The sequence below is a fragment of the Tiliqua scincoides genome, chromosome 1, assembly GCF_035046505.1.
Source record: "Tiliqua scincoides isolate rTilSci1 chromosome 1, rTilSci1.hap2, whole genome shotgun sequence".
Lineage (NCBI taxonomy): Eukaryota > Metazoa > Chordata > Lepidosauria > Squamata > Scincidae > Tiliqua > Tiliqua scincoides.
The window spans coordinates 195,580,943-195,725,121 of record NC_089821.1 but is presented as its reverse complement, the minus strand read 5'-3'; the positions used below and the strand labels follow the sequence as shown (position 1 = coordinate 195,725,121).

General features: G+C 43.7%; 2 protein-coding genes across 2 annotated transcripts; one reads left to right on the top strand and one right to left on the bottom strand.

Moving 5' to 3' along the window:
* Window positions 1-27,976: 27,976 nt before the first annotated feature.
* Window positions 27,977-53,367, top strand: METTL24 (methyltransferase like 24). Its single transcript, XM_066611350.1, has 2 exons — window positions 27,977-28,186; window positions 53,022-53,367. Exons 1-2 carry the CDS (start codon window positions 27,992-27,994, stop codon window positions 53,334-53,336), a joined length of 510 nt encoding a protein of 169 aa, XP_066467447.1. The 5' UTR covers window positions 27,977-27,991; the 3' UTR covers window positions 53,337-53,367.
* Window positions 53,368-64,857: 11,490 nt separating this feature from the next.
* Window positions 64,858-131,204, bottom strand: CDC40 (cell division cycle 40). The gene is made up of 15 exons (XM_066610618.1): window positions 130,780-131,204; window positions 102,227-102,313; window positions 95,240-95,369; window positions 87,874-87,957; window positions 85,915-86,054; window positions 83,228-83,324; window positions 81,584-81,723; window positions 78,007-78,081; window positions 77,019-77,064; window positions 75,286-75,387; window positions 73,029-73,144; window positions 72,625-72,758; window positions 69,200-69,276; window positions 67,768-67,912; window positions 64,858-66,329 (listed from the first exon to the last, which is right to left on the bottom strand). Exons 1-15 carry the CDS (start codon window positions 130,960-130,962, stop codon window positions 66,152-66,154), a joined length of 1,734 nt encoding a protein of 577 aa, XP_066466715.1. The 5' UTR covers window positions 130,963-131,204; the 3' UTR covers window positions 64,858-66,151.
* Window positions 131,205-144,179: the final 12,975 nt, after the last annotated feature.

Here is a 144,179-nt window from a genome sequence, read left to right as displayed (position 1 = left end):
GGGGGGAAAGTTTCAGTATTGTGCAAGTCCCTTCTGTGGACCAAGGAGCTCTTTGGATCTCAGCTGTAAAGCAGTGGCCTTCAACGTTTTTTGTACTACAGAAATGAGACTGGAATCCACTGCCAATCCGCTCCCCCCCCCCGCTCCTGCCCACCCCATTTACCCCTGCCTCTTGTGACTTTACAACAAATCTGAGGTAGCTGCCTGAGCAGAGCTAGCCTTAAGAGCTGCAGGGCAAGACAGCGAGAAGAGGCTGTGCAGGATTCTATCAAGAAGTTGGTTTCGCTGAGGTAGTACTGTTATTGGATTGGATCTAAGCCCTCTCTTGCAGAGGCTTTGAAAGGTTGCTGTGACCTCTCCAATGAGGCTTCATGATTCTATTGGGGTTGGAACCCGCAGGTTGAAGTAGTGATACAATCAGATACTATGAGCAAGCTGGTGGGTGGGGGTGAGAGAGGTTGCAGGAGGAGGAGGAGGAGGGACAGCGGCCTCCTCACAGACAAAAGGAAATGCCAGCATTATGCAGGAGAAAGAAAGATGCCTATACAATATATGGCTGATGAAGGAGGGGGTTATGATAATCACGTCCAGCCAATTATGTGCCTTTTTTTTTTTTTTTTTAAAGAAGGTTGTCTGGATTGGGTCAATTTTCCACCTGCTGGGCATTGGTATTGGCCTGTGGAGAACTGGATACATTTGTGTCCGCTTCCAGATTTGCCCCAATGTCTTGAGCACCATCTTGGGGATTCCAGCTGAAACTTCACAATTCTTGGTGATGATGATGATGAGAGGATGACGATGAGAGGTCTCTGGAAGTCTGAGGATTGCTCTGGGGCTGGGGCAAGCAAGAGACAGGTGGTGGAGGAAGATGGATGAAGCAACCTTCTCCCAACTGTTGAACTCTGAGGCCTCATTGTTGGGCCAACAATCTTTAACAAGTTGAGGGATAGCCAACATGGAGGAGGAAGCATCAGATGTTGGAGATGTTGATGAGCCCTCACTATCACCCAGCCCCATAGACTTCAAGTTAAGATTCAGGTTCATAAAGTTCAAGGAGTGTATGGTAGAAAGGATCCCCTGGAACTGAATCTCATTTTCCTGATAAACTCAGTGATTTGGTATCTGCTAGATTTTCCAGGAACCTACCCTAGTGGATAATGAGGACTGACTGTAGATATATCCACAGCAAAATCTGCCTGCAGATACTTCACCCTTCCAGCTGTTCCAGGGAAAAGGGATAATTCCTCAACCTCTGCATTCAAGCAATCTGACAAAACGGTACCAGCCTTAATATGTAGGGGTAAAATATGTTTGCTCTTTAGTAGACGTTGGAGGATGACAGCAACTTTATGGCCATCAGGTGAGGTGGTTAAAGGCTAGAGTGGTTCACACATCAGTATACATTATTTTATTATTCCAATAATAAAACTGACTACCCAGTTATGGACTTGGCCTCTATGCCACTCCAGGGCACAGGTTCACAACATGCTGCCCCCCCAGCATTACAGCACCCCCCCCCCGGGAATACTTACCTAGGTGCACAGAACGTTGTGCAAAAAGCCTTGAGACATCTGGTGTGATCTTAAACAGTACTTCCGATTTCCTGACAAAACCAGGAGTACTCTTTAAAATCACACCAGAAGGCTTTTCAAGCACTTCAGAACACTTCAGAGCACCATGCGGGGCTTTGCCTGCCCACAGACTGTCTCCAAAGGGCAGGTGGAGGTGAAGCAGCAGGTGTGGCCCTTGGAGCTTTTGTCCCCTTTGCCTTCCCCAGGCCTGCCACTGTAACCACCACGGGAGTAAGTTGCCAGTTTGGCTAATTAGGCCTGTTCTCACTAGCTCCCATTTTGCAGTGATCTAATAGATCTTGCTCTGAAAACTTGTAGGCACCTTGGCAGACAGTGCAGGCTTAGATAAAGCTATTTTGCCTTACTTCAGTGTCCATTAAGAGAGTTTCATGCAATGCTTGAGAACCCCAGCTTTTTAGAAGATAGAACTGAATATTGCTTTGATGGTGGAAGAATGATTTTGCAGTCAGAAAGTAGATGCTCCCCATGTCACTTATATTTCAACAGCAATGCTAATATGTGGAATATAACTTGGGGAAAGCAAAAACCTTACCCCAGATGCTTTTGCACAGACCATTGTAGCTGTCAAATGTTACTCAATGTACAATTTCTGAGAAAACTCTGATATCAAGGAAGTGCATTTAATGACCACAGCCCCTGAGGTCCTCCAAGTTTGCTGTTGTCGTTGCTGAGGTTGTCCAACTGATTGTTAGAATGTTTCTATTTCCCAGTGCATTTTTGAAATCTGAGATTGCATTCAGGGGAAAAACTATTCTGTTTGCAAAAATTCTCTGAACTTGTTACTTCTGCTCAATAAAATTTGGCTGGTTACAATCAAACCAACACAAATGCCAGCTGTAAGAAGTACAGGACTTAGTTAAGTCTGCCTGGAAATAGGTGGTTAATAGGAGGCTAGCCAAACTTTTGCTAATCAAAAGTTGCAAGTGTTTTCTCACACTGAATAGCTTGCCCCCTTAGTGCTCACAGGTGAGAACAAGCCCACAGATTTGCTGTCCTGGATAAAACTGATCACATTTGAAGCAGCCCATTGACTTCAGAAGGGCGTACTTCTGAATAAGTTTGTGTGGGATATCCTTGTGGCTATGCTTCCATAGCCACAAGATCACACGCAGTTATCATGGTGCTGCCTGCGACACTGACCACTCCCTGGTGTGCAGCAGAGTGAAACTGCAAACAAAGCGACTGTATCACACGAAAAAGGAAGGAAGACCTCGCATTGATACCAGCAAGACCCGGGATCAGAGAAAAGTGGAGGAATTTGCACAAGCGCTTGAGGAATCTCTTCCAGGCCCGGCCGACGCAAACGCATCCAACAGATGGGAACATTTCAAGAATACCGTTTACAACACCGCCTTGTCCATATTCGGCAAGAAGACCAACAAGGCGGCAGACTGGTTTGAAGCCCACTCTGAGGAGTTGACACCAGTCATTGAGGAAAAGAGGAGAGCTCAAGCAGCATACAAGGTCTGTCCCAGTGAGTGCAACCTGCAGGTCCTCCGAACTGCTCGCAGCAAAGTCCAACAGACTGCCAGGAGATGTGCTAACGACTACTGGCTCCAGCTCTGTTCCGAGATACAGATAGCAGCTGACACGGGCAACATCAAGGGGATGTATGATGGTATCAAGCAGGCCCTAGGTCCAACACAGAAGAAAATTGCCCCTCTGAAGTCTGCCACAGGCGAGGTCATCCAGGATCGGGCGCAGCAGATGGAACGCTGGGTGCAGCACTACTCTGAGCTATATTCCAGAGAAAATGTAGTCACCGAAGAAGCACTGAACAACATTGAGTGCCTGCCTGTGCTGGAAGAGCTTGACAGTGAACCAACCCTAGAAGAACTTCACGTGGCCCTGGACTCCCTTGCCTTTGGCAAGGCACCTGGAAAAGACAGCATCCCTGCTGAAGTCCTAAAATGCTGCAAAGAGATCATCGTCACTGAGCTGCATGAAATCCTCTGTCTCTGCTGGAGAGAAGGTGGAGTACCTCAAGACATGAGGGATGCAAACATCATCACGCTGTACAAGAACAAAGGTGACAGGGGTGACTGCAACAACTACCGCGGCATCTCTCTCCTTAGCGTTGTAGGAAAGCTGTTTGCCCGAGTTGTACTAAAGAGGCTCCAGGTACTTGCAGAGAGCGTCTATCCAGAATCGCAGTGTGGATTCCGAGCCAACAGGTCCACCACTGATATGGTATTCTCCCTTAGACAACTGCAGGAGAAATGCAGGGAACAACGACAGCCACTCTTTATAGCCTTCATAGATCTCACAAAGGCTTTCGACCTGGTCAGCAGAGACGGCCTCTTCAAGATTCTCCCCAAGATTGGATGTCCACCCTGGCTCCTCAGCATCATCAGATCCTTCCACAAGGACATGAAGGGCACTGTTGTCTTCGATGGCTCCACATCAGACCCTTTTGACATCCGAAGCGGAGTGAAGCAGGGCTGTGTTCTTGCACCAACCTTGTTTGGGATTTTCTTCGCTGTCCTGCTGAAGCAGGCCTTTGGAACTGCAACAGAAGGCATCTATCTCCGGACCAGATCAGACGGAAAGCTCTTCAACCTCTCCAGACTGAGAGCAAAATCCAAAGTCCAGCTGAAATGTCTGCGTGACTTCCTCTTTGCCGACGATGCAGCTGTCACTACCCACTCTGCCAAAGATCTCCAGCAGCTCATGGATCGTTTTAGCAAGGCCTGCCAAGATTTTGGACTGACAATCAGCCTGAAGAAAACACAGGTCATGGTTCAGGATGTGGACTCACCTCCCTGCATTACAATCTCTGAGCATGAACTGGAGGTTGTCCATGACTTTGTGTACCTTGGCTCAACGATCTCCGACACTCATTCTCTCGATGCCGAGCTAAACAGGCGCATCGGTAAAGCAGCTACCACGTTTTCCAGACTCACAAAGAGAGTCTGGTCCAACAAGAAGCTGACGGAACATACCAAGATCCAGGTCTACAGAGCTTGCATCCTGAGTACACTTCTGTACTGCAGCGAGTCATGGACTCTTCGCCCACAACAGGAGAGGAAACTGAGCGCTTTCCACATGCGCTGCCTCCGACGCATCCTCGGCATCACCTGGCAGGACAAAGTTCCAAACAACACAGTCCTGGAACGTGCTGGAATCCCTAGCATGTATTCACTGCTGAAACAGAGACGCCTGCGTTGGCTTGGTCATGTCGTGAGAATGGATGATGGCCGGATCCCAAAGGATCTCCTCTATGGAGAACTCGTGCAAGGAAAGCGCCCTACAGGTAGACCACAGCTGCGATACAAGGACATCTGCAAGAGGGATCTGAAGGCCTTAGGGATGGACCTCAACAAGTGGGAAACCCTGGCCTCTGAGCGGCCCGCTTGGAGGCAGGCTGTGCAGCATGGCCTTTCCCAGTTTGAAGAGACACTTTGCCAACAGTCTGAGGCTAAGAGGCAAAGAAGGAAGGCCCATAGCCAGGGAGACAGACCAGGGACAGACTGCACTTGCTCCCGGTGTGGAAGGGATTGTCACTCCCGGATTGGCCTTTTCAGCCACACTAGACGCTGTGCCAGAACCACCTTTCAGAGCGCGATACCATAGTCTTTCGAGACTGAAGGTTGCCAATACAATATATGCTTCCATGTGTGGAGTTCAATGAGACTGAAGATGGAGTTGTGTGTGTGTGTGTGTGTGGTGGGGGAGTATTGTACTTCCAAAACGGAGATACTGGAGGATATTTGTGTCAAAGTATGTGAGATTGCTGAGAAGCAGGAGGGGAGCAATACTTTTGGTGCCCAAAAATTCCCGTAGCCTCTTATTCTGGTGACATACCCTACTTGTAAGATGCCCTTGAATGCCTTATTAGTATTAGTTTATTCTTTCAGATGAAGGACTCATGAGGCCGCATTAATTGGGCAGATTATTTAAAGGGCACATATACTGAAAGAGAAAGTGTTCTCTAGGGGAACATCAGCATAGATTACTGTCTCATTTGTTCAAAGAAAACACAGCTAGAAAAATCAGACCTTATGGTTCTGGATATTAAATAGACTCGAAATGAGAGTCTTGGAAGAGAATGCCTTTTAGCAAATGGGGTTTGTATAAGTGTTTTTATGTAGCAGTCAATATAGTATTGTTAAAGTGCAGATGGAGACAGTAAAGAAATAAAAAATGCCTTGAGATAGCAACTATGTAGCAGTGGTGTTCCTGGAGGGGCAAGGGGGACAAATACCCCAGGGCACCACGCCTCTGGGGGCAGCACCACCTTCCTCCCCTCCCCTCCCTCCCACCCCAGTCCAGGGGCCTCCAAAAAGCCTTTAAACCCCACTTTTGGTTTTCAGGGTTTAAAGGCCCTCGGAAAGCCCCTAGGGGTGCAGGCAGGGCAGCACTCTGTGGCCCTGGCCCCCAGTGGCACAGGGGCCAGGATTGCCAGTAGCAAACAGAAACTGCTAGGTAGCAAACTGAAACTGCTTTGAGTGCCAGGAGCACCTCCCATTTTGGTGACCTTATTTGAAATTTGCACCTATGAACACATTTACATTGTTTTGATGATATTCCTCTTGATACTGTTTTTATTTTTCTTTGATTTTGGACGGTCAACCTCATTTATCCACATGATACATAAAAAAGTCAAATAGAACCTCTTTCACAGTGTGAAATCTACATGAGTTCTGAGGAATTCTACAGTTACATGCTCTCTTAGACAGAGACAACTATAAAACATGCTCTGTTTTCAGATATATTATCTACTATGGGAGCAATCCAGTAATATAAAGTATGCAAGTCCTAGAAAGCTCAGTAGAATTTAAACAGTGTGCTGTGCAGCACTTTTCATTTAAATTCTATGGGATTTAAGCATACTCAGTTGGCTTCTTACTTACACTTCTTTTTTTTTCTTTTTCTGAAAAATGTATTTAACTTCCACTGCCACTCATGAAAGTGCATGAGATTTGCACTCTTTTTGTCTTCCTTCTGATTGAAAAAGGCCTGCCTTGAATCTCTTGCCATGACTTTTGTATCACTGATCGCTAAAACCCTTGTGTGTGAGTCCTCATCTATAAAAAAGCACTCAGGTGTAATGTTTCCAACGCTGAGTTTTACTATGGGTTTTTCAAGACTGTGGCTATCATTGATGGGATGCTTATGTGAATACTGTATGAAGGAAAAAAATATGAGATGTAAAATGCAGGCATAAGCTTTTATGATTTTTTTTATAGTGGTGTTTCAGCTTCTCAAACAGTGTTGCCTCTTTATGCAGCTGGCTCATATCTGGGGAATGGAATTTGTGGAGAAGATGCTTGTGCTTTAGAAACCAACAATCTAGTTGGATGTGTTTCTTAACTCTCAAAGGAACTATAGTTAAGTTCTAATCATTAGGATATTGGGCAGTAAGTCTGCAGGTCTGTGTTTAAATTCTTACTCTGTTGAAATCTTGCCACTGTCATGTTTAGGGACTCGCACATTTTGTCTTGGCAAACTACCCAGCTGTAATTTGTGGTTCCCAATGATCCCTCTCTTAACCAACAAAGGACTTGGAAAAAAGGGAGAGAATGTCTCTCATATCACACTGGGTTTTGAGGTGAGATTGGGGTCCATAGGCCATATTGAGGTTTTGGCAGGGTTTGATAAGGCCCTTCACCCTTATGCTTGAAAGCCCTCATCGTAGGGACATCGTCCTGGAAGTCTGGTATGCAGCTGCAACAGGGCAGAAGTGGAACTGACTTGCACTGCAGAGCGATGAACAAGGATATGCCTAGTTCAATTGTTGCTGTACGTCCAATAATAAGACTGATCTGGGGTGGTGGTGGCACAATTTCTTCTCCCTTTTCTTTTAAAAACCTTTTATTATTTTCAGGTATCATATGAGGCTTCTGGTGTTTTCTGTAAGGGTCAAATCAGGTCCATACCTATCAGTGCTGCAGCCTCAGGTGCTTGCAAGGGAATTCACTGGAGCCACATCAGTGATGACTTATTTTAAGGAATTACAATAATTTGATTTGTTTTAATTTAGAAAATATATATAAAGTACAAAATAACAATGAACTTTGACACAAAGTTGTGATGGGGGCCATGCTTTTCTGTTACGGTAAATAAAAGTGATGTTAAGCATTATTTTAATAGTGCTTTCTGTGTGCTCAAAGTGCTTCACATGGGTAATCTTGAATTGGTTCTTACAACAACCCTGCAAGGGGAGTATTGTTATCCCCATATTGCAGCTAGAGAGCTGAGACTGAAAATGGGTGATTTGTTGAAGGCTGCCCAGTGAGTTCATAGCAGAGGTGGGATTCTAACCTGGAGTTTTCTGATTTGCAGCCCAGTCTCTTAACAGTGCACTCTTATGTTTACTTAGAAGTAACATCACTGAGTTTAATGGAACTCAGGTCCAGGTAAGCATGTACAGATCACAGCCTTGGCCACTGGGTTATACCAGCTCTCTGATAGCCCTCTCTTTCTAAAACGCTCAGATAGGCTCAAATAGTTGGTGGTGAACAGCAAGTATTTCTTTAATAGACTGTCAAGCTGGTCTTTATCTAAAAATTGAAGTCACTTACAGAGTTTATTGGTTGCTTGAAAGGATCGGTTTGGGCTGTTTGAAATTTGACAGAGAGGAAAAGCGGTTTTGAGGTTTTGGAGCTGGGAGGCCAGAAGCAGTCACAGAGCACCTGGGTCTTGGTACCTACCAAGCTGCTGGGTTTATTTTGAGGGCGCTGATGTTGCTTTGGCACTACTAGCTTTTATGTTTTCTTTCTCACCTCCCTTGCTGAACCTATTTCTTTGTAAATAAGCAGATATCACAAAACACCACTGGTCTCTAGTAAAAGGAACTGTGCCTCTAGGAGTTGCCCTGGAACTAACTTCTGCTTAGAAAATGGAGAATGTAAAAAAAAAAAGTCTTCATAAAGTAACAAAGATAGAGGTGTAGTTCATCGCACATTGTCCTCCTCTCACTGATAGCAATATGTATGAATATAAAATAAACGCAGATGTGCTAGCAGAGATAAATTTCTGAATTAGCTGGGCACATCTGTCTTTGTGTTGTTGGTTTTTGCTTGGGAAAATATTGCCAGTTCTAATTCGGCCTTCTGATCTGTTGGATTTCCAGCTTTCAAGGTCTCACAAATGCTGCTTAATCACAGGAAAGATTCAAATGCTTGTGGAAGACTCCGTGCTTCTCCCTCCCAAAGGGTCCGCCTAGTATTCCTCATGATTGCTTAGCAATGAGAGAGCAGAGATGGATGCCACAAGTTTTAGCTTTGGTTTTGAAGGACATACAAGTTCATTCATTGACTAGGAACAGAAAGTGAAGAGAATCCAAAAGGACAATTTAAGTGATGGAAAACCTTCGTCTACGTTCTGGCTGTGAATGAAAAAGTTTTCTAAAATGTTCTTTTCATAATCTCTCCACAACTTTGGAACAGAACCTTAATGAATAAAAAGCCTCATACTTGGCTCCCAACAACTGGGTTTATTTATGCTGCAAAAATATGACTCATGCTGTCCATTCACCACTATGGATTTGGTCTCATTCCCATTACTTTTTTGTCTCTGAACTTTGACCTTTTCACTCCGTGATTTTTTTTCACTCTCTGTCCAGTTTGGGAAAGCTTTGCTGTAATATTCACTAGGGTGTCTTTCTGTAGCTGCACATCTGTGGCAGACTTAAGACTACCATCACCATGAACTCAGTTGTACAGAATTTAGAGTAAGGGGTCCCGTGAGTCATGTGTTTAGTGTTGCAAGTGAAACAAGGATCTTTGAAATTGACACATTTTTTCTGTTTATGAAAAAAAACAAAGAAATAATCCTGTCAGCGTTCTTCTGGGTGCTGTTGGATGCTGCAAAAAATTCAGAAGGAGGGATTATGACTTCTACTTCAGATGTTCCATTTCTTCTCCTCCCCTGCACCACTCCCTTGCTTCTGTATAATGAGCCCATTCACACTGTCTAGGAGCATCATGGCAACAGCATGAAAGGTCTCTAAGCATGTGAGTCTCTAAGGCCCAAATCCTAACCCACTTTCCACCGCTGGCATAGCAATGCCAATGAGACGTGTGCTTCATCCTGCAGTTGGATGGCACTCAGGGGGGCCTCCTCAAAGTAAGGGAATATCTGTTCCCTTACCTGGGAGCTGCATTCCCCTTAAGCCAGTGCTGGAAAGTGGGTTAGGATTGCTCCCTAAGATGCTAAACTGGCCATGAATAGTCAAAGCAAGGAAAAGCTATTTTCCCCTCTAATAAAAAGAATGAGATTCTTGAACAAATTGAACACTTTTCAAAACACTTTTGCAACAAAGAATTCACCTTATTTTAAGTCAACATATTTTATGTATTTTTGAAGGGGGGAAAGCTGGCTTTTTATCCTTCTAGCATGGGCACAATAGACAGAAGCAACAAGAGAAGGGATTGTAGGGACAGAATCAAATTCCTTTTGTTATGAACGTGCACATCCTCAAATTCTTTCTTATTCAACTTTGTGTGGTGTTTACTAGACTGACAGAATCTCTGAGGGTTTGAGCTGATAGTGACAGGCTTCATGCAGATTACCAGTGACAGGCTTCATGCAGAAGAATGAAGCAAAAAGAAACTAGCTTTTGTTAGAGCAGTGGTTCTCAAGCATTTAGTGTTGAGAATGTGTTTAGAATGTTTAGAGTGTTTAGAATGAGAATCTGTCAGGACCCACTGGAAGTGATGTCATGACTGAAAGTGACATCATCAAGCAGGAACATTTTTCACAATCCTAGTCTGCAATCCTGCCCACATTTACCCAGGAGTAACTATCATTGTTAAAAGCATATACATATAGCCTATTCAAAGTACAGATCTGTAACATTTCTCCAAATGCAGTCATGTACCAGTCTAATATATTAAAAATAAAATATTGAAATGAATGGGGACCCATCTGAAATTGGCTCATGACCCACTTAGTGGGTCCTGACCCACAGTTTGAGAAACACTGTGCTAGAGGGGGAAAAAATGAGAATACCTGTATATTTACTATGGTTAATAGCAGTGCCTCTTTCTGAATACCCAGAATGGACTTGAGAAGCAAGGGGAATAAAAGAACTTACCTGCAGGTGCAGAATAAACGTGTGTGTATAAACAACTGCTTCAGACAGGATGTCACTATTGTCCTTTTCAAGGTATATACATCTCTCCAAGGCACATGGAGATGAGGTGCATGTAGCTTCTAACCTTCAGTCTAGATGTGCAGAATGCTTCAGGGTCCGATCCTACCCAATTTTCCAGTGCCGGTACAGCTGTGCAAATGGGGCATGCACTGCATCCTGTGGTGGGGAGGCCTCTTCAAGGTATGGGAACATTTGTTCCCTTACCTCAGGGCTGCACTGAGGTGGCACCAGTGCTGGAAAGTTGGATAGGATTAGCCCCTCAGTCTCTACTAAAGTTTATGGCTGCCAAGGATAGATGTGGAAGAAGCTTATGCCATTATAGGGGTATTCTTGCAAGAACACTAGGCACAAGGGTATCCAAGGAGAACAAATAGTTGCAATCTGTCACCCAGTGTCTAAAATTTTATTGGGGGCAAGATTTATGAGGAAAGGGTATGGCAAGTCATTTCTGAATTCTTTGCATATCCTTGGGTGAGTTCAGAAATAACCCTTAAACCATGATTAAGCTAGCAAATGACTCTGGCTTGTTCCTGAACTGTGGTTAGAATAAACCCCAATTTGTTGGACAATTGACAAATAACAGTTTGTAGCTTGTCCAGGAATGGAAGCAGCTGATTTGTCCTCTTGATGGAGGAGAGTGTTGGGGTGGAGGGGTGCTCAACCTGAAGCTAATGCATCAGTTCTTCATGATTTAGTATTGCATCTGAATCCAGCCTGTGTCTGTCAAGTTGTGAATAATTATGAAGAGAAACTTTTGCCAGCTTCTAGATCAGTGATTTTCAACCAGTGTGCTGTGGGGGAGGGTAATTTATTAGTAGGGCGGTTGTGAGCCCCACACCAGTAGCATGGTGTGCTTGTCAATTAGAAAAAAAAAATGATGGTGTGCCTTAGGTGTGCCTTAGCTGCACCTAAGGTAGCACTTAATCGAAGGAAGGGAGGAGGATAAAGTGAAAAGCAGGTTTTCTACTTGTTTAAATTAAACCTATACTTAACCCAGGTTAAACCTAATCTAAGTTAGAACATAACCTAAACAGGTCAGTAAATTGGGACACAGGATCTAGTGAGCAATAAATAATTAAACAAACCCAAATAAAAACTAGCTTGAGGTTACAAAAACAGTCCAGCCTAAGAGAACAGAACTAGGAGGGAAAGGACCTAGGAAGGGCCAATTCCCAACCCATTAAGAGCCCCAGTAGGCTAATCCAAGCAGTCCATTCAGGAGCCTGCAGAGTAGGTCACGCCCATCAGCAGCCATTTGCCTTCCTGAGCTTTTGTAAGCTCACCTGGGAAGGCCAGCCCCCTTTCAATCAGGAAGGAAGGAGAGGGGAGGAGCCAGCCAGGAGTATAAAGCTAGGCGGGCCATCGCGTGAGGCTCTCTGCAGACGCGTGTGGCCTCTGGGAACCCAGTGCCTCTGGGAACTAAGTGCCAGGTAAGGCACAAGAGTTTAGCATCTGGGCGAGTTCAGCAGCAGGGCGAGGAGGCCAGGGCCCCATACACTGCCCTTCCTCTTCCCTTGAGAAGAGGGCTGCTATCCAGTGTACGGTTTTTAAAAGGACCCATAAATAAAACAACAACAACAACAACAAAAAAGCTATGCAGTCAGACAGCCAGCAGCAGGGTGGGGGCTATCCAGTGTTCTGCATTGAGTGCCACATGTATGATTATATGCCTCTGGGGCATAAGTCATGGGTGTGTCCTCGGTGCAAGGAGCTCCAGGCTCTCAGGGAACACGTCCGCTCCCTTGAAGCCTTGGTGGCCGACCTGGAGAAGCGCAGGCAGCCAGAGGAGGACCGTGGGGAGACTTCCGGGGACGATCAGGCTTCGTCCCAACCTCAGGCGTGCAGCTCCTCGGCTGCCCGGGTGGGAAGTCTCGGGACTGGAGGACGTCGTCCTGGAGAGGAGGGAAACAATCCCCTAGGGGGGATCCCTTCTCCAGGGATGGGCCCGTATCCGAGCGCACTCGGGATACTCCTCGGCGGGAGGGGGGTCGGGGGCTTCTTGTAGTGGGGGATTCGATTATTAGAAACATAGAGAGGGGGGTTTGCGACGGATGTGAGGACCGCATGGTGACTTGCCTGCCTGGTGCGAAGGTTGCGGACATCACTTCTCGTCTAGACAGGCTAGTAGACAGTGCTGGGGGAGAGGTAGCGGCTGTGGTGCATGTCGGCACCAACGACGTGGGCAAGTGTAGCTGGGAGGTCCTGGAGGCCAAATTTAGGTTTTTAGGCAGGAAGCTGAAAGCCAGGACCTCAAAGGTAGCGTTCTCTGAAGTGCTACCTGTTCCACGCGCAGGGCCAGCTAGGCAGGCGGAGATCAGGGGTCTCAATGCGTGGATGAGACGGTGGTGTAGGGAGGAGGGGTTTAGATTCGTTAGGCACTGGGGAACGTTTTGGGACAAGCGGGGCCTGTACAAGAGGGACGGGCTCCATTTGAACCAGAATGGAACCAGACTGCTGGCGCATAACATTAAAAAGGTGGCAGAGCAGCTTTTAAACTGATCCCTGGGGGAAGGCCGACAGGAGCCGAGGGGCATCCGGTTCGGGACTCCTCATCCCTATGGGATGAGGATGGGGAGGTTAGAGAACAACAAGACAAAGGCAGGGTAGGAGAAGAAATTGGGAAAGGTAGGGTGATGGGATGTGATAGACGGTTTGGCACAATGAGAGGATGCGGGGACAAAGGAGCGAATAAGCAGCCCATCCTGGGGCATTCTGTGTATAAATGCTTTTATGCGAATGCCCGAAGTCTACGAGCAAAGGTGGGAGAACTGGAATGTCTGGTGACAAGGGAAAATATTGACATAGTGGGCATAACGGAAACCTGGTGGAATGCGGAGAATCAGTGGGATACCGCAATCCCGGGCTATAAACTCTACAGGAGGGACAGGCAGGGGCGTGTTGGAGGTGGGGTGGCCCTTTATGTTAAGGAAGGGATAGAATCCAGCAAAGTAGAGATTGAAGGTGGGTCCGACTCCACCGTAGAATCTCTGTGGGTTAAATTACCAGGCTTGTGCAGCGATGTAATACTGGGGGCGTGCTATCGTCCTCCAGACCAGAAATCTGATGGGGACCTTGAAATGAGGAAACAGATCAGGGAGGTGACAAGGAAGGACAGGGTTGTAATCATGGGGGACTTCAATTATCCTCATATTGACTGGGTCAATTTGTGTTCTGGTCACGATAAGGAAACCGGATTTCTTGACGTGCTAAATGACTGTGGCTTAGATCAGCTAGTCAAGGAGCCCACCAGAGGACAGGTGACTCTGGATTTAATTTTGTGCGGTACGCAGGACCTGGTTAGAGATGTAAACGTTACTGAGCCATTGGGGAACAGTGATCATGCTGCGATACGTTTTGACGTGCACGTTGGGGGAAGAATACCAGGCAAATCTCTAACAAAAACCCTTGACTTCCGACGGGCGGACTTCCCTCAAATGAGGAGGCTGGTTAGAAGGAGGTTGAAAGGGAGGGTAAAAAGAGTCCAGTCTCTCCAGAGTGCATGGAGGCTGCTTAAAACAACAGTAATAGAGGCCCAGCAGAGGTGTATACCGCAAAGAAAGAAGGGTTCCACTAAATCCAGGAGAGTGCCCGCATGGCTAACCAGCCAAGTTAGAGAGGCTGTGAAGGGCAAGGAAGCTTCCTTCCGTAAATGGAAGTCTTGCCCTGATGAAGAGAATAAAAAGGAACATAAACTGTGGCAAAAGAAATGTAAGAAGGTGATAGGGGAGGCCAAGCGAGACTATGAGGAACGCATGGCCAGCAACATTAAGGGGAATAATAAAAGCTTCTTCAAATATGTTAGAAGCAGGAAACCCGCCAGAGAAGCGGTTGGCCCTCTGGATGGTGAGGGAGGGAAAGGGGAGATAAAAGGAGACTTAGAGATGGCGGAGAAATTAAATGAGTTCTTTGCATCTGTCTTCACGGCAGAAGACCTCAGGCAGATACCGCTGCCCGAACGGCCCCTCCTAACCGAGGAGTTAAGTCAGATAGAGGTTAAAAGAGAAGATGTTTCAGACCTCATTGATAAATTAAAGATCAATAAGTCACCGGGCCCTGATGGCATACACCCAAGGGTTATTAAGGAATTGAAGAATGAAGTTGCAGATCTCTTGACTAAGGTATGCAACTTGTCCCTCAAAACGGCCACGGTACCAGAAGATTGGAGGATAGCAAATGTCACGCCTATTTTTAAAAAGGGAAAGAGGGGGGACCCGGGAAACTATAGGCCGGTCAGCCTAACATCCATACCGGGTAAGATGGTGGAATGCCTCATCAAAGATAGGATCTCAAAACACATAGATGAACAGGCCTTGCTGAGGGAGAGTCAGCATGGCTTCTGTAAGGGTAAGTCTTGCCTCACAAACCTTATAGAATTCTTTGAAAAGGTCAACAGGCATGTGGATGCGGGAGAACCCGTGGACATTATATATCTGGACTTTCAGAAGGCATTTGACACGGTCCCTCACCAAAGGCTACTGAAAAAACTCCACAGTCAGGGAATTAGAGGACAGGTCCTCTCGTGGATTGAGAACTGGTTGGAGGCCAGGAAGCAGAGAGTGGGTGTCAATGGGCAATTTTCACAATGGAGAGAGGTGAAAAGCGGTGTGCCCCAAGGATCTGTCCTGGGACCGGTGCTTTTCAACCTCTTCATAAATGACCTGGAGACAGGGCTGAGCAGTGAAGTGGCTAAGTTTGCAGACGACACCAAACTTTTCCGAGTGGTGAAGACCAGAAGTGATTGTGAGGAGCTCCAGAAGGATCTCTCCAGACTGGCAGAATGGGCAGCAAAATGGCAGATGCGCTTCAATGTCAGTAAGTGTAAAGTCATGCACATTGGGGCAAAAAATCAAAACTTTAGATATAGGCTGATGGGTTCTGAGCTGTCTGTGACAGATCAGGAGAGAGATCTTGGGGTGGTGGTGGACAGGTCGATGAAAGTGTCGACCCAATGTGCGGCGGCAGTGAAGAAGGCCAATTCTATGCTTGGGATCATTAGGAAGGGTATTGAGAACAAAACGGCTAATATTATAATGCCGTTGTACAAATCGATGGTAAGGCCACACCTGGAGTATTGTGTCCAGTTCTGGTCGCCGCATCTCAAAAAAGACATAGTGGAAATGGAAAAGGTGCAAAAGAGAGCGACTAAGCTGATTACGGGGCTGGGGCACCTTCCTTATGAGGAAAGGCTACGGCGTTTGGGCCTCTTCAGCCTAGAAAAGAGACGCTTGAGGGGGGACATGATTGAGACATACAAAATTATGCAGGGGATGGACAGAGTAGATAGGGAGATGCTCTTTACACTCTCACATAATACCAGAACCAGGGGACATCCACTAAAATTGAGTGTTGGGCGGGTTAGGACAGACAAAAGAAAATATTTCTTTACTCAGCGCGTGGTCAGTCTGTGGAACTCCTTGCCACAGGATGTGGTGCTGGCGTCTAGCCTAGACGCCTTTAAAAGGGGATTGGACGAGTTTCTGGAGGAAAAATCCATTATGGGGTACAAGCCATGATGTGTATGCGCAACCTCCTGATTTTAGGAATGGGTTAAGTCAGAATGCCAGATGTAGGGGAGAGCACCAGGACGAGGTCTCTTGTTATCTGGTGTGCTCCCTGGGGCATTTGGTGGGCCGCTGTGAGATACAGGAAGCTGGACTAGATGGGCCTATGGCCTGATCCAGTGGGGCTGTTCTTATGTTCTTATGTTATGTTCTTGTCAGTGTGTCATGAGATGGGAAGAGGTGGAAAATGGCTGTTTAAATCTTGATGGTGATTTACGAGAGCCTGTCTCTGAATGAAAAAGTTTGGTCTGAGAAGTTGCCCTGAGCTGAGTTTTCAGCTTCACTGACTTTGGAGTGTTTATGGCATAGATTTTTGCCTGCTGCTTTATTATTATTTTTGTAACACTGTTAAACTCAACTCATTGGGTTTTGGGAATGTTTTTTTCCACTTACAAAAAAGAACATACTGAAGTTTTATTCTTACCTGTGCTGATCTTATTTTATTTTTAATTCCAGGCTGTACGCTGGCACATAGACTTGCAGCCTTGGGCGAGTCCTACTCCATCCTTGAGTAATGAAGCCTTGAGGCTGCTGAACTATATTAACACTGCCCAGGTTGGTTTTCACATTGATACGGATTTGACCAATTGGAGCCTACGGTTCAGCACTCAGAAAAATTCTGTTCTATGATCCTGTTACAAGTGACATGATAAGAAAATGAACGCCTTGATGAGGGATTTATTGTGCTGGTTTGTTTTATACTGCTGCTTGATTGATGTTTCATTTGTTTCTCCTGCTGTATTTTTATGCTGGGTTTTGAGCTGTTAATTGGTTTATTATAGCACTGTTGATATTTTATGCTATTTTACTGTATTATATTTTGCTGTTTTATTGCAATATATTTTGTATATTTACTGTAATATCTACTGTTATATTTTGATTTACTGTATTATAGTTGTAAGCTACCTTGGATGTCCCCCTTTTGAGTGAAAGACTGGATAAAAATTGAGCAAATTAATTGTTTTTTGTGAGTTTACAACATAATGGAGACTGATTAAAATAAAACTGAAACAAGAACTTACAATGATGCTCTTTTGAGTTACAAAATAGGCTGGGAGCCTTGAAAGGGGTCTGTCTGTCTGTCTGTCTGTCTGTCTGTCTCTCTCTCTCTCTCTCTCTCTCTCTCTCTGTGTGTGTGTGTGTGTGTGTGTGTGTGTGTGTGTGTGTGTGTCTCAACTCCCACCAAACTATTGAATACTAGACCTGAAGTTGATATGGGTATCCATTACTCAGAATTCTCCATCTTGAACACAAGTCCCTGCAGAAAGAGAAGTTTAACTGTGACTTTTATAAGAGCTCTTTACTGAAAAAAAGAATAGTGAAAGCGAGTAATTTCAGGTCTTCTTTCTGATTACGCTTTCCATTCACTGAAAGTGCTCCTGCATGTCACTTGCATGATCGGAATTGCAAAGAGGATAGTCCGCTGCATATTTTACTCATGAGCCCAAAGAGTGCGTTCCAAGTCTCCCCTGGTTTACTTGTGTATGAATTTTGTCTTAATGTTTTAGTCACCAGTGTGCAGTTGGGAAGCAGGCATTAGCATCTACATTTAATGGTAGTCCTGAGCCCCCTTGCTAACCATTGAATTTTTATTTTTTGGTTATTATTTTATGATTTGGTCCCAAGGGATAACAAGGAGTGCTCAAAGAAGCTGAAATGCATTCCCCTAACAAAGCAGTTCCTTATTAAATGCTCTCAACCGTGTAGGCAAAGATTTTGTCCTGGGCATGTGCCAATCATCCTGTCTATTGAGGAATTTATCAAATGAATATTCAGAAATTGTGGGAAAGTACAACAAAATCCACAGCATTGGATTGCATGATGACCCTCTCACTTTTTTTGGCAGTGCCATTATCTGTGATTTCAGACTACTCTGTAATGTTCCGCCCTTTTCTGCAGCTTTGAGTTACCAGTCATCTGCCAGTCGTTTTCAGATTGGCATGCCTGGCTGCAGTAGTGGTGGAACCAGATTGTTCCATGCTGGCTTGCCCTGGGTTTGTTCCTTTTTTGTCTTGTTTTTAGTACCTAATCTACTATCTTTTGCTTCCTGCTTCTTGGGTTTGTTTTGGAAAAGTGTGTTCCCCATAATGTATCAATGATACTACAAGTGCTTCTTCCACCCTGAGACTTAAACACTGTAAATATCGACTTCTTGAGGCATACATCTGGGTTGAAAAGAAATACTTGTACATCTAGTCATAGGTTTATATCCTAGATACAGTGGTTCTCAAACTGTGGGTCTAGGACCCACCAGGTGGTTGTAACCCCAATTTTGGTGGGGCAAAATTGTCAGGGCAAATTAAGCTATGTGCATCAAGGGTTAAATAAGCTGCTACTTGGAGGGGAGCACTGCTGCCCAAATCATTAAAAAAAAAAAGTTTGAGAATCATTGTCCTAGAAAATTGGTCATGATGGAGCACCATTGAAATGATAAGATGAATTAATTTTGATTATCTTAAGTTGCATTCATTTCAGAGGAACTTAGTCATGACTAAATTTTTTTGGATAACACCCATAAATTATAAGGCACATGCTTCTTCCAACACTGAGGTTTTTCTATATGGAAGGCGAAAGAACAGGGCTCTCCAGACTCCAACCCACAGGCCAAATCTACCGCCCTTCCTAAGCCCTCCCCCATGTGAACGGTGCTTACCGTTCCATGGAGGAACCCCCACAAAGTGCCTCCATGCATTCCTATTCCTTGTCGCGTCCAGCTACTTCTGATGCCCCAGTAAGCTTTGTGCCTGGATTTCCGGGCAGAAGTGTCTGATGGCAAGGACTGGGAGCGTGTGGAGAGGCTGGGAAGCCTTTGCCGACACACGGTGGTGTCAACTTTGGAGACGGCTGTGAAAGAACATAAGTGGCATTCTGTTCAGAAAGCTTACTTAAGCCAACTACGTTTGAAAGGAGAACAATGATGTAGTTTTTGTGGGGTCTAAAGGATGCTTAGCTTTCAAGTAGAGAAGCTCAGGCTGAAGTAGCTCTACTGCACACAAAACCAGCTCTTTTTCAAGGATGTAATAAACTACAGCAGATTCTGCCAGGCATCACTAGCTGGGTAAAAGTCTACAAGGGCATCAATTTGTAGAGGGCTTATAGTTGCTGACATAGCAGTCGAGCTTTAGCTTTGAGACTGACTGCACCCACTCCCCTGGGCATGCATAAATTAAATGGTGATGTAAGAGGAATCCTCCTTTCTCTGCTACCATTTGCTGCTGAATTACTAGCTAACAATAATAGCACAAGGTGGCTATTGCAAGATACGCATTTTTGTTCAGTTGTTTGAGCAGCTGGACTCTTCTGTCTTGCATAATTAGCAGTTTTGAACTAAGTTTTTCCTGATTGAAAACCAACAGCCATGCATTTAGTTTTGTGAACCCAAGCAATCTTTGGACTTTTGTTTTGATATAAAAATTTGGAGACCTTTTGCGTTTTGCATTCCTTGTTGGTCTTTCGCATTCATTCATTCTAGTTTGCCATATATATAGTACCAGATGAGCTTGGAGATCTACAGCCTCTTGAAGAGATAGTTGTTACTCTTATAAGAGCTTATAACCTTTGGCCATGAGTATTGTGACAAACTCTAGGAGTCAACCAGGCCATTAACAGAGTGACTATTAAGTTCATTGCGAACATTCTTGAGACTTCAGATCTCAAAAGGCAGCCTGTTTTGACTGGTCAGAAATCCTTGCAGGAGGTGCACAAGTCATGGACATTCTGTGACCAGGAGGTCTAGATAATCGGAACAATGGTAGTTCTATTCTGCATGCAAGAAAACATGGGAGAAAGAGGGTCATGAACTGATGCACCTTGAAGAGGTTACCGGTAAATCATTGAGAAACCAGATGACTATAGAATGTTCTGGTAAAATGAACTGTAACATTCTGAATATTTTAACTGATTGTTATGATCAGGAAGTGGTTCAGTAGTCATGTAACGGTTGATGAAGAGGTATACAAGTAGGTTAGGATATATATGGATAGTTGATCCTATAGCAATTTCCTCAATAGGACCTGCTGACTGTTCCTGAAGGGCAATGACAGGATGGAGGGGAATCCCCATCTTTACTAGAAACCATCAAGAGGTGACGCTGGAGGCAAGAAATGCCTCAGTTACATGTTTGCTGGCTAGCTAGCTGGGCTCAGTGATGTCAGAAACCTGGCCCTTCTATAGCCGATAAATCAGCCTACTGGCTGATTCCATACCTACTTGTACAGTTCCATGCTCTTACTTCTGTCTCCTAATGATTCCTGTGAGGGATCAAGGTTCCCCTTCCTTCTCAGTTGCCCTGCAGTGGCAGTTGCTAGCTCCTTGGAGTGAACTGCTCCCACCCCAAAACACCCCACCTCGCCTCTGGACCACCCTCTCACCCCCCCTTGCCATGTGGCACACACTTACCTGTGCTGGCTGGTGCAGGGTTAGAATTCGGCCTGGCTAAGCCAGCGGGGGCTTCTCTTTCAACCCTCTTGGCCCCTTTGTAAGTGCAAACTGTGTCTTACGGTTTGCAACACTTTGAGCTGGCACAGGGAGGCCTGTGGTGGGTCAAGGGGGATTAGGATTGGGCTGTAAGAATCTTTTATCTTTCTTAGCAGGATTCTACTGCTTAGCTTTGTTGGTAAGGCTACAGACAGTCAATAACTCTTCAGGCAGTAGACAGTGTTAGAGAGAGGCCTTACCATCCCACTGTCACCTCTGGTCAAACTGGCTTTGCAGGGTTTTGATACAATGCAAAATCTACTTGATGAGGCATGAAGGTGGGTCAAGTGCACACAGTGCAAATAATTTGGAAGACCACTCACTGCTTGCAGGATGTACACTTGCCCCACACTCCCCCACTTTCACAAGCAGCAGTCGCAGATAGCAGTCTGTAGTTTCCAGATGAATAATAAACAAATGAATAGTAAACTAAGAATAAATTATGGGGCAGTGAATATATACAAAGATGCACAAATTATTCAGATTGCTGAATTTTTATTTTCATGACAGAAAATTTGGGATGTTATGGTGCAGACCTTGGTCTGTTTGGACCAAACAGTATGGGCAACCTTGTCCAAAACCAGGGAAAACAGATGAAAGAGGAGTGGTTCCTTCACCTGTTTCAATGAGTTTTATCATGCAGAACACCCAAACTCCTTTGGGAAATTTTCAGGTATGATGGCTTTTGTGCCTAACTGGGTAGTTGTTACCATTATGGTTTGAATTCTTCAGCTGCAAACAATCCTGTTGCAAGTCCAGGACAGGATTATTACATTGACTTCTTACTTGATTTAAAGCGTGTTCAGCAAATAGCTTAAACATATGCTTAATTCTCATTTTCCCTAGTGGGATTTATTTAAGCACATCCTTTCCTGAAAAAGAATGAATGAATTTAAGTTTTTATATATAAAGGTATTTAAATGAGCTGGAATCTAAATCCCACTGTAGAGAAAGTCCTAGACCACTCTAGAGAAAGCCTATTACTACTATATTGATCTAACTGTTGCTGTAAAACTGTGCCAGTAATGCACACAAACCTTCGACCATAGCCCAGGTAACTAAGAGTTAATATTAAGATCAAACCAGAATTCAGTCCAAGTCTTGAAAGAAAAATTGATGTTTTTCACTCCAAGGGGCAGCTTTTGTGTGTTTTTTTTTGGGGGGGGGGAATGCATTCAGTGCATAATATTTGCTAGAGTTGAATTATTTCCTTTTTATGTTTGCAGTGCTCTTCTGTATGACTTCCTTCAATCCAGGACATCCCATTCCTTAGCAAAGCAAACTTGCAAGAAATAAATTTATTTATTTATAAATAAATAAATAACAGCTTTTCTCCCCTACCCCTAGTTTGACAGTCATATAACAGCTAAACCATTTCCTCCTTTTTCCCTACTCAAACAAAAGCATGAGATGTATTGAAAGATTATAACGTGGATTAAAATAAACATTTTTTGTTAATATTTTAACAGATTTTGTGTGATCATATGAACATGAAAGATCCGCCAGAAAGTTCTGACAGCCCAAAGAGGCCATGGCCGATCTGCCTGGATGACAAATTCAATTTAATTCATCGCATTGAAAGCAAGCAGTGCCGTATTTATTCACTGGGGTAAGTGTCCGTCTCCTTTGATGGTAGTGGTGGTGGGAGAAATAGTGACAAGGGCAACAATCCGTCAGTTATGTGTACCTGAAGCAATTGCTCAACAGTGTTATTAGAGTAGTAAACTTGCTGAGAAGTTTTATTTTTTTTAAATGTCTTCCATCAAAAGAGTCTGAATTAATCTACAAACTGCTGCGAACTTTTTGATGAAAAACAGAGTACTAAATCAGTTTCTTAACCAGTGATACTCATACCACCAGTGGTACTTGAGGTAGTGTCCAGTGGTACTTGTGGGACCTCCAGACTCCTGCTGCCTGGCAGTGAGACCAGCAAAGCAACGTAAGAAGCCAGTCATGGTCCACCCCAGCCCCATGCCCCGAGACAAAGGTTTGCGATGGCGTCCTGTGCAGGATGCCACTGCCCCCCTCTGCACGCAAATCTAACATCCCCACTTACCTGGAGTGCTTACCTACTCTTGCGTGACTCCAGGACACATTGGAGAAACCTCTTGAAGCTTCCCTGACACTTTAAACTGTGCTTCTGGCAAACTGGAAGCACAGTTCCCGACCACATCAGGAACCTCAGGGAGGCTTCCACGTAGTTCTAGAGGCGCGTGAGGCTCTGCGCCCAGGGCATTTTCCCCATCAAGTGAATGGTAGGTTCATCACTGTGACAAGCAGTAATTGGTGGCTCAACTTGCACTTTTTGTCCCTTCAAAAATGCCCTTCTATACCATGAGCTTTCTGGCAGTGGTTACAAACCATGATTTGTATGTGCCACCTCCTGATTTTAGAAATGGGCTGTGTCAGATGCAAGGGAGGGCAACAAAATGCAGGTCTCTTGTTATCTGGTGTGCTCCTTGAGGCATTTGGTGGGCTGCTGTGAGGTACAGGAAGCTGGACTAGATGGGCCTATGGCTTGATCCAGTGGGGCTGTTCTTATGTTCTTATGACTGGTGTTTGTCTCATTGCATCTGGCCTCCTAATCTGGATGTAACTGGTGATGACAACATCATCAGTTACTTCCAGTGGTACTTTCAGTAGGTGGGCTCTGTGAAGTAGTACAGCAGGGAACAAACGTTGAGAAACACTGTTCTAAGTCAATAGGACAGACAAAAAGCTCACACAATACATAATTAATCTACATCAGTGGTTCTCAAACTGGTGGGTTGCGACCCACCAGTTTGTGTAACGCTTCCCCCGTCCCTTTAAGAGGCGGGGGAAGAAGAGGTATGCAGTGACGTGATCCCCAGGATCACAGTGCTAAGGTCGGTGGGGGGGGGTGCTTTCTACTTACTTTGAACAATGTAGGGCTGCAGCAGGCTGCAAGAGGTGTGGGGAGCCCTGCACAGCGCTCCGCAGTGCTCCCTGACTCTTGAAATCTTCAGTAAAAGTGAGTGCAAAGCACTTCCATTTTTCAGGAGGTGCTTTGCACCCACTTTTCCTGCAGATTCCAAGAGTCAGGGAGCGCTGCAGAGGGCTGTACAGGGCTCCCCACACCTGCTGCAGCCCTACATCATTCAAAGTAAGTGGAAAGCACCCCCCACACCCCTCTTAGTGACATGATCCCCAGGCTAGCTGCCCTAGCCCTTTCCCCGCTAGAACTTACTGAGGGAGTAAAGCTCCCTCAAAGTTTGAGAAACACTGATCTACATAGTTCACTACCACATAAGGCAATGACAGCTACTAGGTTCAGCAGAGTAGTTCTTAAAGTTGTGGTAATGATAAAATTGGTTGTGTTGCATGTTAATTCATTGAAGTTTTAGCTTTTCATGCTGGATGGTAAAACAATTTTCTTTTGAGGGCATCTATAAGCAACCAGAATAGAACACAGGTTAATTTTCCATAAATCAGCATGTTCCTGTGCATATCTACTCAGAAGTAAACCCTGCAAAATTCAATAGTTGGTTGAATTCAATAGTTATACTTGGGAATAAGTCCCATTATACTCAATGGAGCTTACTTTTGAGTAGACATGCATAGGCGAATACTACCAGAAACCAGCAAAAAGCTTATTTTGTGTTTATCTGAGTCGACATCAAAAAAAGCACTACTGGCTTGATATCTACCTCCATTAAGAATCCCTTCCCTGCTGGAAAATATTATATAAGAGAAAATATTTTGGCCCTGAAGATTTTTCAAAAAGGAGAAATAAAATAAGAAACAAATTCTAGTTAAGATTCTTGGGTGCCTGGGTCTGTGTGTGTGTGTGTGTGTGTGTGTGTGTGTGTGTGTGTGTGTGTGTGTGTGTGTGTGTGTGTGTTTATAATTCTTGAGGAATTACATAGCAATCAACTCTAATTCCTTGTGACTCCAATCCAATTACAGTCTTTCAATGACATTGGCACTTAATTCTGTTCTGATATACTCTTTGGCGTATGACTGCACAAAGAAGCAATTTTGTTCAGAACAGGACAAAATCTACTTGAAATACGCTTCTTATCTAATGTATTTTATTTATGGAAGAGGAAATGAGGTCCAGCTGGGTTCTTCCCAGAGGATGACTGTAGAAGGAACAAATGTTTTAGAGTATAAAAAGGACAGCCCTGCAATAAATCTATATTGCATCAAACATTGAAAGAAATGCGGTTATTGTTTGCACATATTGTAAGGACTGAGATGAGAAACAGAATATATTTCATCTTGACTGAGCAGAGCTTAAAAGATGCTAAAAAGCAGAGCTCAGGAGATGGACTTTTTTCTCTTATTTTTAACTGCTCCATCCACGAAGATGAATGAGGCATTTCTTGATTTAGAGGGTATAATATTACGGGCTTTGCAAAATGCTTCAGTGAATTTGAATGATCATTTTAAAGGTGGCTTGGTGCAAAAGCAGTTAGAGCATTTATGAAAAAGGTTAGTACTCCAGCTGAAATGATACTAAGGTGTTACCAAATTTCAGAATTCTGAAATTTGAAATTTAATGGGTTGTATCCTAAGAAGGACAATCAGAAATAAGGTGGCATTTTGCACTACTCTGTGGGTGGTTGTGCAAGCACATTAAGACAGTGGTTTTCAAACTCTTGGGGAGAGTTTGAATAATAATAATAATAATACAAGTATTTCTATACCGCCTTTCTTGGTCCTCAGATTTCTCCTTAGACTTTATTCAAGGCGGTTTACATAGGCAGGCAATTTTTAAATCCCCGTAGGGATTTTTACAATTTGAAAGAAGGTTTCTATCTTTCAAGAAACCACAACATTCAGGTGTTTCTTTCTTGATCTGGCCACACATTCTGGCCTCCATCCTCCCATGCTCAGAGCAGATGGAATAGCTCGGCTCAGCGTGTCAGCTGCTTCAAGATCGCACGGTGCCGGTGGCCTTGAACTGGCGACCTTCGGATGTTATCTTCAGGCAAATGGAGGCTCAACCCTCTAGACCAGACCTCCTGGTCTTTGAACCACTCTGCATTCTTGCAGGGGGGAGGCGGTGGCAGGAAGGCAAGATCCCCAGGATCGCACCGCTCAGGGGGGCTGCAGAGACTTGGGTACACTTACCCCAGCCTCCTGCAGCCTCCTGGGGGTGCAGGGAGCCCTACGCGATCTTCTGCAGGGCTCCCTGCAGCTTCAGAAGTGAAAGTGGAGCAATCGTGCTCCACTTCCGCTTTAGCAAAGGCAGGGCGCGATCGCTCCACTTTAGCTTTCAAAGCAAAGGGCAGGAGGTCTGGCCCAGTTGGTAGAGCTGCCGCCTTGTATGCCTAAAGATCTGAGGCTGCCAGTTCGTAACAACCGGAAGTACCCGAGAACTGATATACTGATATACTGATATACTGATGAAAAGAGAGGAGTTGCTGTCAAGTGGAGCGTGGGAGGCGAAGGGCCAGAGAGAGGCCAGACCGGGAAGGAATCCAGCTGGAACGAGGAGTTCTATGAAACACTAGAACTATTCAATTGTAAAAATCTCTATGGGGGTTTAGAACAGCCTGCCTATGTAAACCACCTTGGATTAAAGTCCTTATAGAAAGAAAGGCGGTATATAAATATCTGTATGTATAAATAAATAAATAAATGGCTCTTCAGCCTCTGCTTAAAGACCTCCAATGATGGAATGTCTGCCACCTTCTGAGGGAAACTGTTACACTGCTAAACAGTTTGTCTCATCAGGAAGTTCTTAATGTTTAATTGAAAGGTCTGTTGTAATTAAAATGTACTGGTCCTACACTGCACAGCAACCGAGAACAAATCCACTTCATCTTTCACATGACAGCCAATGAGACATTTATGGTTATCATGGTTATCTAGTCATCTCCTCTCAACTCATCATGCTCAAGTCTTTGTATGTGGCCCTAAGTAATACTGAGTTTCTTATAATCTGGGTGGGAGGGGCTGGATTTCTAGGCTGAGATAATCGGGTACAGTTCAGTTTGTCTGCTGAAAACATGAAAGAGTACAGCTTTCAGAGGTTAGGCAGGTTCCCGTTCATCACTTGATGATTATAGCAAGTGATGTTTTTATGTCAATGTGCCATCAAACACCACAGGCTCATTTCACTGTGTACATCATAGCTTTCAGTGGAATTAGTTCATGCATTTGGCTTTGAGTCATCACATGATGAGAAATCAAGCATTGCCCATGCATTTAATGATTGTCCTTACAGCCAGGATGAAGTAGTCATGTGATTGCACTGCACTACAGCTTGCAATTCATGCCTTGCTTACCATAGCATTGCTCAAGCCACTTTACTGTTTTTGTGGCGGCATGATAATGTGGGTTGCTTGTGAGATGGGCACAAGATGAAGTAATTGTACATGTGTCATGTGTTTTCAACACACTTACTTGGGAGTAAGTCCCACTGAAATAAATGGAGCTTGCTTCTACGTAGACATGAATAGGCTTCTATTGTTACTCCCTGATGCTGGTTCATTGGCATCTGAGGCAGGGATCAGGTTTTACTCTTGCCTCAAGTGTCCCTGACTGTAGTTCCTCCCCCCCCCCCATAGATTTCATTGGAAGCCATTCATTTTTGTAGAAGAAATGAAAAAAAATGATATAATGCATAATCTAATGACAATATGCAAATAGAGCCCATTTTACCACATACCGTTTTATGTCATCTGTTATAACTTTACTGTTACCTTTCCCAAATGCTTTAGCTGTGGTGGAAGCTAAAATGTTCTTTATCTTTTTTAATCCTTAAGATTGTGTGTTTTATTTGAAAATAACAATTTTGTTCAGGGTTGTTCAGAAGGCAGATATAGGCAAATACCATATAAAGAACGCCTCTGCCCTTGTAATTTGGGAAATGTTGAATCAATCATACACATTCTTTTTTATTGTCCTTGGCACACTAGATCCTGCCACACTTACATGACTCCACTTTTTGGCAAAATGAACGGGCTTTCAGATGAGGCAAAACTGAAGTGTCTCCTAAATGACTGCTCACCAGATGTGCTAGAGGGAGTTGCTAAATTTTTACTTTTAGCGAATTCTAAGCCTTCTTAATGTAATTTGTCAAAAATATTGATATTTTATGTTGAACTGTAAATGTATTATTAGTAATTTAGTATCTTAACTCCGTTTTTGATAAACGGGATTAGGACTGATTATGTTTGCTTTTATGATTTCTTTATCTATGCCTAATAAAGCATTCATTCATTCAACAATTTTGTTGTTCTGTTTTATTGGTAAGACTGGGCGATGATGATAACCAGTTTGAGATCAGCATGGCCAACCATGGATGTGAGGTGCATCGCTTTGACCCTAGCATCAAGTCGGCACATGTACAGCAGGGACAGCACCTCTGGTACCACCGTCTGTCTGTAGACTGGCGGGATCCTAACCCAGTAATTGCTGCTCATAAGCTTCATGCCAACACCAAGAAACTTGGCACCATATTGAATGACTTTGGGCATCACAAGGTAAGAATTCATCTTGTGTACCTTTAAGGAGCACTGAAATATCCATTGTGTTAATAATCTCAGCCACCAGAGCTGTCTGTCCATGGAGTGCAACTAAACTCCATGAATGCAGGTGGCCCTGAGAATGTCCAGGCTAACTGGGTAATTGGAACTTTCAATAATTGGGAATGTTTATCTACACTGTTATAGGATCACTAAAGCATGGTGATGCACAGCAAATTTGAATTCTCATACTGTGACTCATTGAGGTCCTGTTGTAGATATATGAGTATCTTTCAATGGACAAAACAAGAGGAAGGAACAGTGATTTAAAGCTAATTGTCAGATGTGTCATTGATTTTTAAAGCTGCCAACAAATGTATGTATTCATATCCTGCCAGTCATGTGTGTCAAAATATTTCCTACATTTTTTTTTTGTGCTGTTGAACCTCTGCTCAGCAGTGATCAGAATTGTGCAGTGATCCTAACTGCAGGACAACTTATAAAGCTAGGAAAACATTTACAACTATAATTGGAAGGGAACAGTTTATAAGAGGATTGTTTATGCTCAGAAGGTCACTGATTTGTTTCTTCCATGACACCAGTAGCAAAAACATTCTGGCTTGCAATGGACAGTCATGTTTCTTCTGAGCTGGCCTAGCCTCCTTTTAGGGAATTGCAAAGGCAGTAGACATTTTCCGCAGACTTTTGCCAATGTATATTTCAAGACGTTTTGACAATCTAAGCCAGTGTACTTGGGAGTTATTGCTAGCCTTGGGAATGTGCAGGGATGACTTAAATTGCTACTGTGTCTTGATGTTTGCAGGTAGTGCTGCCTTGTACTGTATAAGTCTCTGCTTTCAATTTACCACCAGTAGGTACATACTACCCATACTTCTGTGCCTAGAACTCCTCAAATCTCATTTTTCTTCACAAGCCAGTCATGGAGGGGGAGATCTGGACTGAGGCCTCAGCACAGGGTTGGGGGAAGAGGAGTGTAACCTTTTACTCCCACACTAATTCTCTAACTTGAATTACTTCCCCACAGCTGCTGTTTTGGCTCATTAGACTTAAAAGAATATTTCGCAGCTATATTTCATAAGGACCAAAAAAATCTGCTACAAAACAAATTGGAACACAGTACTGTGGGTGATGTATAATTCCACCTTAAATGGAACTCTAGAGGCAGAATACTGAATATTGGATTCAGAACCCTGAGTACTGGAGGCCGAGAATAAACAGGACATGGCCACCATCCCATTCATGTCTGAGTGGAAACACCCCAGAGTCATTTGGCTTTAGAAACATAAGGATTTGGATGGGTCTTGGTCTGATCTAGTAAGGCCATTCATTTTTGTTGTTGCTTTATGCTCTTGAGCTGCAAATGCCCTCTAAATGACAGTCTTGTAAATGGAAGGCAGCCAAATCACAATTGCATCATGTCCCACAGCATTCATGTAGCATGTTGCTTTGGGGGGGGGGGGGGATGGCTTTAAATTTCATTCTGGGAGAAACCATTTTGCTTCCAATTAGTTTTTAAATTCCTTGTTTATATACTGCATGAATAAGACATTTGGTTTAGTTCAAATCTCTGTTTTTGAGGGACGTCTAGGGTGCTTGCACACCCTAGATACTCCAAGAGAGGCTCTTGGAGATACTTCAAGAAACTGCTAACCATGGAGATAGCAGTGAGGCTGGTTCTGAGCTTTTCATTTTGATACATGGCCAAGACATTCTTCTTGATAGGGATACATGTCAGCGTGTCCCAAAGCATTTTGAATTGGCAGTCTCCTCTTTCTCTCCCCCCTTCTTTCATTTCTCCATCTCACACCATCCTTAGAAGCTGCTACACTCCAAGGCATTCTCTTTGAAGTTAAAAGTCAAATTTAGCCCATGCATTAAAAAGAGTATTTCCCATTTAAAAATTACTGCATTCTCTTAAGAAACCCTTCAGCATTCTTCTGAATCTGAACTCCAATAAACTGCTACCCTGTACAATAAGCCAGTTATTGTCAGTGAAACTTGAAGGCTTTGGATCAAAAAATAGAACAGATACTCCTGAAACACATAGCGACATCTCTGTATTTGAGTGTTTCACTTCCATTTTCACATTTGCTTCAGTTTACCAGTGTAATCTGCAAACCATTTATTCTTTGTCTGCGTGGTTCTCAAACTTTTTAGACCCAGACCCAATTTTTTGCATGACAATCTGTTGGAATCCAGCAGAAGTGATGTCATTAATCTGGAAGTGATGTCATGGCTGGAAGTGACATCAAGCAGGAAAATTTTTTAATAATCCTAAACTGCAGTCCTATCCACACTTACCCAGGAGTAAGCCCCATTGACTATCATTGTTAAAAGCATATACGTTGTAGCCTGTTAAAAGGACTGCTCTCCCCAAATGCAGTCACATACCATGGTGGCATCAAGTCTAATATACTGAAAATAAAATACTGAAATGAATGGGGATCCATCTGAAATTGACTCGTGACCCACCTAGTGGGTCTCTACCCACAGTTTGAGAAACAGTGCTCTAAGGGCCTCCTCACACAGGCTTGTTTATTACTCACTGACTGTATAATTAAGAGCTGATTTGGAAGTGTGAATGCGCCACCACAGACGCACAGCTCATTATTGTCCCATGAAAATTCAAATGCATTTCAGTGATGACTGTTCACAGATTTAGAGCCCAATCCTATCCCCCCAATGCTGGTGCAGCTGACACAGTGAGGGGGAGCAGATATATGAGGTTTCAGATTCCCTAAGCCTCCCACTCCATAATGGGTCTCCTTGGACCTGCACTAGTGATTTCATTAGCACAAGTCTGAGGAGATACAATCTGGTGTGTGCGATCTCTACCAGATCCACCGTTTCCCACAACCTCCCAACCCCCATTACGCTCACTCCCCACCCAGTTTTGCCTCCTCCCTGCCCTGTTACACTTTCCCCCTCACCCCTCCTGTTGACTGGTAGGTGGCAGAAGAGCCAACGATGAGGGCAGGAAAGTGCCAGCCTTCCCACTGGTGTTCCAGCACCACGCTGCTGGAAAGCACTTTATGGTGCTATTGCAGCAGTTAGTCCTGGTGGAACACTTGTTCTGCCAGTGCTAAAGCCTAGTAGCTGAGAGTCATTAAGTGATATGGCATTCATGTGTGAATCAAACTTGGAACAAAGTGTTCCATAAGCCTCACTGAGCAGAGTTCTCGTTGAGTTTTTAGCAAATTGATGGTGTTCATCTTGTAATACAGTATATGAAAAGGGAATACAGAAGGGCCAAGTCAGTAACATTACACAGGTCCTTTGTCTTTGGCTAGTTACTATTTGATTCCTTACATGTGTTTCTGAAACATGAACAGGAAAGCAAAAGAGTAAACAGGGAAAAAGGTTCCCTTTCTCTTTCAGGGATATCCACAGAATTTAGGCAGCTTCCATTGCTGTGTGTAGGATTAGAAACAGCCTAAATAGACACCCCACAGTTCTAGAAACAGGAGGGATATAATGCAGAAGCAAAACCAGAAAAGAAGCGATTGCAAGCAGCACGACAGTTTCACAAATATCTTTAGCTTTTAGGAGCGTTTGGGATGGGTTTGAACATGGAAGGAAGATGAGCCAATTTCACATTGCTTGCCTCTTTGGCCAGTGCCTTCTGGAAATCTTTGTCTTCTCCAAATCCATGTGGCTGAGGAAAAAAGAGTGCTTCAGTAGTCTAGTACTCTGGAGGTTAAAAGTGGTGCTGTGTGTTCACTTGTACATTAAGCTGCTATCTCTAACTATAGCTCACTTGTGCTTCTCCTCCGGTGCTATATCTGTGACTTGCATTTCTAATGATCCAGCAGAATCCAAAAATTGTCAGTTGGGTGCTGAAAATTGTCAGTAACTTTCAGCACAAGAGGATGTTTCATGCTCTGTAAATGCTTCTCTCTGCCCTGGGGGCCAAGGCATTGGAGGAGTTGCATGGGATCATAAAATAATAAAGATACATCTGACTGGAACTCATCTACAATGAGTTATGATACTTTCAGGAAAGTGTTTTGGTTATTCTCTTGGCTGTGATACATTTTGTATTCTGTTGAGTATTCCTTGAGCACTCACCTTGCCGTATGTGTGCATTATCTTTGGGATTAAATTATGTGGAGCCCCCCCCCACCAAAAAAAAACTTTTTGAAAGACAAAATGCAGCCACAGAGGCTGAATGGAAGGCACGGGTGAGTTTTTGTTTTTTTGTTTTTAAATATCCCCCTCCCCATACACACCAAGTTGCTTTTATCTCCATGGGGGAAAAGAAACAAGTAATGTATATTTTTCCCTTGTTGGTGGAGGGGAAGCCTGGGAGGAGAAATGGTTAAGTAGTCCCTCCAGCATTTATATTCTGCTTTGGATTTCTATGCTTTGTTTTTAAAAGTCCAAGAGGAGTATTTTACAATACAGTATTGCACTGTATCCCTTACAATAAAGAGTATCCCAAGGTATTCTTTTGTGAATAGAAGGCACTACTGTTTGTGTAAGAGGGAGCAGACTTTCACTGATACCTCCTTCACTTCACAATCTCCTGTGCTCCCTGAAATTCAACTCCTGAGGCTTTTGAGAGTATTGAGAGCAAAATGAAATGCAGCATGGGTGGAAATCACACACTTTTTTTTTCTTTTACTAAAATGAAAACTAAAACCCTGTTTTCCTGACCACCAGCAGTATGGTAGCTTCCATTTCTGCTGACATCAAGGCACTGCAGCTGTGAACGGAGGTGGTGGTGTGAAGTCCAGGAGCATGCGTGTGCCTTCACCTTTAGCAGGCCTTGGTCTCTTTGATTCTCTGTGTTGTGAAATGCACAGATTCTCCGTGTTCTGCGCCTAATACCAATGTCGGTGCTTGTATGATCATGAAATATACAACAGCCTTGAGTCGGAAATACAAAATAATAGTGATGTTCTGGTAGAAGAGGTTTCACATTGCACAAAACTTTGCACCACTCACAATTCATGAAGCTTTCTGCAATAAGTGAAAGAAGACTGATTAAGGAGCTTGAAAATAGGTGGCTGTAGCCACGGCTGGCCCAAGTTGGGCCTGGCACCCGAGATGGCATGCCAGTGCTGTCCCACTTACCTGGTGATGTGCCAGCCTCAAGCTGCCTCCCCTGCTAGTCCCACCTGCTGCCTCCTGGTGGCCTTCGAAGGGCAAGGAAACAAGTCGGAGGGGCAACTGGGGAGTGCGGGTAGGAGGTAGGCATCCGGCCCCTGTGAGTGCCCTAAGGCAGTGGTTCTTGAACTTTTCTGGCCCGTGGCTCCCGTGATCCTTGTGGCCATTGGCCTTGGCTCCCCATTACATCACCTCACCTCAGTTACCCCCAAAATGGGGATGAAGGTGTTATAATTATACATGAGAAACAAAAAAACAGCTGCCAGCACTCTGAGGCTGCAATCCTAACCACACTTACCTGAGAGTAAGCCCCATTGAACAAAATAGGACTTACTTCTGAGTAGACCTGGTTAGGATGTGCCCTGAGTTTGTTAGCAGCACACCTGGAGGGTTTTGGAAAGGGAGGGGGGAGAAGTGATGAATTTGCTGGGGGAGGGAAAGACTTTGTTTGTGGGTATCTGCTAGTTGCAGACTGATGTGAAACTGAGACCTAGAGACTGTTTGGCTGCAAGCCTAACCTCACTTTCCTGGGAGTAAGCCCCATTGAACAAAATAGGACTTACTTCTGAGAAGGCCTAGCTAGGATTGTGGCTTTTGTCTTATAATAGCAGCCAACATGGGAAGTACCCCCCCCCCCAAAGGAGGCAGGAGGAAAAAGGGGGGTGGCTGAAAAGGAATGGGTATTTTTGGAGGTAAAGCTTGACTGATCAGGAGCGGCTTTTTTCTTTTGTGAAGGGGGAGGAAAAAGAGAAAGGTGAAGATCCTTGGCTAAGCTGCCACAGACCCCAAGCCTCTGTAGGTCTACTCAGAAGTAAGTCGCACTTGAGTATTGGGGCTTACTCCCAGGAAAGTGTGGAGAAGATTGCAAACACACAGAGCAAGATTACAGCTCACCCCAAAGTAGATGGGGGCTGCTCACACGCATACACCCCAACGTGCAGATGCCACTCCTATTCCCCCCCAAGCAAGACGGAGGAATGCAGGCTGGGACATTTGGACCCCCTCCCCCCCCCCACTAAGAGCAGGCTGGGCTCCCTCCTTCCCAAGCGGAGGAAAGTGCTGCGCTGCCTATACTTACTAGTGGAGCTCTCTCTAGGTCAGGCTTCCCTTCCAGATTGAAGCCTACCAGGAGCTTGCCCTGTGCTGATGAGTTGCAGTACCTCTACCCCTGTCCAGCCAGCCTTCTCTGGCTCCACCTCTTCCCCCCACCATGTTTCACATGCCCTCCCCACCTCACACTGTCCCACCCAGCTCGTTCACAGCTGAAGAAAAGCAGCATGTGCAGCTGCGCCACCTCTCTCTCCAAGATGCCTCATGACACCCCTGGGGGCTAGCCACGCCTCCCTAGGGAGCCCCAAAGCACAGACTGCATACCTCAGCCCTGAGGTGTCACAGCGCACACTTTGGGATCCCCTGTTCTGAAGGTTCTGAATTAATAGGCCAAGAATAATGTGTTTTGAATTTACAAAACTTCAGCAATAACATGAAAACCAAAAAATCATAGAAAAGGGGTTAAAAAGAATCCAATATAGGCTTTGAGTCACAGAGGTTATTTTAAGGCTAATTGGTGCTGGCTCGTTCATGAAAGGTGCTTTGTCTGCTAACAGATGTCAGCTCTGCTTGGAAGAGCATGCTTAGGTTTATGGCTTCGTAAGCAAAAGGCTATCTTTCAGCCTTTTTGAAAATATCTGACATGATCGCTTAAGAACATTACCTGCAGAGGAATTGAATAACAGCTCAATGCCACCAAGGACATGTAATTTTACTGCTCACCTTCTTATTCCCAGGCAGTTAATACAGGTTTTAATTCATGCAGTACCTCTTGGTTTGGAGTGGCGCAGGTCCCCCTGCATTGTTATATTATATTTAACCCTTGTTTATTTAATACCATTATTTCCACAAATCAGAGAATAGGTAGAAATCTACTATCCCATGTTGAACTATGTTTGCATCATACAGGTCCAGCCTTGTTATACACAGATTTTTTAAACACGGATTTGACTCAACACGAATGGCCCCTGCAAATGAGAAGGAATGTGCTGATCCCTGGAGAAGGGGAAAAAGCACCCCTTTAAAATCAGTTTTAAAAACTGAACAGTCAACAACAACAACAACATTTATATACCGCTTTTCAACAAAAAGTTCACAAAGCGGTTTACAGAGAAAATCAAATATCTAATGGCTCCCTGTCCCAAAAGGGCTCACAATCTAAAAAGATGCAACACCAGCAGACAGCCACTAGAAAAGACACTGCTGGGGTGAGGTGGGCCAGTTACTCTCCCCCTGCTAAATAAAAGAGGAGCACCCACTTGAAAAAGCACCTCTTAACCAGTTAGCGGGGTTAACAGTCCTTTAACAATAGCCTCCTTAATGGGGGGGGCAGCTGGCTGACAATCCATCAATCCATCGACCCTCCCTTCCCCTTACAGTGAGCTCCAGTAGTAAGTACAAGCAGCTACAATGCTTTCCTTGGCTTGGGAAGGAGGGAGAAAGAAAGGTGATCACTTTGCATTGGTGAAGGGAGGGGCTGAGTAAGCACTTGCCTTTGTAAGCACTTGCAGAATGACTGGTTGATGGATTGTCTTCTTAATGACTCTTATCTTACATCACAAAGGTCAGCAAGGCTGTATTTAAATCACCTGAGGAAAGAAACTTTGTTTTTTAAACTGATTTGCTGTAGTGCAGTTTTTTGCCATCCACATGAGTGCTTTTTGCCATCCAGGTGACAACCCACTAGAATAATGAGACTCAACTTGTATTTCTTTTCCCCAAAAGCAATATTTTACCTCTACAGTTAACTTTCAGTTTCATAGACTTTGGAAACAAAGGATGTTTTCTGCTCCATTGAAAACTAGTCACATAAGTTTTGTTCATGCACATCTCCATTGACTTCTTTGCATTCAGATTTAACAGGTTCTGGCTGCAATCCTAACCAATTTTCCAGCGCTGACATAAGGGCAATGCAATTCTGAGGGAAGGGAACAAACATTGCCTTACCTTGAGGAAGCCGCCGTGACTGCCCCTCAACTGCAGGGTGCAGCACATGCCCCACTGGCACAGCTATGCCAGTGCTGGAAAGTTGGTTAGGATTGCGCCCTTTGGGACACCCAAACGCACACCCTTCCCCCCACTAGTCTATTACATCAAGAGTCACTGTGCAGCCAAGTTGCTATTAATATATGTACTTCCCTGTTGTACTGACTAGTTGAGAAGGCTTTCTGAGTTTCTAGACCAGGATTTTTCCCAATGGTACTATCTGAGAGTCTTTAGCCAGGTGCTGAACCTGGGACCATCTGCATGCAAATCATTTGTCTACAAAGCAAAGCAAAGCACTGAGATGTGTTCCCCAATTTACTCCCCCAAGGAGAAAGGATTAATAACAAGTTCTGTCATTCTCAGCTTGAGTGCAGAGCAAATGGATCAAGTCTCCTTGAAAAGAGTGGGGACAAGGAGTTGCTGCCATTGAAAAGAACTAGATCCAGAAGCTTCTGCATTGTTTATCTTTTAGCCTCTCAGGAGAAAGAGCTCCACCCTATTGCTGGATCATCTTGCAAGAATTTAATGCAAAGGTTCCCAGACTTCTTACCTTGGTGATCCACTGTGTCATCCACGGTTGTTCCAGGGCCAGGAAGCTGCAGAACAAAATGGTATATGACATGGAAGTCGCTTCCTGGGCTCACTTAGTGTGCTCCCTGCATCATTGACTGCGTCACACCTTGTTTCCCAAATTGTCTGTTGTGATGCACTGGCACCCTGGAAGCGACTTCCGGGTTGCACACTATTTTGTTCTGCAGTTTCCTAGCCTTGCAGGGCCTATGACCCACCAAAAATTTGGGCCCCAATCCACAGTTTGGGAAACACTGATTTGGTCATTTTCATTCTAGAATTTAGACCAGCAATTTACAATCTTCTTCATCTTACAGCACACTAACAAGGTGCTAAAATTGTCAAGGCACACTGTCAGTTGTCAAGGCACACTGCACTGCCGACCAGGGGCTCACATCCCCCAGTGACCCTACAAGTATATGACTCTCCCCCAAAGTCCTTCAGCGCACCTGTGGATGATTCACAGCCCACCAATGTGCCAGGGTACAGTGCTGAAAATCACTGATTTAGACACTGCAGAACAGGTTCCAATTTCAAAGTAGCAGGTTGAGTCCCATTTGCCTTGAGATTTCAAAGCATGTACCAATGCTAGTGAAATAATGAGAAATGCTGCAAAAATTGTTGTGGAGATTTTGCTTCCAGCTGTACCGGTAAGCATATTTCTTTTTGGAAGGCCATCTTACTCCTTTACCACATGAATGAACATTAAGAGATTCCAGCCTGAATGCTTCTCTGCTCGCCCCCCCCCCCACCCTGAAGGGATGCATATGAAAAATGTTCCATTGGAAAGCAAAGTCTGTGTGAATTTTAAATTGAAATGTCATGGTTTTAGTTTGCTTTTCTCTGTGACAAAATCCTTGTTGGAACTGAGCCTGTCTATTGTGCCACGTACAATGAGGGAAGCCAGAAAACGTGGTGCCTCCCCACCTCAGACTTCACACCAGGCTTCTTAGGGCAGGGCTGAGGACTCTTTCTCAACCTCCATACATTAGTGCCCTTAGCAAGACCACAAAATTCACTGACTTAGTTTCTCAGAGGTTTCCATTCTTTTTAGTACAAATCTACCCATAATTCTCCATCTCCAAAAATTATGGGACAATGGTGCCTTAGCATTCCTTGGGGTTCTATTCCTGGAACCTTTGTGGATGCCAAAAACCACGGATAATCAAATCCGCAGGTCTCGCCACCTTTAAACCTCCAGAGGCAAGGGTGTTCTAAGGCATTTGGGAGGCCTTAGAAGGTCATTTCCGGTTTTCGTGGGGAAAACCGTGACATTTTAGGCTTTTATAAGGCCTTCTTTTCCAGGTGCCTTGCCAAAGTTCTTCTAGGGTGAAGTTCTTCTAGGGTTGGTTCACTGTCAAGCTCCTCCAGCACAGGCAGGCACTCAATGTTGTTCAGCACTTCTTCGATGACTACATTTTCTCTGGAATATAGCTCAGAGTAGTGCTGCACCCGGCGTTCCATCTGCTGAAATGTCAGCTGAAACATCAGCTGAAATGTTTGCGTGACTTCCTCTTTGCCGACGATGCAGCTGTCACTACCCACTCTGCCAAAGATCTCCAGCAGCTCATGGATCGTTTTAGCAAGGCCTGCCAAGATTTTGGACTGACGATCAGCCTTAAGAAAACACAGGTCATGGTTCAGGATGTGGACTCACCTCCCTGCATTACAATCTCTGCACATGAACTGGAGGTTGTCCATGACTTTGTGTACCTTGGCCCAACGATCTCAGACACTCTTTCTCTTGATACCGAGCTAAACAAATGCATCGGTAAAGCAGCTACCACGTTTTCCAGACTTACAAAGAGAGTCTGGTCCAACAAGAAGCTGACGGAACACTCCAAGATCCAGGTCTACAGAGCTTGTGTCCTGAGTACACTTCTGTACTGCAGCAAGTCATGGATTCTTCACTCACAACAGGAGAGGAAACTGAACGCTTTCCACATGCGCTGCCTCCGATGCATCCTCAGCATCACCTGGCAGGACAAAGTTCCAAACAACACAGTCTTGGAACATGCTGGAATCCCTAGCATGTATGCACTGCTGAAACAGAGACGCCTGCACTGGCTTGGTCATGTTGTGAGTATGGATGATGGCCGGATCCCAAAGGATCTCCTCTATGGAGAACTCGTGCAAGGAAAGCGCCCTACAGGTAGATCACAGCTGCGATACAAGGACATCTGCAAGAGGGATCTGAAGGCCTTAGGAGTGGACCTCAACAAGTGGAAACCCTGGCCTCTGAGCGGCCCGCTTGGAGGCAGGCTGTGCAGCATGGCCTTTCGCAGTTTGAAGAGACACTTGGCCAACAGTCTGAGGCTAAGAGGCAAAGAAGGAAGGCCCATAGCCAGGGAGACAGACCAGGGACAGACTGCACTTGCTCCCAGTGTGGAAGGGATTGTCACTCCCGAATTGGCCTTTTCAGCCACACTAGACGCTGTTCCAGAATCACCATTCAGAGCGTGATACCATAGTCTTTCGAGACGGAAGGTTGCCAACAACAACAATAAGGCCTTCTGAGGCCCCGGGTGCCTCTGTGGGCCTTAGAAGGCCTTCCACTCCCCCAGCCCAGAAGTGAGGTTCTAAGGCTTCCCTAAAGGCTTAGAAGGATTTCTGCAAACTGTGCAGGCCGCATGCTTCCTCCACAGGCCTTATTAAACCCTCTAGAGGTGACCAGAGTGCAGCTTGAGTTGTTTCTGCAGAGTCCAGATCAGGCTGACCCTGCGGGTTTGGGACCCATGGATAGTCAAATCCATGAGTCCTGAATCCACAGATAGAGGGGCCAACTGTATTGGGCAAATTTTCATACTGATAGTATCTGCAGCTTGGAAAACCATGCTTCACTGTAGTGGTTGCTTTTGCCAGTGAGATTTCCAGTGGATATGTGGCTCTTCCCCTCTCATGAGACCTCCTCCGGCAGCTTCAGTGGAGGAACCTGAGGTGCCCACTAAAATAATGCTCATGCATCATTCTCTCTGAATGGGGAAGTACATGTATGCAATGGATTGAGGTGTGCATCTGGTGCATGCGTTTGTTAGGATTGGGACATCTTTCAGTATAAGTCACAATGAACGTGTTTTCTGTTGTCATCTATGGAAAGAAAATCTTCCATAAGCATGTTGTCTGCAGGCCTTAAAACACTTTTTACTGCAGTTCTGGTAGTGTCAATGTGATTGTTTTAGTAGCAATAGTTTGAAGCTGGGAACCATTTTTTAAACTTTCTGTATCAGTGCAAAAATCAGTGGAATTTTTAATCACCCATTCTACACACAGGCATACACACAAAATGAATGTCCCTTCCCCAAAATTCCTTTTAATGTGATGTTTCCAACTGTTAAGCCAGAGTTTAAATACTAAGGAAATGTCATGATCAAGAATAAAGTAAAGATAAATTTTTTGGAACAGCATTTGGTAAAGGAATGTTAGATCTGGTGAGGTTTTAGTTGCTCCCTTTGTTGCCATATGAGTTTCCTAAGTGAAATCACTGGGTCGCTTTATCACCTTGTTCCTTTTAAAAATCTTTCTTATTCGAAAAAAATAGATTTATTCTATTTAATTTTATTTTTCACATTTTTATACCGCCCTTCCTTCAAAGAGCTCAGAGCGGTGTACACAGCTGCTCCCCTCCTTTTGTCCTGATTATAAAGTCTAAAGGCTGGGTTTTGTTATAACAGTAAAAAAAAAAGATTTTTTTTTAAAAGGAATTGGCAAAGAATTGGATCCTTCTAGGAAGCAAGTGCAACTTTGTACTCAGTATGTCTGAGCGATGTGAAACGGCCTATGACAGTGTTTCCCAAACTGTGGGTCAGGACCCACTAGTTGGGTCGCGAGTCAATTTCAGGTGGGTCCCCATTCTTTTCAATATTTTATTTTAATATATTAGACTTGATGCTACCGTGGTATGTGATTGCATTTGGGTAAAATATTGCAGACCTGTACTTTTAACAAGCTACTATGTGTATTCTTTTAACAATGATAGTAAATGGGACTTACTCCTGGTGTGGGTAGGATTGCAGCCTAGAATTGTTAAAAATTTTCCTGCTTGATGATGTTACTTCCAGTCATGATATCACTTTCGGTGGGTCCTAACGGATTCTCATTCTAAAAAGTGGGCCCCAGTGCTAAATGTCTGAGTACCACTGGCCTATGATATAAAAACAGGAATGGAAGATGACAGGAAAAGGCAAGAACAGAAAATAAGATAGCTTTTTAATGTAGATTCTTCATGTTAAAGTCTTGTATAAACAGCTAGTTGTAACATTTTAAATCTCTTTTAAAAATCATCATGTTAAAGTGATGTCCCAAACTATTAGAGCGTGTGATTCCATAAGAAACATCTGCCTTCACCTCTATAATTGAATTATGGGTTCATGTGAGGTTCATTGTCCATGACACGCATTCAATTCCTTTGGGATCAGGCTTGTACAAGCAGGACCAAGTTGAACCTTGGTGTAAACCCAAGAATACCATGATGATTACTGTGGCTTAATTTTGTGCACAAACAGTTCCCATGTGTGACCTTGCTTTCTGATGAGACATTAGCCTACTAACAAATATTTATTTCTATGTCAAATTCTTCTGATTAATCAGCAGCCAAGTTGATGCAGGTGTTTCAACTCAACACTTGAACGTTTAATGTATCATGTGGCTTATTGACCTTCATCATTCAAACAAGATAACTCAACTGCTCATCCTCTGTGACAGAGGAAATGAAGAAGGGGGAAATCTAAGAGCTAAGCTACATGTTGGGTTTAAATGCATAGTTTGGTCCTCTCTCTGTGTGTGTATTTGGCTTTTTTATTTAAATAGTTGCCGTGAGATAGAGAGTCCTGGAGGGAATACAGCCACTGCAGTGCTTTGCATCGCAACTCAGAAGAATTCCATGGTTGAGGGCCTTGAAAACTGATGAAAGGTTCATCAGAACCAACAGGTGCTGTGTTTGTTTTTCAGCTTGAAAATAGTCAGCAGTGGCTAGTGCAATTCAAAAACAAATGACAAACTACACAGAAACTACATAGAAAATGGCATCCAATTCAAAAGTAAAAAACAGCTCTATAGTGCTGGAAGCTGAAAAATTAGTGCCTGGAGGGGGGAGCAGGGGATAAGTGCCCCAAGCTCCATGTCCGTGTGACATTGCAAGCAAAGCCTTTTGAGGCTTCTGACGCAGTCTCAAGCACTACTTTCAGTTTCCTGGAAATACTGTTTAAGACCATGTGGGAAGCTTCACAAGGCTTTCTGACCTGCTTGCAATGTCACATTAGGCTCCGTCGTGCTGGGTGGGGCGCCGCAGACCTTTGCTGTGGGGTGCTTAGAGGGGCATGTCCATTACTGTCTCTCTCTCCCTTTCTATCACATCATTGCTACTTTCATTTTTTTGTTCGGTTTTTAAAACTGGGAAATGAGAAAACTTTACTTGTGTAAACCACCACTGTATTCAAATACAGCTTTTTAGAATTTGCTTTTATATATGAACGATTGTTAGGGACAGACCCCTAATGTCTGTCTGATGACAGACCCCATCAGACCCCTTTGACATCCAAAGTGGAGTGAAGCAGGGCTGTGTTCTCGCGCCGACCTTGTTTGGGATTTTCTTCGCTGTCCTGCTGAAGCAGGCCTTTGGAACTGCAACAGAAGGCATCTATCTCCGGACCAGATCAGACAGAAAGCTCTTCAACCTCTCCAGACTGAGAGCAAAGTCCAAAGTCCAGCTGAAATGTCTGCGTGACTTCCTCTTTGCCGACGATGCAGCTGTCACTACCCACTCTGCCAAAGATCTCCAGCAGCTCATGAACTGTTTTAGCAAGGCCTGCCAAGATTTTGGACTAACGATCAGCCTTAAGAAAACACAGGTCATGGTTCAGGATGTGGACTCACCTCCCTGCATTACAATCTCTGCGCATGAACTGGAGGTTGTCCATGACTCTGTGTACCTTGGCTCAATGATCTCCGACACTCTTTCTCTCGATACTGAGCTAAACAAACACATTGGTAAAGCAGCTACTACATTTTCCAGACTTACAAAGAGAATCTGGTCCAACAAGAAGCTGATGGAACACTCCAAGATCCAGGTCTACAGAGCTTGCTTCTTGAGTACACTTCTGTACTGCAGCAAGTCATGGACTCTTTGCACACAACAGGAGAAGAAGCTGAACGCTTTCCACATGCGCTGCCTCTGACACATCCTCGGTATCACCTGGCAGGACAAAGTTCCAAACAACACAGTCCTGGAATGAGCTGAAATCCCCAGCGTGTATACACTGCTGAAACAGACGCCTGCGTTGGCTTGGTCATGTCATGAGAATGGGCAATGGTCGGATCCCAAAGGATCTCGTCTATGGAGAACTTGTGCAGGGAAAGCACCCTATGGGCAGACCACAGATGCGATACGAGGACATCTGCAAGAGGGATCTGAAGGCCTTAGGAGTGGACCTCAATAGGTGGGAAACCCTGGCCTCTGAGCAGCCCGTTTGGAGGCAAGCTGTGCAGCATGGCCTTTCGCAGTCTGAAGAGACACTTGGCCAACAGACTGAGGCAAAGAGGGAAGGCCCGTAGCCAGGGAGACAGACCAGGGACACACTACACTTGCTCCCAGTGTGGAAGGGACTGTCACTCCCGAATTGGCCTTTTCAGCCACTGTTCCAGAGCTGTTCCAGACGCTGTTCCAGAGCCACCATTCAGAGTGTGATACCATAGTCTTTCGAGATTGAAGGATGCCAATAAGTAAGTAAGTATATGAACGATTTCTAAAGGAAAAATGGCAATGCAGACTGCAAGAAGAGAGGTTTTTGTGTCTCCTGAGAGTCCAGGCACGAATCTCAGTAGAGTAATATTCACTTAAAGGAAGAGATTAAATTGTGTGGAAGGAGACTAATGGGGAGCAGCAATTGAACAGAATATCTGTTACTCCTCAGTACCGTACCTTGAGAATGAATGCTTCAAGTTCCTAAGATATTGTTATAATGTGTGCGCTCTCTCTCTCTTTCTCAGGATATCCCAGGATATGCTTGAATGGGGGGGCATTAGTGTGTGAGTTCCTCTCTTCCCTTGATATCTTGTGGGAACTGTGAAGTAATCAGTAGGGGAAGGAGTTGCTCAGTGTCCATTCTTTGGGTCTGGTCCTGGGGACAGTTGCAGGCAAGAGTGGGGTTCATAGGCTAAAAGTAAGGGAGAAGCTGAGTTTAACTGTCTGCAGGTGCTTGGTGCTGGAGGGATATCCCATAAACTAGTAAGTTTTTTAGTGGCTTCTTTAGCTCAGAATGTTTGAGAAGCACAGCTTTAAAATAGCTCTAAGAAAAACCCTGCTGGACCAGGCCAAAACCCCATCATCCAGTAGCCCTCCAGTTGCCTCTGTGGAACACCGATACAGGAGAGAAAGACATGCAGGTACTTCTCTCCCTCTGCTGCTGCTATTCAGAGGCAGACCACCAGGACCCAGAAGTAACACATAGCCATAATGATTAGCTGCTGTTGAGAAATCTGTCTTCCCCTTTTAAAGCCATTCAAGCTAGTGGCCATCACCACCTCTCATGGCAGCATACTCTACAAACTAGTGGTGTTTCGTTATTTATTTCCTCTTCTTGCAGATGGGGTATCTGGGTATGTGTGTTGAGTGGAGAGATAGTGGCTTGTCTAGCCCCACCATTGTGATTGTGCTGAGAGTTGAGCAGGTCACTTGTGACTCATTTTATTAAGCACCAGGGCACAGCAGCTGTTGCACTAAAGGCTGTGGTTCCTGGAGACCAATAGGAACCAACAGGAATTAACTTGTCCTGTGTGCACAGTACAGACAAGATGTTTTGATGTCAGATGACTTGGTTTCTAAGAGGCTTCGAATGTGGGGGCATGGACTGATGATACTATAATCCTGCCTGCTTGCCTGAGTATTCTTGCTTGCTTCTATAGTGCCTGCTGTTCCTGTCCTATCATAAATATATAGTCAGCTACAAAAAGTTTCTAATGTTTGCTAACAAACCTCCTTGTGTAAGGAAACTGACTATGTCAAGGAGGAGTAGCCATGTTAATCTTGAAGGGACCACAACCGACTTGGTTGACTTTGACCTTAGGAAAAAAATGACCTTGAACTTCCCCTTGCCCAGTGAAGGTCATGGGGCAGAGAATGAAACCCCACAGCATTGGTTCTAATGCTGAATGATGAAACTACATAACATCATTTGTTTGCACACACTGAAATTCTACAGTGCTTTTCGTTTGGTTTGCTTTGTACTTAAAAGAATGTTTCCTTTCTATTTAGATTTGGGCAAGCCATTCCAAATGCATTTTGGTACGTTAACCTTGTTATAGCTTTAGGAAAAAAGAGACCTACTTTGGTTTAGTGTTGCAAACTTACCGCATTACTCAAATTCAGAGCAGCATAAACAAATGGCAAATATTTGTTCTTCCTCGAGAACGGAAAACAAGGGCTCCTTGTAAATCATTGATTCTTCTCTGTAAACATCCGCTGTGCTAAGGAATCCAGCAGTGTCTGGCACACAACATCAAAAGAGAAGATAAGATGGGATTGTTAGTCTCCCTTGCAGAGGTCAGACAGTGAAACATTCATTAGATTCTAGAGCGGGGTGAAGGAGGGTGAAATGAACTGCAGGATGGAGCCACCTGGGCTAGGTCTGGGCAGACGCTCTGGAGAAGCCAGAAAGGGATTGGTAGCATACCGCTGTGTTGAACCCTTGGCTTTGGAAGGAATTTCTGATTTGGTTTGTTGTTCAGAAGCTGGTACATGCCCTTCTTTGGTGCCCTTCTTTGGTGCACCCTCAGCGCCTGGGAGGGTGACTGCCCCCATGTAGATCCCCTTGAGTTTCAAAGACAGATATGTTGGCAACCTTCAGTCTCGAAAGACTATGGTATCACGCTCTGAATGGTGGCTCTGCCACAGCGTATAGTGTGGCTGAAAAGGCCGATTCAGGAGTGACAATCCCTTCCACACTGGGCGCAAGTACAGTCTGTCCCTGGTCTGTCTCCCTGGCTATGGGCCTTCCTTCTTTGCCTCTTTGCCTCAGTCTGTTGGCAAAGTGTCTCTTCAAACTGGAAAAGGCCATGCTGCACAGCCTGCTTCCAAGCAGAATGCTCAGAGGCCAAGGTTTCCCATCTGTTGGGGTTCATTCCTAAGGCCTTCAGATCCCTCTTGCAGATATCCTTGTATCACAGCTGTGGTCTACCCATAGGGCACTTTCCCTGCACAAGTTTTCCATAGAGGAGATCCTTTGGGATCCGACCATCGTCCATTCTCATGACATGACTAAGCCAACACAGGTACACAAAGTCATGGACAACCTCCAGTTCATGCGCGGAGATTGTAATACAGGGAGGTGAGTCCACATCCTAAACCATGACCTGTGTTTTCTTCAGGTTGATTGTCAGTCCAAAGTTTTGGCAGGCCTTGCTAAAACAGTTCATGAGCTGCTGGAGATCTTTGGCAGAGTGGGCGGTGACAGCTACATCGTCTGCAAAGAGGAAGTCAAGCAGACATTTCAGCTGGACTTTGGACTTTGCTCTCAGTCTGGAGAGGTTGAAGAGCTTTCTGTCTGATCTGGTCCGAAGATAAATGCCTTCTGTTGCAGTTCCAAAGGCCTGCTTCAGCAGGACAGCGAAGAAAATCCCAAACAAGGTTGGTGCAAGAACACAGCCCTGCTTCACTCTGCTTCGGATGTCAAAGGGGTCTGATGTGGAGCCATCAAAGACTACAGTGCCCTTCATGTCCTTGTGGAAAGACCTGATGATGCCAAGGAGCCTGGGTGGACATCCGATCTTGGGGAGAATCTTGAAGAGGCTGTCCCTGCTGACCAGGTCAAAAATTTACCTGTAGGCCGGCCTGCTTATGAACAAATTCTCCAGTTTGGTGTTTGGGGTTTTTTAGTGTGCAAAGCACTGTGTTGCTATGAATCCTGCAACATTTTGTGCAGTGCATGGGCCCCTGCACGTTGATGGAGTGCTGATTTCTCTGCAGTCAAGCCCAAGCAGAGCACTCCTGGTGGTTAAGCCAGGCTGTTCTGTCTATAACCTGGCATGTTTCCCAGGAAAAACAACTGAGACAGACACATCCTTGGTCCCCAGTAACATAAATAGCCAAAACCCACTCCCTATTTGCATACAGCTCATTCAAATAGATGCAAATAAACGACCATGGTCGTTTTGCCAAGTATACAAAATCCAAGAGGTATAAAACCTTTATCCACCAGAGAAGATGCAAAACTACAATATTGATCTTTGAATCAGCAGCTAATAGCCTAAATGTTTTTGAACCCATATGCTGGAGATAGGATCGCTTGCAAGTAAGTACAGAGATGCCAGGAACCTGGTGTGTGGTGAATTGCTGTCTACTCCTTTCCTTGGAGCTTTCATCACATGCTGGGTAAGTGCTGAAATAACACTGCTAAATAGTTCCTCTCAGGTACTTCTCTGCTGATTGTTCTCCATAGGGAGCTGTAAATGGCCTTCAGGTCACCACCAGAGATATCAGAAATCCCATTAACCTTGCTGTTGCTGATATTAAGGCACCTTTGGCCTTACTGTAAGTCAAGCTGGTGTGCTTGCTTCTCCACCTCTATCAATGCGCTCATGGATGTGATGGTGTTCTCCCCCCTCCATGCCTAAAAGGAGTTGGATATAGATGCTTATTGCTGGCTGAAGTCTCTGTATTGAGTGCTGGATTGCTTCCTTCCACTTACCTGCCACAGCAATTAAGACTACTGAGAGTAGGATAAAGTAGAATAAGGGGGGTTGTGCCACACTGAAGAACTGCTGCTTTAGGAATTAAATTTGTGTGTTTCTTTTCCTACCATTTGTTATATTAATCACATCTCCACACAAGAGCTGATTTGAATGGCAGTATAGCACCAGGAAAACAAATCTTGCTGGCAAAGTCACAGTGGACCTTTTTTAAAGGCCTTTTTAAAAAGGTTTCTCTCCGGGGGAACTTGCAGCAGTAATGTACACTGTCTTTCACTGGTTATGGTGTCTTGCTGATATGCGCCCTTCCCACACAGTGCTTAAGATATAGCCCCTGCCTGCTTGCATGGCGTGTTCAGGATTGTGCCCAGATTGTATGATCAGTCTTGAAATGAATGACAGGTGTGCATCTTGAGAGTTTTTCTTTTTTGCTGTTCCACATAGTGATGCCACACAAAGTGAGGGAAACCAAATTTTGCCATGGGCATACCATAAGGGCTGCTTCATGTGATATTTTTCAGACAGTGATCTGTCTGGAAAAGTGTGCGAAATGTGCGAATGAGGGCATGACTGCCTGTTTTACTCATGCACACATGGAAGCTTATGCCAGCATTGCCTTAGTGGGACATGCTCTCATGCCTTCATGTACTGAAACATATGCTCTTTTTCCAATGCAAGCGTTGATGATCCTGATCCAAAAGGCAATATATAATACAGTCCCGAAGACCAGTTCCAATGCAGCTTTTCACAAGGCTGTTTCCCAGTGTTGGGGGAAGAGGTGGGGTAATGCGTGTACTACCACAAAGCTCTATATTTGAAAACGCAGCCATCACCTTGAAAGTAGCTTTCCTTCTGTTCTTGAACTGGCCTACCGTGCCCTAAAGCAAGCCCTAGATGGATTTTGTGGGGGTTATGACACAACGTCCTACAAGCTGTTAGAACAGCCCTAGACGAGATGCATTGAAGTACAGTGTGTTGTTTGCTGCTTCTTCTGCTGACTGCCCTGGAGATCATAGTCACGACAGCCACAGAAAAATGCTTTCTAAAATGTGAATATTGAATTTGTGACTGCTGGTCCAAATGTTTGCTTGTAAGCCTGGCTTTTTGAATAGTGAAAAGTTTGCCTGGCTGTTAGGATGGGGACAGAATTCTGCCCTGCATGCCAAGTCATTGGTTTGGGTTTTAGCTGTGCCAACAGCCATCTGTCCCACTGTCGCTCTGTTGCTTGACCTGCCCATCCTTGTCTTAAGCATCCTGAGCTTCTCTCCTACTACCCAACACCCCTTGCGTTTCTTTTGGGAGCTTTCCTGCTATGGAATGGTTAGAAGTGCAGTATTCATGTTTGTTTCTCCTGGCAGCTCACTCTGTCCTGGAGATGTTGGTCATGACAGCCACACTGCAGATTGGTTTTTGTGAATGTCGCACAGAGTGTGCCGAATGCCTGCTGTTCATCCATGCAACTGCTGGGCCATTAACTCTTTTTGGCATTAGCTGGAGAGTACGTGAGACAAAAGGGAGGCATCAAAGCCAGGATACCACTGGAGCAGAAAGGGATAAAAGCCAAGGGGCCGTTTGTTCCTGGAAAAAAAGTTTTCAGGGCTGTATCTGGAGATAGATGAAAGCACTCCTGATTTCTGAGATCTGAAAATCTAGTTTAATGGGCAGTGGCCTAGTTTTTGTTTTTAAAGACAAGGGGCCCAACATGGCAGCTGTCTGTTTAACCTTTCTCATATAAGCCCGTCTTTCTGCTTCTTTCTAGGGGGTGACTAGACCAGATGTAAAGGAGGACAAGAGTCTAGTGCCTCTAGTTATATAGGAGTTTTGTCTAGGGAAGGGACTGTAGCTCAGGGTGAGAGCTCCTGCTCTGCAAGGGGATGGTACCTGGAACCTCCGTGTAGGGCAGGCATGTCAAACATATGACCCATGGGTTGGATACATGCAGATGCCATTTAACCAGCCCATGATTATTGGGGAGGCTTTTTTTGGGTAGGACTGCCTTAGCTGTGCACACTGCTGACCAGGGATCAACCTGTGAGTGGGAGATGGAGGGCCTGGCTGACTTTCTAGAAGCTGAGCAAGTGGTAAGGCCAAGCCCAGAGGACCTGAGCTGGGCCAAGAGGCAGGGTGAGTGGAATTCCTGGAGGACATGAAGGACCCCCCTTGGTCAGAAGGGAGCACACCCACGCTACCTCTTGTGGGCACCGAGGGCTTTCAGGGCAGAAAGGCTTGGCTTCCTCGATCCGGCAGCAGCAGTCCATAAGTGCACTTCCAGATTTTCTCATTTTCAAAATGTTTTTTGTTTTGGCTCCAAGAAGCTTGGGGTGGTGTACATAGTTTATGATGCAGTAAAGCGTGTTCAGCTGCCAGAACAATAGTTCTGCTGGTGGCAATACCACATAGGATTGGGCAGTAAAGGTTCTACTCATCTAGGGATGCAGGGAGGACATAAGGCTTATTCTGGTGCTGTGCTGTGTGTGAAATGTACCTTTCTGGATAATATTATTATCCCACCTTTCCCCCACACCAGAATACCTAAGGCAGCCAGCATGTTAAGACCTGGGATGAACCAGACCAAAAATTACGAGATTTTTGCTCATAAGATTTTTGCTCGTAAGATTGCTGCACATTGCAAAGCTGAGCTGGCAAAAGTGAATCATGATCACCATGCAGAACACTTCTGTGCAGCCCCTGCTTCTATTTGTCATTCAAGATGAGCTTCTTTCCTTTTTGGAAGATATAGACAGCTGTGGATCTTCTCAAAGATAGCAAACTTCTGACATGAATACTAAAGAGCTCTCAAATTCCACTTTACGCCCAGTAAGGAAATTGCTGAGAAGCTGCTGCTAGAAAAGCTTCAGTAGAGATTTTTGTGATGACAGAATCTGCAGGAACTGCATACGCTTTGCAAACATTTGCCCAGCACAGTCTTTCAGACCATGCTGGTTGTATTTCCCACCCACCCCCACCCCAGCCCTGAGGATGTCTGCCTTGTGGCTGTTTGTATTAGAACACTCTTGAGAGACTGGCTGTCAGGTTTTTTTAATGTAATCATATTATTCCTTTTAAGTACTCTTGCATGATCTAAGAACAAAGATCAAGATTAAATGTTTCATATTGGACAAGCTTAAATGTTCTATATTGGTCTGTTTAACAATGGCTCATTAGGGCTACTGCATTCACCTGCCATGATGTCCCCTTTCATTTTGCCCACCTCCTCCAGCATTAGCTCTTTCTTATGAGGTTATGTTCTAATCGGAGTTGAAGGATCTTGATTGCATTTGGTGGTAGTTAAACACAAACTCAGTTTGGCTTTTGAAACCGGTGGTACTAAAAAGAGCTTACGTTTGGTTGAATGGCACCCCTAGTTCTTCCAGTTTATTGTACTCGGCCTTGAGTATGTTGGGGCAAGGGAAATATTGTGGTGGGAGGAAGCACTGGCTAGGGTCGAACATCCAGCAAATGCATTTTAAATTCTTTTCTTTGCAAATATGGATGCCATCGGAAATTTGCCTTTCAAATGCCACTCTGATTAGCTTAGTTTGTTTTGCAATAATGACCTTGTTTTCTACAGAGGGCCTGTGAGAAATTAAAGACTTGTAATGTAGCACAGTATCTGATTTTCCTCAAACCTGCTTATAGGCTCTGTGATGAAATTATCTATTGCCTTTGGAACTGTGAAGCCTTATTTTGTATTATCCATTAATGTAGTGCTATTTTTGAATTAATTTAATGCCCGTGAAAATTGCACTTCTTTCAGTAAGACATACAGAAAGCAATAGCTGGAGAAACTAGTTTGAGGAGACCCTGCCCAGTGCATCTCATTTATCTTTCTGGCACCTTAGTGCAGCACCATACACAACAATTGCTGCAAGAAATTATAGTGGTATTTCCCACTGCACCCCCCAATGTAGGTACATTGATATTTCAAGGTGTATATACCTGTATGGTATCCATTAAGTGTGGACATCATACATGTATGTACAATCATCTTGAAATACCAATGTACCTACATTGGGTCCTAGTCATTGAGGGTTCTCAAACTCCTGTACACACAGGTTAAAGACATGTGTATAGCATCCATATGTTTTAGTTTTGCCATTGGCAATTCTGATAGAATACTGGTGTTTCCCATGAACATTGCAATGGGAGCTCCCCTGAGTGATCTGAAAATCAGGATTGTGTACATATAGCAACAGCTATCCACATAATTTAACATAAATACCAATCACCCTGAGGTCTCAGAGGAAGTATCTGCAGAGTTCTTGGACTGTAACCATCCAACTATTTTTTCTTATTGTATGAATTTGTTGAACAATATGAGGTGTATATCTTCCCTGCATGTGCACATGCGTGTGCGTGAAACGGATCATGCAGTTCTTTGCAGTTGAACATTAAGTGCGATCTTAGCTATCAAATCTGTGGTCAGCATGAATTTTAGCAATTGCATAAATGTCTCAGTGATCACATAATTTGCTGTTGCAATAATCAATATTGCTTACATCATGCATTATATCTGCTGACTCAGGTGGATATGGTCAGGGCTGCTGATACAAACACGGCACATATTATATGAACTGACCCTCAATCAAAGTGGAATGAGAAATGCACATTTGTTTTCAAGGAAAACATTTCCTAATAAGAAAGTGCCCACCAACAGTTCCATTAGTGGGCAGTACCAAGTGTAGCAGTCGTGTTGGGTTAGAACAATGTTGCATTCACAGTCCACTAGTGACCAGAACTGATTGCTTTAGGAATGCTGAAAGCAGCCACTCACTATGGTCTACATTGCCCAACTTTGGAGCTTAGCATTAATGACTTCCATGGGAATGCCTGCCCCAGCAATTTTACCTATCTTCCATGAGTTTTAACTAGATCAGAGTTATGGTGGCAGTGAGTTCTTCAGATCAAGTCTGCACTGTATGGAAAAAGTATTTTTTGCTTGCTGTAAATCTCATGTGTTGATTTATATCATTTTGCTTTATATGAAAAGGAGCCTGCCTGTTAACTTGTTGGATAAACACTTGGAGTACCTGAGTTCAAACGGCAGTACATCAGCAAGTTTACCAATTGGCCTTGGACAAGTTTTTCTGCTGCAGTTTTCAACCTTTAATATAATGTAGTTATGGTCTGCACCACAGGCTTGTTGTGGTGTTGAGTAAAATTTGGATTAGAAAGCCAGTTGCAGTGGTGCCACAGGATTAATAATATGCAGGTTCTTATTTTCCAATATAGTTATTAATAGAATGAGGTCAGTTTAGGTTTTAATTTTTATAAGTTGGTATTCTCGATGCATTCATTTATATACCATCTTTTTAATCTCTATCTTCTAGACTCTCAGATATGTAAAAAAAAAAAACAACTACACATTTCATTTATATGTGAATTCATTGATATCGTGGCAGTCTGTCTTTCATGTGTTTTTATTATATTGTTACAGATTGATATCCTCAAAGCAGATATGGAAAGTGCGGAATGGAAAATTTTGGAAAACCTGATCTTGGAGGACATTGTGGAACATATAGGACAACTGGTTTTTGAAATCCATGTCCATTGGCCTGGGTTTGAGGTCAGTGGCAATGATAGTACTGTGGTTCGGTACTGGTACAGCCTCCTCAAGGAACTAGAACTGAAGGACTTCAGGCTTTTTCACACTTACAAAGACACATCTAAACCACAGATGTTTCTTAAAAAAGAAGCCTTCAATGCAAGTAGCTGTTATACACTAAGCTGGGTTAACACAAGATGGAAATAGAAGGCTGGATCCTTCAGAAGAGAACTGTGAATCATCCCCTACAGCTGTATTGTGGAAGGTGACTTTGGTAATATTTTTCAATGTCTCTGAACATGGAAGTGCAGAAACTGTCGCATATAAAAAGAAAGTTTCAGGTTTGCTTTTTTCCACACTTCCCCAAACTAGAAAGGCAGTTTTTATATCCCAGCAGCAGAATGAGTTTAAAAGATTGTTTACTTCATCTGTAAAAATGGCTGCAGACCAGTCCAAGCCTAGTCACATAATTGTCATAATTATTCTGATTAAAAAGTTCAAATGAATGGAAAATAGTTTCCTCAGAAATGAACATAGGATCAGATTTTTGCCCAAACTAGCTTAAAATATTCCACTTTCCTCTGCAGTTATAGGGCATTCTTGCTTGATAATGCTGGTTCAGAGTACGATCAGTGACCTTACGCCACTGTTCTTTTTGTACAATGGCTGATAGGACATGTGTGCACCTCCTGGAAAGATTCTCTTTAGAAAATGCAATGATCTCTGGTTTCCCATTTGCATCGCTAATGGGGTTTGCTGTGCTTCAACAATCTCCTGTCATTTCAGATGTTAAGACTCTTGCTACAACAGTTAAGCTTTCTACAATTTTTCTCTCTCTATGGGATAAGAAATTTTGATCTTTGTTTTTTATTATTATATAGATAACATTTTATTATTGAAAATACCTTCAGGTATTCTTCAATCACTGAGTAATTCCAAAACTGAAGGAACATGAATCCATTTAAACTGAAAATTTATTAAATCTTTGTCTAGTATTCAATACCCTTACAATGCTTTTCAGTTTAATTTTTTCAGCACCATGCCAAACTTTAGCTTCGTATAGTTGCTACCAGAGATTTTTGTTTTATTATTTTTATATCCTTTTAGCTCCAGCCAGTAAGTTCCTTATCAGTTCCATGGTAAAGTCCTGCATGATGCATGTTAAATATCCAGGAACAAAACCATAAAATTATCTTGCAACTGGACTCTAGTTATTACTTATTGCCTATCACCTAAGATAAATGGAAATCTTATCAGAAGTAGACAATTATAAAAAAAATACACCATATATAGATAGGTTTATATAAATGAAACATGGGATTCACTTGTGGTTACTGGAAATCAAAGAAGAACTGAGACAGGACAAAATTGCTCCAAGAATAGGCTCAGGGTAGAATTAAAGTGGCTGCTGAAAATGATGCACTGTATCAGTTTTCCACCTTCTTCATAACATCTAGTTCAATTTATTCCTTGCCCTGTTTTTGTGATATGCATTTCCTCCACACCCTTGGCTAGGAGAGAAAAATACATTGTAAAGATGTCAGAACTAGGACACAGTAAATTATTTTCCCCTGAAACCTTTTAGTGTAGCTAAGTAAAATACTGAAGGAAATTGTCTCTAGCTGTAAGTTTAATTGCTGCAAATTGTATGTTTTAAAAATTTTTTATTAAAATATTTTGCACTTATAATACAAGTAAAACCTGAAAATAAATACTACAGCAGAGAGCAATGAGAGTGAGATGTCCATATTCCTTTCTTTGCTGCAAAGATATTGCTAGAGCAGGGGTGCCCAAACTCCGGTCCAGGGGCCACTTGCTGCCCTCAGGGACTCCCAATCCAGCCCGCAGGGAGTCCCCAATGAGCCTCTGGCCCTCCAGAGATTTGCTGGAGCCCGTGCTGGCCCGACGCAACTGCTCTCAGTGTGAGGGTGACTGTTCGACCTCTCATGTGAGCTGTTCAACAAGGGCTGCTTGCTGTTTGACATCTGTGATGCAGTAGCAGCAGCAAAGGAAACACCTGCTTTGTTTTGTGCAAGGTCTTTTATAGGCCTTGAGCTATTGCAAGACCTTCATTCATTCATATAAGTTCCATCTCTAATATATTCATTTATGTAAAGTTATTCAAATTTTATTCCCAGCCCCCACTACAGTGTCAGAGAGATGATGTGGCCCTCCTGCCAAAAAGTTTGGACAACCCTGTGCTAGAGTGAGCTCCATCCATATAGCTGTATAATATACTGTATAGCCAAATACTGACTAGCTGTGATTGGAGAAAGCCACAGTTAGAAGTTGGTATGAATCAGGTATAAGAATCAGGGTACATGAACAGCACTTACCTATGCAGTATTTCAGGTGTCATGGGATAAGCCGCTTTGTTTAAAAATCTATACACTTGAATTGCTTGAAAATGAGTTTTTTTTTTAAGCAATGGGATTTCCAAGTTTATTCTGTAAGCTTGGCATTCAAGCATTCTATGGGACCTAAAACAGAACTAGTCCACATCCCTTCTGTACTGTTGTTGAAACTCAATAGTGACATTAAGTTCTAATGAAGGGTGCACTGAGTATTGGCAGGCTTTACTGCTGAGGGAAACTCAGCACCATAAGAACATAACACTGGATGAGGCCACAGGCCCATCTAGGCCAGCTTCCTGTATCTCACAGTGGCCCACCAAATGCCCCAGGGAGCACACCAGATAACAAGAGACCTGCATCCTGGTGCCCTCCCTTGCATTGGCATTCTGACATAGCCCATTTCTAAAATCAGGAGGTTGCACATGTACATCATGGCTTGTAACCCGTAATGGATTTTTCCTCCAGAAACTTGTCCAATCCCTTTTTAAAGGCATCCAGGCCAGATGCCGTCACCACATCCTGTGGCAAGGAGTTCCATAGACTGACCACCCACTGAGTAAAGACATATTTTCTTTTGTCTGTCCTAACCCTCCCAACACTCAATTTTAGTGGATGTCCCCTGGTTCTGGTGTCAAGAACCAGGTTAAGTCTAGGATGTGTTTCATTAAGGGCAGAAGATTCTGCATTTCTGACAAAAAGGTATACACCGGGAGCATCACAGAACAATCTTGCAGATCTCTGCCATTATGACTCAAGTGAATGCAAGCAGTGATTTGAAGCACAAGCTAAACAACTGCCAGAGATGAATTAAAATTCTCAGGAGACTCTCTTTGCATCTCTCTCATGTCATTTCTAGTCTGGCACTTAGAACATTAAACTGATTGGATGCATGAGCATTTTTTCTCTCCTTCAGAGAGCATATACAGTCCAGTTGTCTTTATATACAAATTTGCTATCTGTAAATTTGCTTATGCATGAGGGGCAGAATTCCCACCTACCTCATTATCTGTGACTCTGTTCTCATTATCCACAAATACAACCCTACCAATAATTAGAGGGCTCCAGAAGGCTAGCTGGGGGCTGCTCTGGGGCAAGCCCAGGGAAGAAGCCAAGAGACAGGTAGAAGAGGATGGGGGTGGATCAATCCCCTCTCCATTGCTGAACTTTTAAGTCTTGTATTTAAGCCAGCAACCTTCAATGAGTCAAGGGATAGCCGGCACAGAGAAATTGCTATCACAACAACCTTCATCATATCAAGGAGACACAGCTTCAGATGTTGATGAGCCCTTGCTATCATCCTCACTATCACCCATGAACTTCAAGTTAAGAGTCAGGTTCATAGTTGATAGCATGTCTATGAAGAGTGTCTCCTGGAACCTAACCCCATTTTTCCCGTAGGCTCAATGATTTAGTATACAATAGTGGATAACAAAAACTGACTGTACTAGGTAGGGGCTTCTTGATACATTTTCCCAAAATGAAAAAACAGGAGTTAGCCGTACCTGGGTAAGTCTTGTTCCTGGTGGAGGCAATGGGCATTCCTCACCAATGGGATTGTCCCTCACTGCTGCTGGAGGCAGGGCCAACAAAAAGGCAGGCGGAGCTCCACAAGCACAGGGATCCAGTCCCCAGACACTACTTGCTGAGCTGTGACAGGATCCTCATACACACTACTGTGACCTGTTGTAAACATGCATCACAATTGTACTCTGTTTGGAAAACTGCTTTGCACATAAATAGGTTTAATACCCCAGGAACAGAAGGGTTTGAACAAGGAAAATGGGTCATTGGAAACCCTAAATACCACCTTGCATCTATGTTTATGCAGTAGAGGGAGTGATCCAGTGTGGTGGGTGGACTGTCCCCTGCCTCCACCAGGAACTAGACTTACCCAGCTAAGGCAAACTCTTGTTTTCCCTGGAGGAGGCAGGGGCATTCCTCACCAATGGTATCGACCAGAGCAGTATCCCTCGGGGGGGGGGGCAGTTAGATCACTCACTCACACCTTCAGTATCCTCTGGAGAACTTTCTTCCTGAAGGAAGCGTCTGCCAAGGCTGATAGATTTACCTTGTAGTGCTTAAAAAAAGTGTGAGGTGATGACCATGTGGCAGCCCTGCATATAACCTAGAGCTATGCCACGCTTTCAAATGCTGCCTAAAGCAGCTGCCATCTAATGGATATAAGCCTTTAAACCACCCGGAGGTTGTAAACCAGCTGCCTTGTACAGCATCAGGATGCGAACTCTAAGCCACTTAGTTAGAGTTACCAAGGACACCTTCTCGCCCATGGTACGTTACAGATAGAGCATCCATCTTCCTGAATGGGCGAGTGCAATCTGTATGGAAGCTTAGGACTCTTCTGACATGTAGTGTGTGCCAAGCCTTTTCCCTTGTATGTTTAGGATTAGGACAAAATGATGGTAAAACTCGTTCTTGCTGTCAGTGAAAAATTGAATTAACTTTGGGTAAGAAAAATGAGTCAATCCTAAGTACTACGGTGTGTGGAATACACATAAGTCAGGATGGATAAGGCCCCCCCCCTTCAGATACCCTTCTTTCCGATGTTATAGCTACTAGAAAGGCAGTTTTATATGACAGGACTTCATGGGACTATGGCCACAGGCTCGAAGGAAGGACTCATTAAAGATGTTAGGACCCTGTTCAGATCCCAATTTGGAAGCCTATGAACAAGAGGAATGTTCAGTAACACTACCCCCTCTGAGAAAATGTTTGGGGGGGGGTCTGAAGATAGGCAGATAGTCCTACTCCCTGCCCCTTGGATGGCTTGGAGAGCCGCTACTTGACGATGTAGCGAACTAGTTCTGAGCTCCTTGACTAAGCCATCCTGGGGAAACTCCAAGATAACAAACACATCAGGTCAGGTAGGAGAGAAAACCTTATCCCTGCACCAGTCCCTAAAGGTTTTCTAGGTGGTCCTATGCATGTTTCAAGCACTCAGAGGATAGTCTGGGCTTTATAACCCTATCGGAGAAGCCCAATTGGTGCAATTCCAACTTTTCAACCTCCACACTGTCAATTGGAATCTGTGTGGTTGTGGGTATTATAAAGGGCCTTGTAAGAGTAGATCTGGCCAGACTGGAATCTCCCAAGGTTCCTGTCTTAATAATTGTATTAAGTTTGGGTACCAACCTGGCCACTTTTGTCCCACCAGAACAACTTAGGAGCCCCTGAGGTCAAGGGCTTTGATAGTGCATCCACCACTTCCACTGCCTTGTCTCTTACCCTGGAGTAGCCTTTGTTAAGTTGCAGGTTTTCCGCAGTAGCAAACTACCTACTATGGGTGACTGAATCTGGTCCTCAGTTTCTGGATGCAACCTGCACTCTGTTTCTGAGAGGCTCCATCTGCGTAGGCAGTCTGCCTCTATGTTCTTCTCTCCTGCTAGTTAAGTTGTGAGAGATATTTTGTGTGTGTGGATGCTGTCTGTTCTTACTAGAACATGACAATGGCAGAAATGAGGTTTGAGCTGAAAACAGAGCAAGACAGATAGATCTCAGCTCCAGGAGACGGATGCTTTGAGACATCTGAGAGGAATAATGATCCTGAATCACTTTGCCATTTAGTTGGGCCCTCCCACCAAATATGCTGGCATCTGTGGTCAGGATTACTTGTTGCCAGTCCTGAAGGCTCACCCCTTGGACAGCTGTCCATTGTACACCCACCACTGCAAAATCCCTGTTCAGGGGTGGTGGAATCAGAGTGTGGAAGTGGCATCTCTATCTTCTTGAGTGGGACCAGAGACACTCCTGAAGAGTTCTGGTGTGGAATTAGGTCTAGCTGACCAGCTGGTGACAGAACCAATATTCATAGCAGGTGGACCAGTATCATGATATCTGCCTACTTGACTGAGAATCTGGAGGATTGTGTCTGTAACCCTCTGTTATCTCTCTGTTGGCAAAAAAGGCATGGAAAATGTGGGTATTGAAAAATACTCCCAGGTGTTCCAGTATCTGGATGGGAACCAGTGAACTGTTTGACTGGATTATCACAAACCATGAGTTTGCAGGCAGAGCACCATCTGGTGTGTATTGAGTTCTGCTTGCTCCCTGGATGACACCTTTATTTAAAAGTCATCCAGGTGAGAGAAAAGAAACAGTCATCTCTGCCTAAGATGCGCCAATAGTACCACTCACACTTTTGCGAACCCCCTTGGGGAGGTCATTAACCCAAAGGGAAAGGCATGGTACTGAAAGTGCGAGGATTTGTAGGAGACCTCAGATACCTTCTGTGATTTTACAAAAACAGTTCAACCACCTTAGATCTAGGATTCCATGCCTCTCTCCATTCCGCTTCAGTACTGGAAAGAGCACCAAGTAAATCCTGGTACCTCTCTCAGCAGAGGGAACTGCCTCTATCGCCCCAATATGAGGTAGATGGTATATGGCTGCTAGGATAGCTGCATGTTTATTTGCATCCCTAGATTTTGAGATCTGCCAGAACCTGTCCCTTGGTTTCCTTACAAATTCCAAGGAATAGCCTTTGGAGACATGTCTCCAGGAACCATGCGTCCAATATTGTGTTGTAGCAGGTTCGCACATAATCCTGAAACCTAGCCTGCACCTTGGGTGAGAAACCCCTGTGCATGTCATCATGCCAACCTGTCTCTAGCTTCATTCCCTGCCTTGGAAGAATGGGAATGCTGGAACTTTCTGTAGAAGTTGCCAGATTTGTACCACTTGGGGTTGAATTTGGACAGCTCGCTGTTCCTTCTTTCAAGATGAAAGGGGCGAAAGCTCTGGTTGGCTTTAGTCTTCCCTGTCTTGGAAGCTGTGGTAAGTGCTCTGTTTTTGTCCTTGTTTCAATAAGAACAATCTAATGCTTGCCAGATAACTTAGATCTGGAGAACAGAGTCCCCAGTAATCTACTTTGAGATTGCACAGCCACAAATTTTTTATGGCCACCACACTGGATGTGGTAGCTCTAGAACAAATAGTCAGCTGAGAAAGCAGCTGGCAAGGATACCTTTTCCAAAGTGTCTTGATTGGGTTGGATAAGGTGTTGTTCCTCCTCCCAGAAATTGGTGGCTCTGGAGAAAAACAAATTGGCTGTTTAGGCTCTGAGAACAAACGAAATAGTCTAGAAAGCTCTCTTCAGCTACACCTCAATTCATTTGTTGCATGGGACACAAGGGCCATGTTGCCCATCTGAAGGGATCATGGCCTGAGAAGACAGTGCTGCAACAGGTGCATCCATTCACTGATGGTACCTTGAGTTTATCTAAGATTCCCTTAGGAAGAGAGTAAAACTTACTCATGAGTTTGGTGTCTCATTAGCCGTGTAGTGAGGAGGACCACTCCATCTCCATCATTTTAGGATGAGTTCTGGAAAAAAGGCATCTCTGCTGGCCTCAGTGGACCCTGAGGAAAGAGACTTTCTGGAGAAAGAAGTTAAGCACAGAGTTGCAGCATTGGCTCTCATTCTGAGGCTTTAAGGCTCAATGGCTTAATAAGGTTACCAATATCCTGGAAAAAACTCCCGCTGGAAAGAGGTGATTTTCCATTGATGTGAGCTTCCACACTCTCCACATCCTCACCATTTTTTTTTTTTTTGGTCCTTTACTGGGCAACTCTGAATCTGAGGAGTCAGATTGGCCTGAACATTGTGAGGGAGAGCTGGAAGAGACAGGGTTCCTCAACACCTGAGGCTGCTTTCCCTTTTCCAACCTTGGTCTTTCAGTTGTTTAGGGAGAGGAAGCAGACCCTGCGAGGCCAGCTTGCTATCAATCAAGCCCTTGAGCCACAGCACCCAGGATAGGAGGAACAGGGATTACAGCAATACCACTGCTTGACCCCTTAAGCCAATGGTATTCAAACTGGGGCGTTGCGACGCCCCAGTTTGTGGGTCCTGGCCTCTGCCCCCTTAAGGGGCGGGGTCAGCCAGGAGACAGGGGGAAGGCAGTGGCGCGATCCTGTGGATCATGCCGCTCAGGGGGGCTGCAGGGGCTTGGGTGCATTTGCCCAAGCCTCCTGCAGCCTCCCGGGGGTGCAGGCAGCCCTGCGCAACCTTCGGCAAGGCTCCCCAGGTCAGGAAAAGTGAAAGTGGAGCAATCGCGCCCTGCTCTGCAAAACCGGAAGCAGAGCACGATCACTCCGCTTTCCCTTCTGACGGGGCTGCAGGGACTGGGATGCACTCACCAGTCACTGCAGCAGCCGTGCCTGTTTGCGGGGAGCTCCGCGCGAGCGCCTGGAGGGCTCCCCAGGTCAGGGAAAGGCAGAGTGGGGCGATCGCGCTCCGCTTCCGCTTTTGTGGAGGCGGAGCAGATCACTCCACTCTCCCTTTCCCTGACCTAGGGTGCCCTGCAGGCGCTCGCGCAGGGCTCCCCATACACAGGAATGGCTGCTGCAAGGACTAGTGAGTGCATCCCAATCCCTGCAGCCCCTTGAGTGACATCACCCTGGGGATCGCATGGCAGTCTTCCCCCTGCCCCCGCAAAGACTTACTGCGGGTTTCAAACTCCTGGAGAGTTTGGAAACAGCAGCCTTAAGCTTATTAGCACCCCAAGGGTATATATAATAATAATACAGGTATTTCTATACCGCCTTTCTTGGTCCTCAGATTTCTCCTTAGACTTTATTCAAGGCGGTTTACACAGGCAGGCAATTTAAATCCCCGTAGGGATTTTTACAATTTGAAAGAAGGTTTCTATCTTTCAAGAAACCACAACATTCAAGATGTTTCTTTCATTATATGGCTGTTCACTGATTGTTTATGAAGGAGAAACAGAGGCTGGGCAAAAAGAGTGGGAAAACCAACTCCTTACTGGGTTACTCACTGCATGTGAGGAAAATGTTGCCTGCTGAGATACAAAATGGCACCCGCTGAGGTAAAAAACAGAGCCGATGCTTGTGAGCATTGGGCAGGCTCCGGGCATGCTGATGGAGAGTCCTGCCTGATTGCTCCTGACACTGCAATAGTGCCTTGATGGAGGGGTCTGCCTCTGTTGTTCAACCTGCCGCCACCTCAGAGAGGCGCAGACCAGGCGCTGCCAGCCCAAGCAGCCATTTCCCTCACAGCGGGAGAAAGGGTGAAAAAAGCGGCAGTTAATGTTCCTGCGGTGAAGAGAGCCGGGCCTCAGCCGCGTGTCTGGCAAAAAACGCTCCTTTCTCTCCGAAACTCAAGAGAACTATTTTCCCTTCACTCTGAAACCGCTGAGGAGGAGCTCCAAAAGAGATGACCGAACCCCAGCGAGGCAGGGACGGTCTGGGGACTGGATCCCTGTGCTTGTGGAGCTCCGCCCACCTTTTTGTTGGCCCTGCCTCCAGAGGGACAATCCCATTGGTGAGGAATGGCCCCGCCTCCACCAGGGAAAAGCAGTTGTATAATTGTTAATATCCTGGGTTGTATACTAAGGTTGTCTTGTTTTGGGAGGGCAACAGCACCTTAAGAGCAATCCAGTACATAACACAGGCCAACACACATTTTGCTGTCTTAAAGTTAGACTGGGGCACCCAAACCCCAACCTGGGGGCCACTTGCAGCCCGCTGCAGGTCCACATCCGGGAGAGGGGGTCCCGCCACCTCCAGTGGGTACTCGGCCCTCACCCCACCCGGCAAGCTCTGCGCCTTGCTTTCCCTTGCTGCCGCTCAGCTCAGTGGCAGCAAAGGAAAGACAAGTCCAGCGCGTGCGCAGGGCCTTTTATAGGGGGAAGGTAATGTGAGACTTGCAAGTCTCATGTTACTTCCCACTACAAAAGACCCTGCGTGCTTGCCGGCTCATTTCTTCCTGCCTTGCCCATGGGCTGGGCTGGGCTCCTTTCCCCTCCTGCAACTTGAGCCAGGGGAGTGCAGGGGAGAGAGAGATCCCATAGGAGGAAGGGGAGCCCAGCCCAGCCCGCAGCACGTCTCTGAGGGAGGGAGGGAGGTCTGGTTGGCTGGCCAACCGGCCAGGAATGCAGGCAGGCAGCAGCAGCACATGCTGCCGTAGCTAGAGAGAAAGGGCAGTTAGGTGGGCAGGCATCCCAAGCAAAGGAGGGAGGGTGAGGGGGCAGGTGAGCAGGTGGGTGTATGTGTGTGAAAGTGTGGAAGATCCCCCCCCCCCGTTTGTGTATATGAATGAGATCATAAACTGGCATGAGGATCCCCCCCCCTTATTGGGGTGAATGGAATCATAAACTGGCATGAAGATCCCCCCTTATTAGGGTGAATGGAATCATAAACTGGATTGAATTCATTCATTCCTTTTCCGTCTCTAATATATTCATTTATGTAAATTTATTCAAATTTGAAATGTAAATTATTTTTTTTTCCGGCCCTCGACACAGTGTCAGAGAGATGTTGTGGCCTTCCTGCCAAAAACGTTGAGCACCCCTGAGTTAGACCTATATCTGGGTATAGTTGTGGAGCTGATTCCAAGAATGGCATCTGTTTTGCCTATCACAACTAGTTTTGGCAATATGGCATAGCCTCACTAGTGAATGGTTCAGTAGCTTCCTCATGAGAAAGCCTACACCATGTCTTCCTCACAAGGAACCCCTGAACCTTTCATTAGTGAGGAACCCTTGAACTCTTCACTAGTGAGGCTATGCCATATTGCCAAAACTAGATGTGATAGGCAAAACATATGCCATTTTTGGAATCAGTATCACAAATTCATATAAAACCATCATAAATTTTGAAAAAAAGGTTTTCTGACCCTTAAATTTACAGGCCTGTGTAGTTAGTGGGTATAGGTATGTTAATCCCCACCAGTAGGGGAAAAACTGTAACCTAGTATGTCACTAGTTTAAATGCATGTGGGTTGCTCTCTTCTACTTTGACCAGATCTCTTGTTTCTTTTTCCCATCTTCTTGTTCTGCCTGTGTAACAATGGATACATCTTACTGATGCAGTAGAGTTCTTATCAAAACTCAACTTTGTTGGGTATGGGACTGAATGATTCTCTCAGCAGTGCTAACATTTTGTGAGTGGAAAAAGTTCCATTTGCAATTTTTGTCAATTTTCCCTTTCCTCTGCAGCTCTCTCTCTCTCCCTTCCCCACCATTTCACTCACGAGCATGCCACAACCATCAGGTACACATTTGCAAAGGGCTCAGGGAGTTGCAAAAGAAACATGAGAGCAGCTCAAATTATCCCAGGGCTGCTTCCGCAGGCAGAACATGGAATACAAACCTGTAGTATTTTACATGCTTCTGTGTCTGAAAAAGAGAAAAATAAGGTGTGAAACAGCTGTAGCCTGCTACAGGACACCTGCCCACCTCTCACTCCAGACATAACTACTACATACCTATGGTATTTTAATGCCATAAATTAACAGAAAGGTAAATTCATACTCTGGCAATGCAGAAAATTAGGCAGTCACAATTCCAATACCAAATCAAGATTTTTAAGAACAGATCTCGGACAATGTTAGAGACACGTTAAATTGAAATCTCTCTTTATATAAAATATTTATTAAAAATAAGTTCAGTAAAAAGAAAAGATTGAGATATGTACAGTAGTTTAGCACAAAACACATTTTTCTAAAATAGACAGATATTAAAGTGCCCATTTACAAGAATTAGGTGGTCACGTGATAATGAACCTGCAGTTTCCTTCTAAGTATACCTTTCTTTGAGGTATGTTCATAAAGGCAGTAATTTACTTGTTGGTGGCCCTGCACAAGCACCACTGGGTAGAGAGGAACTGTGTTGAAACAGTATTTGGTAAATTACTTGTTAAGAGCTGTATACACAATGTTCTTTGGATTTCTTTACTATACAAAGCAAATACTTGAAAGAATGGTTATAGGTAGGAACCTGCCATTAGATTTGTCAGGAATAAAAAAACAAGCTGCTTGTGAAAAAAATACAGTTTTGGAATATGTACACCAATCCATGCCTCTGTGAACACATTAGCAATCCCTTTGCAGAATGGATTCTTGGTAGGCAGGAACCTTTTGGGTTGAATTCCTTCTGCACTTCCAAGAGGGGAAGGGGCTCCGTTGGAACAGTAAATGGATGACACCTCCAATATATGGATCGAAGAATCAGAGCCTTGTCCATACCGTCAGTGTTGCTGGAGCTGGGTGGAGATTTTTCCACATGCAGAAAACAGAACTGAGACTATGAGCTGCAGGGTGTGCTCACAAAGCTTTTTTGCACATGTATGTATATATTTCAAGATGACCAAAAATTTCTATTAAATTCAAAAACAATTTTAGGTAACAATTGCTATTACACACACACAGTATTTCAGCAACGTTGCAGGTATTTGGAAATTACAGAATCCTGTCAAACAGTGTTCAACACAGGTGCATTGCTATGTAATGCTGAAAGGAAAAAAAATCTTCTCCAGATTGTGCACTTATAGAACAGAGCAAAGCCGTCAAGTCCTCTACCTTCAGCTTCACAAATAACTAGGACAAAGACCACCAAAGTTTAATCCATTTAATATCTAACAGACTCATGAAAGAATTTCCACCCTAGGTGACTTCATGTGGTCATTTTCAGCTTCTCACAGCCAGAAGTAATTCACACCAAGACAACCGTTCAGACCAAGCCTTTTGGGTTGGGAAAGATTCCAATAAAATATTGTGCACACTTTAATACTCAAGGCTGTGAAACCACAATTTTCAAGTTCGAATTTCAGGTCATCTTTGCTGCAGGTCACGTCTTCCGAAAGTTCAGACATCACCACCTTCTTTGAGTTTTAGACTTTCTGTCTTGCAACGCTTCAGTCCCACAGTTTAATGAGACCATCCCACCCACATGTGATCACTTTTGATGTTTCATGTGGGTGCCACACTGCACCAATGCAGACTTTGTCATGTGCTTTTAATCTACTATAGAGTTTCGTTGTCTTCCAGTCCCAGATGTTCAGTTTTCCATCTGCATCACCTGATATCACATAGCTGTCAAAGAAATCAAGAGATGTTTTAATACACTGAAATGCTTTGGAAGGTAAGGGTTACAAAAGCTAATACTAAAATGTTTTATCACAGAAAGCAGATGAAAAACAATGGCAGAGTTAATTCTACTTTCCATTCTACAGTTTCTTTCCATTTTTGCAGTGCATTGTGCTCATCACAATGGACTCTGATCCAGAGATACTCACCCAGCAGTCTACAGTGAGGTGCATCAGGTTATTAGCTACCATTTTTGGCAGTGCAGTGCATCTGCTTGAAAGAGATGGGATAACTAAATTCAAGCTCTCTGCCTCATTCCATGGTGGAGGGAATAATCCCTGAATCTTCCCAAACAGTTAAGTGGTGTTGTTAATTTTCAACTGAGCCAACACTGAATGCCTGGCTCCCGGTCTAGTATTAGGAATCACAGATGAAAAGGCACCTTTCAAAGTGGTGCTCCTCTCTTAATTCTTCTTCTCAGCACAGCATCTTTTCCAGTGGTTTTTTGCTGTGTCTCCTTTATATCTATTTTTTCCACATTTGAGAGTCCTCTGGGGACAGAGAACCATTCATTTAACTATGTAATCTGCTTCGTAAACTATATTTTGTGTGTGTGTTGTTGAAAATCAGTATATAAATTACTACTACAGACATGCCCCCATATCAGTTCCAGAACTCCCCATGGATATGTGAATGAGTGAATAGGGGACACCTCGCCCTACCCTCTAGGAGTGTGCTCTGCTCGCTTCTGTTAGCATGAAACTATTAATTCAGATGTCAGTTTCCTGTAAATTCCAATTACTACAGCCCTGATTCATTAATTTTGATTCACTGAATACATATTGGAAGAATGGGGTGCAGTCCCTAGAACATCTTAGAAATTGTTCACACACAGGATGACCAGACATCCTTTTTTTCCAGGACATGCCCTTGTTTTTCAGCCTTGTGTCCTGGAAAAGAACTGAAATGTTTTTCTTTTCCTGTGAGCGGGCCCCTGAAGTCAGCACATAGCCTTCTTGTAATTAATAAATTGTAGTAATAAAGTCTCCTGAGACCAGCAGAGGATGTGCGCATCTGCCTGAGGCCTCTGCCAGGCTCAGAATGCTTGCTATAGGTGGAAAAATGTCGCTTCTGGTTTTTTCAGAAAAACTGGAAGCGACTTTTTTTTGCCTCTGACAGTCATTTTCAGCCTCACAGAGGCTGTGGGCAGCCTCTGCTGGTATCAGAAGACCCTCCAGAGGCAAGGGGAGCAGAGTTTCCCTTCTCAACCCAGAGGGGGCCATGTGTGGGGGGGGGGCCCACAGACCAATCCACAGTTAACTGAAACTGCAGACACAGGGGACCCCATGAATTTCCTACCATGCTAGTATGACAATGGGGAAGACTTGAAAATCAAAATGGGAATAACTACACGTATGAAACAGGTGAACAGCAAGAAGCTTACCTCATGTCAGGAGAAAAATCCACTTGACAAGCATAGCCTGCCACCATATGACCCTTGAATATTTTCTTTTTATTTAGCCTGAATCTGTTTTGAGCTCCAAAAATCAGAATCTGATTGTCCATCGATTGACAAGCCAGCCACTTTCCTGTTAGCATAAAAATATTAATTCAGATGTCAGTTTCCTGTACATTCCAATTTCTACAGCCCTGATTCATTAATTTTGATTCACTGAATACATATTGGAAGAATGGGGTGCAGTCCCTAGAACATCTTAGAAATTGTTTACACACAGGGTGACCAGATATCCTTTTTTTCCAGGGCATGCCCTTGTTTTTCATCCTTGTGTCCTGGAAAAGAACTTGAATGTTTCTCTTTTCCTGTGAGCGGGCCCCTGCAGTCAGTGCATAGCCTTCTTGTAATTAATAAATTGTAGTAATAAATTATATATAATAAATTAAATTTAAAACTATATTATATATAATATAGTAATATAATGTTTAAATTAACCACATGAAAGCAATACACGAGTGTTTTCAGCTTTTATTTTGTCGTGTCCTACTTTTTTGTGGATATCCTACATTTTGGGGAGCCTTGTCCTTTTTTGCAGTTATGACATCTGGTCACCCTGTTCATACACAGCAAAAATTAACTCCATGGCCTGATCCCATGTTGCTTATACAAGAACACACTACATTTTCATGTGTTATCAGTCCAAGGTTTATCATCAACACAGATGCTTTAGGTAAAAAGCAATTCTACCTAAAAGCTGTAGATTCACTACTGCAAAGACTGGTAACACTGGAAATAGAGGAAGAAGTTGTCAAGGTTTGCATGGGGGAGAGAGTTGACAATGGGTGTACATGTGAGAGAAAAGATACATATTGCTAGCATCATACAAGAGGAGTGAGGGAACCTCACTGCCAATTTTTTTCCCTCTGGAATATACCAGAAAATGGTCCTTGGTAGTGAGGGAAATACATCATCTGTGAGCACTACATCACTACATGGTAGTGAGCACTACATCATCAGTGTAGTGCGTTTTCCTGGCAGATTCTGGGGGAAAAAAGATGGTGACAAGTAGGAGTCTCTGAGCATGCTACCAATACTTGGAACACTCCTAAAGCTGCTGCTGGCCACAATGCAGCAAACATAGTAAGAGAGTAGCTCCCTAAAGCTGTCACCGCCATTGGTAAGTCTCCTGGAGCAGGCAGGTAAGTTTTCTGACTTCAGCTGAATGACCTAATACACGATAAACTGGAATCCAATACTGACATACAGTTCTTTGGCAATGTGTTGGAACTGAATCTGTCTGGCTGCTCTGCCATATCTAAAACTTTGAATACACAACCTTCAACAATAAACAGAAAGCATTAAGGCCTTCTGTGATACTACAGAAGGAAGATATGTCGAGGAAGAACAAGCGTCTGTTTACCATTCGGTGATAAAGTCACTGCTGGCATGGAGTGCATACTAGGTTCTGCGATGTACTTGAAGTCTACTGGAATGTCCCTGCATAAGAAGAGAAGTACGTAAATGAAGAACATGGCAAACACATACACATGGCAAAGACATATACACATATGAAACAAAGTGACAGCTGGTAGGGTGTCCAAATGGTATACCTACAGCTCTGCAATCCAAGTACAGGGTGGCCACAAAGTCCCTATGCATGCAATTGCACGGATTTGAAACTGATGTCATTTAAACCTGCATAGCTATTTTGTGGGTACCCTTTTGTGGGATTTTGTGGTTACTTGGAGTGGTAGCCTTTTTTCTTTTTTATTTCCCCTGTTATACAAGAATATTCTGAAAATGATTTGGACAATTCTGAAGCATTTTATTCTGAGTTTGAACAATCATTTGAACAAAGTACTGTACTTCATCACTGTTAGGAAAATTCAATATATAGACACAAACTCTGCTATTAAGATGTTTCACTTTGCTATTGTTTTGACTAGATCAAGTCCTTAATTCAGATGCCTGCTACTGGCTTCCATTTTCCACACTGAGCATCCAATCTTGGGTACACACTTCTTTGAAGCCTTGCTCCAATTAATCATTTGGCTCTTGCTGCATTCTTTCCTGGATCCACTGCCTGAAGTTTCACCAAATTGCCAAAGGCTCTCCCACTACATCCATCGATCACACTCATGACTACTTTCTTGTGTTTGGAAATCTTACTGTCACCTCAGCAAGAGAATAGGAATTTCTCTCATTTTATGCTGTATGTTTAAATGGTGTTGTATAAATGAAAATAGTTCATATAGGAATATTCCTAATACTTTCAGAAAGAAAAAAAGACTCAATATGGCCTTTGTTGTCTCTCGTGGATGCCGAAATTCATGGATTTGGGCACCTCAAAACCTTCAAATGCAACTGGAGCTGCGCTGAGAGCTTCCCCAATTTCCAGAATGCCTTTTAAAGGAATATAAACATCACTTCCAGTTTTCCTTAAAAACCAACACACGTAGCCTCTGTAGGCCTCAGAATGGGACTGGTGCAGTTCCAGTCACTTTCGGAGGGTCCAGGTGGGCTCTCCCCCACGGATTATGAAATACAGATCCGTGGATACCGAATCTGTGGATAAAGAGAGCTGCCTGTACAGGCATTAGCTAGAATTAATTTCATACAGTTCCAGTTCAGACCCTGTAACTTTCCAGGGAAACATTTCAACTTGATAAGAGTCTTGGGTGCAAAACTCTTGCCTTCATTGTGGAGAGAAAATAATAAGTGAAATAGCCGGCATATTTTAACATACAAAAGAACCAGTTCCCATAAATAGGATCCCAAAGATTTCCCTTACATTGAGTACCAGATAAAATCAAAAGGCAAGACCTTCAGGGTTCAATGTTATCTGCTATCCATTCAGTTTCATGGAAGTTTCGAGGGTAATAACAGATACCAGTCCAAGCACACTCTTTAGCACATGCCAAATTCCCTTATATCATGGTTTGCATAATATAGAGCTGTGAAAACCGTGGCCTGGGGAACAGATCTGGCATTTGCGTGGATCCATCTGCCTGGTGAGTTGACCTTTTGGTTCTGTTCAGGGACAACATGAAGTCCCCCTCATTTGGGGGACAGGGACGCTCTAGGCAGTTGCCATTTGCCCAGATGTCCTGTCACGCAGCCTTCTGGGATGCCGGGCAGACAACATGACTGCCCAGAGCATCCCTGTCGCCCGATCAAGGGGGACTTCGCACAGTGCCCGAGTGGAACGCCAGGATGCGGTCCAAATGGGGACCACATTCTGTGCGCGCAATAGTTGCAACTTTCAGTGCCGCTGGCATAGTGGGTCTGGAAAGGAGATTATCAATCCAGAAAAAAGGATCTTAAAATATTTCAGCTGATTTGGATGCCTCTGTACAAAGAATGAAAGATCTCCTATTGGAACTGTTTCACAATTCTGCTTATTTTGGTTAGATTGAGATTTAAATCTAAAATCTATTTCAGTTAATGAGATGTTCTTTGCAAACTGCTATTGCTGCCTCAGCTTTGGTTTGGTGATCTCACCAGCTTCTGTGGGAGGCACTTAAGACACAACACAGAAAGCACTCATTACACAGCTACATTAACTTCCATAATATTTACATCCATCAAATTAACATCAAATTAGATGGAGTGTAAATGCTCTCATGAAGGTCAACTGCTACTTAATTTTGTTCATATAATTATGTAATCATATAAATCCCAGGTAGTCAAATTTTATCTCCAGCAGTTTTGGCCTATTTCAAAACCAGAACACTTTTTTTTAAAAGGTTCACTCCAACTTCGTAAAATCCAACAGGACAACCTGAAATGGTGCAAACTCATTTCTGCAATATGGCAAATAAATTCAGTGCTTCATTTTAATGTCTAGCTTTTATACAACAGATTGTTAAAAGACTGGTACCCACTTCAGAAAAAGCAGGCATGGATTAATTGTAAAATACAGACCATGATACTTAAGGGAAAAAAAGTCCCCCAAGAACAAATAAAATCCAAGTTATTATAAACTGTGTGCTCAGATTTCTTATCCGATGCATTAAAGCATCCTGCTGTTCTCAGTTTTAGAGGACAAGTTTACAGAACATCATGAAAATGCAGTTGCAATGCACAAATAAAACTGGATTTACTATTACAACTGCTGCAATTCCCATATTTCATTTATCTGTTTCTTTTGTTATAGCAAGAGCTCATATGTTAAACAAGACCCTCAAGAGTCATTAAGTCATATCAATGAGCCAGTAGGTGGTGCTCTTTCATTAACATCTAGAGCCAATCAAGGCCCCCAAGTACTGCACTGGTTCTGAAATTTAACTAAAGAAAGCAGACCTGCAAAACTTTGCCTTTGATCTGATTATTCCAATCCCTGACTTGGAAGTGAAAGTCTCTTGGCCTTTTGTGTCTTGTCACTCATTGCTGACAGATCCATCATCTGGAAATCACAGCCCTACAAATGATTTAGGGAAACAAACTCCTTTCTTCACCATGCTTGTCCAGGACTTGCTTTGCAGTTTCCATTTTGATTTACGCAGTTCTGCTAGTTTTCATCTTAGGGCTACTACAGTCATACCAGCCACTTCTGATTTAGGGAACAGGTCATGGACACATGCTCATTAATCCAGTCTCCCCCCTTCTACTGTGGCCGGTTATTATGTATCATCATCACTTAAAGAAGAATAAAACTTTTTTTTTTTAAAAAAGAATAAAACTCAAAGGTAACTCATCAAAATCAGCAAAAGACACCATTATGTATTTGGGTGTGTGTGTGGGGGGGGGGGGGGAAGAGTAAAAGAACTCCATAATCCACTATTTCAATTTAAACTGTATCTTCTTTCTGTGCACTCAATCAGATGCGATCAAACTTTCACTTACCATTCCCAGACTCTTAAACTCTTGTCATCTGATGTGCTCACAAATCTCCTGTTCTCATCCACAAACACAATGGTGTTAACAGCACCCAAATGTCTATCATACTCCTGTACGATTTCTCCACTTCGAATATCCCACTGCAGGATAAGCAGAACAATTAAGATCTATTAATGTCAATGTTAAGGAAGAAATGTGAAGAAACAGATATGTGGAAGAAAAGCAATATTCCAGCATCCATTCGTGATTATAAGAACAAAAGGCTGAAAGTAAGTAGTATAGTATTATCACAAATGCAAGGAAGACATTTTAGTTTAATGGAAAACTACTTTTAACTTTCAAACTGCTTCTACATTACCTCTACCAAAAAATCAACACAAAACCACCCAGCTATGTCATTTCCGACTTACCTGTACAATTTTCTTATCGGACATCCCTGCAACAAAAAGGTTTTGTTTATCTTCATCAGGGTTAAACTTCACACAGTAAGGGACCTTCCTGTTGGTGAATCTTGCAATACACTGTCCTAAAGAAAAAACAAAATCACTGAATGGAAAGAAATTGTCATGTGGAATAATGTGACAGGGCAAAATTTTTAAAAATAAAAGCCTTTATTTAAACTTTTTTTAAACTTTATTGTTTGAGGAAAAAAGTGTGGAAGGGAAGCAACTTGGACTTGTAAATGTTCACAGATCTAGAGTGCTAGATTATAAACTATGTGCAATACTTATTTCAGATTTTTTATTTTCCAAATATGAGGGTACAACCATGTGTCTTTATTTCAACAGACTTGAGTGCACCAAGGGGCTATCTTATACTTTCAGGGACTGATCCAAGTCTGCATACCTCCCACCTACTCCATTTAAAATTTGACAAACTGCAGGCCGGGGGGGGGGATATTTCCAACATGTCTTCTCCCTCACCCTCCCTTTTTCTTAACATGTAGCCTGATGAACAGTTCTACAGAACTTACATGCTTTCTGATTCTTGAGCAACTTAAGAATCAGAAAGCATGTAAGTTCTGTAGAACTGTTCATCAGGCTACATGTTAAGAAAAAGGGAGGGTGAGGGAGAAGACATGTTGGAAATATCCCCCCCCCCCCCGCCTGCAGTTTGTCAAATTTTAAATGGAGTAGGTGGGAGGTATGCAGACTTGGATCAGTCCCTGAAAGTATAAGATAGCCCCTTGGTGCACTCAAGTCTGTTGGAATAAAGAACTGTTCATAACTGGAATATAGAACTGTTCATAATTAAAGCATTTCCCTTTTAATTATTCATTTATGAGAGGTAACACTATTAATACCTAGCAGTAAAAAACAGAAAAGGATTTTGAGGGTTCTGTATCACAGACCATATTAACACAAGGAAGTGAACAATCCTTACCATAAAATGTTTAGAAAGAACATGGCTGGTGAACCAATCATGTTCTGATAAAAAGCATTCCTGGCTATCACTGTCCCTTGGCTATTCAAGAAGAATGCTCGATCAAGTGCTCATGAGGAAGTGCTCAGATTACTCCCTGATCTGTCAGTAGGAATACAATTCCATACAGGTCAGGTTGTATATCTTTGCCTAGAACAGGGGTGCCCAAACCCCGGCCCTGGGGCCGCTTGTGGCCCTCGAGGCCTCTCAATGCGGCCCTCAGGCAGCCCCCAGTCTCCAATGAGCCTCTGGCCCTCTGAAGATTTGTTGGAGCCCACTCCGGCCCGAAGCAACTGATCTCACTGTGAGGGCGACTGTTTGACCTCTCACATGAGCTGTGGGATGAAGGCTACCTCTACTGCTTGCTGTTTTTGTGATGCAGCAGCAGCAGCAAAGGAAAGGCTAGGCTTGCTTTGTGCAAGGCCTTTTGTAGGCCTTGATTTATTGCAAGACCTTCATTCATTCATATAAGTTCCATCTCAAAAATATTCATTTATGTAAATTTATTCAAATTTGAAATGTTAATTCTTTTTTTCCCCTGGCCCCCAACACAGTGTCAGAGAGCTGATGTGGCCCTCCTGCCAAAAACTTTGGACACCCCTGGCCTAGAACACTAGAACCATAACAGTGTAACTATCTTTCTTAGATTAAGTTTTGGTTTGATTGTTCATTTCCACTCCTGAATCATTATCGGGCACTGATTTATTACAATGGGATGAGAAGACAGAAAAGGTGAAGGAGAGAAACTGTTGTCATGGTTTTCATACAGTGTTGTCATACCAACACTTCAAATCTCCAGGAAACCTTATTCAAAGATTTCATGTAGAGGTAAGATGGAACTTTGTGGCGGCCAGAGGCCACAGAGTCAAACAGTAGTCTTTCACCACCATCTTCTGGACTTGGCCTTTCAGGAACTATCAGAATCAATAAAACCAGTGCCCTGTAGCCTCACTTCCCAATTTCTGAAATTCTTCCTACTACAACCCATCCTACACCATTTCCAAAGGTTCCTTGAACCTTGGGACGGGGTGGCCAGGAACTGCTGTGGGGAAAAGGGGGCAATTCCTTTGTGCAAACTTCCTTTTATGTATACGTCTTAGAATCCAATACCTCATCATTTACAAAAAGAAAAATACTGTTGTTAGCCGCCTTGGGTGCCCTTCAGGGAGAAAGGCAGATTACAAATCCAATAAATAATAATAAAAATACCAGAATAGGTGCCAACATGTACACACACACTCTTACCTGTTTCAGTGTCCCAGAGTTTAAGGTATCGGTCATACGCAGCACTTAGAAACTGGCTTCCAGCATTGTTAAAGCATATATCTCGAACAGCTTTACTATGTCCTGTGGGATAAAAAGGTATTATAAGGAAAGGGGACCACATTCGTATCTTTTCAGGAGAAGAACAAAAGACAGAGGCATAGTGTTGGTTAGATTGCAATTTGGTCCCCAAGCACTTTGCATACAGGGGGAAATGGAGGTTCAACTCAGTCCTCCATATCTACTCTCATTCAAGAACATGAACCACTTGTTCAGCTCTGTGAACTGAGTTCTCCATCCAGTACTAGGAACTTCACATATGTCACCCCTTCTATATGGCAGCTCTCAATTCAGCCACAAAATGTGCACACAGAAGCATGAGTGAACATGAGGTCTAGTGAGGGTAACACTCAGATAATGTGCCCCATTAGTTGCAGTTCTGAACAGATAGCTGCAAAGATACACTAGAGCAGTGGTTCCCAATCTGTGGGTTCAGGCCCCACCAGTGGGTTATGACCCAATTTCTGGTGGTTTGTGAAACTGACAGGGCAGATTAGGCTATGTGCATCAAGGGTTAAAGAAGCTGTCCAATCACCATTACAGTCACACCCTCTGACATTTATAAAATCAGGCAGCAGCCTCTATGGCCTCTAAAAAGTGTGAGAACCACTGTGCTAGAAAAATTGTAATCTGAACAATTTCCTCTCAGGTTCTTCATGTCCCAGAAACTGAAGATGAAAGGTCACTTCCATGGTTGCCTAATGTGCATTCATTTAGCCTACATTTCAGAAATGGTTTCATTTTAAAGGTAAGCACTACCGCTGGAAGGATATAGGCAAAGAGAGCAACGTAGTTCACTTATCTAAAAATACCTCACCATGTTCTTTAAACATCCTTGGTTACAGGAAGAAAACTAGACTCTTCCCCCCTCCCCACAGCTTTTGTGAAAAGATGTTTCAACAGTAGTAATCCAGCTCTTAAGCAATATGATAAGACCTAACTATTTAAGTGGTTTAAGGGCTGGTAAGATCTTCAGAATACCCGTTCTCTCTAGCTTGGGGAACATTTTAACCTATTTTCAGATAAAGCAAAAAGTTTGAAGTAGGGTAAAGTTACCAAACATTACCTTAATAAACTTAAATGCTGCAGTAGGAGAACATTCCTGTACTGTGGCACAGATGTGGCACAACTACGCCACCCCATGCACCTTATTCAGGCAATAGAGCTATGGTTCCTTTCTCCTAGTCTTAGTTCTGTGACCATTTCATTTCAATTAAGAACTGTGAAATTATGCACTAGGGTAGTGAATTTGCCTTTAAAGCTTTACTCAATACAACTCAAAAAGTTAACATTGTTTAATGGATTGCTACCCAAAGATTTCCCTCAACAGGTGCTGCCAATAGTAGTTTAACTCAAACACTTCCTATTTATCTAATTTGGGTATGAACTTTGGACTTCCATAACACATTAAGAATTTGTTGTACAGCTTCCAAAGAAGTAGATAATTTATGCAAGCCAACTCAGATTTAAGATTGCATCTCATTGTTCTCCTTGGGATACTTGCTTAACTGTTTTATAAATCCAACTGAATTTCACTGACATACAGGATTTTCAGTTACTCCATTTCTAAATTAGGCATTCCCATGACATTTGAAGTAATGAAATTTTTTTCTAAATATTTGAAGTCATTTGAGTGTTTTTTTTTTAAATATTACCAATGAAAGTTCGTAAGCATCTTCGTTCACCATATACTTCCCAGAGCTGGGGAAAAAAATTGCAAGATGGTTAAAGTCAGAACAAGCACAACAGTGTCTAGTTTGTGCAGACAATTTGAAATTATCGTAAAAATAACCCATCTTCAAATGCAAGGTGATTAATTTTTCATATACTTTCCACATTTATCACAAAACTAACCAACTAACAAAGCATAAAGATACTGTAACTACCCTACCCCAAATGTTTGAACCCCATGCACAAAAATCAGCAGCTAAACATACAACATTTTTGGTTAAATCATTTCTGTTCAACATTGCATATACACAACAGGGATCAAATATGTACACCTGTGGGCTATGCAGAAATGGGTTAAGCAGAACTTTAAGAGTACCACATTCAAGTAAAGCCTGGTTCAAAAGCCTTCGCTTAGTGTTGATCTACAGGTGTGGTGGAGGAGCAGATGCACACCATTCTACCCCTCCATGCACATCAAAATATGGGGTGCATACTTAACGCAAAGGTCTGTATGCATTAACCCAATTTGGGCAATCTTCCCCCCTTTTTTAATATGTGAGAAGCACCATATAAATTGAGCAACTATGATAAAGGCCTCCACAAAAAGCACCCACCTTACACATTACTTTAAGCTGCATAATGGTATTTTACCTAAGCAGCCATTATTCTGCTTAATAAAGGGGGAGATTTATATTATTTAAAATTTATTAATTTTATTTACTTATTTAAAATAAAATTTATTTATTTAAAACATTTATACCCTGCCTTTCCAAAAGCTCAAGAAGGTTTACAATACTTGATAAAAAGATAAAAATGAACAAACAAGCTACAATTCTGATTTTATTCCAAGTCTTGGGTATTATCCTTGTCTTTTTAGCCCAACCAAAAAACCAACAGCAAATGCCCTTGTCTCAAAGTGCTATTGGGAGGCGCATATTCACATTTTGCGTTACACTTTTTAAAGCAACTCACCTTAATTTTACAGTCCATGGAGCAAGACAACAGCAAGTGTCCAGAAAGAGGAAACAGCCTGACAGCACTGACTCCCTTTAAACAAAAATATAACAATGAAATTGGACTGAATAATTACAATATTTCTCTTTTCCAACACACTTATATTGGGTTCAAAAGAATTTCATTAATGATTTCGTTAATATGGGTGGCTGCCAGGACAGCTAAAAATTAATCCTTAAGGTGTAGCAACAATGACTGAAACAAGAAGCAGCAATCCTGATTTGATTGTAGATGTAAGCAAGGGAACCAGAAGTTGCACTTGTGCCCGTCAATACTCTTACAAGGAAACACTCGGGAGGATTTGAAATGATGACATCATTATGTTTTTGTCAAAATCTTTTGAGATTGCATGCACTTACAAGCAGGATAGTACCAGGATACTTTGGGTGCAATCCTAACCCCTTATGTCAGTGCTTTGCAGCATTGACTTAAGGGCAATGCAGCTCTGAGATAAGGGAACAAACATTCCCTTACTTTGAGGTGGCCTCCGTGAGTGACACCCCAACAGCAAGGAAGCAGCGCACGTCCCATTGGCACCACTATGCCAGTGCTGGAAAGAACTGACCTAAGGGGTTAGAATTGCGCCCTTGTCTCATAAAGGATACTTTGTCTCTTTATCCCTATATAAAGGATATCACCAGGATATATTGTCCCAGAAATAACTTGGGAAGCATCAAGTCTCTTCTTCTACAATAAGACCTCCTTCCTTCAGAGCTGGCAACTCTGGGTACTACACAGGAATTTACCTACCAAGAAGTATTTCAAATCTAACTGACCAATGATATTGTGGGTTAGTTCCATCTTCAAATGCATTCAAGGCAAGCATTTCATATAAACACATGTTATAACTGATCCAATGGCTATCATAACAGCAGTCTGAGGAATATTATTGCTGGAGGAATCTGTATGGCATGACAGTTCATTACAGTCCAATTCTACAGCACCTCAGCACTGGTGCTCCAGCCCCAGAACTACTGAGTGTTGCAAACGTGCTATAAGGAAGTAAACAGTGCCAGTGGGGAGGCCTGCACCGCCCCATCGACACCACAGTGGGAGCCCCGGCCACTGATGGAGCAGAGGTAAGTGCCAAGTGGTGTGGAGAGGGTGGCAGGAAGGTGTGGGGGAGGTGTTCCTGGGTGAGGATAGGGCCTGAGAGGGGAGGGGGACTGGCGGAGGACTTCTCCATGTTGGGCTCAGAAGCCTAATATGGGGCTTCTCAAGTCTGTGGCAGCAATTTAGCTGCACAGACTTGAGAATCTCCATTGAGTGGGCTGGGGCTTTACTTGGGCACAGAATGCAGTGCTGAGCATTTACGCTGCTGCTCCTGTGTTGGATAGGATTGGGCTGTTAGGTAACTCTCAGAAATTCTGTGCGATACACTAAGAAAGTTCCAGAGAGATCACAAAAACATGTTTGTAATTCTAGACTGTGCAGCAAGTACTTTTGTGGCAAAATAAGAAAAATACCCTATGCGTTACCCATTTTTAACCACTGCACCATGGCACACCGGTGTGTTGCGAATGGTTTGCAGGTGTGCTGCAGGAGTTTTGGGGGGGGGGTGTCATTTATTAATAGGGCCACTGGGGGATGTGATTCCATATGATGCGTCTTGTCAGTTGTCAAAAAACGATGGTGCGCCTTGACAATTTTAGTACCTTGTCAGTGTGCCATGAAACAAAAAAGGTTGAAAAATACTGCGTTAGAGAAACACACTAGTCCCACAACTAGTTCAGTTTGTTAGAGCCCACAACAATGAACTGCTGCCAGCAGATAATATCTGGCAACTCAAGTGCTTGCGTGATGTGTTGGAACTTCTATAATCACACAGCCCAAATGCTCAAGAGGATCATTTCAACGTTTTTATAAAACAAGGGTCAATTTAATGGAAAAAGAATGATGGCTTGCATAGCCTGTGAAATGAAATATTTGCAGTTCCAAATACAGCATAAGGTTTTCACACATCGTTAAGAGACTAACACTGATGTGTGGCTAATAGCACCAGAAGATAACTTTAAATTACAGGTGAGAACTGGGATAATGCATAATCTGCTAATGCCTCCATTGTAGCAAAGTTTTGTAGCTGGCAAAGAAAAACTGCTAGTACAGGCATGCCCCTGTATCCGCAGGTGTTCTGTTCTGGAACTTCCCGTGGATACCTGAATCCTCAGATACAAAGGACACCTACCCCCTGCCTTCCGCTTCCCTTGCCCTCTAGAGAATTCTCTGAACCCAGCAAAGGCCACAGACTGAGCTTTACAATGAAAAAAGTCACTTTCAGTTTTTTCATAAAACTGGAAGTGATGTTTTTAATGCCTTAAAAAGCATTAGGAGGCTCAAGGAAGCCATCACATTATAGCCACATGCCTTGGCATTTATAAATCAGGCAGCAGCCTCTAAGGCCTTTAAAAATTTTGGGAACCACTGTACTAAGGAGTTTATTTTTGTTTTCCCTTTTTAGTCCAAATCTAGTTTACCAACTTCACCAGCTCAACCCAGGACATGGAGAAGGCTTTGAGGGCTTTGTTCTTGAATAGCATCCCAGCTCCATCTGCAGGGCTACTCATTATTGCATCCACTTGATCCAGCTGTTGTTGTGTCCCCATCCAGCTGAGTTCAGGCATCTTCCATCCGCCTGCTTGTACTTTCACTACACCATTTCTCTCCCCAACTTCTCCTTAATCCTTTCCCTTTCAGACTTTTAATAAGTAAATTTGTTACATTTTTACTCTTGCCTACCTAGTCCATGTTCACAGGTAATTCAGTGTGTTGTCATGTCACTGATCACTTACAAATGGTACTGTGCTTTTGATTTCTAATACAAAACTGGTGTTCAGTGCTCCCCTGGTTAAGGTCCCCCCCCCCCGATAACCTCCCTCTGCCTGGTCTCAATAGCCTGGGATGGTTGCAGTGAATACGAACTATAAACGTTCTGCCCCTTTCAGTTGCTGATTCAGTAAAGAGAAAGTGGTAAGCAGGAAGCGGTGCAAACACACTAGCTGCTAAGTGCAACTCGCCTCATTCAGCCTGCTGTCTCCAAGTAGCTTCCCTGACAACATACACTGCCCTTCTCAACTGGGTCCAACAGACCATGGCCTGTGGTTTTAAGAACAACTTACACAGAATGGTGTACAGAAGTAATACAAGGATAGGTTAGAATTTGAAGCAGAACTTATTTCCTTTAGGAATGTAAGGAAACTCAGTCTAGGAAGGCATTAAAGGACAACACTGGAAAAGTAGCTACAGAACAAAATATCTTGCACTATTATTAGTACTAGCACCACACATTTTCTAGCAATCATCTGTTAGAATGAAATGTTATTTCATATGCAGGCCTTTGCATTTCCATCTGTATTATGCCAGTCATTAACTAAATTAATACCATTTGGCAATGCAATGATACAACATGGGCAAAACACATGCATATGCTTTTAAAAGCTCTGGAAAAGCTACAGCTGTTCGTTTTAATAAAATAACGGACCAATATGCATGTATCACATGAATAACAGGAAAAATATAATTTTTATCTATTACTTGCCTTTGTATGTCCAGACCATACATGAATCTGTTTCTTAGGAAGATAACATTTTTCAGGGGCTACTGATGAACGCAAATTAACTCCAACATCTTGAGGACAATGAAGATAGGACCTCCCTTGATAGTCATACATCTCTTTGACTAAGAAGCCATGTGAAAACAGAAAATGCAACAAATAGTTAAAGATATTTAACTATTAACAGTTAGTCTTTCTTAAGTATTTAATAAAACACTTCAGTGTCAAGACAGTTGTGAATAAAATGTATAATATAGCTACAAGTGTTTATTTCTGGTGAGTAAGACAGGATTACAGCCTAATTCTTACTGAACACAGTGGGCAAACTACTGAAGAAAATAACACCATTTTCAATCACCTCTCTATAGCTATATCTTATATAGCATGGGGAACACATTTCCCAAAAGTCAAGTGCTGAATGAGCACTTTTAGAGACATCAAACGAATAAGCAAGAAAAATGCGCTGGTTGGCCCAGAATGAACTGGCCTCATTTGTTAGAATGGCTGTCAACGACTCAGAGAAAAAGAGAACAGTAATAAATCAGAGCTAAAGGAAGCCATGTTATCAAAGGTAGGACTGTATTCACCACACAGATCAAGAACTACCTAATCTACTTTCCAGACACACAAATTCATCTTATGAACCAAGTATTAAATTCCGGCTGGATTCTTTATTGCAATGAAGATGGTTATAATTAAAACATTTCCATAGGCTAAAAGCTGCTCTTCCTTATACACAGGGCTGTGCATTCTTCATGCTTAAAATCAATTCTGTGTCAAGAAATATCAGATCTGACACTTGATTCTGACTGCAATATTTACGTTCTCATTTCATTTAAAGGTTGCAATTCAGAGAGCTTCTTTGCAAATGTTGGGGCATCATTGGGAAGGGAAAACATTGCATAGCGGAAAATACAAAACACATTAACAAGCCGACTACAGTCAATTCCAAGTTGGTTTGCAATGACATTGCATTCTGGGGGGGAAATGAAGAAGAATAAAGCCTCCTCACATGTGAAAGTCTAAGGCCAATGACAAACTGAGGTGGCAGATGGAAGATAGGGAGGAGGCATGAGGTAAAAGAACAAATAATTTAGAAGTGGGGAACAGTGAGGACTCTTCTGCCCCATTTACTATGAATTGTACATATTGAAATCAGCGCTGAACTTGTAAGATTACAATTGCTTTCAGCTGAAAATGAGGTAAGTACACAGAAGACCTAGAAGTGGGCAAAAAAGTAAAAACCCAAGAGATTTACTTTTAGGGTAGAAATGAAGCCAAACAAGGTTGCCAAATTAAAATACAAGCAACTGACATTTAAGATGAATTTACAAGCAAATGACATTTCCACAGTGTTCCCAACAACACAAACTCTCTCTCTACAATCCAAATTTAACCACATCTTGAAATTCTGTCCTGTGTTACCAGAAACAACAAAAACCAGGCTGTTTCTAAGCTTCTTCCCTTTTGGACCCCCTGTGGCTCTGGCATCATGTTTCCATTTAGAGATTCTATTTCTTCTGTGTGGAATGCTGGCACAGTAAATAAGCCACAATACCCAGCATTACCCTGGATGATCAAATGTTTGAACACAAATCAAGAAAATGGATTGCTGAATATAGCACTTACCATGCAAAATGGTCTTTTCTTCTCCAGGTTTATCATCTTCATGCTTGCCCTTCTTTTGCCTCTTTGCTGTTATTTCATCCAGTTCCCTCTGCTCCTCCTAAGACCACCAAATTCAAAGAATCACTATGCTTGTTACTATAGAAAAATCTGGAATAGTGTATTTTCACTTACTACAATAGTGGTTTGACCTCTTTAGAAAAGGTACCTCAAAAAAGAATAGAAATATAAAATAGAAATAGTTAAATAGAAAATCTCAGAAAGCCATTAAGGCAGGAAAAAGATTTTCACAGAATTCTATACAACCCATGTCTAAGGTTGGTTAAATCCGTTTTCATATAAAATTTTGGCAATTAAGTTATTAACAGTTTAAATGGTTCTGTCCCACAGAACAAATTATTGGGCTAACAACAGAGATAATTCTGAACTTTTAGTTGAAAAGCGGTATATAAAAACTGTTGTATTATTATTATTAAGAACAACAAAAACAACAACAACTGGTTGTTGGTTCATTCTCCAAGACTAACAGCTGAAATCAATTCCCTGCCACTCCACAGCATGCAGCTGTGCCCCAATGGAGTGCAGTGGAGCAATCAGTCAGTCAGTAAGAAGTACCAGTAAGTTAAAAAAAAAGTTCACATATCTCCTGGTAAGCTGCCTGATCATCTATGGGTCTCCTCAGATCCACACCTGATCCTTTACTGATACAAATCCATTGAGTGGATAAGGGTGGAATAGGCTGGAAAATTGGGATAGGATCCAGCGTGAGCTTTTGCCACCAAGATCCACCCTCTCCAGCCTGCTCCCTGCTCCAAGCTACCCACATACTCCCCTGGCGCCACCTTCCCAGCTCCAGTGTGGCCTGGGTGGGCCATTGGTGCATGCCAGGAGCCACCAGCTGTTTCTGTTCGTGGCTCTTTTAGACATGGCAGTGGAGCACCATTTATGATAGTAGAACACAAGTTCCACTGTCATAAATGGCAGATAGGATTGAACCGTAATACTCTGTTTCAACTAGCAATAGATGTTAGCAGTGGGCTATGAACAAATATACGCAACCAAAGAAATCTTGTGGCAATTGCCTCTGCACAATTTGGGGGAATTTCCCCTTTGTATTTCAGCCCCTTGCCGCACCTCACATTGTTACCAAAGATCCTCCCACTTCCAGAACTCACTTTTCAGTGGGCTCAGGGAGCATTCCTTGGGAGGATGAGTCAGAGAAAATGAGGACTGCACATGATGCTGCACTACTGAGGAGTGAACCCTTTTGCTTCCAGTAAATGATAATTATTGCTGTCTCAGAAGACTTCCATCATGCAACATCATAATGGTGGAGAAGGCTTAGAAGAAGATACTACACTATTTGTTGCTAATTATGTCCTACATATACGGACATATATGCGACCAAACTAAATCTGGACCAGTCATTGCATGGAAAGAACCAGCAGGTGCCTCAAAAACAGACTGAGGATTGAAAACAGATTTTAAAACTTGGTAAATTTTTGTTTACCAATACAGTGGTACCTCGCATAACGAATGCCTCGCGCTCCAAAAAACTCGCAGAACGAAAGCGTTTTGCGAAGTTTGGTAACTCGCACAACGAATTTTTATGACCCCTGCTTCGCAAGACGATTTTTTTTTTTTTTTGGTTTGTTTTAAGGGGGGGATCTTCATGTCAGTTTATGATCCCGTTCACCCTAGTAAGGGGGGATCTTCATGTCAGTTTATGATCCCGTTCACCCTAGTAAGGGGAGGATCTTCATGCCAGTTTATGTAAGTAAGTCCCATTGTGCTTGCTCCCAGGAAAGTGTGCACAGGATTACAGCCTTCAAAATCCCCACTCAGCATCCCCCCGTTTTTGAAATTCTCTGTACAGTATGTATGCCTTTAAAGAGCACTTAATAAACACTTTGTAAACCAAATGTGACTTTGTTCTGACTTTTCTTGCCCATAGGAACGCATTAATTAAATTTCAATGCATTCCTATGGGAAAATGCGCTTCGCAAAATGAAAAACTCGCATAACGAAAGAACTCGCGGAACGAATTAATTTTGTTATGTGAGGCACCACTGTAATAGATTTAGTTCCGTTGGTAAGACTTCCACTTTTGCTTTTTTTCTTATTATTATTGTGAGCCCTTTTGGGACAGGGAGCCAGTAGTTATTCTATTTTTCTCTGTAAACCGCTTTGTGAACTTTTTGTTAAAAAGCGATATATAAATACTGTTAATAATAATACTGTTAATAAGAGAGTCAAAAGTTTGTATCAGACCATGCTGTCAATTGTTTCTGTAATCACTGATGTCTTGCTGATTTTCACAAGTCTGCCATTGCTGAGGTTTCACTTTTTAAAAAATGTACTATATTTTGTCAGGGTCTTTGTTTTAAACAAGCAAATAGTACTAATGTGAATTCTGACAGTGCAACTTTTCAAGAAGCTGCTACTCCAGTTTCTTGGACACCACAAATGTTCCTACAGAGTAGCTCCCGCCCAGCAACATTCAATACAGCACAAGGGGTTATAGCCGAAAAGGAAAAACATCAAGCTCTTTTTGCGTGTTTAGAAGCATATTGTGCAAACTTAAAAGTCTTTGGCATCCAGCAAACACAGCATATTGTTACTACTATTGCTATATTTCTCTCTCTCTCTCTCTCTCTCTATATATATATATATAAACAAAGACTGCTAACTTCTGAAGGTTTTGCAACATCCTTTTCATCAATATACTTTGCCCACGGTCCCAAGAAGCCATCAATATTAGATGCATCATTCTCTTTAAACTTCTTCCTTTTTTCTGTTTTCTTCTGTCCTGTTTCAAACACAGTTAGACCTGTGGACAGAAGCCTATAGATTAGTAGGTAATATTTAACTTTAAAAATATCAACATTTTCTTATTTTAAAAGCAGCCAAAAGTGAAACAAAACAAAAAACCCCAGAACTTTTGAATGCTGATTTACGTAATTTATTAGGGTAACCCATATCATCATCATCAATGAAATTAATGTCTCAGAGCCTGCATGCATGAAAAGATGTTCACCTTCCTCCTCCTGAGCCTCTTCAACTGTCCCATTCTACTAAAAACCCAAAGACACAGAAAATTTTTTGCCTTGAACAAACACCCCCAAAATGCCCCATTCAGTAAGAAATAACATCTCTGTGAAGAGTGAATGGTAGATGTGAAAATCACAATCCAGCAGACCACTCAACTTCCTCTACTCTCTGTTTAATTGCACAGATTACCTGAGACATCAACCTGTGCTCTTCCTTGGCACTGTCCAATAAAAAACACACTACTACTAGAGCATAGTAAAGCACTACTTGATCCTCTAGAAAGGCGGTTTTCAACCGCTGTTGAAACATTTGTGTGCTGCAGGACCAGAGAAGACAGGCAGCAGCCAAACGCCCACTTTGAGCCTCACATGGCAGAAAGCACAAGCAAGGGAGCAGACAGCAAAGGGGCTGGTCATGGCTGCTGCTGTGCACAACTAAGGCTGCAATCTTATCCTCAATTACCTGGGAGTAAGTCCCATTGACTATTATGGGGCTTACTTCTGAGTAGACATGCATATGGTTGGGCACTAAGGCGGTTGTTGCCTGCCTGCATGCATGCTGATTGGGTAGCGAGAGAAGCCTGGAGGAGTCAGGAGGTGGGAGCTGGGGAGTGAGTGAGGAGGGAGCCAGAAGTGGGCAACCAGGTACGTAGTGAGCGAATCTGCTAAGGACACCAAACTAAGGACTGGCTAGTTGAAAAGGGTCCTTGAAAGTCTCTTTTCCTTACCACAGTTTGCCTGCAACTCCCCAAAGCGACCCTCCCTGTGTTGCCTTCACCAACATGGCACTTTTTTGCCTTTTCGAGTAAGGGAGTTGGGCCACAATTCTATCCACACTCACCTGGGAGTAAGCTCCACTGACTATAATGGGGCTTACTTCTGAGCACACATGCAGAGGATTGGGCTTTTGGTTGCACTTTTTTTTCCTCAAATACAGGAGCAGGCAATTGGCACTTCTCTCTCCTCTACTCCCCACTCCACTCCCTTCCACAAGCATATCCCCCCCCCAAATCTCACAATCACAGTTAATACCTCTCTTACTGTCCCTCCCCTCAATCGTCCGCACCTTCCAAAGGTGGGGAATCACTTGCCTCACATTCTCTCTCTCTCTCTCTTCCCCACCCCCAGTTTAATTCTGCACTTGCTTCAATCATGTTTCCTCACTGCCCCTCACCCCACATTTCTCCTCTATGTGATCAATCTGCCCTCTCTTTGCCAACACCTTCTGGCATAACACTTTGATAATGATTTGATCACCCTGCTTCAAAACATTTTTCCTCCTTTCCAGAATCACAGATACTTTCCTTTCCAAGCTTCTTGTGAGTTTTTGTCATGTAATGATTTAATTGTATTAATTATGTTAATTAAAAATTAATTGTAATGTACTAATTTAATGTAAGTAAAAAGACTGGTAGTGTGCCTTGACAATTTTCGTGCCTTGTCAGTGTGCCGTGAGCTGAAAAGGGTAGAAAATGTCTGCTCTAGAAAGATGCATAAAACATAGTTCAATATGAAATTTAGCATTTTTTCTCAATGCACAGAGTAAGAACTTTCATTTAAGAGCACAGATTATAATTAAAACATTCTGATCTTCTTTACCTTGATTCTTTTCAGCTTCTTCAACAGACCCAATGTATTTCGTAGAAACCTCATAATTATCTATTGAGGGATCCAATGCATATCCTGGAGTATAAATCCAAATGATTTAAGATTATTATTCCATAGGAAAATATTTTCACTGACATACAACTCTTGATTGATAAGTTATAAAAATCTAGTATTTTAACATCACAAGCTTTACTATCCAGTTAAACTATTGCTTGAAATTCACAATAGGAAAGAAGTAATGCCAGTCTGTGAAATACATTATTGTTTATGATGGCTCTTACAACATCTTTCTGGATTAACGCACCTGCAATGTATTGGACATTTAAACAAATTTATATTTAGATGACAGTTGAAAAGATGCTTCTCTACCTCTGTTCTGCATTCCTTGCTTATAAGGTGATCTGGGATCTCAAAGATATTTCCATGGTGGTCTGGAGGAGGAGCCAACAGTGGATGAACAGAGATGTCTCCAGGGGCTCCTCGAGTCCCCAAAACTGCAGGTCTGATCTGAAGATCTTTATCAGGAGAGATACCAGGTACCAGAGACTTTGAAAGCCCGACCTGGGGGGGGGGGCTTTCTTCTCAGAAACCTAATCGTCAGGGACAGTTTTGGGGGAGGTGCAGTGTCTGTAATCAAGCTGCTGGCTCCGTGCTAAGACACCATATGGAAGAAAAAGCATGAAGCGTAAAGTTTAAGTTGAAAATTTAAGTATGTGTTAATATTGTCCCTGGCTTTGATTGACTGATTTGGCTAAAAGCCCTGGATACACTGAAGGCGTTAATGAGAAACTTTTTAAGGATGCTGAAAGTGCTCTTTATCTTAGTAGTGGAATAAATAGGTCGTGGACTATAATTATAAAAATAATTTGGTGTGCGGACTAAAATCCAAAATTACTTGTGGACATAATTTTTTTTTCACATTGTGAACAATTGTGAACTGCTGTCTTTTGAGTTGGTCCTTGCAGATTCAAGCCAGTTTAAAGACTCTCCCTCAACAGATAGATGTGTGCACGGAGCAATTGGAAGATGAGAAAAAAACAGAAGATAAACAGAAGGAGAAAGCAGAAAAGATGATGGTGAGGGATGAAATCATCATCAGAAGAGTGGATACAGAAATGAGAAGAGCGGAAAATCAACAGGATCTAGAGGGGACGCTGATGGAGACTGAAATAGAGAAGATGGACAGAGTAACATGGGTGCACAAAATTTGTTGGAACAAGAAGAAGAAAACATATCCCAGTTAATTGGAAGAATGAACATACCTTATACAAGAAAGTGTGGGCTTATTGGATTCTGCTATGGAGATAAATTATTAAAGATATTACAGGAGAAAAAATGGAAAGAAAGAAAAAGAAACCTGAGGGTTAACCTAAGGGTTAAAGAAAATTGGAGGATTTTATTTAGTTAATAACTGGTAAGTAAATTAAGTAATTTAGTAATTAAGTAAATTAAGTAATAATTTACTTAAAAATAAATATACACAAAATTGATATATATTAATTAGAAAAAATAGCGGGAAATGTTAGCGTGTGGGTGAATTGTTTTATAGGTGGTTACTATGTTAAAGAAAAAAATGTAATCAGATTGGAGAATTAGATTGGAGAATGGTAAAGAACATATTCTAGGAAATTGTTGGTTTTATTATAATTTGGAAATTAGATTATTATTATTTGATATTAATGAGTAATTGAACTAGTTGAGATGATAAAAAGTGAATATTTAGAAAAGATATTATGGGGAATTAGGAAAAATCTATTATATTTGATATAAGAAATATATAAATGAGTAGAAGAGTTAGAAGTAGGTGGAAGAATTGTTTTATATGTTGTTATATTCTGGTAATTAGATTATTTTGTTTTAATATTAATGAGTAATTGAAGTAAGTTTATGTTTGATAGAAAGTGAAAATTTAGAAAATATAGTACAGGGCATTAGGGAAAATTTAGTATATATTATATAAATAAATGGATAAACTAATAAGAGGCAGAAGTAGATGAGTAGTAGATTAGCTGATATAGTATGATTAATGAGTAATGGTATATGGTATTTAGCACTCCTAAATGTATGTTATATATTTGTATGTCTGTGTGTGTTAATTCAAAATAAATAAATAAAAAAGATATCCCCATGGTGACTGAATGGTTGGAAGAAAATTATGAGCATTGTTAAGTATTTAATGGTAGTGTTAAAACCAAAAGGAATAATGCACTGTCTTAAAAACTACAGAAGTCACAACAACCTAAATCACTCCTTCTTACCCAGGGCTGGTGCAGAGACAACAGTGGATATAATTGAATGATCAGGCCACTTGATCTCATGCTCCCTTCTTCCCTTACCCCAGTGGTTCCCAGACTCACTGAGGGATGTCCTTGGTGGCCTCCTCTTCCTGGCTCTCCTGGACGCGGCCATCTTCTGGCTCTCCTGGATGCTGCCATCTTCCGGTTTCTCCAGGCTGCCGTAATCCAAGATGGTGGCACTCAGGAGAGCAGGGAAGAAGAGGTCACCATGAAAGAAGGGCAGCTTGACCATGGTAAGTTTGGGAAACACTGCCTTACCCCAGTCCTATGCAATAAATTAAGAGAAGTTTATTCCTAAGTAAGTATTCATAGGACTGCAACCTGAGTTTAATAATTTCCATAAAACATGTTGGTTACCCACACCTTATTTATGGGAAATTATAGAAAAGACTGCAGTCAGGTGGATACACAAATCAATAGCTATGTAATGAATTATGAACCTCACTATGCTAATTCAGTCAATGATATAAGGCAGGCCAATATCTTCCTCCATCTTCCGAAGCAACAGATATTATGATGGGGCGAGCCAGACACTGAAAGTTATAAAAACTATACATGTCTAGATGCTAGTATGACAACCACTAGTATGACTAGTATGTCTAGATGCTAGTATGACAACCACTAACCACAGACCATCAGTTAGAGGAGACAGTCTCACTTTGTTAAAATTGATGGTTGTTGAAAGCAGTGTTCCCAGTCTGATTCTTAAGCTGAAAGCAGCAGACTGTTCTTGAAATTGCTACCACCAAGGAAAAATAATGATTCCTTGTTCATATACACTGGCATTGCACACTCCAAGCTTACAGTACTCTGATTAGAAGCAACAGAGAAGATAAACAACCTTATTGACTTTTAAGTCAAAAGTCAGGATACAAATATAGCAGCATAGTACGTTGCCATCTTAACACACCTACTGTGAGTAATGGTTTTAGGAGTGCAATCTGCTACTCAGCTGCCTGCCTGAGAAAAATAGGTACTGCCCCCACACAAGTAAATGAGCAGTAGCACTCTCTCAGTCAACTCTTCTCTCTAGAAACCAGCAGTCAGGCAGAAATTTTCAGGGCTGATCATTGCAAATGTCATAGGATTATTTTGACTTTATAGTACTGATGCAAATTTTACACAAGTAAGCTGAGCATTATGGAACCTAGTTTTACACTGACGTCTATGCATGGTGTAATCGAGCCAATAGTCCAGGGGACTCGACTTCGCAGTTTCTCCTTAAATAAGGCAGAAATGCCAATTTGGATGTATGTCAGAATCAATACAGCAGCTTATTTGTCCTCTCACTATATTGATGCTGTCTCTGGGACTCTATTTGTTTAGCTGTTGCTCCCGCAAAATAAGCAATCATGAATGGAGCCACTGGGTGAGATTTAATCTTCAGTGGGAGCCGTGTTTTCTATAGCCAAGCTGTATTTTATTCGGAGTCATTCCCTTGCAAAAAGGGCTTTGAACAATTCCTACTTTATACTAAGATTGTGAAAGAGATTCCTATCTTTGACAGAGGCTTCCAAATGCAGCTGTAAGGAAAAACCTGCTGTTTAAGACAGTCCTCTTTTTATGTGATCTGGTCCAACTTAAAGTGCTCTACCTAATTTCCCTCCATTCCATTACATATAAACAGATCTATATAAATAAGAAAAGCTGTGCTTCACCTACCACAGCCATTAAAATGCCACCTGAATAAAATTTAAAGTTAAGCACTGTTCAAATATAACCTCTTCAAAAGATGTGCACACATTGTGGGGCTGAACTTTGTGGAGGGAACCTCCACAGCAAGAGAACTGCCTTAGCTATAGACACTGCTTAGCAAAAGACACTAAGCTAAGAGGTCCCCTTTCCTCTTTCCTGATCTGACCTAATACACAGGAAAAGTGATGTGGTCAACATATGCATGCGAGCTGCTAATAAACAGAATTCATGTCAGTGACATCCACTTTATACAGTATCATCATTTGAGCTGTGCAAGTCATGTGCAGCAGCACTGGCCAACTTAAAGGGTGAAAAATGAGAGCTGAATACTTCCTTGCTAAAACAGCTCCACAGAGATGGCCTATTCAAGCAAAAGTCGAGTCCAGGATAGAACAAATCCGCTGCCAGCATGACATTGCCATCTAGTTAGCAAGATCTCGGCTTACAGGTGGTGGAGGAATGCGTTGTTGTTGGAGATACGATGAAATCTAAAGCACTGACCTGTTTCCATAGTCTCACTAACAACAACTGTCCCAATAACCTGTGACAAAAGACCCGACCAAATAACAAATATTGTTTACTCTTCTAAACAGAAAGCATTTCAATAGTAGCTCTGGCCCAGCAGGAACAGCAACAGGATACAATCATCCTTCATCCGGTTTAGAATGAGACACTTATCTGAGTGAACGATTTCAAGCATCCTATCATGCAGTCTCTGGGCTGAGAAATAGTACACGTAATCTAGTACAGAATAATCAACAATGGAAGAGTCAGAAAAAGAGGGAGACTATTTGCGTTAGGTAGCTTTTTCTGAATGTAACCTATGATGTTCTCTGTTAGAATTGGAATTATAACCAGATACTAGTACTGTAACAGCGCTCCACAAAAATGGAGATGAAATATAGTCTAGGCCATGGATGAACTAAATTTATTACTTCCTGCTGCCAACCTGCTAGTTGATTTTATTAGTCTGATGTCATTTAGTGACTTTGGGCACAATCCTAACCAACTTTCCAGCACTGGCATAGCTGTGCCAGGAGGGCATGTGCTGCATCCTGCAGTTGGGAGGCAGTCACAGAGGCCTCCTCAAGGTAAGGCAATGTTTGTTCTCTTACCTCGGAGTTGCATTGCCCTTATGTCAGTGCAGGAAAGTTGGATTGCAGCCTTTGTCTTACATTAGCAACAGTTTATGCATAAAGCACATTCCTGTGCAGAGTAGCTTGCATTCTTGGACACAGACAGTCAAGCTGGGTTCAGAAACCTCCAACCTAGTATTTGGAAAATTCTTTTATTGTGGGTCTCAGGGTGAAAGTTTCCCCTCATTTTTTGTTTGAAGTATTGAGATGCAACGTGAAAACAAAGCATTTTTCTCTGTCTTACACTGAAGAACATGAAAGTCTACAAAAACATATGGCTGTTAGGGCAATAATTCTTTCAAGGGATAGATGGTTGTTCAAATTGGAATAAGCAGACAGTGGAAGATACACAAATTCTACAAACTGCTATCCATTTCTTTATTTCCACTTCCTTAGAGAACTTTTTCTATCTTTGTGCCTGAGTGAATGCTAGAAATCAGCAGATTCCAATGATTCCTATTTGCAGAATTTGTTTCCCCCAAACATAGTTTTCCCTGACCGGAAATATGTTGAGATTACTATCTGTCTTCAGCTGTTTTCTGAGATACCTTTCTACAGCTGTTTGGCTCCTCTTGTTATGATAATTTCTACCAATATGATTGCTTAAGCAGCAGCACAGTGCTCACAGAATGAACAGGGTCCATCTTAGGGAGCTTTGGCCAACTGGACTGAATCAGGGCCAACGACTGTGCTGGGCTAACGACTGTAGCTGACACTCTGCCATGGAATCTTCCATGCCGAGGCACTGCAAGGAGAGTGCAATGAGTGTAGCTTTGCTGCTAGGTGGCCCTCCCAATCACCCTTGGATCGATTGGCCCAAAACTGGGCACCCAGAAGCAGGTGGCGAGGATGTCATCACGTCACTGCCATCTATTTCTGTGTGTCACTCATTGTGCGGGATGCAGTCAGCCCCAGGTTCACATCTGCTGCTCATCCCAATGAGTAGGGGGGACCCATGGGGGCTCCATAGCTCCTAAGGCCAGTCCTGGGAATGAATACAAGCAAACGTTCTAGATTTCAACCATTTCCTTGCCCTTCCCAGAACAAGAGTTCTTGCCTTTGCTAGCTCTATTATACTAGCTGTACTCTTATAAATAAACTTTACAGTTTTAGAAAGTACTTATGAATGTGGGGGATGAAATCATAATAAAGAGGTAAGAAAGGTGGTAGAAGTATAGCACTGTTTATGCTACCACTGCTACTTTAATTTAACCACTACCACCACTATTTTAATTTGCACTACTCCATTTTTACCAGGGGATCAGCACCATTAAGTCAGACTGTAGGTCTAGCTAACCAAGCAGTCCTCAAGGAACCAATTTGACAAAAGCAACTGTGTCGATAATTCTGAACCTTTTCTGAAGAGAAATAGGTAGAAAGAATGACTTATAAATGTAATGTGCCATTTATTTATTGCAAGAAAATATGGGACAGCTACAACACAAGACTCAGCATAACATATGTGGTGGAGCAAGAGTAGTTCATTTTCAATGGAACTGAGAACCCAGTTGTTTTCAAGTTATCCTAAATATTCAGTGGAAAGCAATATCACAGAGGACAGCTACAATATTACAAAGATGATTCACATACATCTAGGGTTGATCAATTTCTGTCTTCTCCATGAGATCTCAACAGTTGCTTTAAGCTGTAACATACACCTAGCACATTGAGATACATGCTTCAGATCTCTTGTATAGCTGCTTACAATTGCTAGCAATTTTGCATGCGATATAGTTTGCTGTCACCTCACAGAGTTCATGTAATTAAAATTCACATTTCATAACCTTCGGCAAGTAAAAGAGCGACCACAGGATACAAATGGAGACATGATAATTTAAAATTGTGTTTTAAGAATTGTTTCTTCTTCTCATTTTAGTGGTACATAGTTATGACATGTGCAGCCTTTAAATCTTGTAACTGAAAAACAAGAGCTCCAAGCTGCAATTGGCTGTGCACTGACCCATGCATGAAGACTCATAGCCGTGAACAGGACACAATATGTGAATTTTGTACACCTTTTGTCATCTTCTGAAGACATCTTGTAGCTAACTTGTAGGAGCATCTGTGCTCTCAGCTAACATGGGAACACATTTAAAAGCCTTGTTTTTGTAAAGGTAAGGGCTAGGAAAAAGTGAAAAATTGGCAACTATATCAAGAATATGTTAACCATGGACAAAGACTGCTAGCTCAAGATAGTCAATGAGTTAGATGAAGTAATGCATTACTTACCATAGGTCGCAAATGTTCTTCTCTGTTGCTCAAACATGAAATCGTTGATGTGTGCTGGTTCTGTATATCCAGAAAGCATATTTCTAGGCGCAGCCATCTGCTGAGTCCTAAATGGATTCACTGGTCCAAACTGCATTAAAATACAATAAATGGCAAGGGTATTTACTAGGTAGCACCAAAAAAATGTAACTGGGGAAAAAACTGGCCTAGTTCACATGTAAAGTTTTCTGATCTCTTAAATACGGTTTAGAAATTGGCAACAGTCCATGGATCCTTTGGATCTTCCTGCCTATTCCCTGCTTAGCATTAACCATGGTATAAGATTAAACCATCACTATGGTTAACCTTGGTTAAAGCTAACTAAATGTTAGTGTTAACCCCAACGGAGACACAATGCTACGCCATGGTTAATGTGAAAATTGACAAGAAGGCAGTTTGGGTGAGAGAGGAAAAGTTAAGGCAGCATGCAAGTCTAAATGTTCCCGATCAGAAACTGGGAAATATTACATCTGCATTAGGCTTCAACATATTAAGTAAAGATCTGTTGCTGTTGCATAGTTTTAAGTTACAAGATATTTCCATGGCAGAATCAATCTATAATGTTCTAATAAAACGGCATAAAATTTGAAGTGAGACATAGTACAGGACTCCATGTGCCAAGGTACCAAGCAGGTGAAAGGACTACATTCCTCATGGATTAATTACTATCATTACAGGTGGGGCATCTGTAACTGCAGTGTATCTGTGCATGTGACTCAATGCAGGTCCCCTGGACCTGCACTGAGCCAGTCTTGGTCCCACCTGAGCCCTCCAGAGGCAAATGGAGTTGTGCTCCAGTTGCCTCCATAGGGCTTTCTGAAGCCCAAAGAGGTAGAGTGCATCAGACCAATGCCTCTGCAGGCTTCAGAATGGCCATTTCAGGCTGAAAAACCCCGTTTCCCTAAGGAAACCAAAATTAAGTTTTTTGGCTTGATTCAGCTGTTCCAAAGCCTCCAGAGGCAGCAGGCAGATGTACACTGCTCAGTGGACTTCAGAAAACCACCCAGAGGCAAATGGAGCACAGCTCTGGTCGCCTCCAGAGGGCTTATGGGGCCATAAATCACGGACTTGATTATCTTCAATTTTTGATATCCGTGAGAGATCTGAGAACGGATCCCTTGTGGATACCGAGGCCCCACCTGTAACATTCATATGTAACATTTTATGCCAAAGAATAACTAAAACATGGTTGGATCCACACTTTTAGCAGCTCTACCACTGAAAGTTCACTTCATTACCAGAGGGAGCGTTCCACTCAAGCAAGGAGTCTTGCTCATACAAAAGCCCCTTGGGAGAGTAGAATGCCCCTTCTGGTCATGGAAGGGGCTTCTAACAGCAGAGCTCTGTGGATGCAATACAGTAATGTTATGACAGAACCGACTACCTTAGTGAGATTTTATTCACACATGGTTTGCTCCTCCAAACTCTCCAGAGACATTAGAAACAACCTTGCAGTTCTAGTTAGTTAAGTATTTTTTACTCTCTCATGCTTTCAACACAAAATGAAGCTTCACATAAAGTATTTCTAGACGTAAGTTGTGACTTGTATAACTTTTTTTTAAACACACACACACACACACACACACACACACACACACACACACACACACACACACTTACTTTACAATTAACATAAACTTGCATCAGATTAGTTTTGGCCAGAAGAATGCAGATCATTATTACTGATTGGCTATACTTAGAAAACTGCCTCGAGCTTACAGAAAATAACTCTAGCTTTGGACAGCCACAGTTTCAGGATTTTGACAGCTGCATGTATTAAAGTTAACTATATAACATTTTTATATCAGTTGCTTATTCCCTTACCCTGAGGAATACCAGTTTCAAGATTAAATTGTTTTTAGAGGCCAGTTGACAGTTTTTATATGGAAGAGATTATTTCTTCTTCCCACCTCACACCTTAGTGTAATATACTAGGTGGTTGCCCTTAAAGCTTATTTTTTAGGTTACCTGAATTTCAACAGGGCCCCTAAAATGCTTTGGTATACTCAGCCACTGTTCCTATGCCAATAATTATATGGAGGTGAAGGGGAGGGAGTTGAGCACCCACATTCCTATGGTTTCAGGCAGGGGGAGGTATGACAGTGTGAGGTAAGTAGTCTATTACAGGGCAAGGAGACACAGAGTGCAATCCTAACCCCTTATGTCAGTGCTTTCCAGCTTTCCAGTGCTTTCCACTGACTTTCCAGCACTGATATAAGGGCAATGCAGCTCTGAGGTAAGGGAACAAACACTCCCTTACTTTGAGGAGGTTTCCATGAGTGATACTCAACTGCAGGTTGCAACACATGTCCTATTGGTACCGATATGCCAGTGCTGAAAAGCACGGACATAAGGGGTTAGGATTGCGCCCACAGTCATACATGGGCTGTCCTCATTTCTGGCTCTTACATAAGAACATAAGAACAGCCCCACTGGATCAGGCCATAGGCCCATCTAGTCCAGCTTCCTGTATCTCACAGCAGCCCACAAAATGCCTCAAGGAGCACACCAGATAACAAGACACCTGCATCTTGGTGCCTTCCCTTGCATCTGGCATTCTGACATAACCCATTTCTAAAATCAGGAGGTTGCGCATACACATCATGGCTTGTACCCCGTAATGGATTTTTCCTCCAGAAACTTGTCCAATCCCCTTTTAAAGGTGTCCAGGCCAGTCGCCATCACCACATTCTGTGGCAAAGAGTTCCACAGACCAACCACACGCTGAGTAAAGAAATATTTTCTTTTGTCTGTTCTAACTCTCCCAACACTCAATTTAGTAGATGTCCCCTGGTTCTGGTGTTATGTGAGAGTGTAAAGAGCATCTCCTATCCACTCTGTCCATCCCCTTCATAATTTTGTATGTCTCAATCATGTCCCCCCTCAAGCGTCTCTTTTCTAGGCTGAAGAGGCCCAAACGCCATAGCCTTTCCTCATAAGGAAGGTGCCCCAGCCCCGTAATCATCTTAGTTGCTCTCTTTTGCACCTTTTCCATTTCCACTATGTCTTTTTGGAGAAATGGCAACCAGAACTGGACACAATACTCCAGGTGTGGCCTTAGCATAGATTTATACAACGGCATTATAATATTAGCCATTTTGTTCTCAATACCTTTTCTAATGATCCCAAGCATAGAATTGGCCTTCTTTACTGCCGCCGCACATTGGGTCGACACTTTCATCGACCTGTCCACCACCACCCCAAGATCTCTCTCCTGATCTGTCACAGACAGCTCAGAACCCATCAGCCTATATCTAAAGTTTTGATTTTTTGCCCCAATGTGCATGACTTTACACTTACTGACATTGAAGCGCATCTGCCATTTTGTTGCCCATTCTGCCAGTCTGGAGAGATCCTTCTGAAGCTCCTCACAATCACTTCTGGTCTTCACCACTTGGAAAAGTTTGGTGTCGTCTGCAAACTTTGCCACCTCACTGCTCAACCCTGTCTCCAGGTCATTTATGAAGAGGTTGAAAAGCACCGGTCCCAGGACAGACCCTTGGGGCACACCGCTTTACACTTCTCTCCACTGTGAAAATTGTCCACTGACACCCACTCTCTGTTTCCTGGTCTTCAACCAGTTCTCAATCCATGAGAGGACCTGTCCTCTAATTCCCTGACTGTGGAGTTTTTTTAGTAGCCTTTGGTGAGGGACCGTGTTGAACGCCTTCTGAAAGACCAGATATATAATGTCTACGGGTTCTCCCGCATCCACATGCCTGTTGACCTTTTCAAAGAATTCTATAAGATTTGTGAGGCAAGAAGCCTTACAGAAGCCATGCTGATTCTCCTCAGCAAGGCCTGTTTAGCTCTTCTCCTTGCTGGTAAGGTTTAGGTGACTTTAGTGGCAGTCCCTCTAGCCTGACGCTGCTGTTATGCAATGCCAAATTGTTCAGTAATAAAACCATCCTAATCTGGAATTTAATCCTGAATGAACAAGCAATATGGCTTAAATTACCAAGACCTGGTTGAATGAGATGAGAGCTCTCTTATCCCAGCAGTCTACTCCAGGTTTTGAGGTACTGCAGCAGCCACTGCTACAGGGACAAGAAGGTGGAATCACAATAGTCTCATAATTCTATTCATGGTTCAGGTGTCCTGCCCAGCAGTTGTCAGATTTTGAGCGTCTGAAGCTGGGTAGCCAAGAAAGGGTAAGTATTCTGCCCACCCTGCTGCCCAATAATCATCTTACCTGAGCTGACCAGGGTGGTTTCAGAGGTGGTACTGGAGTCGTCAGGGACCTTGGTACTGGGTGGCTTCAATATGCATGCCATAGTCCCCAGTAATAGTTCATGAATCATGGGCATGTTTCAGGTAATCTTGACTCCCATTCATCAGTCTGGGCATACTCTTGACTTGATTTTTAGCACTGGGAAGGTTTACTAGTGATCTGTAAATGGAGGAGATTATGTTGTCATGGACAGATCACTACCTGGTAGGAATTAGGCTTACTGTAGCTTTGGACCTCTGCTGCAGTGGGAGCCTATCATGAAGGTCCACCTCTGGAGATCTATGAATCTTAAATGGATTCCTGATGGCTCCAGGAGGTTTTCTTGCCACTTCTGTCAGTGACTCTGCAGAGGTCCTAGTTGACCTCTAAGAACAGTGTAATGGCCAGGGCTCCAAACTCCTCAACTATCTGTGCTCTCCCCTGTAGCCAAATCAGCTCTCTAGTTTTCAGGGCTGCTGAAGGTGATACAATAGGGCAGATAGCTACAGCAATGATAATGAAATCTACAAATTCAACTGAACATGGGCTAAATCTCATTTTAGAGACTCATTTGTGGTGGTGATGGCAATGAAGAAAGGGCGCTTCTCTGACACTATTATTATCAGAGTCAATGAGCAAAACCATTTCAAAGGGCTTGGAGCCTATTACATCTGGGCTTCCAGGAGAGAAGGAGAATTCCTTGATTGCCCACTGTGACCAATTTGCAAGGCACTTTGCAGATAAAATCACTTGCAATCAGGATCCTTGGCAGCATGAGGTAATCCACATGTATACAAATTGGAGACTTGCTTCTTCTAGCTTATAAAAGTAGCTCAAATTGGAACTTGTCAAGTGGGCAGGGAAAGTAATTAAGGAACCATTCAAAATCTTAAATTGGCAGTGGTCCAGTCACTTCTGAAAAAAGCCCTCCTGTAATCCACTTGGGTTGGACGACTACTGGCCAATCCAAAGATTCCCATTCTTGGGCAAGGTGCTCAAGCACATAGTAGACACATAATTCTAGAGATTTCTGAAGGGAACTTGGGATGCTGCAATTTGTTAACCAAGTCACAATATCACGCAGGGTCATATGTAATACCGTGGCTCATTCAAACACACCACTATTCCCCAACTTCACCCTTAACATGGAACTAGCTTTTGTTAGGAGAGAAGGCAAAACTTTTCAGTCTGCTCCTCTTACATGTGAGAGAGGAGAAGGAATGGAAGAGCTTGCAAGCCCACTGGTTCCTTAGGCTCATCCACATAGCACTAAATCATGGTTTAGGCCAGTTTATAATTCTAATAGAGGATTACAACATAATCCTTAGTTGCAAAGCAATAGGCAACAAACACCACTATCTCCTCTGTGACTCATCTCAACTACTATTTCTCAATCCCAAAACTATTTTGGGGAACACTTTGACCAAGATCTACATATTTTCTTCTGAATGTGCAAACCCCACATGATTTATGCCTGATGAACAAATCAAGAAGCAGCGTGACCCAGATCACCATGCAATGTTACCTTGGGTCCACTTTAGCTTGACAACTGAAAAAAGAAGCTGCTTACCCTGTTCCTGGCATGGTTTTTCTTCAATTGCAAGAGTGCAGGTCATCTGGTATGATTTAAAGAGATCATGTGAATGAAGGAGCCACTGGTGATCCTGGCCCCGGTGCCACCTGGGGCTAAGACCACTAAATGCCACCCCCCCATCTCATCTGAACGTCTTCTGAGGCTTCCAGGGAGCCTTCAAACCTCACCTTCACTTTTCAGATGAAAACCAGAAATGACATTTTAAAACCCTTCAGAGACCTTCTGAGAGTTTTAAAACATCACTTTCGGTTTTCCTCCAAAAACCAGGTTTGAAGCCCCCCAAAGACCTTAGACAGGGGGCAAGGAAGGTGGCAGGGGGCGAAGAAGGTGCTGCCACCCCTGCAGGCATGCAGCTTGGGGCATTTGATGCCCTTGACACCCCCCCCCCACTACGCCAGTGGAAGAAGTTCCTTAATTTATATGGCCCCTATAAATCCTGCACTTCTGAGTTTGAAGAAACTGTTTCAGGAGCAGGGTAAGGAAGTGGATGATCTGCTTTCCACTTGCATTTCACAGATACACATCAGTGTGGCTTGCATATACAGCAGGCTAGAGGGAGGAAGTGGTGGCGGCGGCAGACTCAAGATGAAGGGCACCCAGAATCCACTACATTCTCAACCTCTTGCTGATACAACCCGATCACCTTGCCTAATGGATGGGCAACCCCTGAACACATCCAACAACTGCTCCATAATTTGAAGTTTTGAGTAGCCTCATTATGCAAGAAAAAAGAAAAACAAATATTCATCAGGAATTCTCACTTTGATTACTGTTTGATACTTAAATTTTGTATTAATTTGACCCACTGTCCTCCTGTGTTAAGTTACATCTTAGTTCAAGCTTCATTTAAGAAAAGAGTAATTATTTCATTACACTGATGTAACATTTAGTGCATTGTATAGATACAAAATGAAGTATAATTGTAAACATTTCACCTCAGCTTGCCTAGTTTAAGATCGAAATATACAGACATCTGAAAAACACTCAGAAACATTTATAATAAATACAACATGTGTCATATTGTTTTCCAAAAAGTTTATTTTGACAGTTTAATAATTTACAAGGTGCGCCTTTCAGATATCTTTTTGAACAATAACAGCTAGCAGCCATGCAACTATTCATGTTATTTTAAAATTTTCCTTACCTCAGGTGCAAACATGGTGTCATAGTTTGGGTTATACTGAACTTCCTTAGTAGCTGGATCAAGGTGAACTCCGGTTTCCACGTCTTCCTGGAAAATTTGACAGAGTTTCAATGGTCACATTTCTCTGATGGCACTATGTTAAGTATTAAACCAATTATACAGATTGCAAGTCCCAGGACATAGTTTGAGGGCAAATGTTACAGGTGCTTTGCTGAAGACATCTAAGTCTGGCCAGTACCTGAGGGCTAACAGCCTAAGAACCCCATGCATATCACTTAAGAGTTTCATGATAGGAAACATTATAAAAGAAATCAACAGAGCAGTTGTGAAATTTGCTAGTACTAATTCCATATTTTTACTTTTAGTTGTACAGTACCAATTCTGCATTTCTTTCTAATGTGGTACTGTGGACCAAAAAAGGTATGACCTGAATTACGTTTTGGACATGTTTACGCTAACATGCTACTAACAGCTCTTGTGAACAAGCTACTGCACTTGATTTATTTCCGCTAAACATCCCAAACAGGAGAATCATAGTTGAGGCTCAGCTAGGGGTCAGCTAGTCCAATTCCCTGCCTTCAGGTTTGTTCTTCATTAAACTACAGAATTCATGAAAGGTGAACGTGCAACATTTATTGCAGACGACTGCCAAAGCAGGACATTCTACGAACACCCAGTGTAGCTTATTCAATTGCTGAACTGTTCTTGTCAGCTAGGAAATTTTTCTAAATGTTAATACTATAATCAAATCTCCTTGTAATTTAAAACCACCGTTTGAGGTGTAAAGCACTCCATGCAGCTTTCTATTCGAGAATGGGAGCTTTAAGCTCCCCATTTCAGAAGCATCCCTCCAAGCCTTCTGGATTAGCCATAGGTGATGCCAGAGGGGGCGAGATGAGCAAGAGTTCCTTGGTCAAGAAGGCTGCCTCTCCAAACTGCTGAACCTATCTGGTAACTTGAAGAAAAAGCACTTTTCACATATTTAGAGTGCTTCTCTTTATCTATTGATAAAGATCTATTCTATTCATTAGAATATTCATTCTATTCTATTCATTGATCTATTCTATACAGTAAATATAAAAGCATTTTTCATATACAGGGGGGCACTGTATCTGCGGATTCAGTTATCTGAGCCTCCGGTGGGTCCTCTGAGCTCAGTAGAGGCCAGAGACGAATGCCCACAGCCTCTTCCAGGTTTAGACTGAGCTTGGAGGTTGGAAAAAAATGCAACTTCCAGTTTCACAGAGAAGCCGGAAGTGATTTTTTTATTAGGAGGTCTAGTGAAGCCCCGGAGGCCTCTGCTGAGCTCAGAGGCCCCTCCAGAGGGGAGCTGGGCTTCCCGCAACTCCAGAGAGTCCAGCCTGCAGAGATGGGTGTTTGCCTGTATCTGCAGTTTTGGCTATCCACAGTGGGTTCTGGAATGGAACCCCTGTGGATAAAGGAGCACGTCTATATTAGAGCAAGTTACACTTCTGTTTGTTTTAGAATAGAAGCATTAATGTGTGATGCACAATTACATACTCTTTCAGAAATCTACAATATGGGGTAAAATTTGCAGGCTCAGGAATGCACCCTTCTGAGTCCGTCCCCCCCATTTTTTTCTGCTGTTGTCATTGGGAATGACACCCCACAAGGTGCATAGGGCTGCTGCTAAAATAAAATATTGCCCTTTATGAGTGCACAGATGTTTAGCCCCAACAAACAAGGTAGTAAATTGCCCCTTTTTTCTGACATTCCTTTGCAAACTGACAACATAAACCACATAATGAATGTCAGTAATGGCTATGAATGAATTTTAGAAAGACATTCAGATGAACTCAAGGGCTTGAATTCACCCAGTATGATTTTACATTTTTTTCTTTCAATGGTTGATACCTATGCATGCCATATTACAAATCAATTCTGAAAATTTCATTAGTACAGATCAAAGGTGGTCTGCCATATAGCATGGGTAGTATGCTTGAAAAGGCAAGTCCAAAGGTCTCCCTTGTGGGTCAAATGATTAATCTTTTTGATCCCGGCCAGTATCTTTTTGCTTCCAGTCCTGAGACCTGCACAAATAGTTTCATGTGTCCAGCAGCACTTGTGAGCTGTTTCATGTGTCACACAGCATGTAGGAACCACAGGGCAAGAAAGGGAACTCCAAACTTCTTTGGAAAATTCAGAGGAATTTTGAAAGCAGCTTGAAATAATATTGCATGGAGATTTGTGGCCCACAATGTATGTTGCTAACCTTTGCTAACTGGGCAAAGCGGCACCTTTCAAGATAGTGCTCATATTTAGTGGGGGGACAGCAACTGTCCCTCTTTGCCCCCCCCCGACACTGTCCTCGCTAGTGGCTCTTTGCTGGTAGTGTTCTGCCTTTTTTAAAGATTGTCAGCCCTTTGGGAACAAGAAACAATTTACAGATTTATTTTACTATGAGGTATTCAATCTGTGCACTGGGCCTCCCTAGGGAGGTGTGGCTAGCTCCCAGGAGTGTCCTGAGTTATCTGGGGGGAGAGAGGTGGCCATAGCTACTTAGCTCAGCCTCAGGTGCTGCCTCCCAACTTGCTGCTTTTCTGCAGCTGTGAACGAGGTGGGTGGGGCAGTGTGAGGTGGGGAGGGTGTGTGAAACATAGTGGGGGGAGGTGGGAGAGAAGGCTGGCTGGGAGAAGCTGGAAGGTATGCAGCGCTTTCCTCTGTTTGGGAAGGAGGGAGCCCAGCCTGCTCTTAGTGGGGGGGGGGTGTCCAAATGCCTGAGCCTTCATTCCTCTGTTTTGCCTGGGGGGGGGAATAGGGGTGGCGTTTGCATGTTGGGGTGTATGTGTGTGAGCATGCCCCCATCTACTTTGGGGGTGAGTTGTAATCTTGCTCTGTGTGGCTGCAATCCACACTTTCCTGGGAGTAAGCCCCATTGACTCAAATGGGATTTACTTCTGAGTAGACCTACCTAGGCTTGGGGTCTGTGTCAGCTTAACCCAGGATCCTCACCTTTCTCTTTTTCTTTCCCCTTCAAAGAACAAAAAAAAGCCACTCTTGATGGGTTTGTCTCCAAAGATTGATTAAAAAATAAAAATATCCATTCTTTTTCAGCCATCCCCCTTTTTCCTCCTGCCTCCTTTTAGTGGGAGGTACTTCCCATGTTGGCTGCTATTTAAGACAAAAGGCACAATCCTAGCTAGGTCTACTCAGAAGTAAGTTCTACTGTGTTCAATGGGACTTACTCCAAGGAAAGTGAGGTTAGGATTGCAGCCAGTCTCTGGGTCTCAGTTTGCATCAGTTTGCAATTAGCACACAAAACAAAGTCTTCCCCTCCCCCAACAAAATCACTTCCCCCCTCCCTTTCCAAAACCCTCCAGGTGTGCTGCTAACAAACTCAGGACACAATCCTAACCAGGTCTACTCAGAAGTAAGTCCTATTTTGTTCAATGGGGCTTACTCTCAGGTAAGTGTGGTTAGGATTGCAGGCTCAGAGTGCTGGCAGCTTTTTTTTTGGTTTCTAGTGTATAATTATAACACCTTCATCCCCATTTTGGGGGTAACGGTGAGGTGTTGTAATGGGGAGCCATGGCCAATGGCCACAAGGATCAGGGAAGCCGTGGGCCGGAAAAGTTAGAGAACCACTGTACCATGTAAACCGCTTTGCGAACTACTGTTGAAAAGCAGTATATAAATATTCAATATAATAATAATGTGCAAACTACTGAAAAAGCTTGAAGCAGCTGTCTGTATTGTAGACCTTTTCTCCAGTCTCAACACGCCTTGAGAACAAAACGGTTAGTATTGAGAACAAAACGGTTAGTATTATAATGCCGTTGTACAAATCTATGGTAAGGCCACACCTGGAGTATTGTGTCCAGTTCTGGTCGCCGCATCTCAAAAAAGACATAGTGGAAATGGAAAAGGTGCAAAAGAGAGCGACTAAGATGATTACGGGGCTGGGGCACCTTCCTTATGAGGAAAGGCTACGGCGTTTGGGCCTCTTCAGCCTAGAAAAGAGACGCTTGAGGGGGGACATGATTGAGACATACAAAATTATGCAGGGGATGGACAGAGTGGATAGGGAGATGCTCTTTACACTCTCACATAATACCAGAACCAGGGGACATCCACTAAAATTGAGTGTTGGGCGGGTTAGGACAGACAAAAGAAAATATTTCTTTACTCAGCGCGTGGTTGGTCTGTGGAATTCCTTGCCACAGGATGTGGTGCTGGCGTCTAGCCTAGACGCCTTTAAAAGGGGATTGGACGAGTTTCTGGAGGAAAAATCCATTTTGGGGTACAAGCCATGATGTGTATGCGCAACCTCCTGATTTTAGGAATGGGTTAAGTCAGAATGCCAGATGTAGGGGAGAGCACCAGGATGAGGTCTCTTGTTATCTGGTGTGCTCCCTGGGGCATTTGGTGGGCCGCTGTGAGATACAGGAAGCTGGACTAGATGGGCCTATGGCCTGATCCAGTGGGGCTGTTCTTATGTTCTTATGCCTTTACTCTTTTCTTCTGGAATCTGCCTTCATTTCTATTAATTCCCTCAGCATCTATTTCCATATATTATAATCCACCTTCAACTGTGACACCTAGCACAGATATGTAATATAGATATAGATCAGGGGTCTCCAAACTTTTTGGCCAGAGGGCCGCATGAAATATCTGGCGCAGTGCTGAGGGCTGGTAAAAAATTTAAATATAAAATTTAAATAAATAAGAGATGGAACTTAGATGAATGAATAAATGAATTAGTGGGCTCATTCACTCAGCCTTTCTGGTGCTCAGAACACCCTCCTGATGCAATCAGAGCACAGCTCTGGTCATGTTCAGTCAAGTGGGCCAGAGGCTTTCAGGGGACAAGAGGCTGGCTGCGGGCCGGATAGAGGCTCGCTGCGGGCCGCATCTGGCACCCGGGCTGGGGTTTGCAGACCCCTAATATAGATGAAAACTCACAAGCACACCACAAATAGATATAAGGAACTCTGGTCTAGAGGGTAGAGCCTCTGTTAGCCCGAACATCTGAAGGTCGCCAGTTCGAGGCCACTGGCAGCTCCATGAATTGTGAGACCAGGGCCTCTGAGAGGAATTTTATCAGGGGGTAAGAAGTTTCTTTCGGGCCCCTTCCCAAAGACAAAGGGGTTGAAACAGAGCGGGGGGGCAGCAATGGGGGCAGGCAGGAAGAAAGTGGTAACAGCTGGAAAAGACTTCACTTTTGAACCCAAGTCTAACAGTCTTCCCAATGCAGAGCTCAGGTCTACCTGCCTGCCTGGTGTTGGCAGCTAGATACAATAATATGGAAAACCAAACACACTCCTAAGTCTCTCTAAAATCTTTCAAAACTTTCAAAATCTTTCAGTACAGAAAATCATTGTAGCAGGTTGTATCACTGTATTTAGGCTCACACTAGAAAGGAATGTGTCCTATGTATACCAAAACTGACTTCTGTAGCCGCTTCGGTCCCACAGCTGTGTCACTGAGCTCCTCTACACTCCTTCACGGTAAGCAGATCCACAAGCCAAAGAACTATTCTAGCAGGTCAGTTTCCTCCTGACACTGTTAAGGAATGTATACATTCCTGGGCCTGGTGTTCATGGCTTGTGGCAGTAGTCGCTGTCATGTGCCTATGGTAATGCTCCCAGCATCCTGCCAGTGAGTCTGGATGAGACTGGAAAATGTAAGATTCCAGGAAATTTCTTGGTCCCTTCCTTTGGCTCCTGGGCCCCCTTTCTGACCCTGGGCCCAGGTACAAATTACCCCATTTACCCCCCCCCCCTCTCCTAGGCCCTGGGTGAGACCTTGAAGCAGCTGACAAGCTAAGCTATTCCACCTGCTCTTTGGTGTGAGCAAAGAAGTGTCTTGGCTGCCCTTCAAGTGAGAGATGAAGGAGCTGCTTGTCAGCCAGCATGGGAGGCAACTGGAGGCCAGTAGTGATACCAGACTGTGAAACATCATTCTGAAATGTTGTGCAGTTCTTGAAAGATAGAACCTTTCTGTTATTGTAAAAATCTCCTCAGGGATTTAGAGATAGCCTGCCTATGTGAACTGCCTTGAATAAAGTCAGAGGAGTAATCCGACGACCAGAAAGGCAGTATATAAATACCAGTATTATTATTACTATTATTATAGTGATAGATGCAGACCAGTAGTGGAGAGAACTACATAGATGAGAATAAGCATGAGCTCAACGAATCCCTCAACTGTAATGTACTAGAAGAATTTAATTTGGTGACAACAGTGAAGAAAGATTCAGTACAAGAAACAATGTTAACTATGTATACTATGAAAACACTACGAATAGTGTTTGAATTCTGTGTAAGACTCCAAACATATAGAGAGATTGTGGTTTAGTTTAGAGCAGTGGTTCTCAAACTTTTAGCAATGGGACCCACTTTTTAGAGTGACAATCTGCTGGGACTCACTGAACATGATGTCAATAACCTGGAAGGGATGTCATGGCCAGAAGTGACATCATCAGTTTAGGCTTCAAAACTAAGCCGCAATCAGCCAAATATCCTATTACACAGCATGCTTGTGCTGTTATTTTGCATAGCCTGGAATTCAAACATTCCAGCTCAGAAAATAAAGCAGGATACAGATTTGAACCATTCTCCAAGCACACAGCACTCCCCCCCCCTTTCCAGCATGCCATCTTCCTACCTAAATCTGGGAAAAGCACTATGCCTCTCTCCCACCAGAAGCCCACCATGACCAGTAGCTCTTTACCCTGTATTCTGAGCTCAGTATTTTCAATGGTGGATGAGCTAGGTGGTACACAACTCACGTGAAATTGGCTTGCAACGCACCTATTGTGCGATCACTGTTACACTGCCATTGTGTTACACTGCCAGTGTAACATCAGGGACGGAATGGTATAGGGAGCCTCCAATGCAGAATTTTGCCTCCAAACCCCAGCAACCTGGTGAGAGCACAGATTAAGCATTATATTTGCATAAAGTCAGTGATACATGTGCTGGACTCTTGAATGTAGGTTAGTTTTACATAGCTCTCTAACCAGATGAGGCAATAATTACTCTTTTAAAACAAAGAATTATATACAGGTGCAACCTATTTATCCACGTTTTTATCTGCGGATTTATCTCAACTGGAATGAGATGGGGGGAATTCAAAGTCAAACATACCTTTGCCTCCTTTGCCCTGCACTGGCGTCTTGCTCAAGGCAGCCCAAAACACTGCAAAAATGCTCTGCCTCGCGCAGGCAGGGAAATAACCCTGGAAGAGGTTCCCCTTGCGAAGGAACATTAAGACTCCTGGAGTCCCTGAAGCAGCAAAGAGGTTGAAGGGGGGACGGAGGGGGCCCCCAAACCTCTGTAGCCAGTGCAGCAAGGTGGAGCGCTCTCTCTCTCTCTCTCTCTCTCTCTCTCTCACTCACACACACACAGGGGCAGGTATGGTAGGAACAGAGGGGATTGCTTTAAAAAACCCAAGAAGTGTTTGCCCAATCCCCCCCTTCAGACTGAGATGGTGCAGGCTCTCCGTGCTCCAGCCTACACAAACAAAACAGCCCAGCAAGCAAGTCTTCCCAGCAAGCAAAGCATGAGATTTAGGCTACAATCTGATCCACACTTTTCTGGGAGTAAGCCCCACTGACTAGAATGGAACTTACTTCTGAGCAGGCAGGCACAGGACTGGGCTTCCAGGCTACAATCCAATCCACAATTTCCTGGAAGTAAGCCCCATTGACTAGAATGGGACTTACTTCTGAGTAGAAATGCATGGGACTGGTCTCTTAAAAGCTCAGCATCCCACCTGCTAAAGAAGCGGGGACAGCTGGCAATGGGGAGAGCTGAGTACAGAAAGGGAGAGGAAGGGGGAGAGGCAATTGAGAACTGCTGCCTTAGTTTCCTTCCATCCTCATGTGTCAGGCTGCAGTGTATTTGCATAACTCTGTGCCATTTAGCACAACAAGAAGCTTTTTCTTAATTGCCTCGGGTCACAGAAGGGAACTCACACACATAAATAGGCTCCACCTGTACTGCTGCTATTGTAAACTGTTGTTGAAACAGAAAGCACTAATAAAAAAGCTTCTTGTTAATTCCATAACAGTCTGATAAAGAATTTGATTACAAATTTATGCCTTTAGAGGTTCAAAACTCAAGACTTTATAGCCAAGAGCAAGTAAGGAAGGGAGGGTTTTAAATTAAATTTAGTTTTAAATTAAAACTAATTCAAATTTTATTTAAATTAAATAAAAAAATCAAATAACTTGCTAAGCCAGTTGAGGAAAACTGTCAATATTCCTCAACTTACTACCAATATTAAAAAAAAAAAGTTCAGATGTGTGCCATTCTTAAGATCCCTTAAAAAAAAGGATTACAAGGGATAGAAGACATCAGCAATTCAGTGAGCTACTTTGCATAATGCACCACCTAATGTGTGCATTAGGGTGTGTCTCACTAGACTTGCCTATTAAAAATGCTGTATGCACAACACTCCACAGTTTGTGCTTCAGTAGTGGTGTAGATTCACTGTTTAACAATCTTTTCATATCAGGACCTTCCCAGCTTTTACTAGCCTTTACTTGGCTAGAACAGCAGTTAAGGATATATTCACAAGCCTTCATTTCATAGCCCATGCTCTTTAACTAGAAACAATACAACTATTCACTAATCTACACACCATAAAATTATACAAATACAATTGTCTGACTAATGCTATTTTTCTCATCACATTGGTATTTTTCCCCCTTGAGTTCTATGCTCTCAGGAGATTCTTAACTTTCTTAAATTACATGAAAATTTACCCTGATGGATAAAAAATTCTAAAGCATATTTCTTGATAATAGGGAGAATAATTTTCACTATTAAGGAAACAAGACAATTAAGCAGTTTTCCAACTGACATTCTGATGTAAAGCATAAATAGTAAACTTCACATCAGTTAACTGAACAAATGAGCTATCCCATAACTTCGAGTCTATCCTTGCTAAACTGTCACAAATCCATTATTTAACTTCCTTCCTCTTCCCTGTTAAAGTTTTTATTCGTTCAGTAGCATGCAACAGGGAGCAAATTGACAAGAAACATTCTCACAAGGGTAATTATAGCAATTCTGGTTCAACTGTACTGTTAGCTTAACATATCTAAATCAAGTCAGATCCATAAGATGGGTTCACCATTCTCTCCCTCTGTAAAACGTTGTGGTCTTGAAACTGAAGCACATATCGTATTGATCCTGCTTTTACGTACAAGGCCTTTTGTATTCACCATTTCCAATAAGTGGATCAAATTTCTGCCCAAACTACTTCCTGCTAATCTTTGTCTGACAAGTATTTCTGAATTATATCTCTAAAAATACGTATGTTCAGAATGCTTTCAGCCCCCATGGTATTGCTTTGAACAAAGAAAAGGTCTTTAAGGCTTTCAATGTAATAATTAGTACAGTACTGCCACAGGGCAAGGAAACAGACTAGAAGCCAGTGAAGCTGGACTAGATGTGCCATTTGGCCTGATCCAGCAGAACTCTTTTTATGTTCTTAAGGCCAAACCAGGAAGTCAGTGAAACTCCATGTTTCATACAAAAAAAGGCAACTTTTTGTAAATTCCCTTAATAGGAAACACTCATGCAGACTTGGGGCCATACAAAGGCCAACAAAGGGAAAAAGATACTGCCTGAACCAGTTATTTGGTACTAGAGTTATGTGGTTCAAAGCTGACTAAACAACAGTTCTCAATTAAATTGCTCCACATCAGCTTGGAGGGATGTATTGAGTGGACTGCCCCAGAGCTGTCTTGGGCTCTGTGCTGACCAACATTTTTATAAATGAACCACATGATGGTAGATAGAATACTTATCAAATTTGCAGATGACTAATTGGGGGAAGGGGGGGAGACAGCTAATACATTGGAAGACTGAATCTGCTCAGTGCAAGCAACTACAGCATCCCTGACAGGGGGCTATTTAGCCTCTGCTTGAAAACCTCCAGTGGGGGAGATCTCACAACTGTACAATCAGATTGGTTAGAACAGGGGTCTCAAAACCTTTTGGCCAGAGGGCCACAACAAATACCTGGCATAGCATTGAGGGTCGGAAAAAAAATTTAAATATAAAATTTATATAAATAAGAGATAGAAATTATTATTATTATTTTATTTTTATTATTTTATTAATTTATACCCCGCCTTTTTGCCCAACGGGCACACAAGGCGGCTTACACCTTAAGCTTACGCTTTAAGGCATTTGAAACCTTAGATGAGTGAATAAATGAATGAATGGGCTCATTCATTCAACCTCTCTGGTCCTTAGAACACCCTCCAGACACAACCTGAGCATAGTTCCTGTCACGTTCGGCCAAGTGGGCCAGAGGCTTTCAAGGCATAAGAGGCTGGCTGCGGGCCACATCTGGCCCCCGAGCCGGGGTTTGGAGACCCCTGGGTTAGACTGTTCCAGTGGTGCAGCTCTTACAGTTCAGAAATTTCTTTTCATGGCTAGCCATTACCTTTCATGGCTAGCTAACCTTTTATTCTCCTCTGTTCCATTTTGCAAATGCTGTTGCAGCCTGGTTCTGTTTTGCATTTAGCAGAGATCTGTTTTTTTCAACACCAGGATGGGATCCTCCTTTCCATTTGAAGCAAAGTCCCAGGTTACAATTCAATGCACACTTACTTAAGAATAACACCCATGGAAAGCAGTGGGTCTACTTCTGAGTAAAAAGGGTTGCAAATATATGCAGCTGCATCTCTCTGCTGTGAACTGAATTGCACATTCCCAGTTATGTGTTATGGGTTGTATGTTGTACGTAGAGCTTCTGGCTTAACACACCAGACACCTTAAAGGTGAATTTGATTCATGGATCTCCTGCAGTGGTTCCCAACCTTTTACACTTACATATCCCTTGGCAGCCCATTTCCATAAATTGTACCCTTCATATTAGCAAAATGTTTGTAATACAAGCCCTCATCTCCTCTATATGAAAGCCCAGACTTCATGTAGTTACCACAGTGTTTTCTCTTTTTATCTGTTTGAAGAACAGAAGACTCTGCCTTTGCAGTGTTTTGCACTAGAAGTGTGCTGAGAAATTCAGGGCGATTGATCACTTTCCATATTATGTTTCAGTTTCTTACTGTGTTGGTTTTCAATCACTGGTTCATAGATGAATTGTTGACCAAAAACTAGCCATTGGTGGGGCTTTCACAGCCAACTAGCAACCTTCCTTCCCACCTTGCTGGCCCTGCAAAGCATTCTGGAGCAAGACCTGCCTTTTTCTGCCATTCTTTTTCAAGTACCCCTAAAGATCCTGTTGAGTGCCCCTGAAAGTACATGAATCCCAGGTTGGGAACCACTGTTCTACTGGTATGTTGTTTACAGTGCACGGATAGAGTTTACAAAAAGGTGGTGAACACCAGAATTTAAAAAGAATAAAAATTTATCTTATGATCTTTCACTATGTTTTTAATAAATTAGAGACTGTACAGTTCTTAGGTAACAATTAGTGGTAAGTTATTTTTCAGGATCTGACCTCAGGTAAAATCGGCCAAAACTATAGTCAGACACCCCCCTAAGCTTAGCCCCGACTTATCAGAGGGTCATAGAAAATTCCATGATTTTGCTGAAACCCTGCCTTCGACTTATCTGTGAGATTGACTTATAGGCGAGTGTCTGCAGTATTTATTCATTTATCCATTCATTCATTCCCCACCTTTCTCCCTGAAGGGCACCCAATGCAACACACAATATCAAAATACAAATAAATTATAACACACATGAACCCGTTCCCCATCAAAAGCTAGGTGACAAAGAAATGTTTTTAAACCTAGCCAGAACTGCTTCATAGAGCTGATCAAAGATCCTCTGGTTGAAAAATAATAAAAGGTTTTAATTGTCAATGGTTTTTATTTGTACAAATATCAGAAAGATTTAAAATCGATAAAAAGTTGTATGGATTTGAAGAGAAATCAATTTGGAAAAAACAATTAAAATCAGAAGATCAGATAATTTATAAATTGTTGAAATTTGAGATAGAAGATGAACAGGTGAAAGACTGTATGATTTATTGAGCTAAAAATGTGGGTCATGAGCTTTCTATGGAAAAATGGGAGAAATTATGGATAAAGCATATGAAATTTACTTTAAATGTCAATATCAAGGAAAATGTATATAAGATGATTTACAGATTCTATATGACACTAAGTAAGTTAGCTAAGGGCGCAATTCTAACCAACTTTCCAGCACTGGCATAGCTCTGCCAGTGGGGCATGTGCTGCATCCTGCAGTTGGGGGGCAGGCACAGAGGCTTCCTCAAGGTAAGGCAATATTTGTTCCCTTGCCTCGAAGTTGCATTATCCTTATGTTAGTGCTGGAAAGTAGGTAAGGACTGCACCCAAAGATGTACAAAAACATGTCTAATAAGTGTTGGAAACGTAAAAAAAGGAGAGATCTTACCATATGTGGTAAGCAAAAAAGTACTGGATACAGATACATGCACAGATACAGCTGATTTTAAGAACAAATGTGCAAATGAAACCTGAAGTCTTTTTGTTGGGTATGACAGATGACTATGTGGGGAAAAGATAAAAAATTTTATTTTTATGTATGATAAGCACAGTTACAATACTTTAAGCACAATATTGGAAAACTACAGACACTCTGTTAGAAGAATGGTGGATGAAAGTTACGGACTTTGCAGAGATTAACAAACTGATGACCTTACTTAAAGAGAAATCAACAAAATTTTATGAATGGGAAACCAACTATTGACTTTCTGCATGAAAGAAATAACAATGAGTTAATGAGTTGTGGATTTGAAGATTAGATTGTAAGAGATAATTATTTCAGAATGAGAATTCAAAAAGATATAACATATATAAGGAGAAAATTTAGATTATTAAGGGCGCAATCCTAACCCCTTATGTCACTGCTTTCCAGTACTGGCATAGCGGTGCCAATGGGACATATGCTGCATCCTGCAGTTGGGTGGCACTCATGGAGGCCTCCTCAAAGTAAAGGAATGTTTGTTCCCTTACCTTGGAGCTGCATTGCCCTTATGTCAGTGCCAGAAAGCACTGACATAAGGAGTCAGGATTGCGCCCTAAGATATAAAATTGTAAGTAATTAGAATATTCAACTTTGCTCATGCTATACTATTAGAGGTTTTCTTTATCTGTAACTATCTATTTTTAATGTTGTTGTTTTTCTGTTTTAATGTGTGTGTTTTTTCCCCCTCTTTTTCTTTTATTATAAGAATAAAAAAATGAAAAAATATTTTCTGACTGATCAGAGATCCTCTGGAAGAATGTTCCAGAGGTATGGTGCCACAACAGAGAAGGCCCTGTTTCTTGCCACCATCCCTGTTACCTCGGATGGTGGTGGAACTTAGCAAACCTCTGCCAGATGACCTAAGGGATCAGCTGGATTGTGTGGAACTAGGCAAACCCAAGGGTATCCTAGTTTCAGGCTGTATGGTGCTTTGTAGATCAAAACCATCACCTTGATTTGGGCCCAGAAATGAATCAGCAGTCAGTGCAGTTGCTAGAGCAGTAGTGCCAGAGCAGAATCAAACCACCAAGCCCCAATAACCACATGAGCCCCTGCATTCTGAACCAGCTGCAATTGCCAAACTGTCTTCAGGAGCAGCCCCATGTAGAGCACATTACAGTAGTCTAAGTATGATGTACGTAATGCATGAACCACCGTAGCCAGATCCAACTGACTCAGATACGGTCACAGCTGATGCACAAGCCCTGGGCACAGCCACCACCTGGCCATTCAGAGCAGCCCTGAATCCAACAGGAACCCAGGCTGTGGACCTGCTCCTTCAGGAGGAAAGCAATCCCATCTAGCACGAGGAACTGATCAAGTACCCAAGTCGTGGTTTTCTGGATCAGGAAGACCTCAGTGTTGTCCGGGTTTAATCTCAGTTTATTAACCCTCATCCAGGTCCCTGTTGTAATTGTAATTCAACTAAAAAAAAGTGACAAGAAGGAATGTATTTACTATTAAACTAGCTGCAACTGTAGCAAGTCTAAACTATCTGCATCTCATTCTGGATTTAATTATTGCAATTACATCTAATTTGCTCCTAGGTATTATAATTATTGTCTTATTTAAATAGAGAGCTATTTTAATATGAATGCAGTTAATGAGGCAAAAGGTCAAAAACTGTCCAGAGCACTGTGCTTTAAAAGTAAGAAAAAAAATCTGTATTTTAAATTATTATAAGTTAAATTAATTTTCATTCCGCCACAAGGCAATGCATGCCCAAATAATTTATAATTGTTCCTGAAAAGCAAATGGGCAACAATTCACAAAGATCTCATAGGAGACTTTATCAAATCCTTAGCTGAAATCCAGGTTCACTATGTCACAGCATCCTATGTTCTACTAGAGTAGTTGCTATAAGGAATAGTCTGGCATGACTTGTTCTTCCCCAATCCCCTCTCATGTGGACACATCCATCCACCCTTTCAGTTTTACTTGTATGTCATCCTTGACACCTTCCCTAACTAGTCTTAAACCATGATCAGAAGTGAGTTGGCAGCTGTGCTTTGGACTAATGATGACTGGAAGAGGTACTGGTGCACACAATTTGATAAACTATGGCTTGGCTATTGGAAAGCCATAAATCTGCAACAGACTTTTGAAAAGTTATGTGTAGATAAGATAGGATCATTTTTCAAATCCATCATTAATAAGGGTGATGAATTCATTCTTGCCTACATTACACTATTCCATAGCGTGGGAAACTGCAGCATACACTTTATTTCTCCCACAAACAGCTACTCTTGAGATACAAAAGAATTACTTTATATCTTCTTTAATATAGAAACACAGAATTGGATTCTAATCCACTGTTCATTGGCCATATTCATTGTTCTAATGAATCTCAAAATCCACATTATTCTTCCCTATGTATTATAATGATGAAGTGTGCTAATAAGAAACTTTATTAATACAGTATCATAGAACCTAAATGACTGGGTCACTGTCCATAATCAGTCTCTTTGACAATACAGGTCCAACTTTGTTATACACTGATTTTTTATACACAGATTTGACTCAATGCAAAAGGCCACTGCAAACGAGAAGGAATGTGCTGATCCCTGGAGAAGGGGAAACATGCATCCCTTTAAAATCACAGTTTAAAAAAAAAAATTGCTTTTCTTACTGTTGTAGAGAGTCAGTCATGCAAGTGATCATTCCATTCTCCAGCTGAGCCAGGCAAAGGCACAGCATCCTTTGCATTTCTAATTGCTGACTGCCTCTCTACAACAGTAAGAGGAGCTGTTTTTAAACCACAATTATAAAGGGAAACACTTTTTAATTTTTTTAAAATTACTTTTATTTAACACATTTTAAGGTATCAGCAGGGAGTCCCAGAATCAAACCCCTGCAATTGCTAAGGCATGGCCTTGTTTCATTAGGAGTAATGGAGGGGCAAGAAACCTGTAAGTGGGTCTTTAAATCTATTTTTCCGCTGTTTTTATATCCACTGATTTTTTTATTCCCTAGGGGTTCTGGAACGAAACCCCAGTGGATAACGAGCGATGACTGTATACCATTGCAAGTGAAGTTTTTGCTACCTCTGTCTCTCACTACTTCCCCTGCATAATCTGAACACAAAATGTTTCTGCTGTGTGGTATAAACTCAAGGGTCATCAATTTCCCAAAAACTGCACCAAATTCATACTGTATATACTACTTTCAATAAGGCTGCAGGAAGATTTTAATACCATACTTGCTCAATAAAGCGGTATTTCCCAAACTGTGGGTTGTGACTCAATTTTTAGTGGGTCACAAGCCCACCATGACCAGAAAATGCTTCTGGATCGCGCTAGCCTGCAACCTGCATCATTGGTCATACCATACCATAATGTCTTGCAGAAGCTGCCTGCAAGGCATTCTGGAGCATGATGCAGCACGGTCAATGATGCAGCTGGTGGGCTGGCACAACCTGGAAGCGGCTTCCGATTCACCCCCCATATTGCTTTTCATCTTCCTGGTTGCGGCATGGCTGGGACCTATCCTGGACGTTAAAACGGGTCACAAAAGTAAGAAGTTTGGGAACTGCTGCCATTAAGTATTAGTTCAGGGCTTTTCAGAGTGGGGTGTCGTCACACTCCAGTCTGTGGGCCCTGGCCTGTTTCCCAGGGGGCAGGGGCAGCAGCAGCTAAGGGGCAGCTAAGAGTCAGGAGGAGGCAGCGGCGTGATACCCAGGATTGCGCTGTTCAGGGGAGCTGCAGGGGCTTGGGTACACTTACTAGAACCTCCTGTAGCTTCTTGGGGTTGCAGGGAGCCCTGCGCAGGGCTCCCTGATGCTTCACAAGTGAAAGTGGAGAGATTGCGCTCTGGTTCAGCTAAACTGGAAGTGGAGTACGATGGCTCCACTTTCACTTTTGAAGCTTCAGGGAGCCCTGCGGACAGTCACAGCATTAGTTTGATGTTAATTTTAAATATTAATTTATATTAATGCACAATGTTAATAGTTCAAAAAAATTCCTTCTATACAAAAAAATTAATGGTATCAAAAATAATGAAACTAGATATCAAGCAGACAGGAAAAAATGCACACTACTCACAAATAGTGATTAAATCACCTGAAAAAACATGCAGTATGCCTAAAATTAAGAAATGAGGCAGCCTCCTCAGGGAAGCTGATCCACATCAGCCACTACTGAAAAAATACTGCCCCAAATATTACTACAGGTGTAGCGTATTTATCCACGGATTTTTTATCTGCGGATTTGTCCCCAGTTGGGTGGGGGTACTGAAAGTCACACACACCTTTGCCTCCTTTGCGCTGGCCTCTCGCTCCATTTCCAGGCAGCCCAAAACACTGCAGAGAGGCTCCGCCTCGCCCAGGCAGGAAATAGCCTGTAACCAGAACAAGTGCCGCAAGGTGGAGCTCTCTCTCTCTCACTCACACACACGCAGGGGCAGGTGTGGTAGCAACAGAGGGGACTGCTTTAAAAAACCCAGGGAGTGTTTGCCGAATCCCCCCCCCCCCAGATGATGCAGGCTCTCCTGCTCCAGCAAGCCTTCCCAAGTAAGCCTTGGAGAGACAGGTTAGGGTGAGCAGAGAGCAGGACTACAAGTCCCAGAATGCTCCGGGGCAGAGGAGCTTCCATGATGGTGGCCATGGAGGGCTGCAGGAATGGCATTAGTGAAGAGGAGGAGGAGGAGGAGAACCTGCAGCGCTGTTGGGAGGCCACCTGAGACACAGAGGACAAGGCTTCCCAAGCAAGCTCACCATTTCAACTGTGAAAGAAGCAGGACAGCTGGCAACAGGAGGGCTGAGTACGGAGGGCAGGGGAGGGGATTGAAAACAGCTGCCTTAGTTTCCTTCCATCCAGAAGTGTCAGGCTGCAGCGAATTTGCATAACTCTATGGAATTTAGCACAACGCATTTTTGGTTAATCGTGCCGAGTCACGGAACTAACGTGGATAAATAGGCTCCACCTGTAAATCTTCACTCTCAAGGCGGAGTTGGAAGATGATCCTCACAGAAGACATCAAAGAAATACCATACAGCAGTGGTATTCAAACTGGGGTGTTGTGACACCCCAGCCTGAGGGCCCTGACCTCTGCTCCCTCAAGGGGCAGGGGGGAAGGCAGCAACGCAATCCCCAGGAAAGCGAAAGTGGAGTGATCGTGCTCCACCGCCACAAAACCAGAAGTGGAGCGCGATTGCTCCACTTTCACATTTAGAAGGCTGGGGAACCCTCCAGATGCTTGCACAGGGCTCCCTGCACCCTGGGAAGGCTGCTGCAGGGACTGGTGAATACATTCCAGTCCCTGCAGCCCCCCTGAGCGACGCAATCCTGTTGATATGTGTTTACAACACATATCTTAGGGGAATTCAACATCATGTGTTGTATCTTAAGGAAGAAAGTTAGTAGAAGCAAAGTTCCTCATGTCTACAGTAGAACAGCCCCCTGAGCCCCCTTCCCAATAGGGACAAAGATCTGCAGAACAGCATAGGGCACAAAGGGCTGTAGGATTGTATGGAAAAAACCACATACACCCCTTGTATGAATGAGTCTTTTGTTCATCAAAGAGAGACTTGGGATACAACTCACAGCTCTTAGAAAGCTTTTTAAAAATCATCATCTACTGTCTCCTTGCAATGCCACATTTGAGAAAGACTTCTTTCTTATGGCTGATCAAGCTTTTACAACTGGTTTCTAAGCTATTACCACTAAATATTTAACAAGAGCCTATGCTGGGCTCCAGGTTTGACATTTCTGCTACTTGCTACAGAACACAGATAACTACTAATGGCTGAAGTGATTTACAGATGTTAACTAATGCTTCTGTCTAACTCTGTGTATTTTAACTTCCCTGACAACTGCAAACTACAAGATAATTTAGAGATGCCTAGACATAAATGCTAGTAGTATCAGGCAGATAAAAGTTCTTTCCTTTTCAGGCTCTGAGAGAGCACTCACAAATGGCATTCAGGAGGCTATACAGTACACTGTTGGGAGATTAGGGGCTTAGTTTTACACTGAATGCTCATGAACCTTGGAATTCAGCCTAAGGAGTTCCCTAAGCACATCACAGGTGGTCTGTGCCAAGGTTGACATGAGAGCAGTTAAACTAATGGTAATCAGAGGGGTTATGAAGATCTGGCCAGTACATGTATGTGCCACTTAGTGACTGGGATCTCCTATCCCAGTTGTTATGTGATTAGATCATTAAGCAAATGTTCAGCCCAATCTATTGCCTTTGCTATGTAAACAGACACTCTGCCAGACACTAGCTGCCTGCATAGGCAACTGGAGATAGACTGTCTCTTCTTTGCAATAAGAACCTCCCTGATGTGTAAACAGACACTCTGCTGCAGGCTATGGGAGCCATGATTGCCTCATTAAGAGCATCATTATTGTGTGCTTTGACCACCATCATATATGTGGTCCGTTGTTAGGTAAACAGTTAAGCGGCTCACGCCTGTACTTGCTTACTGCAACATAAGAACAGATCAACCAATAACACTGTTGACACAAAATAAAGCAGTTAGCAATAGTGCAAGGATCATAAAAACAGCTTCCTTTGAAGCCTGGTAAATGGCTTGATGAATGGTTGTTATTACTTGCCAGACAGTCAGCCTTTATAATCAAGTTTGGTGCTAGGAGTGGAGCTTTTTGTGAGCATTGTTCTTAAACCTGAAGAATGAGTCTTCTGTTTCTGGTTCCTCCCCCTTCCCCCATCTTGCACTCAAAGTTGCAAAACCTCCCAAGTTTCTGTTTGAATCCTGAAAGGACCTGAGGGGCTTGGGGCTGCCTTTGCCATTGCTGCATACTTTTCTGCCTCTTTTTTTTTTCAGGTGTAGTGTGGCTGACTAGCTGGCAGGCAGGAAGCTAGTCAGCCTGAGATTCAAGGCAGAGTCCATTCCAGGCATGTGAGCCAGGATGGTGGAGTTTGGGAGTTGGAATTAGACCTAGAAGACCCAGGCTCAAATCCTTGCTCAGACATGAGGCTTCACGGGTGACCTTGGGTCAGTCACTTCTCTCAGCCTCACCTACCTCACAGGGTTCTTGCAAGGACAAAATGAAGGATGGAACAATGTTTACCACCAGAGCTCCCTGGAGTGAGGGCAGTATAAAAATGAGAAAAATAAAATGAATTTCAGCCTGCCCATCAGTCAGACAAGACGAGAAAAAAGCTGACAAGATAGAGACAGGGTACTGCAGCCACAGGTCTTGAGAGCTGAGTGATATCCCTACAGGATTCAAGTAGGAGTGTGGAAAATTCCACAGCTTTGAAGATGGGTGGAGGAGACTCATTCTTTGAGTTCAAGAGCACACACAACCCCCTCCCCACCAACACCAACTTGATTGCCAGGCTAGTGAGCCATCAACTGCCTTGCTCCCAGTAACCTACCTCTGCAATCACCATTCATCAATGTGAGTGTGTGTAGATCGTTCACTTATGCTGAACCCATTGTTTTCTACGGGATGGCTGGTTTTCATTTACATGTTTTTTGAAATCTGTGACATTTCCCCTAATGTCACATAAACCCTTGTGTAAATTTATTTTATTTTTCAGTTTTATGCCACCCTTCCTCCAAGGAGCTCAGGGTAGTGTAGTTTGAAAGCTACCTGTAGTTCACAAGGTATGCAAGGGAAATATAAAGGGACCCTTACTCCACAAATCCCTACGATTTCATTCACAATTATCTAATCATAGTTGCAAGAGTCCACATGACTTGGATACATTCAACCATGTCAAAGATAGACAGGATTAAGGAGAGATGCCGAGTTATGTAGGACTTGAGCAACCGGTCCTCCAGGCCAGTGCTGGAAAGACATTACTAACTTCCTTAATCTGAAGCAGTGACAGCTGAACCTCAGAGAGAAAATGGTGGAGGTCAGGAAATAGAGGGACGAGTCCCTTTACTTCTGTCATTATTGTCTCCCCCCCCCCCCGCAATAGCACTGCTTGAGAGCAACTGCTGAAGAAGGCAAGGAAAAGCACTACTGCTGTGGAAGGAAATGGATATGTAGGAGAGGCTCCTTGTGTCTCAGGGTGGCATACAGTGCTTTGTCCAGCTCTCATTTTTTTCTTCACAACAATGCTGTGAGGTAGGCTGTGAAGAGAAATAGGGTTCAGGGTCCTTCACAATATTCAACTAACTGCATCATGCTGGCTCTTTTGAACAGCTGTAAGGGTGGAAAGCAGAGCAGATGTTGACTGCACAATCTCAACAGCCTTGCAACATACTGTGACTCCCCTTACCAACACTGCAGTACCTGCGCTGGTCTTATAGTTCCCTGACCCAAAATTCCAGAACACTTGATACTGATCTGTCTGATCAATCTGCCAACAATCTCTAGCTTGCCAGGGTCTCAGTCTCTGCAAGGCCTAGAGGAATTACAGACACACCCTTCTGAGTTCTCATACTCCCCCCCCCCAGTTTTGTTTCCCCTGGGGTGCCCTGGTGCTCCACCAGACTTAGGGTAGGATTGTAGCAAAGACAACATTTATTTACGAAGGACACTTCAAAAGCAATTGTTCTTTCAAATTGTTTTTCAAATTGTTTTAGAACATATTTCCTAAAAGGGGACACTCAGCTAAGAGCAGTGTAACTACAGAGAAGTGGGAAACAAGGATTATTAGAACAGAGATAATTGGAAAGAACTTGCAACTGCCATTTCTTGATAGCAGAAAATTTCTGCTGCTTGCAACATATACACATTCACAATATTGAGCCAAGGGAACAGATCCTAGTTGGATGGGCAGATATGGCATCAAATGCAGTAATTAAACACCCTCAGATAGAAAAAGAACCAAATCATAAGAGACTTGCTGGCTCAAGCGAAGGGCCCATTTACATAAGAACATAAGAACAGCCCCACTGGATCAGGCCATAGGCCCATCTAGTCCAGCTTCCTGTATCTCACAGCGGCCCACCAAATGCCCCAGGGAGCACACCAGATAACAAGAGACCTCATCCTGGTGCCCTCCCTTGCATCTGGCATTCTGACATAACCCATTTCTAAAATCAGGAGGTTGCGCATACACATCATGGCTTGTACCCCGTAATGGATTTTTCCTCCAGAAACTTGTCCAATCCCCTTTTAAAGGCGTCTAGGATAGACGCCAGCACCACATCCTGTGGCAAGGAGTTCCACAGACCAACCACACGCTGAGTAAAGAAATATTTTCTTTTGTCTGTCCTAACCCGCCCAACACTCAATTTTAGTGGATGTCCCCTGGTTCTGGTATTATGTGAGAGTGTAAAGAGCATCTCCCTATCCACTCTGTCCATCCCCTCCATAATTCTGTATGTCTCAATCATGTCCCCCCTCAGGCGTCTCTTTTCTAGGCTGAAGAGGCCCAAACACCGTAGCTTTTCCTCATAAGGAAGGTGCCCCAGCCCCGTAATCATCTTAGTCGCTCTCTTTTGCACCTTTTCCATTTCCACTATGTCTTTTTTGAGATGCGGCAACCAGAACTGCACACAATACTCCAGGTGTGGCCTTACCATAGATTTGTACAACAGCATTATAATACTAGCCGTTTTGTTCTCAATACCCTTCCTAATGATCCCAAGCATAGAATTGGCCTTCTTCACTGCCGCCGCACATTGGGTCGACACTTTCATCGACTTGTCCACCACCAACCCAAGATCTCTCTCCTGATCTGTCACAGACAGCTCAGAACCCATCAGCCTATATCTAAAGTTTTGATTTTTTGCCCCAATGTGCATGACTTTACACTTACTGACATTGAAGCGCATCTGCCATTTTGCTGCCCATTCTGCCAGTCTGGAGAGATCCTTCTGGAGCTCCTCACAATCACTTCTGGTCTTCACCACTCGGAAAAGTTTGGTGTCGTCTGCAAACTTAGCCACTTCACTGCTCAACCCTGTCTCCAGGTCATTTATGAAGAGGTTGAAAAGCACCGGTCCCAGGACAGATCCTTGGGGCACACCGCTTTTCACCTCTCTCCATTGTGAAAACTGCCCATTGACACCCACTCTCTGCTTCCTGGCCTCCAACCAGTTCTCAATCCATGAGAGGACCTGTCCTCTAATTCCCTGACTGTGGAGTTTTTTCAGTAGCCTTTGGTGAGGGACCGTGTCAAACGCCTTCTGAAAGACCAGATATATAATGTCCACGGGTTCTCCCAAATCCACATGCCTATTGACCTTTTCAAAGAATTCTATAAGGTTCGTGAGGCAAGACTTACCCTTATAGAAGCCATGCTGACTCTCCCTCAGCAAGGCCTGTTCATCTATGTGTTTTGAGATCCTATCTTTGATGAGGCATTCCACCATCTTACCCGGTATGGATGTTAGGCTGACCGGCCTATAGTTTCCCGGGTCCCCCCTCTTTCCCTTTTTAAAAATAGGCGTGACATTTGCTATCCTCCAATCTTCTGGCACCGTGGCCGTTTTGAGGGACAAGTTGCATACCTTAGTCAAGAGATCAGCAACTTCATTCTTCAATTCCTTAATAACTCTTGGGTGGATGCCATCAGGGCCTGGTGACTTATTGATCTTTATCAATGAGGTCTGAAACATCTTCTCTTTTAACCTCTATCTGACTTAACTCCTCGGTCAGGAGGGGCTGTTCGGGCAGCGGTATCTGCCCGAGGTCTTCTGCCGTGAAGACAGATGCAAAGAACTCATTTAATTTCTCTGCCATCTCTAAGTCTCCTTTTATCTCCCCTTTCCCTCCCTCACCATCCAGAGGGCCAACCGCTTCTCTGGCGGGTTTCCTGCTTCTAACATATTTGAAGAAGCTTTTATTATTCCCCTTAATGTTGCCGGCCATGCGTTCCTCATAGTCTCGCTTGGCCTCCCGTATCACCTTCTTACATTTCTTTTGCCACAGTTTATGTTCCTTTTTTTCCTCCTCATTAGGGCAAGACTTCCATTTACGGAAGGAAGCTTCCTTGCCCTTCACAGCCTCTCTAACCTGGCTGGTTGGCTATGCGGGCACTCTCCTGGATTTAGTGGAACCCTTCTTTCTTTGCAGTATACACCTCTGCTGGGCCTCTATTACTGTTGTTTTAAGCAACCTCCATGCACTCTGGAGAGATTGGACTCTTTTTACCCTCCCTTTCAACCTCCTTCTAATCAGCCTCCTCATTTGAGGGAAGTCTGCCCGTCGGAAGTCAAGGGTTTTTGTTAGAGATTTGCCTGGTATTCTTCCCCAACGTGCATGTCAAAACGGATCGCAGCATGATCACTGTTCCCCAATGGCTCAGTAACGTTTACATCTCTAACCAGGTCCTGCATACCGCACAATATTAAATCCAGAGTCACCTGTCCTCTGGTGGGCTCCGTGACTAGCTGATCTAAGCCACAGTCATTTAGCACGTCAAGAAATCCGGTCTCCTTATTGTGACCAGAACACAAATTGACCCAGTCAATATGAGGATAATTGAAGTCCCCCATGATTACAACCCTGTCCCTCCTTGTCACCTCCCTGATCTGTTTCCTCATTTCAAGGTCCCCATCCGATTTCTGGTCTGGAGGATGATAGCACGCCCCCAGTATTACATCGCTGCACAAGCCTGGTAATTTAACCCACAGAGATTCTACAGTGGAGTCGGACCCACCTTCAATCTCTACTTTGCTGGATTCTATCCCTTCCTTAACATAAACGGCCACCCCACCTCCAACACGCCCCTGCCTGTCCCTCCTGTAGAGTTTATAGCCCGGGATTGCGGTATCCCACTGATTCTCCGCATTCCACCAGGTTTCCGTTATGCCCACTATGTCAATGTTTTCCCTTGTCACCAGACATTCCAGTTCTCCCACCTTTGCTCGTAGACTTCGGGCATTCGCATAAAAGCATTTGTACACGGAATGCCCTAGGATGGGCTGCTTATTCGCTCCTTTGTCCCCGCATCCTCTCATTGTGCCAAACCGTCTATCACATCCCATCACGCTACCTTTGCCAATTTCTTCTCCTACCCTGCCTTTGTCTTGTTGTTCTCTAACTTCCCCATCCTCATTCCATAGGGATGAGGAGTCCCGAACCGGATGCTCCTCGGCTCCTGTCGGCCTTCCCCCAGGGATCAGTTTAAAAGCTGCTCTGCCACCTTTTTAATGTTATGCGCCAGCAGTCTGGTTCCATTCTGGTTCAAGTGGAGCCCGTCCCTCTTGTACAGGCCCTGCTTGTCCCAAAACGTTCCCCAGTGCCTAACGAATCTAAACCCCTCCTCCCTACACCACCGTCTCATCCACGCATTGAGACCCCTGATCTCCGCCTGCCTAGCTGGCCCTGCGCGTGGAACAGGTAGCACTTCAGAGAACGCTACCTTTGAGGTCCTGGCTTTCAGCTTCCTGCCTAAAAGCCTAAATTTGGCCTCCAGGACCTCCCAGCTACACTTGCCCACGTCGTTGGTGCCGACATGCACCACAGCCGCTACCTCTCCCCCAGCACTGTCTACTAGCCTGTCTGGACGAGAAGTGATGTCCGCAACCTTCGCACCAGGCAGACAAGTCACCATGCGGTCCTCACATCCGTCACAAACCCCCCTCTCTATGTTTCTAATAATCGAATCCCCCACTACAAGAAGCCCCTGACCCCCCTCCCGCCGAGGAGTATCCCGAGTGCGTTTGGATACGGGCCCATCCTCTGGAGAAGGGGTCCTCCCTAGGGGATTGTTTCCCTCCTCTCCCGAGACTTCCCACCCGGGCAGCCGAGGAGCTGCACGCCTGAGGTTGGGACGAAGCCTGATCGTCCCCGGAAGTCTCCCCACGGTCCTCCTCTGCCTGCCTGCGCTTCTCCAGGTCGGCTACCAAGGCTTCAAGGGAGCGGACGCGTTCCCTGAGACCCTGGAGCTCCTTGCACCGAGGACACACCCATGACTTATGCCCCAGAGGCATATAATCATACATGTGGCACTCAATGCAGAACACTGGATAGCCCCCTCCCTGCTGCTGGCTGCCTGACTGCATAGCTTTTTTGTTGTTGTTGTTGTTTTATTTAGGGGTACTTTTATAAACCCTACACTGGTTAGCAGCCCTCTTCTCAAGGGAAGAGGAAGGGCAGTGTATGGGGCCCTGGCCTCCTCGCCCTGCTGCTGAACTCGCCCAGATGCTAAACTCTCAGTTTACCTGGCACTTGGGGTCCCAGAGGCTACACGCGTCTGGAGAGAGCCTCACGTGATGGCAGGCCTAGCTTTATGCTCCTGGCTGGCTGCTCCTCCTTCCTTCCTTCCTGATTGAAAGGGGGGCTGGTCTTCCCAGGTGAGTTTACAAAAGCTCAGGAAGACAAAAGGCTGCTGATGGGCGTAACCTACTCTGCAGGCTCCTGAATGGGAACTGCCCCTTACTAGGTTCTTTCCCTCCTAGTTCTGTTCTCTTAGGCTGGACTGTTTTGTAACCTCAAGCTAGTTTTTATTTGAGTTTTTAAGTATTTATTAATACTTTTTAAGTTTTAAAAGTATTTTAAAACTTAAAAATTAAGTTTTTAAGTATTAAGTTTTTAAGTATTTATTAATACTTTTTAATTTTTATTTGAGTTTTTAAGTATTTGAGTTTTTAAGTCTAGATCCTGTGTCCCAATTTACTGAACTGTTTAGGCTATGTTCTAACTTAGATTAAGTTTAACTTGGGTTAATTTAAAACAAAGTAGAAAAACCTGCTTTCCACTTTATCCTCCTCCCTTCCTTTGATTAGGTGCTACTTTAGGTGCAGCTAACTTTCAACTTTGATTTAAGTGCCTGACCCTTGGGCTCTTACTCACGAGAAGGACTCTGCTCCTGCTCAGAGTAGACCTACGTACCTCCCTTAGGTGCTAACTTTCAATTTTGCTTTAAGGTTGATTTAAAGTTAAAGTTAAGGTTAGAAGACAGGGAGTTAGAAAGACAAAGAGTTAGAAAGAGTACACTTATCCTTACTTACATTTAGGCTAGCTTCCTGTATCTCAAAAGCCCACCAGATACCTCGGGGAGAACATAAGACAACAAGATACCTGTATCCTGTTGCCACTCCCTTGCATCTGGCATTCAGAGATTTGCAGCTTTCAGAATTTTAGAGGCGGTCTATTGTCATTATGACTTGTAACCGCTGATGGATTTTCCAATCTCCTTTTAAAGGCATATAGGCCAAGTGCCATCACTGCATCCTGTGGCAAGGAGTTCCACAAATTAATTACTAGATAAATAGTTCCTTTTGTCTGTTCTAACTTCCCTGCCTCTCAATTTTAGTGGATGTCCCCTGGTTCTGGTGTTGTGCGAGAGGGGAAAGAACTTCTCTGTCTATCACATGCATAATTTTATGTCTCAATCATGTGCCCCCTCAGGTGCCTCTTCTGAGACCGAAGAGCTCCAGACTTTGTAGTCTTTACTCATTAGGAAAGCCATGTTTGGAGTCTGGTTAAGATATGAGAAGCAAGTTTGCACACTAAAGACCTGCAAAGCTGCTTGGAACACAACTGAAAGCAAGGACAAAAAAATACATCCTTTTCAAGTCAGTTCTAGTGCAGCGTTTCTCAACGTTTGTCCCCGGCTGCATCACTTCTTACAGTTCACCTACTGGAAGCATCTCCAGGAGTAACTGATAATGATGCCATCACCAGTTACCTCCTGATAGGGAAGCCAAATGTGATGCATAAGAACAGCCCCACTGGATCAGGCCATAGGCCCATCTAGTCCAGCTTCCTGTATCTCACAGCTGTCCCACCAAATGCCTCAGGGAGCACACCTGATAACAAGAGACCTCATTCTGGTGCCCTCCCTTGCATCTGGCATTCTGACATAGCCCATTTTTAAAATCAGGAGGTGGCACATACACATCATGGCTTGCAACCCATAATGGATTTTTCCTCCAGAAACTTGACCAATCCCCTTTTAAAGGCATCCAGGCCAGATGCCATCACCACATCCTGTGGCAAGGAGTTCCACAGACCAACCACATGCTGAGTAAAGAAATATTTTGTTTTGTCTGTCCTAACTCTCCCAACACTCAATTTTAGTGGATGTCCCCTGGTTATGTGAGAGAGTAAAGAGCATCTCTCTATTCACTTTATCCTTCCCATGCATAATTTTGTATGTCTCAATCATGTTCCCTCTCAGGCATCTCTTTTCTAGGCTGAAGAGGCCCAAATGCCGTAGCCTTTCCTCATAAGGAAGGTGCCCCAGCCCAGCAATCATGTTAGTTGCCCTCTTTTACACCTTTTCCATTTCCTTTACACCTTTTTGAGATGCAGCGACCAGAACTGGACACAATACTCTAGGTGTGGCCTTACCATAGATGCAATGGAATGGAATTCCATAGATAGATGTATGGAATGGAATTACCATGCAATACTGGTAAGAGGCTCAGGGTGCATGAGAAGGCTTTTCAAATGTGTGACAAGTGCGTACTGGAGCTCTGCATGCTGAGCCTCTTACCACTGTTCCTTGCATTGCATTGCTGGTCTCACTGCCAGGCATGGGGAGGGGGGTGTCCAGAGATCCCATAAGTACCACCAGACACCACCTTGAGTACCACTGGTTAAGAAACACTGCTCAAGTGCATAACTTTTACAGATGAGTGGGGGAAACCCTCAATACATACATACCACAGCACAAAATTCCTACTCAGACCCTTGAAATATGGCCCATGCCAGGTGCAAACAGCAATGCAAAAAGATGCCACACCAACTGTCATTTTGAGATCTCCTTTCCAGAGACAGCATAAAAGTATTTCAAAGGGATTTCCTGGCTATGCTCCTTCAGCCCCCCCAAACAACAGACATTCCTGAGCCTTCCTGATAACTGTTAGGGTGTCTTGTGCCTGTTCACAAAACAGGCAAGACTTCCACAAAGCGAACTCGTCTCAACACTACAAGGAGGAAAGAGTTTGTACTGCTGACTCTCGGCTGTTGTGTTGCCCCAGGGCTGCTCTGCTCTGCTGTTGGTGTATTGTCCCTGTGGCCCCTGTTGTGCTGTGCTGGCCCTGTAGCTGCTGTGCTGTGGCTGTATTGGCCCTGTGGCTGCTGTGTTGCCGTACAAGAGCCTGCCAGAAGTCGGGCTCCCACCGCGTGCCCCTGGCGAGGCATCTCAACCTGTGGCTCCCCATCCTTGTAGAAACCGACAGGCGAGCGTGGCCTCACCACAGGCCTAGAGCAGCTGCTGCCGCCGCCCCCAGGCGCGGCGCCCTCGGCCAAGCCCGGCCGCTCTTACCTTCACGGCCACGGCCGGGGCCGAGTCGACGACAGGCCGCAACGCCTGCTGGGCGGCGAGGTGCAGGACCGCGTCCCCGCCGGCGACCTGCGCGGAGCGGCCGGGCCGACCCTCCCCGTCCGATTCCGAGGAGTCCGAGTCGGAGCCGCCGTACGAAGCCAGCGCAGCGATGGCGGCCGACATCTTGGCGAGGCGGAAGTGGGAGGAGGCCGGAGCCCGCCCGCGTCCGGCAGCTGCGCTCCACAGGCCGCGCTTCCCCCGCAGCGCCCTCCCTGCCGGGCTCCGGATGCGCTCGGGGGCGCCGGCGCCTCCACACCGCCGCGGATTCTGGGCGCGCCTCACAAAATGTCGCCGCCACAGACGCAGCTCGGCCCCGCGCGGCTCTGCAGGCCCTCTGGCAGGAGCTGCGCGAGGACACGCATCCCGGCAGCCTCCCGGCCCAGGCCGCGTCCCGCCCACGCCTTCTTGGGAGCAAGTCCCTCTGACTCCGGGGACTTCCTTCGGAGCAGATGGGCGGAGGACTGGGCTCTAGGGCTGCAAGCCTGGCCACGCTTTCCTGGGAGTAAGCCCCACTGACTAGAATGGAACTTATTCCTGAGTAGACAGGCTGAGGCTTGGGCTCTGAGAGCCAAAGCCTATGGCTGTCTACTCAGAAGTAAGTCCCATTATAGTCCATGGGGCTTACTCCCAGGAAAGTGGGGATAGGATTGCAGCCCGAGTCAATGTAGTTATTACAGTTTGATCCCTGAAATGGGCACAGCACAGAGGGCTGCTGCAGCAGTGGTGTAGCTAATGATCGTGTAGCCCAGTGCCAAGCTCAAAATGTTGCCCCAGAAGTGACATCATGCCCAGGCTTTTTAAAAAGTGAAAATTTGGGGGAAACCCAGCAGCTCACCACCCACTTGCTCTGCTGCCTCCCCCCAGTCAGTGGCATACCTAAGGCATCTATCTGCTACCTGGGGTCAAAGAAGATTTTGTGCCCCCCCCCACATGATAAAATCAAATTTAATTAAATAAATAAAAAGTTATTGGTTCCATGCTGTATCATAATAACATCTCATTGGCACTCAGAACAATCAGACTCAGGTCAGTTTGGAGTTAAGCAAATCCACTTTTTGTTCAACAAGACAGGTGTTTTCATTTTCTGGTTTATTTGCCATAACTTTTGATAGAATACAGATATTCCAATGTGATTTGTTTAACTGCATTCTGCATTGAATTACCTTTCCAATGATATATAACATGATGGTATTATTTATACATAGCAAGATTTTCACAGTTTTGGTCACTAGTGGGAGTGGGAGCTGAACTAGTAGGAGCTGAACTAGTAGTTCAGCTTGTTGCCCCCCTAAAGCGTGATGCCCAGTGCAACTGCTACCCCCTGCCCCCCTTAGCTACACCACTGTGCTGCAGTCCTCTGCACACATACACTTTGGCCAGTTATTCCCAAACTGGTGGGTTCCCAAAGGGTGATGAAAGGTCAGATAACTAATTGCCTCAGCCCAATCCTAGGCCTGTCTACTTAGAAGCAAGTCCCATTATCATAGTAGGGCTCACTCCCAGGTAAGTGGATAGGGCTGCAACCTCAAGGCTGTTCAAAAAATCAGATAGTGTAGGGCTAATTACTTTTCAGCCCCTGCAGTTTGTAAGTCTGTATAAATATAGGAAAATAAATGTTTGAGGATATTTTTCTTGTTACATATTTTTTTGGGTTAAATTTTTTCTTCTGGTTATTTTTCTGGTTAAATATTACGTCTTTCTAGAACTCCCTTTTAAAAAGTGGTAAACCTGGGTGGGTTCTGACAGAGTATTTAATCCATTTAACCCGTTTCTGCCTAGCCCACAGGTGTACTCATTTGATCCCTGTTGTGTATATGCAGAAATGGCTTTTAAAAATTTGGGAACAACTGATTTAAGGCACAATCTTATGTATTGCTACACTGAAGTAACTCCAGTGGGGGTTTCTTCCAGGTTAATATGTAAAGGATTGCAGCCTTAGGCTGTCTATTTTTAAGTTTGATGTAGGACTAGGCCTTTATTTATAATCAGAACATATATTACGCCTTTCATTGAGAGCAAATCAATGCAATCTTATACGTACCAGTGCAATCCTATACATTAAAAAACATCATTCTGAGCAATGTAGTAGGATATGCCACAAGCTTTTGGACAGTGATGGAACTTCAAGCCCAAGCCTATGCATGTCTACTTAGAAGTTCCATTATAGTCTATGGGGCTTACTCCCTGGTAAGTGTGGATAGTCTTGAAGACTTCATTCTGAATAGAACATGCCACTGACTTTACTCTGACACAAGTATAAGTGCACCTGGCATAAGCCCCAAATGGAGCAAAGACTTGCGAGGAACAAGATTATTTACACTATATCATATACCACTCCAAACACACACCCCAACATCTCCATAATATTGCAGACTCTGTAATGTTGCATAAAGTAGACTCAGCTGGTCTACCTAGTCTAAATACACTCACAAATCAGTGAAAAGCAAAAAGCTCTCAGCTTCCCCACCCCCTCTGCTATGATTAAGCACAGGATACAGAGTTTAGCTACAATCCTATCCGCACTTACCTGGGAGCAAGCCCCATTAGACTGACTTAGAAGTAAGTCCAATTATAGACATGCATAGGCTTGAGCTGTAAATTCTGCAGCCAATCACTGTGTTCCCACTCCAGTACTTAAACCACTGATATGGCAGCTAAAACTCAGATGATAGGACACATGGCACGGGGTTGGGCCTTATGCACCCTTAGACACACAAAAGGAAACTTTGGTGATTGACTATTTTGTACTAATAGTCTGCTTCCCTTAGGACACAAATATGGTAAGAGTGCTTTGTTAACACTTCTCAGAATTTGCATGACTGGTACCTTGTCCTAGGAGGATTCCAAACAGAAATATCCCACTGAAATTTCCACTCCCATCACTCAGATGGGATACAAAGACAAAGGTAAGAGTAGGGGAATTCCCTGCCTAACAATGCAGGCTATTCAAAATAGTTTCTATTGAGATCAATGGGACTTACTCCCAGGTGAGTGTGTATAGCAGGGGCGTCATATGTGTTTCATACCAAAGGCCAAACAGCATTCATGATGCCTGCTGAGGGCTGGAAGTGATGTCATTAGGCAGAAAGTGATGTCATTATTCAAGATATGGCAGAGCCAATTTTCATGTGGGCTGCCCTAACAGCAGTAACATCTCAGCACTGCTCAGCCACTGAGAGCCTGAGGGCCAGATTAAAAGCTTCTGCAGGCCACAAGGGTGTTATGTTTGATACCCCTGGTATATAGGATTGTAGCCTTAAGGCAGTGGTTAAGCCACTAAGTATTTGTGGGGGGGGGGCAGCGGCATGATCCCCAGGATCATGCTGCCCAGGGGGGCTGCAGGGGCTTAGGTGCACTTACCCAAGCCTCCTGCAGCCTCCCCAGGCTGCAGCTGTGGGGAGCCCTGTGCGACCTGCAGCAGGGCTTCCTGCAGCAGTGAAAGTAAATGTGGAGCAGCCCCCAGGCTGCCCCAACCCCTTAAGGGGGCAGAGGCCAGGGCTCACAGGCTGGGGTGTGACATCTCAGTTTGAAAAGCCCTGCCTTAAGGTATAAATGCATTCATATTTGTTCATAAGCTGCTCTGCATCCTTCAATACTATCAAATGTGTTTTTGCTATAAACTGTTGCTTAAGCATTCCTTTTTTCTTTTAACAGCTAATAACAGTGAATGTCCAGTACTGCAACCAGTGTTCCCTGTAATAATTCCTGTCACTGTATGGAGCCCTTCCGTGGCAGGTTGGGGGCTCCAGATGATTGGTGATGATCACACAGCTTATGGGAAACAGTGACTCCAACCATTGTAATTGCTGGCCAAATGCTCATCCTGTAGGAGGGGTCAATTGCAATGACCCTACTCTTCTTGTCTTCCTTGTGCTCAAGGATGGGGGGGGGGCAAGTTCCTCAGGGCTCACAAGCAGCCTGTTTGTTGTTGCCATGATAAATGAGGCAGATGGGAAAGTCACATAATACCTGCTATGCTCAGGGAGAATGAGCACCTGATACCAGCAATGATGCAAACAGACATGAGGTGTGTGTGATGTATGACTAAATGGGACATACTGATGTCCCATCAGTATGCAGAACAGCTGATGCAAAAGGGAACTTTTGTCACTGATCCTCTGATTAATTCATATGCTATATTCTCCCAGCCAGTTGTGCCTATCCAAGCCCATTTTAATGACAAAGTACATCTCAACTTTAAACCTGTAGCTCCCCTGCATAGGACATTTGCCTTTCCATGATGCCAGCATTTTATATGCAGATAGTCAAATATCTAATGGCTCCCTGTCCCAAAAGGGCTCACAATCTAAAAAGATGCAAAAAGAACACCAGCAGATAGCCACTAGAAAAGACACTGCTGGGGTGAGGTGGGCCAGAACACTATTCAGAGTGTGATACCATAGTCTTCTGAGACTGAAGGATGCCAACAAGTTATGCAGATAGATTTATACTGGTGGGAGGTGCTGCAGGATGCCAAATACCCCACAGCCTGCTTTTTCTTTCTCTTACTGTTGCTAAGTGGTTAAAGAGTTACCCTGCAGTGTGGTTGGTATATGGGTTCATGATCTGCCTCTGCCTCTTTTTGCCTCTGATACATGTTTCTGGACAGTCATGAAAAAGGTGACTTTAGCCTTGGTTAAACTTGAGCTTGGTTAAACTTGGTTGACTTGAGCGCTTTCCACATGCGCTGCCTCCGACGCATCCTCGGCATCACCTGGCAGGACAAAGTTCCAAACAACACAGTCCTGGAACGTGCTGGAATCCCTAGCATGTATTCACTGCTGAAACAGAGACGCCTGCGTTGGCTTGGTCATGTCGTGAGAATGGATGATGGCCGGATCCCAAAGGATCTCCTCTATGGAGAACTCGTGCAAGGAAAGCGCCCTACAGGTAGACCACAGCTGCGATACAAGGACATCTGCAAGAGGGATCTGAAGGCCTTAGGGATGGACCTCAACAAGTGGGAAACCCTGGCCTCTGAGCGGCCCGCTTGGAGGCAGGCTGTGCAGCATGGCCTTTCCCAGTTTGAAGAGACACTTTGCCAACAGTCTGAGGCTAAGAGGCAAAGAAGGCCCATAGCCAGGGAGACAGACCAGGGACAGACTGCACTTGCTCCCAGTGTGGAAGGGATTGTCACTCCCGGATTGGCCTTTTCAGCCACACTAGACGCTGTGCCAGAACCACCTTTCAGAGCGCGATACCATAGTCTTGCGAGACTGAAGGTTGCCAATACAATAGCCTTGGTTATAACACACTCCTGCTGGTTTGAACATGTCCTGTCTGGTTCCCACCTTGCTTTTTGAGCAGTCAGCTGCCACTACTAGGCTCCTGTTATGGCTTGTCCCAGTTCCTGCTCTGATAAAGACTTGGGGAGATTTGTGTCTTCATTCTAAATTCTATCTTCTTACCCTTGCTCTGTTACATTCAAAAAGGCATTCTTGGCACATCTGAATGGTGAAAGTGAAGCCAAACTCTTGAGTGCTGGCATTGTTGGTTACCCTCTGCTTTTGCTCCCTATGTCACTGTATCTCCTACAATGTCAGATGGGACAGGATGTGCTGATTTCATGAGGTTGTCACCCTGTTTCTTTCACGCCCTGGCCACTTGGGGACTGTCAGTATGACATACCATGATTGACTGGTACATGCTGAAGTGTTCCCATAGGTGTATGGAGTGGGTGGCTGACACTTGTCAGATTCCTCTAGTGTTTTTTTGAAGCTCTTTGCTGAACTAGTATAGGATACAGACTACAGGTAAACCAGTGTAGTCAGGCTGGTGCCTTAACTTGAATACTGACAGGATTGCACAATAACAGCCCAACCCTATCCACACTTTCCTGGGAGTAAGCCCCATTGGCACTAATGGGACTTACGGCCTAATCCTATGTATGTCTACTCAAAAGTAAGTCCTCTGTGTTGGATGGGTCAGCTCTCAACTAGGTATGCATTCTTCTGTGTGCCCTAAGGTAGAGAAAGCCCACAAACTTTAACAGGACTTCAGTTGCAGAGTAAGCGGCATACATAAAGCTTCTTCAGCTTTTCAACTTTACCTTCTTTAAAGCAAGCACTTTTTGTAAGGAAACTAGAGGCAGGCATAGTACATGGATCAACCCACGCACATCTTCCATTCTCAGAGAAGTAGGGTGGCCAATGAACTGCGGGTCTGATCCTATCCAACTTTCAGCGCTGATGCAGCCCCAAGGTAAGGGAACAAATGGCCCCTTCCCTTGAGGAGGCCTGCGCAAGTGCACCCCCATCGCAGGATGCAGTACACACCCGGGCTGACGTGACTGCATAGGTGCTGGTAAGTTGGCTAGGATGGGGCCCTGTGGCTGCAATCCTTTCCTAGGAGTAAACCCCATTTAATACAATGACTTCTGAGCAGACCCATAAGAACATAAGAACAGCCCCACTGGATCAGGCCATAGGCCCATCTAGTCCAGCTTCCTGTATCTCACAGCGGCCCACCAAATGCCCCAGGGAGCACACCAGATAACAAGAGACCTCATCCTGGTGCTCTCCCCTACATCTGGCATTCTGACTTAACCCATTCCTAAAATCAGGAGGTTGCGCATACACATCATGGCTTGTACCCCATAATGGATTTTTCCTCCAGAAACTCGTCCAATCCCCTTTTAAAGGTGTCTAGGCTAGACGCCAGCACCACATCCTGTGGCAAGGAGTTCCACAGACCGACCACGCGCTGAGTAAAGAAATATTTTCTTTTGTCTGTCCTAACCCGCCCAACACTCAATTTTAGTGGATGTCCCCTGGTTCTGGTATTATGTGAGAGTGTAAAGAGCATCTCCCTATCCACTCTGTCCATCCCCTGCATAATTTTGTATGTCTCAATCATGTCCCCCCTCAAGCGTCTCTTTTCTAGGCTGAAGAGGCCCAAACGCCGTAGCCTTTCCTCATAAGGAAGGTGCCCCAGCCCCGTAATCATCTTAGTCGCTCTCTTTTGCACCTTTTCCATTTCCACTATGTCTTTTTTGAGATGCGGCGACCAGAACTGGACACAATACTCCAGGTGTGGCCTTACCATCGATTTGTACAACGGCATTATAATACTAACCGTTTTGTTCTCAATACCCTTCCTAATGATCCCAAGCATAGAATTGGCCTTCTTCACTGCCACCGCACATTGGGTCGACACTTTCATCGACCTGTCCACCACCACCCCAAGATCTCTCTCCTGATCTGTCACAGACAGCTCAGAACCCATCAGCCTATATCTAAAGTTTTGATTTTTTGCCCCAATGTGCATGACTTTACACTTACTGACATTGAAGCGCATCTGCCATTTTGCTGCCCATTCTGCCAGTCTGGAGAGATCCTTCTGGAGCTCCTCACAATCACTTCTGTTCTTCACCACTCGGAAAAGTTTGGTGTCGTCTGCAAACTTAGCCACTTCACTGCTCAACCCTGTCTCCAGGTCATTTATGAAGAGGTTGAAAAGCACCGGTCCCAGGACAGATCCTTGGGGCACACCGCTTTTCACCTCTCTCCATTGTGAAAACTGCCCATTGACACCCACTCTCTGCTTCCTGGCCTCCAACCAGTTCTCAATCCATGAGAGGACCTGTCCTCTAATTCCCTGTGTTTTCAGTAGCCTTTGGTGAGGGACCGTGTCAAACGCCTTCTGAAAGTCCAGATATATAATGTCCACAGGTTCTCCCGCATCCACATGCCTGTTGACCTTTTCAAAGAATTCAATAAGGTTTGTGAGGCAAGACTTACCCTTACAGAAGCCATGCTGACTCTCCCTCAGCAAGGCCTGTTCATCTATGTGTTTTGAGATCCTATCTTTGATGAGGCATTCCACCATCTTACCCGGAATGGATGTTAGGCTGACCGGCCTATAGTTTCCCGGGTGCCCCCTCTTTCCCTTTTTAAAAATAGGCGTGACATTTGCTATCCTCCAATCTTCTGGCACCGTGGCCGTTTTGAGGGACAAGTTGCATACCTTAGTATGCAGGCTTGTGCCCTGAATCCGTATGCACAGGGTCAGCGTAGGAGAGTGGGCATCCTGCCTCCTTGTCCCCTCTCCTTCTCCAGCTTCCTCCATCCCCTCTCACTCTGAGGAGCCGGTGGCTTCGTGGGCGCAGCAATGACTGTGGTGCCATCTCTGCCCTCCACGCTCTTGGAGCCAGAGAACAGAGTAGCCCGCGCCATGCACCAGACAGAGTGAGGGGAGGTGTGTTGCTGTCTCCCCGCCGCTTCCTGCACAGTGTCTGGAGGGGCGCCGGTCAGGTGGTTGCGTAAACAACACACCTCCCCCTCCCCTTGATCATCATCCCCACCCCACCCCCGCCCCCCCACTCCAGGAGCGCGGGGGGCGAGCAGGGGGAAGAGCCAAGTCCCGCCTTCCACACACAGCCACGCGCGCGCGCGCCTCTGCCGGGGTCTATTGTGAAGCTTTGTGCGGGGGAAGGTCCGCGCGTTCCTCTCCGCTCCGTCGACCGAACCCTCCCGGGCGCCTGCAGAAGGGAGCGCCCGAACTTCCCACCCCGGGGCCGGGTCGGCAGCAGCCCAGGAGACGCAGAGAGGGGAGGGGCTGCATGAAGATGTGAAAGGAAGGACGCTGCTGGCTCGAGAAGGAGAGAGATCCATCGCTACAGCACGCGCGGTGAGTTCCCTGCAGCCCTGCATCCACCGCAGTGCCCCCTCCCGCCGCCGCCGCTTACCTTGCGCTCCCCCGCCCCATTGTCCGCACGCCCCCTCTCCCCGCGCGGCACAGCAGAGGCAGGACTCTCCCCCCGCTGGAAGCCCACAGGGAGGAGGAGGGACCGCGAGGCGCGGGGAGCCTCCCACCCACCCTGCTTGCAGGCTCCTGTACATGCTAATGGGGGAGGGGGGTCAGTAGCTTGTCTCCTCTCTGGTTGGGACGCATACACCCCAATCCTAAATGGGTCTACTCAGAGGTAAACCCCATTGTGTTCAAGGTGTCTTGCTCCCAGGAAAGTGTGCATAGGATTTTAGCCATAGGCGCTTCCGGTTGGTTTTAATTCCCCCACCCCTTTATAAGATCACCAGGATGCAATGGGGAGGGGGGCTACTTTGCAATGGCTTTCCGTTTTCCCCTCCCATTAATTTCCCCTCCCATTAAGGAAACTGGCAGCCTAATCCTATCCACACTTTCCTGGGAGTAAGCCCCATTGACTCCAATGGGACTCACTTCTGAGTAGACATGCATAGGATTGGGCTGTGGGTGAGTTGGCCGCTCCCCATTTCTCCCCTTTGATCAGGACTGCTTTGTAATCTGTGTCATTCTGCAAAGAAAGGTCAGGCTTCTTATTTTCCCCAAATTGTGTCAGGCTTTCTTAATGCTGACTCCATTCACCGCCCTCCTATCTATCCACATTTCAGTTGGGGTCACACATGCAAACTTGTTCCCCACCCCCACCTTGTACTTGTAGCCACGGTAAGCTAAGAAGCCTCAGTTGCCCCCCTGTCCCACCCCGTTTCAAGGGGTGCTTCAGAGTACAATGGAAATTGGGAGCGATGGTGCATTCAGAACCACAGGATGGGACCATTCAAGGCTAATTTGCACAGAGTAACCATGCAGTCTGTGCATATCTACTCTGAAGTAAGTTCCACAGTGCTCAGTAGGGTTTACTCCCAGGAAAGTATGCAGGATTGCATATTTAGGATTGCAGCCTAAGTGCCTGTGATTTTGTATGTGTGTGTGCTTTCAGAGGGGATATGGAGGGGGCTGAAAATGACTATTTTTGTGAACATTGCTCTTCATTGCTGCCTCTGTAAAGTCCAGTGAAAGCCATACTTGGATGTTATCTTTTTTTCTTTGTTGCTTTAAATTAAATAAATAAACCCTCCATCATTAGATTCCTGTATGCATGCTGTATAAATGATCTAAAAGATTTTGGTATGGATGGTTTTGATGCTGAGAATATAGCAGAAGGAGCATGCTGCCAAATCATTTTTCTGTGTGTGTAAGCAGTGACCAGGGTGCTGTCATTCATTGTGAAATGAAACTGGTTTTCTTCTGTATGCCTTAATGCTTCAGAGGCTGTTCAGTTGTTCTAGAGACCTTGCTGCCTGGCAGCAGTGAAGACACGCTCTCCTACATGCACATGCTCTAAACGTATACTAGCTACTGTACTGAGAACAAAACAGTCTTCTTAATGTGCCCATTTACTGATGTTTAGGGTAGAAAAAATTGTACAGTAATCTAAAATGTAGTCTCTTATTTTAAGTGTCTGATTTTTTCCCCTGCAGGTTTTACTTGTAGTTGCAGTAATTCTACAGTAATAGGTTTTAATCACTTCTTTCAAATGTCTGCAGTTCTTCTCACTTGTGATTCCCCTTATGTTGGTGTTACATTTGAATGTGAATATGGAACAGACTCAGAGTGTTTAAATTTGACATTTTAAGTCTTTAGAGAAGCCATTTTCAACCACTGTGCCTTGGCACATTGATGTGCCATGAATGGTCTCCAGGTGTGCCACAGGAATTTGGAAGAGGGTCATTTATTAGTAGGGCCATTGAGAGATGTGAAATCCCCACTGGTTCACATTGTGCCTTGTCAATTGTCAAAAAACTGATGGTGTGCCTTGACCATTTTAGTGCTTTGTTAGTGTGCCATGAGATGAGAAAGATTGAAAATCACTGCTTTAGAGCATTTGTTATTTTATAGCAGGATGCTATAAAAATTGGAAAATTAATGATGAATATTAAGATACCTAGATAATAAGGATATATTGTACATGCTTAAATCCAAAGCATTTACTTGAAAACAGTTTCCTACTATGTGCATGTTACATTTTTGGGCTATTTATTTTGTCTCACAAAGGTGAAGTACTACATATGCGATGCTTTTATTTTAAAGGTGTTAAAACATGTTCTATCAATATTGGGTCACCTTATGACTGACTTACGTGCACTGAGTTACAACTTTCTATAAAGCAAGTTTTGTTTTGTTTAGAAGTTAATGTCATTTAGGCAATAATTGTTGAAAAGTAAAGTACTTTCAAAGCCCATCGGAGGTGTAATTCATGTACAGGTGCAGCCTATTTATCCATGGATTATTTATCTGTGGATTTGTCTCAACACGAATGGGGTGGGGGAACCAAAAGTCACACACTCCTTTGCCCTGCACTGGCTTCTCGATCCATTTCCAGGCAGCCCAAAACACTGCAAAAAGGTTCCGCCTCCACCAGGCAGGGAATAGCCCTAGAACCATGGAAGAGGTTCCCCTTTCAAAGGAACAGTAACACTCCTGAAGCCCCTGAGCCAGCAAAGAGGCTGAAGAGGGGAAGGGGGGGCTGAAAATCTCTGTAGCCAGAACCCTTTGTTCTGTAGCCAGAACCCTGTAACGCTGAGTCACGGAGTGGAACTAACGTGTATAAATAGGCTCCACCTGTACTGTCTTTGGAGCATTGAACTGTCAATGCTCTTTCCTATGCAAGGTGAATAGGGGGGAAAAAGCTAAATTTGACCATTCTGCAATAAGAATGATATAGAAACTTGATCTTGGGTCTTGTCAACTGAATAGTAATAAGAAATTATGCCATATACAGTGTATTTGCTACAGTAGGGCAGTACCATGTTTCATGAACAATGCCTCGCACATACAGTCCTATTTATTACTACAAGAACTCAAAAAGAAGATGCTGCAACTGTGTCTTTGGAAAGATTAGTCATGAACCTATAAACTAGAACTTTGTTTTTCACCGAGTCTATTGTTTTTATTGCATAGTATTGGGATTGTGATACACCATTAAGCTGAACTTGGTGTCAGTACAGTAGTGCTCTGTTTCGCATTTGTTGTAAAGGCTTTCAAATGCATATCTGTTGCTTGTTTTATCATTAGATCAGCTATGTGCCTATCGTTCTGGTGATTCTATGAAAAGCTTTATTCTGAAGTCTTTTTTTTTTGTACTTTTCTTAAACTGAGAGAGATTCTTGTGAGATTTGGAATGGGAACACAAAAGAGAAATACTTAGAACTGTAGAAAAGCTACTCATACTCAAATTTAAAGTGTTATTTTTTGGGGGCAAGCAGATGTTTGGAATTCTAAAAATGTTAGCAGTCCTACAGAATATCACTTTACAAGCTTGGAAGTTTCAGCAGTTATGCACAGTAGCAGCTGATCCTAAGGGATAGAGAATATGGCATGTAAATTGGATTTAAGTACTTGCTAGCATGTATTGATATACCTTTCTAAGTGCTGTTCTTTAATTGACTGTCATATGCCTAATATATTTGCCAACTCTTGAGTTTACCACAAGGACTTACATACACAAACAGCTATCACAATATTTAGTGAGAGGCTCCCTTTCTTCTTCGCCATCCACAACAGGGTACAAATCTGTCAGGCACATAATATGCAAAAAGAAATGGATACCTCATTGACGTCTGCTTTATATATCAGGCTGAGATGAACTTGCTGTTTTTTGTTATTGGAAGGAGAAAGGACAAGATGTTGGAAAAGAATACAAAATAGATTTCTCCTTGTTCTTTGTGTGGCAGGCCAGGAGGAGATTATGGAGATGGCTTCTCATTTCAGTATATTTCAGTATTGCTATGAAAAACATCCTTTTTCATTTCTCTCATTTCTCTAATACATGTATCCTATTTAGTTTTTATTCATTACTTCATATATTTAATATGATCAGTCTATTTACACTTCCTCATATATTTATTTGGACCAACCTATTGAAATTTTGAGGACCCAATCCTATCCAGCACAAGAGCAGCAGCTGCAAAAGCCTACTACTGGATCCTGTGCTGGATCCAAGAAGGCTGGAGTTCCCTTCGGGGCAGGGGGGGGGGAATGGGATGACACATTCATCCCCTTACCCCAAGTAAAACCCCAGCCTGCTCATGCTCAATGGGGCTTCTCAACTTTGAGTCAGCTAAATCATTGGCTCAGATTTGAGATGCCCCATGTCTGACTTTAAAGCCCAATGCAGGGGATGGAATTTGGCAGAGGAGGCCTTTGGTGGTCCCACCCCCTCCCTGGCCAGTCCTTTCCCTGATCTGCCCTCCCTTTCCCAGAAATGCATCAGTGCTCTTCGCTTTAGGATTACAGAGGTTAAAAGGAAAGATGGGCATCATTTGCTTTTTAGAAACCTTTTTTGATACTTTTCAACATTTTTTTTTACTCTGGTGTAGATAGTACATTTTTACAGAAATGTACTAGTCTACATGGTTGGTATATCATTTGCTTTTCTGTCATCAGAAAGCTTCATTTACAGTACCTTGTTTTACTCTTCTTCTATGACGGGGTGCCCAAACCCCGGCCTGGGGGCCATTTGCGGCCCTCAGGACTCCCAATCTGGCCCGCGGGGAACCCCCAATCTCCAGTGAGCCTCTGGC

What these genes read in the sequence shown, in the direction of transcription:
- CDC40 (XM_066610618.1), bottom strand. Translation starts at nt 130,962, where the DNA reads ATGTCGGCCGCCATCGCTGCGCTGGCTTCGTACGGCGGCTCCGACTCG. An exon ending in CCCCGGCCGTGGCCGTGAAG is followed by an intron (nt 102,314 to 130,779) that starts GTAAGAGCGGCC and finishes CAAATTTTCCAG; the next exon opens with GAAGACGTGGAAACCGGAGT. An exon ending in AGTGACTTTATCACCGAATG is followed by an intron (nt 67,913 to 69,199) that starts GTAAACAGACGC and finishes TTATGCTAACAG; the next exon opens with GAAAGTGGCTGGCTTGTCAA.
- METTL24 (XM_066611350.1), top strand. Translation starts at nt 27,992, where the DNA reads ATGGCCAACCATGGATGTGAGGTGCATCGCTTTGACCCTAGCATCAAG. An exon ending in ATGACTTTGGGCATCACAAG is followed by an intron (nt 28,187 to 53,021) that starts GTAAGAATTCAT and finishes ATATTGTTACAG; the next exon opens with ATTGATATCCTCAAAGCAGA.